The 144,179-nt window shown below is 45.3% G+C and overlaps 1 protein-coding gene across 1 annotated transcript; it reads left to right on the forward strand.

Moving 5' to 3' along the window:
* The first annotated feature begins 3,136 nt into the window (after positions 1–3,136).
* On the forward strand, positions 3,137–76,395 carry LOC137526103 (amelogenin-like). Its single transcript, XM_068247319.1, has 3 exons — positions 3,137–3,336; positions 3,936–4,049; positions 76,056–76,395. Exons 1-3 carry the CDS (start codon positions 3,137–3,139, stop codon positions 76,393–76,395), a joined length of 654 nt encoding a protein of 217 aa, XP_068103420.1.
* The last annotated feature ends 67,784 nt before the right edge of the window (positions 76,396–144,179 follow it).

The raw sequence follows: 144,179 nt of genomic DNA on the forward strand, positions 1-144,179 counted from the left end.
ATGTGGGCGGTTGATTGGGTGCCCGCAAGGGGCAGATTAGGGTCTAATCTGATGGGTAACAGTGACAGGTGGTGATAGGGGGTGATTGATGGGTGATTGATGGGTAATTAGTGGGTGTTTAGAGGAGAGAACAGATGTAAACAATGCACTTGGGAGGTGATCTGACAGCGGGTTTGCGGGCGATCTGATGGTGTGGGCGGGTTATCAGATTGCCCGCAAGGGGCAGGTTAGGGGCTGATTGATGGGTAGCAGTGACAGGGGGTGATTGATGGGTGATTGACAGGTGATTGACAGGTGATCAGGGGGATAGATGCATACAGTACACAGGGGGGGGGGGTCTGGGGAGAATCTGAGGGGTGGGGGGGGGTGAACAGGAGTCCCCAGGGGGCAGTTTAGGGAATTAAAAAAAAAATAGCGTTGACAGATAGTGACAGGGAGTGATTGATGGGTGATTAGGGGAGTGATTGGGTTCAAACAGTGGTCTGTGGGGTGGGCGGGGGGGGGGGGGGGGTTGGGGGTCTGAGGGGTGCTGTGGGCGATCAGAGGGAAGGGGGCAGGATCAATGTGTTTGGTGCAGACTAGGGTGGCTGCAGCCTGCCCTGGTGGTCCCTCGGACACTGGGACCACCAGGGCAGGAGGCAGCCTGTATAATACACTTTGTATACATTACATCCGGTGCTTCTGAACGGCCAGCAGGTTGTCGTCGCGGGTGGGCGGAGCCAGTTGCCGGGGGAAGCGTGCGTCACCAGTGGCGCAATCGCTCCCCCGGCATGATGAAAGGACGCAACGCCCTTGGGCGTATTGCGGTCCTTTCGGCGTCCACTTTGCCGCCGCCCATCGGCTGTGGGCGGTCGGCAAGTGGTTAAAGGGAATCTGTAACTGAAAAAAAACCCTCTGGGGGACACTTACGGCTGTGGGCGGTCGGCAAGTAGTTAAATTATTAACTAGATGGTATAGAACACTGGATAGGCTGGCTACAATGTTCCAAGGGCTGAGTGATAGATGCTGGAGGGGGTGTGGAGGAAAGGGGTCTTTAATGCATTTAGTGTGGGATTGTCCAGTAATATCGGGTTTTTGGAAGGTTGTGTTGGATTCTATTAAGAAATTATGGGGAGATTGAGGAGATTGGGATCCTTTAAATGTATTACTGCACGGAATATCCATGTCTATTGGTAAATATAAGAGATCTTGTGTTCCTCAGCTCCGGATTGCGGCTAAAAGTTTAATTCCAGTGAAGTAGAGATAATGCAATACAATACAATACAATAACATTTCTATAGCGCTTTTCTCCCATAGGACTCAAAGCGCTTGAGATGCCAGGGTTCTCCCATCCTTAAAGAGTGGGAAGAGAGGGTTAATATGATCAAGAGTATGGAGAATCAGATTGCTTTGCAGCACTATAGACTGGAGGCATTTAATGTTAAATGGGGAAAAGGGAATGAGTTTCAGGATAGTAAGGAGTATGGAGATATGGTGGAGATGTAGGGGAAGGAGCTCCCTGAAATTAGAAATAATAAAAAAATGTTTTCAAGAGATGTAGTACTTTGGATGGTAATTGGTGGAGGGAAGCTCAAAGGAAGGAATCCTAATAATGATGATTTTTTTTCTGAGTAATAGTGAAGATTGGGGGGAGTATTGGGTGGAAGTTCTTTAGGGGTTTTATTTGTTTTATACTTTGTAATTTTGAAAATTGAGGAAGAGAAAATGATGACATGTTTTAAAGTAATTCAATTTTAATTTCAAAGTGGCACAGTGACACTGATGCAAAAAAAAACAAAACAAAAAACAAGAAACTTATGATAAAATGAATTGCATGTGTAGTATGGATAAGGAATAGAACATTAGTAGCAAAGAATAGAGTCTCATTTTTATTTTCAGTTATACAGCCTTTTTTTAATAACATTGCATCATTCTCTAATATTTGCAATTTATAAACTACACTCTATTTTTTAAACTATGAAACAGAGCAGAGCTAATGACCCTTTGAACTTCCCTGTAGTAAACTGACGCTGTGTCTCAGTGTTTCTTTGATGTATAAGTGCTTCAGCACAGTAGCTACCCAAGTTGGGTTGGAAAGCTCAGAGAAGCTCTTTTGCATAGATAACAACTGACATTTCTTAACTCTTCCTGTACTGGAAATAATACGAGACTCATATCTGTGCTACTAATGTTCTATTTCTTAGCTGTACTACACATACACTTATCTCATACGTTTATTTTCCCTTCAGATTTCCTTTAATGCAAACCTTTAGTGAGAAAACACACTTCAAATTTGATACTTGCTTGAGGGGGAAGGCTCTGGATAGTATAGAGCCTCTCTCTGTCTGTTACTCCACCTGTAAAATTGTTCAACCAAATAGCTCTTCAGAACTACTTGTGTCCTTGAATAGTTCTAAGGATGGGTGCACTGCTACTGCACATGTGCAAGTTTGGACCAAGCATGTCTAGCTTTACTGGTGTACAGCTATGGAGCCATGGACCAGGTGGAGGACCTGGAAAGCTATGCTATCCAGAGGCTTCTCTCTACACTAGGCAGAGGAAGTTAAAGGGTTAGCTACTTACCTATAAAGAGTAGGGATGCTCATTCGGATTTTGCGGAATTTAAATTTCCGAATTTCCGATTGGAAATCGGAAAAACAGATCTCGGAAATCGGATTTCTGCAGCAATACTGCATTACTGCAAATCGGTAATTTTCGGCCAATCACAGAACTTGGAAACAATGGACCAATCAGAGATTGCAGAAACAACTCAAAAGTATCTGGCCAGAGAATGCAAAATACGACAAAAAAAAATACTCGGAAACTAGGGAAAATCGGAAACCGATCGGAAATCAGATTTATGTACAAATACTGCATTACCACAACGCGGTAATTTTAGCCAAATCACAGAACTCAGAAGTATTTGGCCAAAAAGATAATGCAAAAAATTACAAAAAAAAAAAACACTACTCGGAAATTAGAACTCGGAAATCGGAAACCAATCGGAAATCGGTAATCGGCATTGGCAGAAATCGGAATTTCTGCAGAATCGGAAATCGACATTTCCGACCATACCTAATAAAGAGGAAAGCTTCTGGATCCTACATCCACCTGGAGACCACCACCACTGCCCAGGACTGTCTTTTAGTTTACAGTCATGCTCATCTTTGTGCACGAGCACGGCCATACTGTGCCTGTGCAAGTACAACCGAACCTGCACAGTAGCATGGAGCTGCTTGTGGACAAGCATGGGAAGAGCAGCCATGAAAACGTTTCCTACAAGCTCTGGTCGGATATGTTCAGAGAGTCCATGCAAGGCAACGGTGGGGCCAAGGAGGATGTGGGAAGCCTTCAAAGGTAAGTACTGTTAAAAAGGTTTGGGGAGGCGCCCAGATTCTCTACTAATGGGTCTGAGTAAATTACTGTACGGTATTATAAAAAAAAGGTGTCTTACCTCCAAAAAAGACTCACTCGAATACAATGTTAATTGTAGAAAACGCGTTTCACGGGTCTCAGCCCGCTTCCTCAGGTGAGTATAAACAAGTAACCTTAAATCGAAGTCGTGTGGGGCAAGGGCGCCTTTTAGATCTAGATTTAGATCTAAAAGGATCTAAAAGGCGCCCTTGCCCCACACAACTTCTATTTAAGGTTAAGACACCTCTTTTTATAATACCGTACAGTAATATACTCAGACCCATTAGTAGAGAATCTGGGCACCTCCCCAAACCTTTTTAACAGTTGTTACCCACACCCCCAAAAGGGGTGCTAGCACTTCCCACTTGTATATCCGTCATACCAGTGGAAAAGCTGACAGGAGGAGAGCAACCTCCCTGTTCCAGAAGGTTCCGGGATACCGAGCGGGAACGTTTTTTTTCCCCGCAATGCCTATATGGTGGTTGCAGGACTACAATCCATCCTTGTGAGTATAAATTACCCACAATCCCCCACCGTTTAAGACCAGACGTTACTACACTATTGGGCTCCCGGTCTCCAGCCCTTTCTACAGGCCGAATGATCTCCACTCCCATTGTGAATGGACCTCCAGAGACCTGCACCAATCCTATTCAAAGGTAAGTAGCTAACTGTTTTATTGTTTTATCTGCCTCGGGTACACTTTAAGTTTATTGGGTAAACATTCTGACTGGCTCTAAGTAAATAAATAAATGAATAAATAAGGTAAATAACCCCATTAGGCATCCGTTAGTATAATTGTAATTATATAGTTATAATAAGTTATGATATCATTATTTCAAGAACATGCCCATATAATTGTGAAATAATCAGCTTCCTGCAAGTCTATTTAAAGCTCAACAATTCCCAAAGTAATCAGTAAGGCCTGTAAATCATTCTAGCATTTTATAACCCTGATTAGACAATATATTTTTTTAGCACTCTCTTGGAGTCATTTAAAGTAAAGAGTAAAGGCATTTACTGGCAGATTTAAAGCTATATGTTCCATAGCTTAGGGGGCTCACTAGTGACCTTCCTGCAGTTTCTGCATTACTCCTTTATTGGTGCCATTGTGGTAATGATCACCTATGTACGCTCTGAATATTGGTAATCATTAACAAACTGTTCCTCAGCCTCTTGCACACTACATGCGATTCCGATTTTTGATTCCGATTAAAAAACGTAGCAGCATGTGGTACTTTTTTTTAAAATCAGAATCAGAAATCGGATTGTATAAAAATTCGGAATCGCATGTAGTGTGCAAGTGCCTTCCTCAGTGCTTTAGAGTACATAATAGTCTTGTCACTAACTGTCCCTCAGAGGAGCTCACAATCTAATCGCTACCACACTAAGGGCCCATATGCAATTCACTTTTTCACCTGAGATTTCTCCTAGGAGATAATTTTTCATCTTCAATTTAAAATAACTTTTCAGCAATTTTCAACTAAAAAAGTACCAAAAAGTTGGTGAAAAAGTACTATCAAAATTATTTTGAGCATGTTCTTGCTTTCTGGGGGCTTAAAAAGCATTTTATTGACAAGTTTAAAATTTTCACCTTGGAGAAAACTCAGGTAAAAAAGTGAATTGCATATGGACCTAAGTCTAGGCCCAATTTTAGGGGGAAGCCGATCCACTTATCTGTATGTTTTTGGGATTTGACAGGAAACTAGAGCATCTGGAGGAAACCCACATAGACATGGGGAGAACATACAAACTCCTGGCACATAGTGCCCTGACTGGGATGGGAAACGGGGATCCCGGGCAAGAGTGCTATTCACTACGCCACCATGCTGCCCTAAAGGGTTAATCCACATATCATGCAGTACATTGGTGATACTTAGTTTAGACTCTTTAGACTTTACTTAGGGCAGATATAATAAAACAGTTAACATGTTTCAGACCCAGAAATACAAAGACAGCTTTGACTTCCTTTTTAAAGAATACTGATCCTTGGCCTATACATACTGTATCACTCTCTTGGATATGAGTTCTGATGCTCCTGACCTGTGTACAACCAGAGGATCAACATACTGTCAAAGCCAGCCAAATGGAGGCATCAGCTATGGCAGCTTCCATATTTTCCTCATGACAGGCCTACTTTAAGTATGCAGGCATTTCGATTGGTTTGCTCTTCAATCCAAGGTGCCAGAATAGCTGTGAGGCAAGGAAATAATAGACACATTGCTTAAATAATTTGAATTCTTATTCCAGATAAGGTTTTTCTTTTCTGTTTGATAAGTCTTTACATAGCACAAAAACTAATGCTGCAACCTGTGTCAAAGGAAAGGCATGACCGGCCAACTGGTTTACCCAGGGCGGTACACGGTTTCATTTGAATATGATCTGTTTACTAAGCTGGTAATCTGTTACAGTACAGAATTCAATATGAAGAACAGCAACGGTGCATAACTTGACTTTCAAAAGAGAATAGAGATTTGAAAGCTTACTTCTTGTATGAAGACGTCACCTGAAAAAGTTATTTGAGAGGTTTTTCCCACCTTCTATGTAGAGTACAATCCAGCCTTAAAGAGGCAGTGTAGTGGCTTATAGTAATTATTCAGGATACCCACTTTTATGGTATTTTTCCTGGTTTCAGAATCAGAAACACTTTGTATAGCTATATAAAGCTGCATATTAAAGGCAGCCCTGCCCTCCCAATGCTTTTTAGCCAGATTTTACATCACACTGACATGGCTTCTATTCATAATTCACCATTCTGTGATCTGTGTCACTGAAGTGGCTGATTTGAAGGGCTTTATTGTCACAGGCTGGTTGCTACATCTTCCACATCTAGCTGTGTGCATGTGGCACTGTGTGGACCAATGAGTGGCTTGTAAATTCTGTCATGGAGAAGTGTGAAAGATGTCACAGGCTGCGGGTCTCCCTGGTTACATGCAGGCACATGGGCATGCAGTTAGAGGGGAAAGATGCTGGTAGTGTGTTATGGGCCAAACTGAGTGAGCAGGAGAATCAGCAGCTCCCACACAAAGACTACCATTTACATTTGACTCAGCAGTGCAGGGAGGAAGGACAGATTAACTTTATGTTATGTACCCGTATATCCTCGAATATAAGTCGACTCCAATATTTGACCCTCTTAAGCTGGAATTTTTATTGACTCAATTATAAGTCTACCCAGCAAAGTTTATGGCTGCACTTGGGGACCAGAAGGGATTAATGACTGCTCTGCATACAGTATTGCAGCCATTAACCTCTCCTATCCCTAAAGTGCAGCCAGTAACTTTTCCAGACCCCCAAGTGCAGCAATTATTCACTCCCACTTCTGCAGCCCAATGAATGCTTGATGCCCCTTTACTTGTTAATTGTTGTGGCCAGAACTTACAGACCTGTGTTTTCTTGGCATGTCCTTTATCATGAAAGTGTCACTTACCCCTGGGTACATTGCTGCAAATGGGAAAGTCACAAATAGTAAACCCATTACCAGTGATGATCATGGCTCCTGTATAAGTCGACGCCTATACTTCTATTTAGTGAGTCAGACCTAAATTTCTATCCTTATAGTCGAGTATATAAGGCAAGTCCAGCCATTCTTTAAAAGCCAAGATTTCACTGAATCTTCTGGATGCTCTGGAATCTTGGGCTGCTTCCTGTGTTTCCTGTATGTTTGCTGTTACATACCTTCCAACTTTTTGAGATAAGAAAGAGGGACATTAAGCCACACTCCTGTCACACCCCCTAACCACGCCATCAGTATGCCCTTAGTTACACACACCATAAAGATTTCATAAGAAAAATATGTTGGTTTATAATTCAAACCACACTTGTCCTTTCTATCCTGGTTCATTTTCCTTCATATTAACATATGAAAATTATAAATACATCAATGTAAAGGATGGGAACAAGGTTTGGAGTCAATTAAACACATTTTTCAGTCAGGACTCTCCCAAACAAGAGGACCTGTCACAAAGAACAGAAGCTTACAATCTGAGCAAGGATTTTAGTAGTATTAATATATAGATCATAAAACACTTTTTTAAATGTATGTTATTTTTTAATATTCATCCATTAAAAACATGATATTTCACATTAAAATGCAATTATCGGAATACAAAGAATATCTACAATGCAGATTGCAACATTCTCAAAGCCTGGTGCACGATTTGTGGTGATGATGCTGCTTCCTCAGAGGCCCCACAGTGAATTCACAATGTTCGACATAGCCAGATAACATCAAAACTGGGGACAAACCCATTTAAAAGGCTGGGGCTGCTGGATGCCCCTTTCCTTGGTTTGAGCACAATAATAGACAAGGACTAGCAGCACGGTGGCGTAGTGGTTAGCTCTCTCGCCTTGCAGCACTAGGTCCCTGGTTCGAATCCCAGCCAGGGCACTATCTGCAAAGAGTTTGTATGTTCTCTCCGTGTCTGCGTGGGTTTCCTCCGGGCACTCCGGTTTCCTCCCACATTCCAAAAACATACGGATAAGTTAATTGGCTCCCCCTAAAAAAAAATTGGCCCTAGACTACAGTACTTACACTACATAATATAGACATATGGCAATGGTAGGGATTAGATTGTGAGCTCCTTTGAGGGACAGTTAGTGACAAGATAAATATATACACTGTACAGCGCTGCGTAATATGTCGGCGCTATATAAATACTAAATAATAATAATAATAATAATAATTAGAGCAACAACCCCCCACCCCTCTCCTGATCTAACTGCCATTTGGAAGCTGTTTAAAAGTGCCTCCAAACGTCTTTTATCACAGTTAATACCAAGCCTTTTACCCATAATTCCCTGCAATGTCCTTCTGGCAGCAACTGCTGGGCTCTTTTGCCTGAATGGCTTCCAAATGGCATTCGGATCATTAAAAAGTTGGAGGGGGAGATAATGCATGAAGCAGCCAGCAGATACAATGCTGATCCAACATTTAGCACAAATGTGGGTACAGTCATAAAAATGAATCTTATTTTTATCCCCTATTATCAATCTGTCAGATGGGAGAATACATGCTGCTGCAACTGCAAGTCATTTGCTCAATGCAGAGTGGAAAATGTAGATGTGGAAAATAACAAACAATACATCCTTCTTTGTGCAATTCATTAGTTATGCAGGAAGGTGAAAACGGAAGTAAAGGCTGTTTGTAGACCACGGATTCCCGGTGTTAAAGTGAACCTAAAGCGAGGCTTCCATATTTATTTCCTTTTAAGCAATACCAGTTGCCTGGCTATCCTGCTGATCTCTTTGGCTACAATAGTGTCTAAATCAAGCAGCTGAAACAAGCATGCAGCTAATCCAGTCAGACCAGGAGAAGGGCCGCAATTTTACACCCTGACCCTTGTCCTAAGAATGATTTAGCCTAGAAACTGTCCTGACCGAACCTAAATGTGAATAATAGTACATGCAGCAAGATTTAGGCTTTCTTAAAGTCGAAACGCTGCTGTGAGAATACCCGATTATAAACATTTTGGAATACAGTGAATTAAGCTGTTTGTCTATATACACAGTTTCCTTGCTATACAATAAGGGCAATGACAATTACATTCAGAAGAACATCCTGATAAATGCAAAGTTATAAGTAGTTTGCATCATCATACTCATTCGTTGTTAGATGTTGTCTCCAACTTCTCAATTGTACCTCAACTGGTTTGCGGCCTTCTTTGTTATTTTAATTCTGTAGCTGGAAAAGTTAGTTCATATACTTCTCAAAAAAACATAGGGAGCAGTCTTTACAAATCAGACGGATTAACATCTGCAACCTCAATGTGCAGGACTGGAAATTAACTATTGAGATGATCAATTGTCCCTTTAGGAATTTAGTGCAGGTGCTCTTTAAGCAGACGTCTCTTTCAAGTAGTTTTTTTTACACATCTGTTATTAATTCTTGTGAGCAAAGGTGAATCCCGAGGCATTGATATTTCGTGGATAAAAGACTCAAAGAGGCCATAAAATATGGGTCAAAGGTACGATATATGACGTATGTTGGTGAGACAGGCAAAGATCTTTGAAGTGTGAGTTTTTGACTGAAGAAAGAAGACCTGTTTATTTCAGAAGGTGTAAGAGTTCAACCTGGCAGTGCAAGATAAATCAACACCAATTATTATTTATTGTATTTATAAAGCGCCAACATATTACGCAGCGCTGCACAATAGATAAATGGGTTAACATACAAGGTAGAACACATACAGGAAACTCACAACAAAACAAGATCATGCAAATGATTTGATAACAATACGGTGTCTTAGGTCAAAATAGAGACTGTTCTAGTCCATGAGAGGGGTGATTGTCAGTAAGATTGCATAATCAAGCTGGAAACACTAGGGAGGAGGGCCCTGCCAGAGGCTTACAATCTAAAGGGTGGGGGTGGAGACAATAGGTGCATCTTTTGAGAGGGTGTCTAACAGAACTTATTATGGTGCTGGTGTAGGTGGGTATGCAAGCATGAAAAGGTTAGTCTTGAGAGCTTGTTTGAAGGTATTAAAGGTTGGGGTGAGTCTGATGGCTGGTGGGAGCGAGTTCCAGAGAGTAGGGGCAGCTCTGGTGAAGTCCTGCAATCGTACATGGGAGTGAGATATGCGGGGTGCAACTAGGCGCAGGTCATTGGAGGATTGAAGGGGGTGGGCTGGTATGTGCCTGTGGACCAGATCAGAGATGTAGGTCGGGCAGGTCTTGTGCACTGATTTGTAGGGCAAGCACAGGATTTTGAAATTGATCCTAAAGCTGATGGGGAGCCAGTGTAGGGCTTTACAGAGCGGAGTTGTAGAGACGCTGCGCTGAGAAGAATGTATCAGTCTGGCTGCCGCATGCATTACCAATTGAAGTGGGGCAGTACACCAATGGGCTATACTGAGCTACCACATTAAAGTAGACCCAGAGTGGGAGGAATGAAGAGCCTGGCTTCTTCATTCCCTAATAAACAATGCCAGTTGACTTCTGCACTGAGCTTTTGGCTTTAGTTTTCTTTGGAGTAACACATCTGCAACAAGCATGCAGCCAGTGGAGTTGGACCAGAGTCAAAGCATCTGATCTGTATCCTCATTCCGGGCCAGTGACTGTTAGAGGCAGAGCATCAGCACAGAAGTCAGGCAACTGGCATTGCTTATTACAGAATGAAGATGGCAGTCTCCACATTCCTCTCACTTCAGGCCCAACTGTTACTCATTCCATCTATTAACGTAACCAGAAGTGGAATCTAAACTCTTAACCCTTAAACAGGCCCTTCACTCATCAATTTCTCCCATCGATATACAGTCGATTTGTTTGCTCGAATCGGTGAGAAATCAGTGCAGCATTTTTCCTGATCAATTGAGCTATTTCCAGTCGATTGGTCCAAGTGGAAAATTTTGGTACATCAGCAGCAGATCTTGAGCCTGCTGCTAGCGGCGTTCGATTCTGCAGTCAACTAAGGTACTTCCACCTATACGCCACATGGCTCGGTCAATGCTTCTCTTTGGCGTTTTTTTTTAACTGCCATGTCCCTGGGTGCCTGTGTTACGTAATGCAGGGGTTAGACACTAGCGACTGCTAGTTGTCACAGTGCCCCTAGGGGCTGTCCCCTGCAATACATCCCACATGTGCCCAGGGACACGGAAGTGGAGAAGACAGAGAAGCAGAGACCTGGACCATGTGGTGGACAGGTGAGAACTGCACAGCGGGTGGGGGTTGGGAGGGGGGGGGGCTGGGAAACATCAGGCACACCGATTTTCAAATATTTCATGCTGAAATTGATTGAAAATTTGTATTCAGTGTGTGAAGGCAATCGAGCAGATAGATCCTCTCTTTTATCACATAATTATTGCAGAGGGATCTATCAGCTAGCTATATCAACCCGTGTATGACCACCATTAGACTGCGACTACTTAGAAAGCTACATGCCTTTGCCAGCTTTTTTTGGCATATTGGTATTTAGACATTTCCAAATGTTTGCCTCTATACACTGTAGACGTCCAAAGGCCCATCTTCGCTGAATCTACTTCCGAAGACACGCCTTTAGATGTCTGCATCGCATGGATTCAACAATTCATAAACGCCTGAAGATGTATGCGACAGGCAAATTAATTGTTGCTGAAAACGTCTTTAGATGTTCGCAGGGTATGGAGGTGGAAATTGTCTAAAGATCTCGGTGTGAGTTTAAGGGTTAAACCAAGCATGGCTACTGCCAGCTGCTATAAATCTGTGCAAAAACACTTTCATTGTAAACTCAAAGTTCTCAACAATCAAAATATAAAAATCGTCATGCAGGACATTCATTCATAATTATCCAGCTTGGAAAAGGGGGAATATGGACAGGGACAAATTTGGGTGTATGCTGTTGAGGCATTCAGGGTGTAGTACCTCCTTGAAAATAATTTAACCTCTTGAGCCCCAGAGGTTTATACCACCTTAGTGGCTAGGCCATTTTTTACAATTTTACAACTTTCACGGTTTATGGCTCGATCATACAACTTAGCACCCAAATACATTTTACCTCCTTTTCTTCTCACAAATCGAGCTTTCTTTTGGTGGTATTTGATTGCTGCTGCTATTTTTTGTTTTTATTTTATTGATCAAAAATCTCTAAATTTTGTAAAAAAAAAAAAAAATACAGGTAAGTTAATTGGCTTCCCCCTAAATTGGCCTTAGACTACCATACAAGCACTACTCGATACATACAGTACATAGACATACAGTATGACTATGGTAGGGATTAGATTGTGAGCCTTTCCGATTGACAGTTAAGTGACAAGACTATACACTGGAGACAGAAAGGAGAAAAAGTGCACCATGTGATACTAGTAGGTGAGGGCTCTAGGCCCTATAGGAAAGGTCTCACCTGGTAGTTGAGGCTGGAGAAACCTATATAGGTTTGCCAGCTGTCCTTCTTATGTCGGGGACCTGCCTTGCACAGATATTCCCACGGTCTTGGATGGTGATCCGGTTGGGATTCCACAGTGGTTATTTGGAACACGCTGCAGTGGACGGGTGAACGTTTTTCTGCGCTCGACCGGTACGAGCCTGATTCACCGGCTATGAGTATAGTAGGAGATAAAAACAGCTAGCAAAGCAAGGCCTTGTTAGCTGCAATGATATGCAATGGCTGTGCTTGAAATCTTTATTGCAATGCATTTCTCAGGGGAGCACCCCTGCTTTATCAAGCATAAAATTTGTATGCTTGATAAAGCAGGGGTGCTCCCTCGGGAAATGCGTGTGCTCCCTACGCAGCGTGTCCCTAATAACCACCGTGGAATCCCGACCGGATCACCATCCAAGACCGTGAGGATATCCATGCAAGCCAGGTCCCCGGCATAAGAGGGACACAAGCGTGACAGCTGGCAAACCTATATAGGTTTCTCCAGCCTCGACAAACAGGTGAGACCTTTCCTATAGGGCCTAGAGCCCTCACCTACTAGTATCACAGGGTGCGCTTCTTCTCCTTTCTGTCTCCATATCCAGCACTGTTCTAAACAGTTAGCAGCACCTGTGATACAAGGGGACCCGCAGATTGCTCTTTGATAGTAAACTTTACTACCAGAACCCACGGATCTACAAGACAGCACTGTACAGCACTGCGTAAGATGTCAGCGCTATATAATCACTTAAATAAACAATTACAAAAAAACAACAGCCTGCCAGTGCCAATCATTGGCTGGCAGGCTGATCACTGGGGCCCGCTGTTCACACTGAAGGGAGCACGTTCCTCACTAGATGACATATATATATATATATATATATATATATATATATATGTGTCGCAGCGGAACGAGAGAGCCGCTGTCCAGCCGCCATTCCGTGTTAGGCAGTCGGGAAGCAGTTAACGTTTGCCTCCTTTATTTGGCATGTCTTAAAGGGAACCAGAGACGTTGGGGGAAAGATTTTATACATACCTGGGGCTTCCTCCCATACGCACCGATCGCTCCCACGCCACCGTCCTCTGCTGCCTGGATCCGCCGGTACCGGGTCCCGTCATTGCCGCCAGTCGGCCGGCAGACGCGGCCAATTGTCCGCATCACATGGAACTCCCTCCAAATATGTACGCGTGAGGCTGCCCACTGCGCAGCCGCATGCGTATGGGTATGGAGGGAGCCCCTGTGATGCGGACAATTGGCCGCGTCCGCCGGAAGAGACGGGACCCGGTACCGCCGATACAGGAAGCGGAGGATGGCGGCATGGGAGCGATCCAGGCTTATGGGGCTGGAAGAAGCCCCAGGATGTATAAAAGCTTTTTCTATTTTTTTTTTTTTAACGTTCCTCTCTGGTTCCCTTTAAAGAAGCACCATACTGACATATAGTAGAATATAATACACAATTCAGGATACCCAATTTCATGTTAATGATTCTGGCTTTAGCATCAGAGAGACTTCTTATAGCTACTGTTTATATTGCTCTTTATTGGTATGTAACTCCGCACTCCCAGTGATGTTTACCCTAGGCTATGATGTCACACAACCTTCTGCCCCAGAGCATTCTGGGAGATCAGATGTTGTTTCTGCTGATTTTGGAACACACAACAAACAAACATTCTGCGGTGATGCACCTGCCAGCAGTAAATATGTTACCCACCTGAGCAATATTTAAGAATGTAAATAAGGTTGAGGACAATTTTTACAATGGGCAAAGACTAACCAAATAATTCATTAATGAATATTGTAAAAAATCAGCAATTTTATTCATTACATTATTTTCACTACAGTTCCTCTTTAATTCTTGGTTTATTTATGAAGGATGTTTGGATATCTTTTCCCCAGTACTCTGACTCTCCCAGTTAGCGAGGAGCATAGGGTCAGAATACTATTGGTAATTTTCTCGCCTAGTCCCACATGTCTCAAGATCATCCTCATCCATTGCCATTGTACTCTGTGAAACTCTTTTGCAGCATCGGTGGAGAGAAAGAGAGTGGCGAGGGAGTAGGATTGGTCATTTGAATTACATCAACCATCCTAATGGTGTCGTCTTTGGCTTTTTTATTAGAAATAAAACCCACCTGGTCTGGATGGATTAGATTAGAAGTGTAGAGATAAGCCAATAGCAACCTACAAGTCCTACAGTGTCTGCTGCTAAGATCCTGGTGCCAGATACTTAACTTCAGGACTCCTTTATAAGTCCTGTCCTGTGGAGTCCATGTATTTTTTTGGCAGAACAAGGACCTACACAACGTTTAGGCTGATGTTTCAAGTTTCATTACATTAGGTTGAGACAAGAAACTACAGATTTACAACTCTGAGGTATCATTCACAGCAAGCCCTTGAGATGCATGTTGTTGAAATCAATGCAATTAAGCAGTGATGATGTCTCTTTATACTCAGAGTAGAAGTCTACAGCTACTATTGTTTTTGACATCACAGGCATTCATCTGAATCATTGCTGAATCACAGAGATACATATTAGGAACTTATTAGTATTCTATAGAAACTACTGTCGAGGTACACAGCTCGGACAGCAGTATGTCACAGAAGGTGCAGAAGACAAGGCTGGCTTGTTCTATAAGGAGAATGACGTCAGTATCGAGGTGGGGAAGCAGGCAGGGACAGCCTCTGGTTACCTACACTGTCTAGTTTACACAGCAAATCTACCACGTCATCACACACCTCTGTTAGATCAGCGATCAGAGCATTACACAGGCACACTGACTCACTGTGAAATGTACTGCTAGAAAAACCGAAATTCCAAAGAGGAAAATAATAACAGGCAAAGTATTATTAAAATACTGAATTATTTAACTTGTTCTTTGTACTATTAATGTCCCTGGTATTGTGAACAAGCTGTGCTAGCGTAAGTTAGGATCGGAATGGCAATAAACAAAGCGTACATGTGACACTTATCTGCAAATACTGACTAAAATACTATCGCTGGAAACTGAGGGTGCGGTATTTATTTCCTTGTAAACAATACCAGTTGCCTGGCTGTCCTACTGATCCTCTGCCTCTAATATTAGCCGTAGACCCTGAACAAGCATATGCTTGATCAGGTGTTTCTTCTGACATCATTGTCAGATCTGACAAGATTTGCGGCATGCTTGTTCCTGGTGTTATTCAGACACAACTGCAGCCAAATAGATTAGCAGGGCTGCTAGGCAACTGGTATTGTTTAAAAGGAAATAAATATGGCAGCCTCCATATCCCTCTCACTTCAGCTGTACTTTAACGAGAACCCAAGCTGAAAATTTAGCTAAAAAGCAAATACTTACCAATATTTATTGGCCACAAACCCCCAAATTTCCCCACATTGCCGGTATTTCAATAGACATCTGTGGTGGTGCCCAAACTTCAGCCGATACCGGGCACCCAAGTTTCCTTTTTCCATTGTAATGCCTTGTACCCACTAAGCAATGCAGGAGGCTTTGCACCATGTGACAAAGAACTTTAATTTAATCTAAGACTAGCACCATCTAAAAGTCCAAGATGTATTTGATCTCTTAAAATCCATTGAAAGACATCAATATAAAAAGTTAAAATACAACATGTATGCAGTCTTTTCAAGGATAACATGTTAGAGCTTAACTTTATGAGGAAATGCTAAGGCCCTGTTTACACTTAATCAGTTGGTACACGTTTTTTTTCCCTTCTCCATAGCCGTGCATTGTGAAAAAGATTTCAGTTAAAACACGTTAAGTGTGAACTGTGCCATAGGAAAACATGGGCATTACTTTGAAAATCAGTTGTCCTTTCAGTTATAACTGAAAACTGTAAACGGGGCCTAAGTTGAGTGATGCCTGGCACTTCAGAGCAAAAGCTTCTTTGCCAGGCTCCCTGGCATACTATTCAAAGTTATTAAAAAGATGTATTTTATAACTACAATTTTATGTAAGATATTTTAGAAGCAAACAATCAGAAGGTCATTGGGACCTAAATATTTATCTCAGTAGTGGGAAGTCTATGGGTGGTTCGGACAAAGCAATCGTTTTAGGTCTCTTATGACCAGAGAATTCTCAGGTCTTCATACAGCCCAATAACCCATTGCATGGTCCCTCTTGCTTCAAAGCCACAGCCACATTCATGGCCACGAGAGCATGCAGACTGGGTGTAGGGGAGTAAGGTCAGCCGATGCCAAGTAGAACAGGGGGAAAAAAAAGCTGTGCACAAGGTGCTTCATTCTACTGCACGGACTTTACTTGCGCATACCCAATTAAGTTGTGCTTGTCCATGGCTAGAAGCTTGACCAAAAGATGAAGAAAGATCATGCACAGGAACAATGGGGTCAATGAGAACTGGGGAAGCCTCTGGGATCATCTAGATGCCTCTAGCTACTGAAGTATCTACTTTTTTACTTTCTAATCTTTTCCAATGTACTTTAAAGCAGTGTTCCCCAACCCTGTCCTCAAGGTCCATCAACACTGCATGTTTTGTATAAACTCATAGTGGTAGTTAACTATTTCTGCCGCCCGGACTCCCTGTGGTCTCCCCCGGTAGCCCTGGAATCAGTGAAAGGGAACATGGTTCCCGATCACCGATCCCTATCCCCCGCAGAAAAACCGAAGCGCTCACCTGTGAGGCTCCGGCTCTTCTGCCCGGACAGATTTCCGCATCCCCCTTGTACTTCCGCTTAGCGAGAAGTACAAGGAGGGAAACCAAAAATGAAGGTGGCCATCTTGTGGCCAAATAGTAAAACTACATCTACACATTATTTTCAATGCAATTAACACATATAAAAACATAAAAAATTGATTGTTTATGTCCCACACAAAAATATTCCCCAAATAAAATTTTTAATGGAAAAAAAAATACAATTAAAAAAAAAAAAAAAGACATAAATAGTTACCTAAGGGTCCGAACTTTTATAAATATGCTTTTGATAGGGGTATACTACAAACATTTTTTAAATTATAAGCTTGTAAATAGTGATGGGCGCAAAACGGAAACAATGCACCTTTATTTCCAAATAAAATATTGGCGCCATACATTGTGATAGGGACAAAATTTAAATGGTATAATAACCGAGACATACGGGCAAATAAAATACATAGGTTTTAATTATGGTAGCATGGATTATTTTAAAGCTATAATGGCTGAAAACTGAGAAATAATGAATTTTTTCCATTTTTTCTTATTAATCCTGTTAAAATGCATTTACGGTAAAGTGGCTCTTATCAAAATGTACCACCCACAGAAAGCCTAATTAGTGGCAGAAAAAACACGATATAGATCAATAAATTGTGATAAGTAGTGATAAAGTTATTAGCCAATGAATGGGAGGTGAAAATTGCTCCGATGCATAAGGGGAAAAATGCCAGCGGGCTGAAATGGTTAATCAGCTCTGCTGCAACACTAATTACCCCACCTGTGATTATGTGTGGTTTTCTGCAAAACGTACTGATGGTGGGCCTTGAGGACAGGGTTGGGAAACTCTGTTTTAAAGGATACATTAGGCTAAAATAAAGCAGTGCATCTTTACATACCTGGGGCTTCTTCCAGCCCCTAGAAGTCTCTTTGTCCTTCGCTGCAGCTCCACTGTTAGACAGTCTTCTGATGTCCCCTCCTTAATAATAATAATAACAGGCTATTTGGTCTAGGTCTGCCCACATTTGCAGTCAGGCCCGTTTCTAGGTACGTGCGGGGCGTGCCGCCACCCGGGGCGCTGTTGGTAGGGGGGCGCTATAATGGAGGGGGTCTCCTCTCTCTGCATAGATGCTGATACACATGCTGCTTCCTGTTTAGCCGGAAGCAGCGTGTGTATCAGCATGTATACAGAGAGGAAAAGACCGGCGGCGAGAGAGCGGCGCATGGAGCCAGGCAGGTGAGTTGTATACAGCGCTTCCTGCCTGCTCATTGACTATGCATCTGAGGGGGGAGCACGGAGGGCGCCCGGGAGAAGGAGGGAGAGGTCAGGCTGCCCTCCCCGCGGCTCCAGCTCCACCCTCCATTATAGGGGACAGCTACCTATCTAACCTATCCTGGGGGGCAGCTACCTATCTAACCTATGCTGGGGGGCACCTACCTAATCTAACCTACACTGGGGGGCAGCTACCTATCTAACCTACACTGGGGGGCAGCTACCTATCTAACCTATACTGGAGGGCAGCTACCTAATCTAACCTACGCTGGGCGGCAGCTACCTATCTAACCTATACTGGGGGGCACCTACCTAATCTAACCTACACTGGGGGGCAGCTACCTATCTAACCTACACTGGGGGGCAGCTACCTATCTAACTTACACTGGGGGGCAGCTACCTAATCTAACCTATACTGGGGGGCACCTACCTAACCTATACTGGGGGGGAGCTACCTAATCTAACCTATACTGGGGGGCACCTACCTATCTAACCTATACTGGGGGGGGGGGGGCAGCTACCTAATCTAACCTATACTGGGGGGCACCTCCCTATCTAACCTATACTGAGGGGCACCTACCTATCTAACCTATACTGGGGGGGCAGCTACCTATCTAACCTATACTGGGGGGCAGCTACCTATCTAACCTATACTCGGGGCACTTATCTAACCTGTATTGGGGGCACCTACCTAGCTAGCCTATACAGGTGGCAACTATACTGGCTACCTATATTGCAGGCACCTACCTAAATAACCTATACTGGGGGCACCTACCTATCTAACCTATGCTGGGGGCAACTATTTTGGCTACCTATATTAGAGGTACCCACCTAGCTAACCTGTTCTGGGGCACCTACCTATCTAACTTATACCGGGGGCGCCTGCCTATCTAACCTATACTGGTGGCAACTATACTGGCTACCTATACTGGAGGCACCTACCTGGCTAACCTATAGCGGGGACAACTATACTGGCTCACCTATGCCTGGCTACCTATACTGGGGTACCTATTCTTGGCTACCTATACTGGGGGTACCTATACTAAGTGCAACTAGACCTGGCTAACCTATACTGCGGGCACCCATACCATACAATTTTTACACCCTCGCCATGGGTGCATTTTAGCCTAGAAACTGCACTGTTTGCAGTACAGTCTCATTCCTGTGCCTGGTATTATCTTTTTAACATTTTACCACTTTCATAAATGAAGCATTTAGGAAATATATATAAATATATTACAGAATAAAGCTATCCACACTAACAATGTAGAATTGTGGAGCACAGTGGCGTAGCGGTTAGCTCTCTCGCCTTGCAGTGCTGGGTCCCCAGTTCAAATCCTAGCCAGAGCACTATCTGCAAGGAATTTGTATGTTCTCCCCGTGTCTGTGTGGGTTTCCTCCAGGCACTTTGGTTTCCTCCCACATCCTAAAAATATACAGATAAGTTAATTGACTTCACCCTAAATTGACCCTAGACTACAATACATGACACATACATAGAGATATGACTATGATAGGAATTAGATTGTGAGCCCCTCTGAGGGACAGTTAAGAGACAAGACAATATACTCTGTACAGCGCTGCGGAAGATGTTGGGGCTATATAAATACTAACTAATAATAATACTACTCAGTTGATGATTTAAGCCGCATCTACACGAGAAGATGCGGCCGCGATGCTCCTTATCAATCGAGCCGCTGATGCGGCTCGATTGATAAGATCCGACAGGACGAATCTCCGCACCGCCGATTCCCTGCTCACTCCCCACGAGGGGACAATGGCAGCGAATCGAGCGGAAGATAAGCGGCGCCGGTGGGGACGAGCAGGCACGAGCGGGGAATCGTATGCGGCGCACGCGCAGCGAGCAGGGACGCGGCGGGCACGCGGAAGAGGCGATCCGGCGGCTAATCGTGTAGATGAGGCTTAAGTTTAGCATAGTTGCCCTTGGTATATGAATAAGTCGAGTCTGCTTATCTATTCTTTTGGTATACTGGAGATGGCTGCTGACAGCCTGACTCACATGTCCAAGGGCCATTGTAATGAATCTACACTGAGTGACAGACACATAATTTTTTAAATACTCTAGTCTTGCAGCACGATGTGACCCCAGCCTTTCTCAGACAATGTAGTTTGTTGTGCGAACAACACTTTTTTCAGAGGTGTCATTCTTGGTAAGGAGTGTCCATGACTCCATGTAGGTGATAAGGCTCAGCATTCTTCTGTACAGATCCATAGATTTTTCGTAACACCTTGTATTCTTAGCAGGAAAGGGCCTCTTCATCCTCCTCTGTGAGAAACCACATTTCGCTGTCGTAGGTGACAACTGGATGAATAATGGTTTTATGAGCTACTTCCTTCGTTCTTATTGACAGGAGATCTAATTATAGGAGGTGCTGTAAGCTAAAATAGTTTATATTACCAGAGCTTATACATACTTGTATTTCTCTGTTAACCTAATGTAATCAACGTTAATACCCTCTTTCCTCGAAATTAAGACAGCCCCCAAAAGTAAGCCCTAGCAAGAATTTCGAGCATGCTCAAAATATAAGCCCTACCCCGAAAGTAAGCTATAGTGGCAGTAAGGGGAAAAAGTATGGCAACTTGTGGTATTACTGGAGCCCAGAAACACAAGTTACCATACTTCTTCCTCATAGGCTGAAGCTTGGGGACATAGCGGCATGGAGCTGGGGGAAGGAAGAGTATACAAAGGGATATCAGAGGACATGGAGGACACCAGGAGGACATGGGGATAGCGGAAGACACAGTGGAGAACACATAGAAGGACACAGGAGGATGGGATAGAGGAGGGCATGGGTACAGAGGGGAACACCAGGAGGACACTAAAGGTACAAGGGGACACAGGGGCACACGAGAGGTGGATCCAGCAGAGAAAGAGGCAGTACAGTGGGGAAGGCAAGAGGACACACAGCACAGGAACTTGTGTTTTCATAGAATTATAAGACACCCCCTTAAAATAAGCCCTAGCACATCTTTTGGTGCAAAATTTAATATAACACACTGTCTTATTTTTGGGGAAACACGGGTAGAGCCTGAGTATTTGAAGCTTGCCCCTATTTCATACTCTTCATGATTAACATTGGTTCTCATTGTGTGTCACTGTAACCTATCTTTACCATGTGCTTAGTCTTTCCAATGCGAAAGTGTAAACCCACCAGTTGGGAAGCTTACTTGTTACTTCATTTAATTATGGCTTTTAAGCAGTGCTTCAGTGTTCCAGTGTTCCCATTATAGCCAAAGTGAAGAGTGGATGATTTTTCTGTATTGGCCAATTGATGCACATGACTTTGCAACTGCAAAAACCTTCCACGAAAAACTAGAAGTAAGGTGGATCCCTTGCAGACTGTACAAGAGCTGGATTGATGATGCAAAGGAGAGCTTCCAAGGCTGGATGCAGCAATCTGAGAATTGGATGTTTTTTAAATTTAGTTGGGGCCAATCAAGACTCTTCTAGGACTGCAGAGCCCTATAATATTAGTAATAGTCTTGACTGGTACAAAGACTGCGCTTCCACAGTTCATAGAGCAGGCAAGTTTAGAAACTGGAATTATTGCCTCCTACTAGCACCAAGATCATTTCAAAATGATGTCCCAATCCAATTAGACTATAATCCCATCTTCTTGTGAACCGTGAAAAAAAGCTTAACTATCATAGGCATTGAATCCACTTATTACAAAAATGCTCAAATAAATGATAAAACATTGTATCAGGTTAGAATCATGGAGGGTGTGATACAAGAGACAGCGCAGTTACCAGCAATGCTTAAAATTGCAGTCAGACAGGCTATGTTGCAAGCAGTACCAAAATAGCAAGGACATCAGAAGACAGGGCCTGGCAACAAACATTAACTAGAAACAGTTATTGAGAAAATCTAAGTGAAATACTGGAGATGAAAGAGTAAAAGTGTAGAAGAACATAACTGATAACTGATGTTCTGAGAAATACAATTCAGTGCAATACTATGAAAATGTGGTGCTACATGGCACTTTTTATAATCCACAAACTCAGAAGCGTTAATATCTGATCACATGGCACATGCTCATTGTGGAGTCCATTTCTAGTCCAGGTTGCTTTGTCACTTATGTTCTCTATTCTTAGTAATTCAGTTAATGTACAGTATTTCAACTATGTATATAGTTGCTTGCTTAGAGTTCAGATGTAGGTTATTTAGTTTACTCTAGTTATTTCTTTTTAACTGCATTGAGTTTGTCTTTTGTGGCTAGATGAGAAGCAAATAGTGCTTCGTGAATTCATGCTGTGTGTATTATCAATATATTCAACCTTATTTATAGGCTGAGAAAGGTAACACCCAGTTACAGAGGCCCGGCCAGTTACGTGAACAAACACAAATGGTATGAATGACATAGTGTGTGAATAGCGTCTTGTCTTATACAGCCAGTGACTCCACCACTGTTATGATCTTAAAATAGACTTCCTGAGCTGCAACTCTCGAAATACTACAGACAAAAAATTGAAATATTTCCACATAATTACAATAAGCTAGACATAGAAAGAAAACTTTAGAAAATAAGCATTTGAATGGAATTTTCTGCATTGTAGAAATTTGTATTTTTATACGTGATTAAAACAGAAAACATATTTTACTGTATTTTTTACTGCCTTTTATCATATGAACTTGACATGAGATTCCCTATTATTCCTAACCATAATACTTTCTGATAAGTAGGAGTCTGGTTTTATTGAGTATAGAGAAGATAGGCTTACGACATGCTCCACTCATCCACAACATTAAAACCATTGATAGGTGATGTGAATATTACTGACTGATCTTTACAATGGCACCTGCTGTCAGTTGTAGGGTATATTAGGATGGAAGCAAGTAAACGGTCAGTTATTGGGCTAGGTTCAAACTCACACTGCAAAACACAGTTGCAATCACCTAGCGGAGCAATTGCACTTTTGCGATTCTCATTTGGAGACATGTGCAGGGGTCAATGCTGCATTTCATATGTGGGGGTCATTGCTACAGCTAATATGCTGGCAAGTGGAGACATTACGGGAGCCCCGTGTTCACTAATGCTGATTGCTGAAGCACAAATTGTAACACAAAACATTTTTTCATTCCTTTGTATTCAAACTGTTAAATTCACCGTTCAATAAACCCACTGTGTGTGTGCGGGGGCCGGGCGGGGGAGGGGGGGGGGGGTGTAAAAATAGTGAATCATCTGTCTATATCAGGTAACTGTCAAGAGCCAAATTTTAGACTGTACCCTCCACATTGTATCATATTTGTGGCACTCTTAAAGGATACCCAAGGTGACATGTGACATGGTGAGATAGACATGTGTATGTACAGTGCATAGCATGCAAATAACTGTGCTATGTTGCTTTTTTTTTCTTTCTCTGCCTAAAAGAGTTAATCATCAGGTATGTAAGTGGCAGTTCCTGTCTGAGTCAGGACTTGGTCAGACTATTCACTATAGTGTGGCCCTCACTGGCTCTACCCGTGTCTGCATGGGTTTCCTCTCAGCACTTCTTCCCACATCCCAAAAACATAGAGATAAGTTAATTGACTTTCCCATAAAAAATTGGCCCTAGACTGCAATGGACACACGACTATGGTAGGGATTGGATTGTGAACCCTTCTCATGGACAGTTATGGGACAAACCTACTGTATATACTATACAGCGCTGCAGAAGTTGTTGGGGCTATATAAATACTAAGAATTTCAAAGTCATCAGCATCCATGATGGAAATACCATTCTTGTGAGGTCATTTAGGCAAACTCTGAGCAGGAAATTTCAATCCTTTCAGAACCAGCAGAGTAAAGTCCTCTGACTGCACAGTCCTGACCAGAAGAAATTTACAAGACTAATTTACTAGACATGGACTTATTTTCACACACAAATGAGTTCCTGCTAAATTAATTATTCAAGTAATATGAGGAAGTTTAGCTGAGGTGAAAGTGTAATTACAGCAGGGTTCTTGCATGAAAATAGATAATTAGACCTCTGTAGAAGACATATGTGAGGGGAGGGTGTGCCTGCTGCAATAGCTGTTCTCTGGGCAGGGAGAGAAGTCATGCAGCTGGTAATTAACTGAAGAAACTGAGGATGACAATAAGGGTGGATGGCTGAGAGAAAGTGTAGAACAGGTTGGACCAGAGGAATCCAAATGAGCAGGAATGGTATTAAAGTACATTTGTCCTGATATAAATAATCACAGTTATCTCTGACTTTAAGTTACCGTGTAAGACTTCCATGCAGGACTGTTTCTGGGTATTTTGGTGCACACACGCACGCATGAACACACACGCACGCGTGCACACACACACACACACACACACACACACAAACAAAAAAAAAGCACCATTATATTGTAGTTTATGGAAAGCATGTGTCTTTACAAGGTCAAATATTATCCTAGGAATGCAGTAGAGCTGCATCAACCAATATAGCATAAGGATGCTTTGCCAGGGGCTTACGATACATTAATATAGCAAGTGCCAGGGATCTTATTGGTGTTGGGTCATTTCTGTGGATATTGGCGAGGGATGATAAATGTGGTATTTATGGTTAATTTAGAACAACAAAGGGCATTTTTTGCTGCTATGTTCTTGTTTAACTTTAACCCTCTGTGGAAATGGGTAAGAAGCACATAAGTACCCCATACGCATTTCACTTGGTGGGGGGATATCTGGGGGATCATGTATAATGCGGGCCGGTAAAGCTCAAGGTGCAGAGCATGAGCGTAACAATAGGGGATGCAACCCATGCGCCCGCGGGGGGGCCCGGGCCCCCCTAGGGCCCGCTCGTGGCCGATTTGAGGGGCTGGAGGGGTCGCACCATGAGGGGAAAGCTATGGCCACATTCGGCGGGGAGGGGGGAAGGTCCCCCCCCTCCCTCACCTCGGGCTTTCCCCTCTGAGCTCCCCTCCAGCTTCAATAGCTATACAAGACAAGTGCAGCGGAGCGGCGGGCAGCGGCAGGCAAACATACCTTCCGTGCGTTCCAGCGCAGACACTTCTCGCTCTAGTGACTGACGCGACTTTCTGTATAAAACAGGAAGTCGCGTCAGTCACTAGAGCGAGAAGCGTCCGGACGCACGGAAGGTATGTTTGCCTGCCGCTGCCCGCTGCTCCGCTGCACTTGTCTTCTATAGCTATTGAAGCTGGAGGGGAGCACAGAGGGGCTCTGGATTCAGGATGTACCAACCTGCATGGGTTACAAGGGATTAAAAAGACTTGGGGAGGGGTCTCCACGCTGTCCATTTACTTAAAATGTATAAAATGAGCATTTGGAACTCTGTATATATCAACCTGTTAACACAAACTGGATGTATATACATGTCTAGTTTGTGTATTGATCTACAAAACTGGACATACAGGCACCTTCTGTCAATCAGCGCCGGGTGCACACGCTCGAGTGTGCTTCCGCAGCTCATTCATGGTTGGACATACTTGACAGGGAGTGGTGAACGGGAACATGTTCCCAAAGCCAATCAAAGTGCCTGTGAATGAATAAGCATGGCTCCTATCAGGAGCTGTGTTCATTCATTTAAACAAAAGTAAAAAGTAGAGTACTAACAAACAAACAAACAAACCAACCACAACACTTCCTGTGCATATGATAAAGTATATAGTGCCATCTTGTGGACAAAAATACATAATAAAATAAATCCCATATAGTTTTTAAAGCAAGTCTGAAGTGAATTTTAAAATAAAAAACAGATACTCAAGGAGAGGGAAGGCTCTGGGTCCTATAGTACCTTTCCATTCTATAGGACTCTCCTCATTCCCCCACAGGCTGCTCTGTTTGAATTTTCCACTGTGGGAGACCTCTGCAATCTTGATAAACACTTGGGCTCCTGAAGACCGGCGGCTCTGTGCTGCTCATGTGCGAGTGTGCCAGAGAGGGCGCTGGTGCATGCGCAGTACAGAGTAGCCAGTCTTCGGGAAGCCTGAGTGCCTCCAAAGGCTGCTAAAGTCTCCCCAACCCAGTAGAGAGCAGTCCACGACCAATAGACCATGGCCTGCTAATGGTGGAGCCTGCGGGGAAACGTGGAGACCGGCAGGAGGATGGGAAGGCTTTATAGGACCCAGAGCCCTCCCTCTCCTGGTGAGTAGCTGTGTTTTTATTTTAAAATTTGCTTCAGACTCCCTTTAACCTCATCTACCCCTCTCCCCTATAGTTACCAAAATAAAACACTTAGGATAAAAAGCCTAAGAGCAAACTATCCTACTGTATATCATACATGTGTCAAGTCATGGATTCGCCCAATGTATGTGTAGGATGCGGAAGCATCCACCGTTAACGCAGGAACCACTCTAGGATATTTGCCTTAATGCCGGCAGACTTGTGATCTCTCCTCATCTGATGGTTATCAACCTGATTGAGCGGCTACCAATTTTTTGCGGTATACATTACTTGGCTTATATACTTGTCTGTAGTAAAAATTATTGTAGATAATGATGAGTGTCAGCCTGTCTCCTCTTTGTGAAGCAGTGCTGCATAGATACAGGATTGACATCAGAAAGGACAACAGAGTGTAAAGGGCGGAGGTAATGAAGCAATAGAATGGAAACCAGTGAGATACCAGAGCATTGAATACAGAATCAGGGTGTGACAGGAAGAGTCATACATTCCTACAATGGCTAAAACTGTCTATAAGAGACTTCAACTACACTGAAACTACAACTGTGCACAGATCTAAAAATACCGCTTGACAGCCTCATTATCAGTCTGCTCTGCCCAAATGTCGAATGAGACTTCTGCAGCTAAAAAGTTTATTTTTAAGTCAGTCTGAAAAAGTGCTAAAGTCCTAAAAGTGCTAACAGGAGGATCTGTGAAAAAGGCTTTTGCTGCGTAGCTTGGCATCATTAATGTGGTATTTAAAGTACACCTGAATCAATTAAAAAAACAAACATTAGAAACCAACGTCAGTGGGTGGAAACCTCTGGGTGGTCCAGAGGCTCCCCGGATCCTGGTAGAGCCCAATATTCCAGCACAGGGTTTTTTCCTGATCTCTTGGCCACGTTCCCAGCCGTGGATGAGCACATCCGTACTGGGCATGCACACGTAAGGAACACTTCATATTTCTGGGCACGTGCAGATCTTACATGTGCCTTCCCAGTACAGATGCACTCGTCCACATAACAGAACATTACAGTATATAGAAGTTCAGGCTAAGAACATTTATTTGACTGTTTTGAATACTTTTTTTTTACTTTATATTGTCTTATAATTTTATATTTCGTTTAACCTCTTCAGAACCATAGGTTTACACCCCTTAGGCCACTGCAGCTTCAAGGGCTCACTGCAGGGCCGTACAACTCAGCACACAAGTGATCCCCCCCTTTTTCTGCCTGCCAACAGAGCTTTCTGTTGGGGGGCTCTGATTGCTGCCACCCTGTTATATTTATTTTTTATTTATTTATGTTTTTTTTTTCAATAAATGAAACTTTTTTTTATTTTTTTTCTATCCCTGCCCTCCCTCCCCCTGCTAGCCAATGACAGCGATCGGCTGTCATAGGCATGAGCCTATGAGAGCTGATCACTTTTGTGCCTCTACAGGGGACAGCCGAGAGACACGGCTGTCCCCAGTATAGTGCTGCCCAAGATCGCAGCGCTGTACAATGTAAATAAACAATACACTTTTAGGCCGGATCCACACTATACGTGCTTTTTTGAGCGCTTGCGTTTGATTAGCGCTAGCTGAGCGCTTTTTAACTTCTTGCTGACCGCTCCACACCAATAAGCGTAAACGCGGCGGCAGCCCCAAAATCGGCGTGAAGCTCCGGCATCAGCTAGGAGACTGTTAGACGGTGAAACGGTCGTCTATTTACAAGGTACAGCCCTGTGATCTACGGCAGCGCTGTACAGGGGACAGCCGTGTCACTCGGCTGTCCCCTCCAAAGGCACAAAGGTGATCTGCTGTTATAGGCTGATGCAAGCGCTCACAAAAGCGTTTTTAGTGTGGACCTGGCCTTACACTTGAGTTATCTCCTAGGAGATAATTTTCATCTTTTCTTTTAAGCATTTTACAATTAAAAAAAATACCCAAAAGTCGGTGAAAATGTACTTTCAACAGTATTCTGAGTATTTTCTTGCTTGCTTTTTTAAAGGGCATTTCATGACAAGGTGTGAAAAGAAAACTTAGGAGGAAAAGTGAATTGCATATGGCCCATAGTCAGCTTCATACCATGTACAATTATAAAAAGCTCCACCAGATGGCAGACTATGAACAATAAGTATGCAACTTCAACTGGGTTTGTACTTTGTACCAAGTTTCTACTGAGCATCAAGTTCACAGAACTGTTCATTGTATGTGAAATATACAGGACACCACCAGATGGCAGTGTGGGGACATCTGTAAAATACGCAAGTAGGTTCACAATTTCATGAATAGAACTATTAGAAATGCATATGATGTCATGATGACCGTGGCCCACGGGCCCCATCTAACGCTGTTCTCCAATGTCATAAATTTTACTCATGCTGATATGTTCCAGGACTTATGTATGCAAACATTCCTAGATTCCCACTGCTGCAAAATATATTATAACGGTTGCTAATATATTGTAATAGTGTGCAGGGACTAGCGAGTCTGTTTTGGAACACATTCTTTATTTTTGCACTAAAATATTCAGCTCTTGCTAGATATTCTCTTATGGCCCAGGCTTCCCTGTATAGCAAATCATCTGAAATCTGTTACATTTTTATAGCTTACATTTGGATTATTTAGAGCTCACATTTGCGGAAAAATCTGATCTGTGCGTAACATGTAAATAAAAACAGAATGGGATGGTTATTTGCAAATCAAATTTAACAGAAAATGTTATAAAGACAACATAACAAATAATGAAAAGATAAAAATTATTGATGTTTGAAAAACTTTATGCGCATTTGGGATTTGTTGGCAACAAGACCTTTCCATAAAGATGAGAAAGGGTTATATTTCCACTGTGTTTTATCCCCTCTTCAATAAACAGCACTCTGTACACCTTTAGGAACTGAGGAGACCGATTGCTGCAGCTTTAGGCCTCATTCAGACGGGAGGCCGAACTCGCTTGCCTAGCAGTTCAGTCTCCCATCTTCTCTCCACCAGTAAAATTTGCGTGCAATTAAAATGCATCCAAATTGCAGCGGAAGTAACATCACGCATGTCAATCAGTGACACGTGGTGGTGTTACAGGGCAGCAGAGGAGCGTGGCATGTCAAGTCTGAGTGCGGGTGCAGCCGTGCTAAGATCTGACTGCATGGGGGGCACCTGATTAGCTCTGGTACAGAGTGCTAACAAGCGCCAGACCAGTGCAGGAGAGCAGCTAACTGGCGATGAATTCATAATTTGCCCATGTTAAAGGACTACGTAGCGTGGATCGGAGAGGGAGGCCCTAGAGCTGCGCAGCCGCGGCCTCCTCCGGCGGCCATATTTGAGGAGGCAGGAGAGCCCGACCCGGGCTGGGGGTCGGGGTCCGGCCGGGGGGAGGACAAGCAGCGGGGGCCCAGTGGAGCTGCACGGAGGGCACGGATGGCGTCCTCCGTGCCTTCAAACGTGATACAGGTACAGACCTTTTTTTATGGATTTGGGCTCGTAAGTCCTTTAAAGGGGCCTTAAAGTGAAGTGTTGTCACATTCTTTTCTGATATAGGATCTCAGCACTCAACAGTTCCTTCATTATGTGTCATAATACACTAAGGCAAGGCAGGGGTCACACTTGAGGAAAACTGCAGTGTTTTGCCACATATCAAAAACGCATGCAGAAACCCATGAAATAATGTTTTCAGGAGGCATATGTGAATCCACATGGCATTAAAAAATACAACCTGCACTACTTCCCCGCACAAGGCATGCATTTTCTCATTGAAATCAATGGCTACTGTAAAATATGTTAAGATGCACCCCAAAACAATTGTGTTCGGGAGAACAAAATCATTTGCGTTTCCCCCAGATGGAAGTGCAATCCCTCCCCAAATGTTTCCAGTGGGGGATAAGTCTAGACTGTAGGCAGGCCAACTTTGCATTGGGACACTTTTGATACTGAGACATGCTGTTGTAATACATGCAGTACACAAACTGACTGAAATAAGCAAGATCCACCCTGAAAAGATGCTGTTTGCATGGCAGCTTACTTTGCTCCAAACCATGTACCATGTTTTCTGGCATATAAGACACATCGGAATAGAGACACACCTAGGTTAAGAGGGCAAAAACCAGTAAAAAATATACTAAACCTGGTACGTTCATGGTCCAGGAGGGTCTTGTACATGTTCTCTCCAAATTTTTGTGTCCCCCATGTGTCCCCCTGGGTCCCCCATGTGTCCCTTTCTGTCTACCATACCACCTTCTATCCCCCATGTGTCCCCTTCTGTCCCCCATGTGTTCCCTCCGCTCTTTCATGTACTCCCTCCGCTTCCCCATTTGTCCCCTCCTCTCCCCGTGTATAGTTTACAAGCAGCATCCATCAGCTCCCACGGTGACCAGAGACCACTCCTCCCTCACTGCTCCCCTAGTGCTGGCTTCTGCTGATGACGCGATCAGAAAAGCCTCCCAGAGATGCTATTTGGATGTAATCTGTCTCCCACCCTCATAGATCTGCCTTAGCTTGCACAGATTTTGTTTTTACTCAGTCATGCTGCTGATTTATTGTTAGTTAAGGAGGAACTCTGGTGAGATAGAGAAGAGAGAGTATGTAAATTATTCAGGATTCTCAATTTACGTGAATTAACATTAAAAAACACTTTCCATTTCTATATATTGCTGTATATTGGTATGTAAACCTGCCCTCCCAGTGATGTCACAGCCTAGGCTGTTTATTATGCAAAATATTCTCTTAGTGCACTCTGGGAGACTAGGTGTTTTTTTCTGCTGATTTCAGAACACACAGTAAACAAACATTCTGCAGTGATGCACCTACCAGCACTAACGATGTTGCAATACGTGAAACATTTCAAAATGTAAATAAGGATGAGGAAAGATTTTAACAATGGGCAAACACTGACTAAATACATTATAAAGTAATATTGCAAAAAAAAAAAAAAAAAAAAAAAGCAATTTTATTAATGATATTAACCACTTGAGGACCACAGTCTTTTCGCCCCTTAAGGACCAGAGCCTTTTTCTCCATTCAGACCACTGCAGCTTTCACGGTTTATTGCTCGCTTATACAACCTACCACCTAAATGAATTTTACCTCCTTTTCTTGTCACTAATACAGCTTTCTTTTGGTGCTATTTGATTGCTCCTGCGATTTTTACTTTTTATTATATTCAGCAAAAAAGACATGAATTTTGGCAAAAAAATGATTTTTTTTAACTTTCTGTGCTGACATTTTTCAAATAAAGTAAAATTTCCTATACATTTGAGCGCGAAAGTTATTCTGCTACATGTCTTTGATAAAAAAAAAACCATTCAGTGTATATTTATTGGATTGGGTAAAAGTTATAGCGTTTACAAACTATGGTGCCAAAAGTGAATTTTCCCATTTTCAAGCATCTCTGACTTTTCTGCGCACCTGTCAGGTTTCATGAGGGGCTAAAATTCCAGGATAGTACAAATACCCCCCAAATGACCCCATTTTGGAAAGAAGACATCCCAAAGTATTCAGTGAGAGGCCTGGTGCGTTCATAGAAGATTTTATTTTTTGTCACAAGTTAGCGGAAAATTACACTTTCTGACAAAAAAGAAAAAAAAAAAAGTTTCCATTTCTTCTAACTTGCGACAAAAAAAAATGAAATCTGCCACGGACTCACTATGCTCCTCTCTGAATACCTTGAAGTGTCTACTTTCCAAAATGGGGTCATTTGTGGGGTGTGTTCACTGTCCTGGCATTTTGGGGGGTGCCTAATTGTAAGCACCCCTGTAAAGCCTAAAGATGCTCATTGGACTTTGGGCCCCTTAGCGCAGTTAGGCTTCAAAAAAGTGCCACACATGTGGTATTGCCGTACTCAGGAGAAGTAGTATAATGTGTTTTGGGGTGTATTTTTACACATACCCATGCTGGGTGGGAGAAATATCTCCGTAAATGACAATTTTTTATTTTTTTTTACACACAATTGTCTATTTATAGAGATATTTCTCCCACTCAGCATGGGTATGTGGAAAAATACCCCCCAAAACACATTATACTACTTCTCCTGAGTACGGCGATACCACATGTGTGGCACTTTTTTGCACCCTAACTGCGCTAAGGGGCCCAAAGTCCAATGAGTACCTTTAGGATTTCACAGGTCATTTTGAGAAATTTGGTTTTAAGACTACTCCTCACGGTTTAGGGCCCCTAAAATGCCAGGACAGTATAGGAACCCCACAAATTACCCCATTTTAGAAAGAAGACACCCCAAGGTATTCCGTTAGGAGTATGGTGAGTTCATAGAAGATTTTTTTTTTTGTCACAAGTTAGCAGAAATTGATTTTAATTTTTTTTTTCACAAAGTGTCATTTTCCGCTAACTTGTGACAAAAAATAAAATCTTCTATGAACTCACCGTACTCCTAACGGAATACCTTGGGGTGTCTTCTTTCTAAAATGGGGTCATTTGTGGGATTCCTATACTGCCCTGGCATTTTAGGGGCCCTAAACCGTGAGGAGTAGTCTTGAAACCAAATGTCGCAAAATGACCTGTGAAATCCTAAAGGTACTCATTGGACTTTGGGCCCCTTAGCGCAGTTAGGGTGCAAAAAAGTGCCACACATGTGGTATCGCCGTACTCGGGAGAAGTATTATAATGTGTTTTGGGGTGTATTTTTACACATACCCATGCTGGGTGGGAGAAATATCTCTGTAAATGACAATTATTTGATTTTTTTTTACACACAATTGTCCATTTACAGAGAGATTTCTCCCACCCAGCATGGGTATGTATAAAAATACACCCCAAAACACATTATACTACTTCTTCTGAGTACGGCGATACCACATGTGTGACACTTTTTTGCAGCCTAGGTGCGCTAAGGGGCCCAACGTCCTATTCACAGGTCATTTTGAGGCATTTGTTTTCTAGACTACTTCTCACGGTTTAGGGCCCCTAAAATGCCAGGGCAGTATAGGAACCCCACAAGTGACCCCATTTTAGAAAGAAGACACCCCAAGGTATTCCGTTAGGGGTATGGTGAGTTCGTAGAAGATTTTATTTTTTGTCACAAGTTAGTGAAAAATGACACTTTGTGAAAAAAAAATAAAAATCCAATTTCCGCTAACTTTTGACAAAAAATAAAATCTTCTATGAACTCATCATACACCTAACAGAATACCTTGGGGTGTCTTCTTTCTAAAATGGGGTCACTTGTGTGGTTCCTATACTGCCCTGGCATTTTAGGGGCCCTAAACCGCGAGGAGTAGTCTAGAAAACAAATGCCTCAAAATGACTGTTCAGGGGTATAAGCATCTGCAAATTTTGATGACAGGTGGTCTATGAGGGGGCAAATTTTGTGGAACCGGTCATAAGCAGGGTGGCCTCTTAGATGACAGGATGTATTGGGCCTGTTCTGATGGATAGGAGTGCTAGGGGGGTGACAGGAGGTGAATAATGGGTGTCTCAGGGGGCGGTTAGAGGGGAAAATAGATGCAATCAATGCACTGGGGAGGTGATCGGAAAGGGGTCTGAGGGGGGTCTGATGGGTTTGGCCGAGTGATCAGGAGCCCACACGGGGCAAATTAGGGCCTGATCTGATGGGTAGGTGTGCTAGGGAGTGACAGGAGGTGATTGATGGGTGTCTCAAGGTGTGATTAGAGGGGGGAAATAGATGCAAGCAATGCACTGGCGAGGAGATCAGGGCTGGGGTCTGAGGGCGTTCTGAGGTGTGGGCGGGTGATTGGGTGCCCTAGGGGCAGATTCGGGTCTAATCTGATGGGTAACAGTGACAGGTGGTGATAGGGGGTGATTGATGGGTGATTAGTGGGTGTTTAGAGGAGAGAAGAGATGTAAACACTGCACTTGGGAGGTGATCTGATGTCGGACCTGCGGGCGATCTATTGGTGTGGGTGGGTGATCAGATTGCCCGCAAGTGGCAGGTTAGGGGCTGATTGATGGGTGGCAGTGCCAGGGGGTGATTGATGGGTGGCAGTGACAGGGGGTGATTGATGGGTGATTGACAGGTGATCAGTGGGTTATTACAGGGAATAACAGATGTAAATATTGCACTGGCGAATTGATAAGGGGGGGTCTGAGGGCAATCTGAGCATGTGGGCGGGTGATTGGGTGCCCGCAAGGGGCAGATTAGGGTCTAATCTGATGGGTAACAGTGACAGGTGGTGATAGGGGGTGATTGATGGGTGATTGATGGGTAATTAGTGGGTGTTTAGAGGAGAGAATAGATGTAAACACTGCGCTTGGGTGGTGATCTGATGTCGGACCTGCGGGCGATCTATTGGTGTGGGTGGGTGATCAGATTGCCCGCAAGGGGCAGGTTAGGGGCTGATTGATGGGTGGCAGTGCCAGGGGGTGATTGATGGGTGGCAGTGACAGGGGGTGATTGATGGGTGATTGACAGGTGATCAGTGGGTTATTACAGGGAATAACAGATGTAAATATTGCACTGGCGAATTGATAAGGGGGGGTCTGAGGGCAATCTGAGCGTGTGGGCGGGTGATTGGGTGCCCGCAAGGGGCAGATTAGGGTCTAATCTGATGGGTAACAGTGACAGGTGGTGATAGGGGGTGATTGATGGGTGATTGATGGGTAATTAGTGGGTGTTTAGAGGAGAGAAGAGATGTAAACACTGCATTTGGGAGGTGATCTGATGTCGGATCTGCGGGCGATCTATTGGTGTGGGTGGGTGATCAGATTGCCCGCAAGGGGCAGGTTAGGGGCTGATTGATGGGTGGCAGTGACAGGGGGTGATTGATGGGTGGCAGTGACAGGGGGTGATTGATGGGTGATTGACAGGTGATCAGTGGGTTATTACAGGGAATAACAGATGTAAATATTGCACTGGCGAATTGATAAGGGGGGGTCTGAGGGCAATCTGAGCGTGTGGGCGGGTGATTGGGTGCCCGCAAGGGGCAGATTAGGGTCTAATCTGATGGGTAACAGTGACAGGTGGTGATAGGGGGTGATTGATGGGTGATTGATGGGTAATTAGTGGGTGTTTAGAGGAGAGAAGAGATGTAAACACTGCATTTGGGAGGTGATCTGATGTCGGATCTGCGGGCGATCTATTGGTGTGGGTGGGTGATCAGATTGCCCGCAAGGGGCAGGTTAGGGGCTGATTGATGGGTGGCAGTGACAGGGGGTGATTGACAGGTGATTGACGGGTGATTGACAGGTGATTGACAGGTGATCAGGGGGGATAGATGCATACAGTACACGGGGGGGGGGGGCATCTGGGGGGGGGGTCTAGGGAGAATCTGAGGGGTGGGGGGGGGTGATCAGGAGGGAGTAGGGGGCAGATTAGGGACTAAAAAAAAATAGCGTTGACAGATAGTGACAGGGAGTGATTGATGGGTGATTAGGGGGGTGATTGGGTGCAAACAGTGGTCTGGGGGGTGGGCAGGGGGGGGGTCTGAGGGGTGCTGTGGGCGATCAGGGGGGAGGGGGGGGGGAATCAGTGTGCTTGGGTGCAGACTAGGGTGGCTGCAGCCTGCCCTGGTGGTCCCTCGGACACTGGGACCACCAGGGCAGGAGGCAGCCAGTATAATAGGCTTTGTATACATTACAAAGCCTATTATACACTTTCCGTGCGGCGATCGGGCAGCTAGTAACCCGCCGGCGCTTCCGAACGGCCGGCGGGTTACAGCGAGCGGTGGGCGGAGCCAGTCCCCGGCGGCTGATCGCGTCACAAATGACGCGATCGCCGCATAGCCACTCCCGCAGCCGCCCCCGCCGATGGGCGTATTGCGGTCGTTTGGGCCCGGACTTTGCCGCCGCCCATCGGCTGGGGGCGGTCCTTAAGTGGTTAAAGAGAGTCTGAAGCAAGAGTAAATCTCGCTTCAGACCTCATAGATAGCAGGGGCATGTGTGCCCCTGCTAAACCGCCGCTATCCCGCGGCTTAACGGGGGTCTCTGACCCCCCAAATCCGCTCTGTACAGCGGGGGAGCGCTTCCTGGTTGGGGCAGGGCTAACCGCCGCAGCCCTGCCCCACGCGCGTCTGTCAGCGCGTATCTCCGCCTCTCCCCCGCCCCTCTCAGTCTTCCTTCACTGAGAGGGGTGGGGGAGAGGCGGCGATGCGCCGCTGACAGACGCGACTGGAGGCAGGGCTGCAGCCGTTGGCCCTGCCTCCAGGAAGCCATAAATCACGACCAAATCTGCGACCAAGTGTTGCAGTGGTCGCTTTGGGGGTGAAGGGACCCCGTTAAGCCGCGCTATAGCGGCAGTTTAGCAGGGGCACACATGCCCCTGCTAACTATGAACTCTGAAGCGAGATTTATTCTCGCTTCAGAGTCTCTTTAACCTCCTTGCCGGTTATCCCGAGCTCAGCTCGGGGTAACCTGCGCAGGAGGATATCTCAGGCCCCGCTGGGCCGATTTGCATAATTTTTTTCCCTACACGCAGCTAGCACTTTGCTAGCTGCGTGTAGGTCGCGATCGCCACCGCTCGCCGCCGATTCGCCGCTACCCGCCGAGCCGCCCCCCGCCGCCCCAGACCCCTGCGCAGCCTGGCCAATCAGTGCCAGGCAGCGCTAAGGGGCGGATCGGAGTTCCCTCTGACGTCACGACGTCTATGATGTCGGTGACGTCATCCCGCCCGGTCGCCATGGCGACCGGGGAAGCCCTGCAGGAAATCCCGTTCTCAACGGGATTCCCTGCATACTCTGATCGCCGAAGGCGATCGGAGTGGGTGGGGGGATGCCGCCGCTTAGCGGCTATCATGTAGCGAGCCCTGGGCTCGCTACATGATTTAAAAAAAAAAAAAAAGTGCGGCGCTGCCTCCTTGCCGGATTTTTTAGACCGGCAAGGAGGTTAAATGCAGAAAAGTTACTCTTTACTCTACAGGATCTTTTCAAAAAATTAGCATATTGTGATAAAGTTCATTATTTTCTGTAATGTACTGATAAACATTAGACTTTCATATATTTTAGATTCAAATACACACAACTGAAGTAGTTCAAGCCTTTTATTGTTTTAATATTGATGATTTTGGCATACAGCTCAAGAAATCCACAAATTCCTATCTCAAAATATTAGCATATTTCATCCGACCAATAAAAGAAAAGTGTTTTTAAAACAAAAAAAGTCAACCTTCAAATAATTATGTGCAGTTATGCACTTAATACTTGGTCGGGAATCCTTTTGCAGAAATGACTGCTTCAATGCAGCGTGACATGGAGGCAATCAGCCTGTGGCACTGCTCAGGTGTTACGGAGGCCCAGGATGCTTCGATAGCGGCCTTAAAGATTTCATTTTTCAGCACGACCTGGCACCTGCTCACAGTGCCAAAACCACTGGTAAATGGTTTACTGACCATGGTATTACTGTGCTCAATTGGCCTGCCAACTCTCCTGACCTGAACCCCATAGAGAGTCTGTGGGATATTGTGAAGAGAAAGTTGAGAGACGCAAGACCCAACACTCTGGATGAGCTTAAGGCCGCTATCGAAGCATCCTGGGCCTCCGTAACACCTGAGCAGTGCCACAGGCTGATTGCCTCCATGCCACGCCGCATTGAAGCAGTCATTTCTGCAAAAGGATTCCCGACCAAGTATTGAGTGCATAACTGAACATAATTATTTGAAGGTTGACTTTTTTTGTTTTAAAAACACTTTTCTTTTATTGGTCGGATGAAATATGCTAATATTTTGAGATGAGCTGTATGCCAAAATCATCAATATTAAAACAATAAAAAGCTTGAACTACTTCAGTTGTGTGTATTTGAATCTAAAATATATGAAAGTTTAATGTTTATCAGTACATTACAAAAAATAATGAACTTTATCACAATATGCAAATTTTTTTAGAAGATCCTGTATATACTGTAGCTGTGAAATGGTCCACCGGGTGTACTATTACACAACTCATCCAGTGTGAGCATTTAAAGTGAGCATATATGTTTAGTAAAAATAAAAAAATGTTTCAGTTTAAGCATTTGATATGTTCTTGTTTTTTTCAAAAAGATACTTTTTTAAAGTCTGGCACTGGAAGCAATACCGGTAATAACATATACTGATGAATGACAGCGCTTCTCTTGTGTGTTTCTTGATATCTGCAAAATGTAAACACACTACACACTACAAACAAAATTGAAGAACTTACCCAGTGAAAAAGTGATGCACACGTGATTCAAACAGTGTCAACAAAGCAGCCAGCTCTCCCACAATAATAGCCGCTCACCAGATAATCTCCACCTCATATCCAGGTGGGTCTAGCATGTGTATATCAATCAATGATCAGGCTCCAACCACTTGGTTCACGAACAGTAAAAATTTAATCCAGAATCCTTTTAAAACAAACAATAAAAATCGCTCATAGCGCAACAACATGTAAGTAAATGTAGTCAGCCTGCGCCGTCCAGCGCACTTACAAGATTTCAGTTGATATGTAGAGATGGCGAACATCTCCAAATCCCTGGGGCTCTTACTACTTCCGGGTCGCACTGACCCGGAGTAGTACGCCTGCGCTGCCCGGCGGAGCGCGTTCTAGATCGCGCTCCTGTTGCCAGGCACTTTCTGCACGTGTGCGTGACGTCATGAACGACGTCACGCTCATGCGCAGAGAGTGCCCGGCAACAGGAGCGCAATCTAGGACGCTCTCCGCCGGGCAGCGCCGGCGTACTACTCCAGGTCAGTGCGACCCGGAAGTAGTAAGATCCCCAGAGATGTTCGCCGGGCGAACAGTTCGCCACATCTCTATTGATATGGCGCCTATCGGGCTAACCAGCCCAGCGGTATCACCCCCTCCGGTGGCGTCAGCGTCCCGTTCCTCCACCGCGGTGTGTCCGCTATTCCACTCACTGTCCCGGCCGGCCGGCGAGCACTTCCGCAATCCAGTGACGTCAGACGCACCTGGCTCCGCCCTATACGTTTCGTCCGTGCGGACTCATCAGGGACTCATCAGCTGCTGTGTAGACATTATTGCACTATGATATTATCTTATTGCTTTGTTTGAGATCTGATGTACTACTAACCGCCGGTTTACCCTTTCAAGTGTAGTTGCTGTCTGTGGGGCTGGGCAGCGCTGCAGCAAGGTGAGCGTGCCATATGTTGCTTAATATTTCGTTACAGTATCTAGACACAGCACCCATTTATGATAGAGATATTACTGCTATTTGTGGGTGTGCGTCCTTAAACTTGTCTTCTTCGTGCCATATGTTGACTAATGGTCACGGATATAGAGGTGATCCCATAATAGAAGTTAAACAATTGGACCCTATAGGGTGATGGTGCCTACATTGTTCTGACACAAACGGATCGCACTATGATTTTCTGTCTTTTTCCCTTTTTACATATGTGAACTGTGCCACTAACGGGTGAATCCCTTGGAGTATCTGGACACTGGATGTTGAACAGTAGAGGACGCGCCTAAAAAGAATTTTTCTGTAGTAATTGAACATTGGGAAGGGGTAGCGCACTCGATTAGTATTGTTTAAATTGTGATAAGTAGTGATAAAGTTATTAGCGAATAAATGGGAGGTGAAAATTGCTCTGATGCCTAAGGTGAAAAATTCCCGCGGGCTGAAATGGTTAAGCAGCGCAGCTTTAGTGTGGCAGTGCAAGTAAAATTTTCAAAATAGTGCACGCTACTGCTGTAGCATGCACTACTAACTTACTCGCGCTAGCCCAAAATGAACAGCTGCTCCAATTGTCCCACTCTGGACCCTGTCAGGCCCAGTGACTTTGTAGAACGAGATCCCTGCACTTTGATTGGCCCAATAGGCTGCTTGTCACTTGACAGGCAGCCTATTGGGCCAAAGTGCGGCAAACTCGTCCTACAAAGTGAATCAACCCCCCAAGTCAGTTAGCTAATTGTACAAGCTGTTAGTCGGTATTTCTCCTGTCTGGTTCTCGGGGAAATTGCTGATGTTGCTGAAACCCAAGAGAAGCTGAAGACATGTCTAACACTTCCGCTGCACGGCGGACAAACTGTATACCCATCACCATGGCAACAGGGACGTAAGCCCTACTGTCCCAGTTTGAAACATATTGTATGGCTCTCACGGAATTACATTTTAAAATATGTGGCGTTCATGGCTCTCTTAGCCAAAAAGGTTCCTGACCCCTGCTCTAGCAGCTACATTCATTGCTTTGTAAAGATGGTAACGTCACATGACTACTTTTTTGACTAGATTAAAAAAGAAAATCAGTTTGAACTACGTGCGTGGTATGAATGATGTATTATGTGTGGTGGGATGGTAACAAATGCCCAAACAATTTTAGAAACTGTCACTTCACTAAAGATGAATCAGTGCATTGACTGTGGCTCCTCTGCATATAGCATCACACATCTGTCATTAAAAACCATAAGAGCAAACTGACGTTCTATATTACATTCTGTTTTCAGTGTTACTTTTGTGCTTTTGCATCGGATGGCGTGAGTTCTGATCCTCTATGGGCTTGAAGAGCACCTGAGACTGCAGGTTTCTATAGGAAGGCAGAAGGCGTCAATAAGATCACACTAGGCTTTGATGTAACATGCAGTTTTTCAGCACCTTGGATACCAGAAGCTTACACACAGCTGAGGCACAAGAGAGGACTCACCCCTGGCAACCTGCCACTGGTTATCTAACATGATGGTGAAATCTCACTCTCACCTCATGCACAATGGATATTTCAGTAATAGGTGGGCGCTGATAGGCACACTTCCATCAGTGAATATAAAGGCATGATCACTTTGCCAGACTTACCGCTTTTGTCGACCCTCGCTTGCTTGGCAGCAGGCCTTACATGAAAAAAAAAATCAACCGCGGATTATAGGACCCCCTTGTAATACAAGTTTGAAAAGGGCGGAGCTTGGAACACATATCTGGGAGCCTGAAGTGAGAAGAATATGAATGCTGCCATATGTATTTCCTTTTAAACAATACCAGTTGCCTGGCAGCCGTGCTGGTCTATTTGGCTGCAGTAGTGTCTGAATCACACCAGAGAAAAGCATGCAGCTAAGCTTGTCAGATCTGACAATAATGTCAGAAACATCTGATGTACTGCATGCTTGTTCAGAGTCTACGGTTAAAGGTATTAGAGGCAGAGGGACAGCAGGACAGCCAGGCAACTGGCATTGCTTAAAAGGAAATAAATATGGCAGCCTCCATCTTCCTCTCACTTCAGGTTCCCTTTAAAGTGTATATGCATGCTAATTTCTAGAGTGACTGGATTAGAGTAATGTCTTCATTATAAAATTCACACTTTGCTGCTGTAAAACATCTTGTCACGGCGACAGAGAGACTGATGTTCTGGTGTCTCTTGAGTCCACTCGCTCCTTCCCATGTGACATGCTTCCAGCCCTCACTCTTCCCCTTGTGACCTGGTGCCAGCTGGAAGAATTGTTAATGGCCTACCACTTCCAGGCCGTCCCCCTGGGTGCCGTTGTCACATAGGGAATAGGCCAGATTTAGAAAGTGCCACAGAATGGTCTTGTTAGAGGTGAGTGATGAGAAGCAGTTGGAACAATTCATGCTGCAATGCAGTCATGTTTTTCCTGAGTGGGTTGAATCCCAAAGTCTCAGAGCTATAAAAAGTCTGCTCAGGCTATGAAACTAAATTTAAAGGACACTTGAACTGAGAGGGATATGGAGGCTGCCATATTTATTTCTTTTTGAACAACACCAGTTGCCTGGCTGTCCTGCTGATCTCTTTGGCTGCAGTAGTATCTGGATCACACACCTTAAAGGATACCAGAGCCCAAACACAGATGAGAAACAGGGGAGCAGACATGTATGGTGAGCTGTTCTGATGCTCACCGCTCTCCCGTTCTCCTATCTGCCTATCCTGTAGCTGCAATTGCCCCGTCTTCTGGTCGGCCAGGTGGGGAGCATTGCGGCTTACTGGCCAGGCTGCACGCGTGCTACAGCATGCAACCTCTGCCGTCACGCGTACATCAGTACGGAACCCCCGGGCAGGAGTGCTCTGCGCTTGCGTGTGATGTCAACTGAAGTGAGAAGAATATGGAAGTTGCCATATTTATTTCCTTTTCAACAATAACAGTTGCCTGACAGCCCTGTGGGTCTATTAGGCTGCAGTAGTGTCTGATTCACACCAAGAAACTAGCATGCAGCTAATCTTGTCAGATCTGACAATAATGTCAGAAACGCCTCATGTGCTGCATGTTTGTTTAATGTCTATGGCTAAAAGTATTAGAGGCAAAGGATCAGCAGGGCTGCCAGGCAACTGGTATTGCTTAAAAGGAAATAAATATGGCAGCCTCTAGATCTCTCTCACTTCAGTTGTCCTTTAAACAAGCATGCAGCTACTAATCTAGTCAGACTTCCGTCAGAAACATCTGATCGGCATGCTTGTTCAGGGTCTATGGCTAAAAGTATTATATACTACCAGTTGCTTGGCTGTCCTGCTGATCCTCTGACAGCCAAGCAACTGGTAGTGTTTAAAAGGAAATTCAGGTGTCCTTTTAAAGCCGACCTGAACTCAGAACGTGCTCTCTGCTCTAAAAGATAAGCAACAGCATAATAACCTTTAAACATAAACATTTCTTTGTTACAGCTGATACAAATCCTAAAATAAATCTGCAGTGTGTCTACTTCCTGCATTCATGGAAACAGACATATTGTTAACAGCCTGTGCTTTCAAATTAGCTTATCTGCCGTGGCAGTCATGTGACACAGGGGAGGGATCAAATTACAACTTGTGATTAGACACAAATGAGGAGGATTAGACAGACTAAACTCTCTAAATGCATACAGGGTGCATTTCTCTATGTTTTCCTTGTGTCCTGTGCAAGAGTACAGGTCCACTTTATTGTTCATTTTCATTTAGTATATCAGTGCAGTGTTTTGCCACTAGATGGCGTTTCCCTTTTCCAGGATTATTGGTGGTTCTGTAACTAAGAAACCCCTGGAAAATTTAGTAGTGAAGGTGGCCACTAACGATCCAATTTCTAGCGAAATATCATTCGACCGATCAGATAATTCTGATCGGAAGAAAAAACGTTCACTACACCATCAACGAACCAATCATTGCTTCCTATCTATCACACCCAACAAGAAAATCCAAATTTTGGTTTGATGAAAATCCAATCGGACGACTATTTTTATAATCGCTCTTAATCGATTTTGCCCATCAACTGAGATCATTTACAACCAATCCGATCAGAATTTCTGATTGCTCAAATCATTTTTCGCTAGAAATTGGAGCATTAGTGGCCACCTTGAGGGAGTCACCTGCCAAAGGGGGAAGCCCCCGAAATATTTGGGAGGTTAACGCTTCCGCTGGAGAGTGACATAGCCTACTGCTGGCGACTCTGAACCGTCTAGAGATGAGTGGACTGTCTAGCAGCACTGCTGGTGCTGGTCACTGCTTTTTTTCTCTGGCATTAGAACTTCAGCTCACATTTGCAGCCTTCTCTTCTATATGCTGTGATCGTATATGCTCTCCCCCGTCGCAGCTCGAGGGCAATTTAAGTCTATGGAGAATTACACTCTGTTGCAATGCGATGCGGTGCGACAGAAGTAGCAAAATTGCCGCAAGCACACCGCAAACTCTGCTGTGCATTGCCGCATGACGGATTATGCAATAATGCAAGTTTATGGCGATGTGGTAAGTGTAAACGATCAATTACGGTAGCCGCATGGCACACTTATGCAGAGCATTGGTAATTAACCACTTGAAGACCCCAGTGTTAAACCTCCCTAAAGACCAAGCCATTTTTCACTTAATAGGCCATTGCTGCAGGGCCGTACATATCAGCACACAAGTGCTTTCTGTTGCTGGGGTCTGATCGCTCTCCCAATGTTTTTTTTTTTTTTGAACAAATATTTATCTTATTATTTTTGCAATAAATTTTTCCATTTTATGCTTATTTTTTTCTAGGCCTGCCCTCCCTCTCCCCACCAGCCAATGCCTGTGATCAGCTGTCATAGGCTTCAACCTATGATAGCTGATCACTTCCCTGCCTCTGGAGAGGACAGCCGTGTCACACGGCTGTCCCCAGTACAGCATTGCCTTACACCGCAACGCTGTACAGGGTAATTAGACAGCAGTTTCGCCGTCTAACAGTCTCCTAGCGGCGATCGCCGCTGGGAGGCTAAAGGCAGAGCGGAGCTCTGTCATTCAAGCAGGGATGCGCGCAAGCCAATCGCTGTTAGGTGGTCTTGGGACGTCCATCGGTGTGATGCGGTCGGCTAGTGGTTAAGTAATGTACTTTCTGTCCAGCAGGGGGGGTGGAGGGGGCTGGTTCGGGGTGATATATAGGGGGTGCAATGCATATTACCCTGTCAACGCACTCAGCCGCAGAGTTATTGGCAACAGGATATGGTGCTGTGCAATCATCCTGCTCCATGCTCTTCTGCCGCAGGACGATCGCAACGCATATTATGTGAAACTAGCCAGAGAGTAACACTAAGAATTTCCTATGAGGAGCTGGCCTAGTCTAAAACCTGTCAGATTTCTCAGCTTACTATCTACTGTGAGTGATAGCAGCATAAGAAAAAGGTAATTAATAGTGCATTTTACTCAGGAAGAAATGTACTTTTAATATGTATGTATATTATGTATGTATGTTAAGATGTTCATGAGGGTCCTTTAGGGTTCATTTCTATTTGATTGCTATGAATGACCTTTCATCGTTGTACTTTCATTACATAAACCAGGGCAAGGTTGATAATCTAATCCACTCAGTTGCACAGCATGCAGCCAATTTAAAACTGACAGCAGTTGATCTGTATTGGCCTGTTATTTGTAGCAGCCACCACTGTCATCCACCATAACCTTTTCTGCCAGATGTTCAGTTCACCAAATAGTCTGGGAATAGGAATGCATTCGTCATTCCACAGTCCACACATTGCACAATCCAAGATCCTCATCACGTAAATGATTACTGCTATTTTCAAGGATCACACCTCCTAAACTAAGATAACTTTTCATAACACACAGATGCACCTCACCCTTTCCAGGAATAACTGCTAGTGATGACTTACTAAACTGTCTGAGCAGCTGAAAATACTTTCTCCTACATGCTTAGGGTTGCCAGGTCGGCTGATGGAGAAAACCGGACAGGGGGTGGAGTTAGGGGTGGAGTTAGGGGCGGAGTCAGAAGCGCACTTTTATGTAGAGTGGGGCTAAGCAATGGGCTTTTTTAAAAAAAAAATTATAGTATTTATATCGCACTGACATCTTCTGCAGCACATTACAGAGTACATAACTGTCCTCACCAGTAGTACTGGTCCAGTGCACATAAGAGACAGTTTTTCACCAGTAACTGCACATAAGAGACAGCTTTTCACCAGTAAATGCACATTATAAGAGACACCTTTTCGCCAGTAAATGCACATAATAAGAGACAGCTTTTCCCCAGTAAATGCACAAGAGACAGCTTTTCACCAGTAAATGCACATAATAAGACACAGCTTTTCACCAGTAAATGCACATAATAAGAGACAGCTTTTCACCAGTAAATGCACAAAAGAGACAGCTTTTCACCACTAAATGCACATAATGACAAACAGCCAGTGTTCCCAGTATATGTAGCCAGGGATATATGTGCCCAGTATATGTAGCCAGGGGGTATATATGTCCCAGTATATGTAGGCAGGGGTGTAAATGTCCCAGTATACGTAGGCAGGGGTATATATGTCCCAGTATATGTAGCCAGGGGGTATATGTGCCCAGAATAGGTAGCCAGGGGGTATATGTGCCCAGAATAGGTAGCCAGGAGCTATATGTGCCCAGAATAGGTAGCCAGGGGCTATATGTGCCCAGAATAGGTAGCCAGGGGCTATATGTGCCCAGAATAGGTAGCCAGGGGCTATATGTGCCCAGAATAGGTAGCCAGGGGCTATATGTGCCCGGAATAGGTAGCCAGGGGCTATATGTGCCCAGAAAAGGTAGCCAGGGGGTATATGTGCCCAGAATAGGTAGCCAGGGGCTATATGTGCCCAGAAAAGGTAGCCAGGGGGTATATGTGCCCAGAATAGGTAGCCAGGGGCTATATGTGCCCAGAAAAGGTAGCCAGGGGGTATATGTGCCCGGAATAGGTAGCCAGGGGCTATATGTGCCCAGAATAGGTAGCCAGGTGCCCCCCGCCCCCCCCCCGCAGGAGGAGAACAGTGCAGCAGAGAGAGAGCTGGGAGCAGCGGTGGAGAAGGGGGGCAATCTCCCCCCCCTTCCCTCACCTTAGGGTGCTCTCTCTCCCCCGCTGTCTCCTCCAATATGATGTGCAGGCTGGCGGGTGGCTGCGGGCGGAACTTACCTCTGTGTCGCAGGCGCCGGAAGTTCGGGTCCCGCAGCCGCTGAGATTCGACTCAAAAAAGATCCGGATCAAAGATCCGAATCATTCATGAGCCGGACAACACTATTCAGACTGATTAGTGTTGTCCGGCTCGTGAATGATTCGGATCTTTGATCCGGATCTTTTTTGAGTCGAATCTCAGCGGCTGCGGGACCCGAACTTCCGGCGCTGGAGCGACACAGAGGTAAGTTCCGCCTGCAGCCACTCGCCAGCCTGCACATCATCCTGGAGGAGACAGCGGGGGAGAGAGAGCACCCTAAGGTGAGGGAAGGGGGGGGGGAGATTGCCCCCCTTCTCCACCGCTGCTCCCAGCTCTCTCTCTGCTGCGCTGTTCTCCTCCTGCGCTGCGGGGGGGCTCTAAACCGGACAACTTAATTGTCCGGTTTAGCATGCCTTTTTGCACCGGACACAGCGCACAAAAACCGGACTGTCCGGTGTAAAACCGGACACCTGGCAACCCTATACATGCTGGGAAATGGAAATACATTCAGTTCAGTTCAAATTATTATAATGGCATTAAAGGAGAACTGTAGTGAGAGGTATATGGACGAACACGGTAAATCCAGCGCTGGAGACTTGGGCGCAGCAACGCAGGAGACTTGGGCGCAGCCGGCGCCACCATAGGCCGTAATAGGAACTACGGCTATCGCAGGCACAGGGAGTAACTTCAGCGCCGTCAGAAGACGGACCTGAAGTTGCTTTTAAAACAATAATTCGGCTTCCAGCAATTGCTGGAAGCCGAATTATTTCATTCCCCCACTATCCATGTCGGCCTGGAGGGGGAATAGTAATTAACACGGCCCGGACTTGTGCGGCAGCAGGATCAGCCATATACTGGCTGTGTCCTGCGCCCAAGTCTCCGGCGCCGTTCTCTCTCGTACCCTATATGGAGGCTGCCATTTTTATTTCCTTTTAACCTCCTGGGCGGCAAGCCTGTGCTGAGCACGGGCTATGCCGCCGCAGGGCACTGCTCAGGCCCTGGTGGGCCGATTTGCAAAATATTTTTATTGTTACACGCAGCTAGCACTTTGCTAGCTGCGTGTACTATGCGATCGCCATCGCTCCACGCTAATTGGCCGCTACCCGCCGTGCTGCGCCGCCCACCCCCCAGACCCCGTGCGCAGCCTGGCCAATCAGTGCCAGGCAGCGCTTGAGGGGTGGATCGGGACTCCTGATGACATCACAACGTCGATGACGTCATCATGATCGTCGCCATGGCGACGGGGGAAGCCAAGCAGGAAATCCCGTTCTGAACGGGATCCTGCTTGCTCTGATCGCTGGAGGTGATCGGAGGGGGTGGGGGGATGCCGCTGCTCAGCGGCTATCATGTAGCTAGCGCTAGGATAGCTACATGATTTAGAAAAAAAAATAGTGCTGCGCTGCCCCCTGGCGGTTTTAATTGACCGCCAGGGAGGTTAAGCAATACCAGTTGCCTGGTAGCCCTGCTGATCTATTTGGCTGAAGTAGTGGCTGAATCACACCAGAAACAAGCATGCAGCTAATCTTGACATATCTGTCAAAATTGTCAGAAAAACCTGATCTGCATATTCTTGTTCAGGGTCTATGGCTGAAAGTGTAAAGGTGCGTACACACGTCAGATAAAAGTCTTTGGAAAATGAAAGATCACAGACCAATTTTACCCCCTTCCATGTAGTATAAGAGCCATACTCTACACAGTCTATTCTATGGAGCTGAACTCCCCATCAGATAAAAATCTTTGCAAGATGCTGCACACACAGATGCTGTACACATGCAAAAGATCTGTTCCTGCAAAAGATCCATTCCTGCAAAATGCATTCATAGTCTATGATATCTGCAGATCCTCATACACACCTTGTTCAATGGACATTCATCTGCAGATCAGCCAATTATCTGCCGATCTGAAGATCCAACCTGGTGGATCTGATCTACAGATAATTGTCCGTTAAACAAGGTGTGTATGAGGTCTGCAGATATCATAGACTATGAATGCAGTTTGCAGGAACGGATCTTTTGCAGATACTGATCTGTTGAATGTGTACAGCATCTGTGTGTGCAGCATCTTGCAAAGATTTTTATCTGATGGGGAGTTCAGCTCCATAGAAAAGACTGTGTAGAGTATGGCTCTCATACTACATGAAAGGGGGTAAAATTGGTCTGTGATCTTTCATTTTCCAAAGACTTTTATCTGACGTGTGTACCCACCTTTAGAGGCAGAGGATCAGCAGGGTAGCCAGGCAACTGGTATTGCTTAAATGGAAATAAGTATGGCAGCCTCCATACACCTCTCTCTACAGTTCTCCTTTAAAGTGGACCTGAACTCTTGCACAGGACAGAAGGAAAACAGAGAAAACTGAACCCTGTATGTATTTAGAGAGTTTAGGCTGTCTAATTCCCCCTCATTTGTGACTAAGCACAAGTTGTAATTTGATCTCTCACCAGTGTCAGCTCTTGCCACAGCAGAGAAGCTAATTGGTAAACACAGGATGTTAACAATCTTCTTCCATGAAAGCAGGAAGTAGATACACTGCAGATTTATATCAGCTGCAACAACAAAAAATTTCTGTAAAGGTTATTATGCTGTTGCTTATGTTTAAGAGCAGAGAGGAAGTTATGGGTTCAGGTCCACTTTCACATACTGCTTGTTTTCTGGTGAAATAGGCATTTATATAGCTGCCTGTGACAGTTTTATGCAACATTTTGCAAAGTAGATTAGTATCTTGAGCATGGGCGTCCGCAGAAAATTTTCCAGGGGGGGGCAAAAAGTGGGGAGTTAAAAATTTGGGCTGGTGTACGCGCGCCAAAAAATGGAGCTACGTCATGCGGCGCGCGTAGCGCGCCGCGCCGAAAAATGGGTGTGGTCATGAACCAGAATGTGGGTGTGGTCGTGGGTGGAGACAAGTTTACATGAACTAAGCAATGGTGGGACATTAGATTAGGACAGTGGTGGCGAACCTTTTGGAGGTCGAGTGTCCAAACTGCAAAGTCACTTTACTATCACAAAGTGCCAACAGCAATTTAAACTAAATACAAACGTTTTAACTCATACATGAACATTATGGAAAATTAAGTTGAAAATAAACTGTGAAGATAAACAATTTCATCCATCGTACTCCTGAAAAAAATTATTCATTTTTTTTAGAACCTCCCAGTTTCATTTTCTGTTTTAAAAAGCAGAAAAAGTAGGTTTAATGCTATTGTCTCATATGATGATGATTCAGCTTTTTCCATAGTCTCGCAGTTAGCAATCATGTGACCCCCAACAAGACAAATTCAGCAATCATGAGGCCCCCCCCATCAAGACAAATTCAGCAATCATGAGGCCCCCAACATGACCAACTCAGCAATCATGAGGCCCCCAACAAGACAAATTCAGCAATCATGAGGCCCCCAACAAGACAAATTCAGCAATCATGAGGCCCCCAACAAGACAAATTCAGCAATCTTGAGGCCCCCAATAAATCATGAGGCCCCCAACAAGACAAAGTCAGTAACCATGAGGCCCGCAACAAGACAAATTCAGCAGTCATGAGGCACATAAATAGACAGCTTTTCACATAAATAGGCAGAATGCCCCCTTAATATGTAGACACCTCTCACCTGGCAGCAGTTCCCCAAAATACACTCAATCTGACAGCAGTGGTTCCCCAAAAATAGGTAGCCCCAGGTCTATAGGTGTCCCCAGAATAGGTGGCCAGCGGTATAGATGTCCCCAGAACTGGTAGCCAGGGGTAGAGATGTCCCCAGAACAGGTAGCCAGGGGTATATGTGCCCAGTATATGTAGGCAAGGGTATATGTCCCAGTATATGTAGGCAGGGGGTATATGTCCCAGTATATGTAGCCAGGGGGATATGTCCCAGTATATGTAGGCAGGGGTATATGTCCCAGTATATGTAGCCAGGGGTATATGTCCCAGTATATGTAGGCGGGGGTATATGTCCCAGTATATGTAGACAGGGGTATATGTCCCAGTATATGTAGGCAAGGGGTATATGTCCCAGTATATGTAGGCAGGTGTATATGTCCCAGTATATGTAGGCAGGGGTATATGTCCCAGTATATGTAGGCAGGGGTATATGTCCCAGTATATGTAGGCAGGGGTATATGTCCCAGACAGTATATGTAGGCAGGGGTATATGTAGGCAGGGGTATATGTCCCAGACAGTATATGTAGGCAGGGGTATATGTCCCAGACAGTATATGTAGGCAGGGGTATATGTCCCAGACAGTATATGTAGGCAGGGGTATATGTCCCAGACAGTATATGTAGGCAGGGGTATATGTCCCAGTATATGTAGGCAGGGGTATATGTCCCAGTATATGTAGGCAGGGGTATATGTCCCAGACAGTATATGTAGGCAGGGGTATATGTCCCAGACAGTATATGTAGGCAGGGGTATATGTAGGCAGGGGTATATGTCCCAGTATATGTAGGCAGGGGTATATGTCCCAGACAGTATATGTAGGCAGGGGTATATGTCCCAGACAGTATATGTAGGCAGGGGTATATGTCCCAGACAGTATATGTAGGCAGGGGTATATGTCCCAGTATATGTAGGCAGGGGTATATGTCCCAGTATATGTAGGCAGGGGTATATGTCCCGGTATATGTAGCCAGGGGGATATGTCCCCAGAAAAAGTGGCCATGTCCCATGTGTGCAGGAGGAGGGGAGCAGCGGAGAGAAGAGGGAGAGCTATGGGCACTCACCTTAGGGGGCTCTCCCTCCCTCTCTCGCTCTCTCCTCCGGAGTCCGGAATGAAGTGTGCAGCGGCTGGCAGCGGTGGGCGGAACTTACCTCCTCTCGTCGCACGCGCCGGATGGATTAGCCGCTACTCTGGCCTGATCCAGACCAGAGTGCGGCACCAGAACTTCCGGCGCAGGAGCGAGAGGAGGTAAGTTCCGCCCACCGCTGCCAGCCGCTGCACACTTCATTCCGGAGGGGACAGCGAGGGAGAGAGAGACCCCTAAGGTGAGGGAAGGGGGGGGAGACGTCCGCCCTTCCCCACTGTGCCCATAGCGCTCTCTCTCTTCTCTGCGTGTTCCCCTCCTGCTGGCTGCACGGGCACGCGGCCAGGGGGGGGCAGCGGGCGGCCAGGCTCGGGCAGATGCCCGGTTTTGCCATATGTGCGGACGCCCATGATCTTGAGTAGCAGGAATCGTACCGGATTTGCTAAACCTGGCCTGGATTGATTAAAAATAGTTTTCTGTTAACTAGCTGGTTAGAGCTTTGAAGAATCACTTTGGTGATATTGCACCATAGAAAGTGTTACTGTTCTGAATGTATTAAAGAAGAAGGTTTTTGCTATGCATGAGTCAGTGCCATCTGGCTTGGTGAAGCTCTCGATAAGCAGAGTATTAGCAAAGTCATTACTGTTACTCCTTTATATTGAGTCTGCAGCAGAGCAGAATCATCCACCAGTCAAGCTATGCAGGTGTTTGATGACTAGTGGGTCCAAAAAGACTACAAGGGGGGCTCCAAATCTACTACATCGCCTAGGACCTCATTACATGTTAATCCATCTCTGGTCTGCAGTGCATCTTCCCAGCCATTTGCCTAACCCTAACTTATGGCCTTAAAGTGTACCTAAGATGGGGCCACATGAATAAAATATACACACCTGAGGCTTCCTCCAGCCCCCTCCAGCCTGATCTCTCCCACGATATCCTCTTCTGACTCCCTGTTCGCCCGCAACTGGCCCCGGAAAATCCGTCAGTTGGGGCCAGTCAGAGCATGCGCAGTCTGGCCAGGCACACTGCCCTGTCTTGTTCCCATTGCCAGGAGCGCTCTGCACCTACTGCACAGGCGCAGATTGCTACCGGCGATGTGAACGTGCCAGGAGCGCACAGCCGGGCCGCACATGCGCAGTTGGTCCTGGACCAGAGGACTTCCTGGGGCCGATTGCGGAAGAACGGGAAGGCAGAAGAGGATGGCGTGGGAGCGATCAGGCCGGAGGGGGCTGGAGGAAGCCCCAGGTGTGTATATTTTATTCATGTGGCACCATCTCAGGGTCACTTTAAAGTTAACCTGAGACGAAGGGAAAGAAAAGTGTTATACATACCTTACCTGGGGCTTCCTCCTGCCGCCTCCGGGCACATCGCTCCCTCGCCACCATCCAAAACCTCCTAGATCTCCTGGTAGCAGCTCCGTTCTCTGTGGCCATTCGGGCCTGCTGCGCAGGTGAAGAACGCTCCCGGCCGCAGGAGCGAAACTGAGGAGCGCTTTTGGCCACACTGCACCTGCAACTATTGACCCCGACTGGATGCATGGCCACAGAGAACAGGCTGCTACCGGGAGATCTAGGAGGCTTTGGACCGAGGCGAGAGAGTGATCTGCGCGGAGGGTGCTGGAGGAAGCATGCATTGCGGCGGCCGCTCTTCTTCGCTGTGAACTTCAAAATTGTTTATCTCTTTATTTTGTTTTCACATAAGTACCACTTTAAGCCTTCACCCTCCCCTTACCACACATTAACCCCTTCCTGCTAAGTCATATGCACTGGGGGATGTGATAGAAGGAAAGAACAAACATGCATCATAAGCCTACTGAAATCAGCCATATTTTGTTGCCATTTCTGCATAGCCCTCACTGTATTTATTTTTCTAAATTATGTTTAACTGATAAAACACATGTGACATAACATATTGGTTTCAGGTCACTCTACCACAGACATTCTAAATAAGATGAAGAAAAAAACCTGTGACCTGACAATTCAGCACTTCATTTGCTTTCTCTATTCATTTTTCAATACATTTAGGAATGAAGCCAAAATACACTTTGTGAAACGTATGCAGGTACTCGTCAATGCCACCATTTTTGTAAATGCTAAAGCAATTACTCATTCATAGCACATGCTAATACTGAATAGAGATATACCTAAAAATAGCATTGCAATGGATTCTTTAAACAATCTGTAAGCTTTCGTTTGTATTTTATACTAACCAAAATGTAAAGTTCAAGATTGAAAGGGATCCTGAAGTAAAAGGGACATGGAGGCTGTCATATATATTTCCTTTTAGACCATGTTTATGTTGCTGCATTATAGAGCATAACGGCCACTCTGTAATGCGGCTAGCCACACTGCGATGCACCAGCTATGTCACAGGGAGACATGGTAACTAGAGATGAGGCGAACATCTATGAATCCCTGGGGGGTTTACTACTACTGGGTCGCTCTGACCCGGAGTAGTATGCCTGCGCTGCCCGGCGGAGCGCGTCCTAGATCGCGCTCCTGTTGCCGGTCACTTTCTGAGCATGTGCGTGACGTCATGAATGACGTCACGCTCATGCACAGAGAGTGCCCGGCAACAGGAGCACGATCTAGGACGCTCTCCGCCGGGCAGCGCAGGCATACTACTCCGGGTCAGAGCGACCCAGAAGTAGTAAACCCCCCAGAGATGTTCGCCCGGCGAACCGTTCGCCACATCTCTCATGGTAACACACTGCAAAATGCATGCATTAACTGTTACAGAGAAGCATACTTTTCATTGATTGTATGCTTCACTGTATGCGATGCAACTTGCGGATAACACGCGGTGCTGCTTTCAGGATCTGTTGCATTCCTGCTGTCACAGGGAATGCAATGCTAAGGTCTTGCTGGATTTTTGTTAGAAACATCTGATCTGCATGCTTGTTCAGGGTCTATGGTTAAAAGTCTTAGATGTACAGGAAAGTATTAGATGTACAGACTGCCAAGTAACTGGTATTATTTAAAATTAAACATATATGTAAACCGCCATATCCCACTCACTTCAGGCCTCTTTAAATAGGAGCTCTGGGAAACGCACCAGAGCCTATAATGTCATTAAAACTTACATCTTTAAAAAACAAACAAGAAAAAATTCTGCTGTCATCATGAGATGACCTACTGACCGATGTTTATAATCAATGAGAGGCAGTTAATTCTCTTTTGCATGTAGCTAAGGCCCCTTTTTACACTATCAAGTGGCATAGTGTAAAACTGGCCTTAAGTTTGACCAATCAAAATCAATAGGAAGTGCAACTTATTGTCCCAAGTACAAGCTATGCACAGTTTACATTTTATACGCGTGCAAGACAGAATTATTTGTATTGACTTGTGCAGATGCAAAGTACAGCCCACACCTGAGCAGTAGCATGGAGCCACTAGTGCATGGTTTTCTCCTCCGCGCATGAGACCAGTATACAGAGCAGTCTACTACTGTATCCAGAAAACTAACTTTCTCACAGTTAGCATGTATGGTCAGGATATTGTTAGGACATTTTTCATGCAAGTCAAACACAAGGGCTTCTAAGCTCCAACGTGACCCCGCCCACAAACAAAAAAAGTCATCAATATACAGTATCTCCGCCACAAAATCACGTGGCAACAAAAAATCGGGCTGGAGAAGACAAACGCCTCCACATACAAACCCATAAATAAATTTGCATAGGATGGGGCCACGTTCAAGCCCATCGTTGTGCCCCTGCGTTGCATGTAGTATGTATCCTTAAACAACAAATAATTGTTTTTAAGAACTATTTCCAATAAGGTCATCAAAAAGCGTCTCTGTCTGAAGTCAAAGTCTGTACGTGTCATAAGATAGAAATCAACTGCCTCCAAGCCACCTTCATGAGATATTGACGTGGACAAGCTGCCCACATCCATAGTGACCAACAGTACTTCCACTTCCAACCTGTCAAGTCCAGCAATTGTTTCCAAAAATTGTTGTGTATCACGTAACTATGAATCTAACCCACAAACAATGGGTTTTAAAATCTTATCTAGGGAACAAGCTAGAGGTGACAAAATGGAATAAATCCCTGGTACAATGGGGTATCCCGGGGGGCTTTCCAATGTCTTATGGATCTTATACAGCATGTACAAGATCGGTGTCCTAGGAAAAGATTTAGTGAAATATTTCTTCAGGTCATTATCAATTAAGCCATTTATTTCAGCCTGCGTCAGAGCTATCTCAATGCGTCTCTGAATTTCAACAATTTAATTGTTTGTCAATGTCTCATATACCTGACTGTCACTCAGTTGTGATAAAATCTCATCTCTATAAAAGGAGGTGTCCACTTTTACTACAGCCCCCCCCCATCCCCTTGCCAGTGGACCAAATGGTCATTAACCTTAATTAACACACGTATCTATTACATGATGTGAGGGTGGAGTAAAACTGCTACTATTCATCAAACCCCAATCTCTCAGTCTGATGCACTCTGCATTATTACATCTTTCACCCGCCAAAAAGTGAATCACTGAAAAAACAAAAAAATTAGCTTGAAAAAAAAACGGGAAAAGAGTTGGGCAAATAGACAAACCAAATTTTAAAATATGGTGTTTCTTCTGTGTCAAGGTATATTGGGATATATTAACCACTAGGTCTACAGGTTCTAGTTCTTCAATCTCAAAGTCTAAACCTGTGTAGACATCAGGTTTCACAGATCGTTCATTGGAAAGATCCTACACTATTCATCAGTCAGGAAACAGTTAATTTGGTAGTTCTCTTTATTCATTCCTCACATTGAGTATCCTAGTTTGGACTCTGGCAAGGGACTGAAGACTGTTTAGGAGAGACTACTCAGTGAGGAATGTCAGTGGATTTTTTTCATGTATTTTAGAGATTATAATAGTGCATTTACTGACATAATTATATGTTTCTGCGATGATAACTAATGTTTTGCTTTATAGCCTGAGAAGTTTTATGTTGAAGAAATATGTGAATGAAACTGGTATTAAACAGTGGTACCATTATTTGTTGAATAGTAGTAATTGAATACTGATATTCTCCACTTGTATGGTTATATACATTTAGTGTATTTCCATATGCAGAATTAAGATATATGAAACTTAAGGTAGCCATACACTGGTTGATTGCCACCAGATTGACCAACAGATAGATCCCTCTCTGATCGAATGTGATCACAGAGGGATCTATTGGCTGCCCATACACTGCACACAGATTTTGAATCGATTTCAGTATGAAATTGATTCTAAACCTGTGGAGTCACCGCTTGCCTTGCCACCCCCAGGCCTCCTCTCCATTAGGCCAGCAGCAATAATACTACCTGTCCGCCAATGCGAATTCCCGTGTCTGTGCTGTCACTTCTTACGGCCTCCTCCGTGTCCTCTTAACTTCCTGTTTGAACTGCGGCCTGTCACAGGATGGGACAGGAAGTAAAGAGGACATGGAGAAGAAGGCCAGCATGTGACATTACCGGCTGCAGACTCACGCTGGCAGATACGTGATAGTATTACTGCTGCTATGCTGTGTCGGTTGTCGCCAAATCGAGCGGTGCTAGCATCGCACACCCGAATCACCGGCAATGAAGCAAAATTTTTCGTCTGGACCAATTGACCGAATCGACCAATGTCAGATAGAAATCGGTCAATGTTTGCATTAACGATTTCACAGCATTACAGTGATCGAATCTGCTGTATATCGATGGGAAGTGTATGGGTACCTTTAGTTTAACAGTTCAAGAGGTCGCTATTTCTCAAAAGTGTGAAGATAAAGTCTAATTTCATTAGTATTTCAGTCCGGTCAGAAACATTATTTCTTTCTGTATTATTAATTGTAAGTTAATTCTGTCAATACAGTTTGATATTTCTACTCAAGTTGGTGTCTTGTGGATTCTTCTCAGTCAGAGTCTGGAGGTGTTTCAGAACTATTAATTATTTCATTCTTAAAGTGGACCTGATCTCTTGCACAGGACAGAAGGTAAACATAGAGAAATTCACCTTGTATGTATTTAACCTTCCTGGCGGTGAGCCCGAGCTGAGCTCGGGCTATGCCTCGCAGGAGGATATCTCAGCCCCTGGTGGAGCGATTCTCCCCATTTAAAGTGCTGTACGCGCAGTTAGCACTTTGCTAGCCGCGCGTACAGCTTGATCGCCGCCGCTCTGTGGCGATCGCCCGCACGCAGCGGCGGAAGAGGGCCCCCCTGCCAGAGCCCTGCGCTGCCCGGACCAATGACTTCAAGGCAGCGCTAAGGGCTGGATCGCAGGCATCTGACGTCAGGACGTCGGCTGACGTCCATGACGTCATTCCGATCGTCGCCATGGCGACAGAAAAAGCCAAACAGGGGAACGCGTTATATACGCGTTCCCCTGTTTGCTATTGATGCTGGCGACGGTCACACTAGAGGGACACATGCGCCCTCTAGTGTTGTTTCATGTAGCTACCACTCTGGTAGCTTTACATGAAACAAAAAAAAAGTATTTCTGCCTATTTGGCAGAATTAATGAACCGTCAGGAGGGTTAATGTATTTAGAGAGTTTAGCGTGTTTAATTCTCCCTCATTTTTGTCTAATCACAAGTTGTCATTTGATCTCTCCCCTATGTCACATGACTGCCAAGGCAGAGATGGCACATAAGCTCATTTGAAAGCACAGGCTGTTAACAATATGTCTGCTTCCTTGAAAGCAAGAAGTAGAAACAGTACATATTTATTGCAGGATTTGTATCAGCTGTAGCAAAGAAATGTTTTTGTTTATAAGGTTATTCTGCTGTTGTGTATCTTTCAGAACAGAGAGGAAGTTCTGATTTCTGGTCCGCTTAAAATAGACATTTCCCTGGCGTTGTTCCTTTAAGTTATACTACAGAGTGAAAAACATTAAGGACTGCTCCAGCACAGAGGAATAACTGGAATATAATAGGTTTAAATTGCTTCGTCCCAACGGGATTAGCGTCTCACGCGTCAGAAGTGACTGCATCACACTGCGGTCAATAATACCTCCGGCTCCAGCACACAAATATTTGTGACATTATTCTGGAATATATTTCATTTCTTTTTCAATTGAATTCCTGCAGCTAATGTTCTCTAGCGCCGGGATCTGTGTCTTTCTCGGTGGCAGTGCCTCATATTTACACAAATTCTACTCTGTTCATCCAGCTCTATGCGGAAATGGATTTGTAGTAAAATCTGTGCACTCTATGCAAATCCTGGATGCTTATTAAGTATAGACCCTGCCAGCAAAGAAACCAGGGCAGGATCAGAATGAAAACATATTTCACATGCAAATCGCTGGATTGGTTCAGAGATCTTTATTGCATTGAGGTTGATATAAACCAGATGGAAACCAGATTTACTGTAGTTGATGTTAGCCACTGTTTACTCCAAGTTCACTTTTCATTGAATATTCTAATTATAATACTTAATGGGAACCCAAATCAAGTAAAATTATTTAAAATAAACACAATGTACCTGCAAATTAATATTACATACTTACCTCACTGTCAGTTCCTTAGAAGCTCAACATTTTCTTCTTACAATGATTCCTTCCACTTCTGGCAAGATTTTGTCATAACTGAAATATATTAGTTGCTGTCATTTATATATCAGTTACTGTCATTTATAACTAAAAGGACAACTGATGTGCAAGGTAATGACAACATTTCTATATGGCTCAAGTGGGCGATATTACAGTTTAACAGTGTGCTGACCAGGAAGTTCTTACGGGGTAACGGCTACTTTCAAAATGGATGAAGGAGAATGCCGTTGATCGCAGTGGACAAACAGGAGACAGGAGAGGAGAAAGAGATTGACGAGCAGACTACACGGGAGGTAAGTATGACGTGTGTTTATTTTGACTTTTAATTTTCAGTTCAGGTTTGTGTTAAAGGAAACCAAAGCGAGAGGCATATAAGTACAATGGTTGACTTCTTTCTTAACCACTTAACGACCAGCCAACGACGATAGGCGGCGGCTGGTCGCGTGGTGTTTCCATGGAAACGGCCCCATGTCAGTTCACGGAGGGAGTCTCCTTGAACAGCCTGCGAGGCTCCGATTGCGGCTCGTAGGCGAAATGTAAACACCCAGGGAAGAAATCCACAGAAAGTCACAGCAGCGCCATAAAGCAGATCGGCGATCCCCGGCCTCTGATTGGCCGGGGATCGCCGCCGTCTGATAGGCTGAAGCCTATCAGAGGAGGTACAGGATGGATCGCTGTCCTGTACTGCCCATAGAGGAGAGGGAGGGAAGGAGAGGGAGGGGGGAATAGCGCTGCAGAGGGGGGCTTTGAGGAGCTAAACACAGATAGCCGGCGGCAATCAGACCCCCCCCAGCAGGATATCCCCCTAGTGAGGAAAAAAGGGGGGAAGTCTGATCGCCCTGGCTAAAACCTGATCTGTGCTGTGGGCTGAAGCGCCCACCTAGCACAGATCCTATAAAAATCCTGTGGTTCTTATGTGGTCAATCAAATGTTGCCTGACTAACTGCCTGGCTGAATTGCTCTCTCTAGAATGCGAATGATCAGTGAGGATCATGAAAAGATGCAAATTCTGGCTGGGCCAGGAACAGAATTTGCAAAAAAGGAAAACAGACTTTGCAAATAACTGCTAGACTAGTTAATTAAGTATTTGAATATGATCCCCATCCACTGTAGAGTTCTATTTCTGATTGAAATGTTATTTGAATATTTACTGCACTTTTTGATCATCAATTGTTATGATTAATATACTGAAAAATATGGGGTCATTTGTTATTATTTGGTAGTTATATAGCATCAACATCTTCCACAGTGCTGCACAGAGTATATAGTCACGTCACCTGACTGTCCCTCAGTGGGGCTCATAATCTCATCTATATCATATGTCCATTATGGTCTAGGACCAATTTAAGGGGAAGGCAATTAACTTATCTGTATGTTTTTGGGATGTGAGAGGAAACTGGAGTGCCCAGAGGAAACGCACGCAGACACAGGGAGAACATACAAACTCCTTGCAGTTAGTGCCCTGGCTGGGTTTTGAACCGGGAACCCAGCGCTGCAAAGTGAGAGTGCTATTCACTTTGCCACCATGCTACCCAAGGTGTTCTGACTCCATTTATTGATGTATGAAATTACTGAGGTCAGGGATGACAGGGAATAAAGATGGCGCCCTCTATATTGCTCTCACTACTGGTATTAGACATGACGGATGAAGAAATCCCGAAGCCAGTGTCTCCACGTAGGTACATTTTCAATTAATGGTATCTCTTGTGACAAAAATAAAGCCCCTGCTGCCCTTGAACACAGTAGAGAGTACATATCTGACAAGCTCTTGTCCGATCTTTTAAGAGGGTCCATGCATGGCAATGGTCAGTCTAGGACAGGGGTCAGGACCCTTTTTGGCTGAGAGAGCCATAAATGCTGCATATTTTAAAATGTATTTCCGTGAGAGCCATACATTATGTTTCACACTAGCACAGTGCGCATGCGCAGCAGAGGGCTCATGCCCATATTGCCATGGTGATGTGTATACAGTTGATCCACCAGGCAGCAGAAGTGTCAGACAGGTCTTCAGTAGTGTTGGGCGAACAGTGTTCGCCACTGTTCGGGTTCTGCAGAACATCACCCTGTTCGGGTGATGTTCGAGTTCGGCCGAACACCTGATGGTGTTCGGCCTTTTAAGTTCGGGTTCGCCCCGAACTACTGAATGGCCGCCGAACAGGGCCGAACAGGGCCCCTGTTCGGCCGAACAGGGCCCTGTTCGCCCGAACATGCCGCAATACGGCCCCCCTATGGGGTCGCAGGCATAAGGGGGGAGCATGCCCCGATCGCGCGGGGGTCGGAAATTCCCCCCACCCCCTCCGCTAGCGCTCCCTCTCTCTGCCCGCTTCCCCATACAAAAGTTTAAGGCAAGTTAAATAGTACTTGGTGGCTGGCACTGGCAGTGGAGTGAGGAGGAGTCCGAGTAGCAGAGTGACTCGTTGAGGCCGGGCAGCGGGCGGTTCAGCGGTAGTACTCTTGTGGTACTTCCGCCCTTTCTCTGACCTCACGTCCTCTGCATACGAGGGTACGCGTCACGCGTACCCTCGTATGCGTCATCACGTAGAGGACGTGAGGTCAGAGAAAGGGCGAAAGTACCACAAGGGTAGTACCGCTGAACCGCCCGCTGCCCGGCCTCAACGCGTCACTCTGCTACTCGGACTCCTCCTCCTCCTCACTCCACTGCCAGTGCCAGCCACCAAGTACTATTTAACTTGCCTTAAACTTTTTTTTATGGGGAAGCGGGCAGAGGGGGGAGCGCTAGCGGAGGGGGTGGGGGGAATTTCCGACCCCCCCCCCGCGATCGGGGCATGCTCCCCCCTTATGCCTGCGACCCCATAGGGCCCCCAAAATGGGCATGTTCGGGGGTCCCATTGACTTCCATTGAGTTCGGCGTTCGGGCCCGAACATGCCGAACATCTGGCCCATGTTCGGCCTGTTCGGCCCGAACCCGAACATCCAGGTGTTCGCCCAACACTAGTCTTCAGCTTCTCTTGGGTTTCAGCAACCTCAGCAATTTCCCTGAGAGCCAGACAGGAGAAATACTGACTAACAGCTTGTACAATTAGCTAGGTGACTTGGGGGTTGATTCACTTTGTAGGACTAAATCCCGGCACTTTGGCGCAAAAGGCTGCCTGTCAAGTGACAAGCAGCCTATTGGGCCAATCAAAGTGTGGGGATCTCGTTCTACAAAGTCACTGGACCTTACTGGATCCAGGGTGGGACAATTGGAGCGGCCATTAGTTTTGGGGGTAGCGCGAGTAAGTTAGTAGTGCACGCTACAGCAGTAGTGTGCCTACTTTGAAAATGTTACTTGCGCTGTCGCACTAAGCTGTGCTGCTTGAGCAGTGTAGCTTTCTGAATTAACCCCTACTGATTTGTATGTGAGCCAGATGTAGCCAATAGCCATCAAAAGAGCCACATCTGGCTCCCGAACCATAGGTTCCCTACCCCTGGTCTAGGAGGTCACAGGGAAACTCTACCTAGGTATCTGTTTTTGTTTTTTATTTCACTGCAGGCTTGTTTTCACTAGATTTCCTTCATCTACTTTTAGGCCATGTCTGAAAATCAGATAATATGTAAGGGCAGCTTACAAGAAGGGCTGGATGCTCAGCCCTGTTAAGTATTGTTTCACTGTTTATTACAAAATTGGCAGCATTATGTTTAGCAATGGACATGTGCTTATAACTGGATTTAAAGAGGAACTGTAACCAAGGACTGAACTTCATCCCAATCAAGAAGTTTTAAATCAGGATGATACCATTTATTGGCTAACTAAAAAGAATAAGAATAAGCGAGCTTTCGGCTTTGCAGCCTTTGTTGGGCTTAAATCCTGTTTGCTTGCAGGCTGATGTTACAGACAGCTTTCTACATGCAACATCAAAAGGGGGTACATAGATTTTTTTTCAAGCATAAATACACGTCATTAACCGGTTCAGCGCCGCAGTCCGAAAATCTCATGCATCCGAGCAACGTTCACCTCCCATTCATTCGCCTATAACTTTATTGCTACTTATCACAATGAATCGATCTAGATCTTGTTTTTTCCGCCACTAATTAGGCTTTCTTTGGGTGCTACATTTTGCTAAGAATTATTTTTTTCTAAATCCATTTTAACAGGAAGATTAACCTCCTTGGCGGTATGAAAAATACCGCCAGGAGGGAGCGCAGCAGTTTTTTTTAAAATTTTTTTTTTTTTTATCATGTAGCGAGCCGAGGGCTCGCTACATGATAGCCGCTGCTGAGCGGCATCCCCCCGCCCGCTTCGATCGCCTTCGGCGATCTCCTATCAGGAAATCCCGTTCATAGAACGGGATTTCCTGGAGGGCTTCCCCCGTCGCCATGGCGACGGGGCGGGATGACGTCACCGACGTCACTGACGTCGGGACGTCATTGGGAGTCCCGGGCCACCCCTCGGCGCTGCCTGGCACTGATTGGCCAGGCAGCGCTGGGGTCTGGAGGGGGGGGGGGGCCCGCGCCGCAGCAGATAGCGGCGATCGGGCAGGGGCCGGCGGCGATCAGAGTGCTGGCGCAGCTAGCAAAGTGCTAGCTGCGTCCAGCAAAGCAAAAATTATGAAAATCGGCCCAGCAGGGCCTGAGCGGCACCCTCCGGCGGCTTACCCCGTGTCACACACGGGGTTACCGCCAAGGAGGTTAAGAAAGAAATGAAAAAAATTCATTATTTCTCAGTTTTAGGTCATTATAGTTTTAAATTAATATACGCTACCGTAATTAAAACTCATGTATTTTATATGCCCATCTGTCCCGGTTATTACACCGTTTAAACGATGTCCCTATCACAATTTATGGTGCCGATATTTCATTTAGAAATAAAGGTGCATTTTTTCAATTTGCGTCCATCACTATTTATAAGCTTATAATTTTAAATAATATAATAACATACTCTCTTGACGTGCATATTTAAAAAGTTTAGACCCTTGGGTAACTATTTATGTTGTTTTTGTTTTTTTTTATTGTATTTTTTTTTATTTTTTTTTAAATAAAAAATGTATGTGGGTAATTTTTGGTGTGGGAGGGAAACTGTTTGTTTTACATGTAAAAATAATAGTTTTCTTTAATTAAAAATGTATGTGGGTGCAGTTTACTATTTGGCCACAAGATGGCCACAGTGAAAAAATTCCTAGATGCGAACAATTTCGCATCTAGGAACTAAAGATCAGAGGAGTTGTTTCCTGGGGGCAGAAATACCGCGCTCTCTGGAGAGAAAGCGTCGGTATTTCTGCGGGGAGGTTAGATCGGTGAATGGGAATTATATTCCCATTCACTGATCGGGGGGCTAGCGGGGGGCGGCGGGTACGCGCGCGGGCGCGCGCCCGATCGCGCGCACCACGCAGGGGAAGATGCAGTGCCTATCTGGACGAGAAAGCTCGTCCAGATAGGCTGAACTGGTTAAGATACCTTAAGTGAAACAGTACATCTAAATGGGGTGGGAGGTTGTTAGCTGAGATAAGGATCCTTGTTTACACCATCCTCGCAGACCTGGGAGTTGGATTGTCACAAAGGCATTGTAAATTTTGAGTTCACAAGTTTAGCTATATAGGCTGAGAAAGAGTTTTTGGCATTAAATATCCTCAGCCTCATACCAATATAAAAAGTTGTTGTCCTTATTCAAGCCTTTGTCCACCGCTTTGAACTGATCCCAATCAGTAGCTGATACCCCTTTTCCTATGAGAAATCTTTACCTTTTCTCAAATAGATCATCAGGGGGGTCTGTATGGTTGATATTGTGGTGAAACCCCTCCCACAGTGTTATGTCAGGACCTAGGTCCTGACAGTTTCCCCTCTGTAAGCCTTGTTGCATGGTGGGAAATAAGAGGGGTTTCCAATGGCCAAACAACTAGTATCTCCCTCTGTGCATATAAACAACCTTTTAGCCTATCGCATTGTTAGGGGGTGTGGTTATAGATGGCAGTTGGTGCTTTATGTTTTTTTCATGTCTGCCAGTCGTAAAAATGATTATGTGCAGGCTGATTGTGGCTCAAACAACATTAACAAATTACATGGCAAATATCAATCATTGCTTGATCTCTCTTCTATTTTTAACTTCTTACTTTGCAATGTATTGATCTATTTTTTCCCTTTTTTGCTAAAGTTTTTCTTTACAGCGGACCTGAACTCAGAACTTCCCCTCTGCTGTAAAAGATAAGCAACAGTATAATAAAATATCCCTACAATAAATCTGCACTGTTTCTACTTCCTGTTTTCATGGAAGCAGATATATTGTTAACATCCTGTGCTTTCAAATGAGCTTATTTGCCATGATAGTCAGGTGACACAGGGGAGAGACCAGATTACAACTTGTGATTAGACACAGATGAGGGGGAATTAGACAGGCTAAACTCTCTAAATACATACAGGGTGCATTTCTCTATGTTTTCCTTCTGTCTTGTGCAACACTTCAGGTCCACTTTAATAGTGAGATTCAGGCCATCTAAAATCACGTGTGCCCATCTACGATACTGCAGTTACAATATACCAGCATTCTGCTCATTTAAACCTAACCCCATTCTCAGCCATTGCCATATCCCTAAAAGAGGTATTGAAGGGATGTTTTTGTATTTTGCTATAAGGGGAAAATAAGACGCTACAACTAATGCTGTCCATAAACAAGGGAAAATCAGTAATTGGTATCAAATTCTCAGAAAAACTAGCTGCTCATTGCACAACCCTGTCATACACTTATTACAGTCAGAGTTCTTTTACCATCCTGTGTATGAAGAGGTGATTGAAAGAAGCACATTATCTCGTTTCAGCGCTTTCTTATTTCAGAGGTGAGCAAAATGTCAGATGAAAGAATCTCACCTTTCCCATTGCTAAAGGTATAGTTGCTTTGGTCAGGACTGGTGAGAGGCAGAGTTCACAGCAGAATAAAGCACTATGGATTGGAGAGGAGCCTTAGCTACACATCAAAACCCACAGCCATTTGCTCGAGGAACGCTGCCTTAAGCTTAGAGCATAGCAAGGAACGCTTTACAATGTCTTGCACAGGTTTTATTTATAAGCCTTGTCAAATGTTCCCATTGCTTTTGTGTCAAGGATGTTTACCTGATAGTCTTCCATTTACTGATTTATCCTTACAGTGCTTGTCCCTCCACAATAATTTTACCGTTCCAAAAAAATAAAATAAATAAAAAAGAAATGAAAATCTACTGGTTTGATTATCAAACTACAGAGGTATCACTCCTTCAGCAGAGTTCATCTTGCGGCCGCCATCATAAATTTGCATAACAAATCGGCTACATGAGGTCCAGACCCCCCCTAAAGCCCTTTACACAAACTAGATGGTTCTAGGCCAAGCTGGCCAATTGCTGAGAGTCTAGTGTGCAGTGGCGTAGCTAAGGAGCTTTGGCCCAGATGCAAGGTTTACAATGGCCCCCCAAGCACTCTATACATAACAATTGATACGGCGCACCAAAACCTGCCAATGGCAACTACAGTGTCAGAGGTGCAAGAAGGGGATGGGGAACACTTTGTTAATGATTACCACTATCCAAAGTATCTAAATAATTATTATGAGCACAGGACCTAAAGAGAGCTTAAACTGTAGTTGAGGGAGGGCCCATCAGGGCCCCTCTGGCCCAAGGGCCCCGATGCGGTCGCAACCTCTGCAACCCTTATTGCTATGCCCCTGCTAGTGTGTGTGTGGCAGTCTCTTGAAGGGGAATGGCCTACATTAGAGTGTATGCTTATCGGAAAAAGTGACTTCACAGGCTAGAGAGTTATGTGTATTGGGAGGAGATTCCAGAGTAGGGGTGAGGCATAAGAGTAATCTTGTGTACATGAATGCAAGGAGGTGATTCTAGAGAAAGAGAGAAGTTTGTGTACAGATCAGAGATTGCGGTTGGGTTGGTGTTTGAAAACTAGTAAGGAGATGTACAGATTTGAGGTGTTGCGCTCATATTAATGTACCCCATCCACCACCAAGAACCTGTAAAAAAATTTACGGTAGCTGCATTTTTTTCTAATTCTCCTTGTGTGTAGTCCCAGAATTGCTGATTTTCTACCCTTTGAGCAAACCCACTACGATCTGATACTACCCAGATTTGCATGATCGCTTATGTTCTTCAGTGTCCTTCTCATTTTTCCAGCCTTAGTAAATAAGCCAGGCTGCATTTAGATTGGCGCACATTACTCACATATAAAAGAGGAGAAGGCATTGTGGTGTTTTCCTCAGTGAGGGGTGATGTCATCTATGCTGAAGTTTTCCTCACTGCCACAATTGGATGTCTCTTTGAAGGGGCTCGTTAGGTGACATGGGGGTTAATCATCAGCCTCCAGCAGAGATGGGCTCAGAAGACTATGCCCTGTGCTTTGCTAATGGGCTGCATTGCATACATGGGATTGGTAATTGCTTTCCTTTGCTTATAGAGAAAGTCAGATGTTTTCCAGGTAGAATTCCACCAATCAGTTACATCAAAGATCAGCATGTGAAAGCAACACTGTTCTGTGTCTACTAGGCTAAGAAATATAATAAGGATCAGCTTATGTACAGCTGATACTGGTATTGTTTTTCCAAATATCTTTTTTTTATTGAAACAAAACAGATACTGTATGTCATTGGGCCTGATTCACAAAGGGGTGCCAACACTTTGCACGCCAGTGAAAAGCCCTTTATCACGCCTAAACTCAGTTTAGGCGTGATAAGAAGAAACTTGCGCGAAATTCCCGCGCGCAACATTTTGCACGCGCAACCGCGCAGCGCGCAGCGCGATGCGTGCGGTGCGCACGAAGGCGCCCATTAAACCCTATGGGCGCTGTGCACGGAATAGCGCGATTGCACGCACAAAACTTTGCGCGCGGGACTTTGCGCGCGATAACCAGCACAAAGCGGTGCTAACTCAGCGGTGCAAAGGTTATCACGCCTAAAGTCTTTTAGGCGTGATAACTGAGTTATCACTGCTTTGTGAATCAGGCCCATTGCATTTAGTGCTAAATGCCACATAAATGCAAATCTGTGAGAAACATTAATACAATTAACCCCCCCCCCTTCCCCCTGCCTTCATCAACTTTATTGGCAATAATTGTATTCAAATAGTGTTATCAGCTCATACTGTAATCAGCTATCAGCTAATACAGTATATGTATAAAGTAACAACTTAAAGAGGAACGGTCACGAAAATCCTAAAATTTAAAACACATACAAATAAGAAGTACATTTCTTCCAGAATAAAATGAGCCATAAATTACCTTTCTCCTATGTTGCTGTCACATTACTGACAGATTTTGGACTAGCCCATCTTCTCATAGCGGGGTTCTCAGGGTTTTCTTTACTTTTAAAAGCACTTAGTGAATGGCAGTTGCTCCGTCCAACTGCCAAAATAGTGTGCAGCGAGCAGGGAGGCTGGCCAGCATCTTTGTATTGATCATTTTTAGAGAATGTCTTTATAAAGAATAAAGGCCATGCTGAGAGAATCCCCCATGAAGAGATGGACTAGCCCAAAACCTGTCGGTAATGTCAGATTTCTAATACCAACTGTAAGTGACAGCAACATGGGAGAAAAGTAATTTATGGCTCATTTTACTCTGGGTGAAATGTACTTCTTATTAGTATGTGTTTTCAATTTTAAAATTTTCACGACCGTTTCCTCTTTAAATTACAAATTAACATAAACTATTCATGCATACAAACTGTTTATTAACATAATGTCTACATATAATGGCCCTTTTTCTCCAGCCATGCCTACTTCAGAAGCACTTTATTAGCTCAAATAGGGATGGGATCAGGGGTGTAACAGTATCTCCGATGACCCCGGGTGTGAGGGGAAGAGGGATGTCCAATCCAACTCCCTCCCTCTCCTCCATCTCCCCACCCTGTAAAACCTGTTCCAGCACTGCGGGTCTCTTTCATGCATCGCAGCTGCACACTCTCTGCTGCCATCCACCAGGTTCCAATCACATGACCGATGCAAATCACATTATCGGGAGCTGGCGAATGACAGCAGAGAGTGTGCAGCTGTGATAAATGGTGAATACTACTCTGCTCCCTGCACTACTCTGCAATGGTGTCGGGGCAAAGTGTGCACATGGGGGGGGGGGGGGCAATTAGATATGGCACAGAGGGGTTTGGACCACCCCTGGGGGGCTCCATGACAATATTGCAGGGGGGCCCATGGGATTCAGGGTAGAAGCGGTAAAATCCAATCTGCAGATGCTCCAATTAGTGTTGAAAACTTAGCTGGCATCCAGAGGTAGATAGAGATTATGGGGCCCCATAGCAGAATTTAGATGGTGCCATCAGATCTAGACAGTCTTGATCAATGCCACTTGCCCCTACTTTATGGCATATGAGCTGGCTAGGCAATGTACATTCTTATGCAATGTACACTGTAAACAGCCCATGAGCTGATAAAGTAAGAGGGTGGAGAAACACAGGAAAATAAATAGTTAAAACATCAATTATCACTTGGTGCGTGCCTGCTATGCTCCAGGGCCCCATAGCAGCTGCTATGGCTGCAATGGCTATTGCTACGCCCCTGCTGGCATAAGGAGAAAAGAAGTACTCAACCAACAACAGCTAATACACAAACATTCAAATGTCCTGGTCTCTGTTGTTGTACTTAGCAATGATTCAGTTTCAGGCCCACCTTCATCTCAGGTGCTCTGCTCCATACTCCCCCCCCCAAAAAAACACTTCTTGACTTCCCTCAGTTCCCACGGTTAGTGTAGGTAGGGCATCACCATGCTTCTATCCAGCTCACATTTGTATAAGCTCTCTCTGCACCCTGAATTCCCCTCATTCAGGACAGCTTCACCCAATTCCTGGTCTGGAAGAAGGATGGAGTACTTGGCCCACCCATTTCTCCCAAAGCACCCTAAACCAAAAATACATTCTCAATGAATCTGCAGTTGTTCAGCTGGTCAGAACTATACTCTGTGCTTTAATCCTTTCTTCAAGTCGGAATGGTAAAAAAAACAAAACATTTTAGCCACAACTTGGTCCCCCTTTCCTGGCTACCATACAGTACATAAACCAGGGCTGGGCCGAGGCAGAGGCGAGAGAGGCTCCAGCCTCAGGGCGCAGTGTAGGAGGGGCGCACAACTCACTCAGCTATCATTCCCCTATTGTGTTTGAAGCAGAGAGAAATAAGAAAAGGGTATACATGGCAGTGACTGCAAGCCAGATAAATAGAGATTAAAGGGACACTTAAGTCAAACAAAAAAAATGAGTTTTACCTACCTAGGGCTTCCAATAGCCGCCTGCAGCTGTCCGGTACCCTCGCCGTCTCCCTCCGATCCTTCTGGCCCTGCCAGCAGCCACTTCCTGTTTCGGTGACAGGAGCTGACAGGCTGAGGACGCGAGTGATTCTTCGCGTTCCCAGACACATTAGCACCCTCTATGCTGCTATATGGTATATGATATATGCTATGGCAGCATAGATGGCGCTATTGTGGCCAGGAACGCGAAGAATCACTCGCGTCCCCAGCCTGTCAGCTCCTGTCACCGAAACAGGAAGTGGCTGCTGGCGGGGCCAGGAGGATCGGAGGGAGATGGCGAGGGCACCGGACAGCTGCAGGGGGCTATTGGAAGCCCCAGGTGAGTAAAACTCATTTTTTTTTGTTTGACTTAAGTGTCCCTTTAAGGTGTTGGGGGCACTGGGGCACCTCTTAGTCTAATAGCAATTAGTGTGTGATGGCTGGGGTGGGAGGGATGGAGGAGCGCACTTTTGTGTCTCAGCCTTGGGTGCTAGAGGACCTTATCCCAGCTCTGACATAAACAGCCTCAGAGGATTTAAGCCCTCGGATGATTGCGGGGACTTGAGCTAAAGAAAATGTTCATGCTTACAGCTTATGAGTTCTTTTTTTGTCAAGAGCTCCAGTTTCCAATTTTTGATCTGATTTCTATCCTAATCATCAACATCAAAGTATCCGAGATTCCCTTTAAGTTTAAAAACTGAGATGTGAGTTAAATAAGTTCAATTATTTCTTTGAACTCACACTTTTCAACACAAATTGCTCAGATGTCCTGCCAACGTCCTAAATATTTTGGTTTTTTTTTTATATTTCTTTTTTTCTTGTCAGTTGTTTACACTCATATTTGTAATAAATGTATTTAAAATGTTAGTGGTAGAAAGATTTTCATACAACCAATTCATTGCAATCCTTTTTTTAGCTGCTACGTGTAAAACTTGAAGTTCCCAATCAGCTGCCGACTCACCCCAAAGTCAACAGTGCGTTACCGTCTGACTTTCGCTGCGATGCAGCGGCGGAAGTCATGTAAGTCAATGGGTGATAAAGGAATTTTAAATTTGTTGGCGGCGGTGCAGAGCGCATGCCCAGCACGACGTGAATATGATGGGGAAACCTGGGAATCCCAGTGACTTGCTTTCAGTCCAGCAGGGAATACGTCACAGGGCGTGGGCCGGGGACAGGGAGTCAAAGGGCATACGAGTGGCAGCGCTATGCATATGACTCTGTCGACACACTCTGCCGCAGGGTCATATGAATGTCGTACTCTGAGTTGTGATGTGATGGGGGCAGAGAGTGTCAGGTCCCTCAGTGTGCTCTGGGATCCCTTCTATGTACCGCTGTCTGGAAGCTGATTGCTGGGCTAGTTCTGCATATGCACAGTACACTTCTTTTGAGAAGTGTAGAACACTCCCAGTGACAGGAGCGTGATCAAGGAGGCATGCAGATGGGACTGCACATGCACAGACTAGAGTTCCAGTTGCAGATCTTTTTGAGGTGGCAATGGCACATAGGAGAGGGCCCAAAGGACAACAAGGGGGCTAACAGACTACTGGGGGCTGGTAGAAGCCCCATGTAAGTAACAATTCACTTTTTTTGTTCCAATTCAGATGTGCTTTCAGTGTGAACTAGCCCATTGAGAGAATATTCTCTATTAGCTGCAGGCATTTTTGTGTAAAAATTGAGAAACCTTTTCCTAGGGATCATAAATCTCTATGTTTTCAGCATTCTTTTAAGTTGTCCGCCCCCCCCCCCCCATCCCCAGTTTAGGTTTTATATTAAAGTATATATATATAAAAATGCGCTATAGATTACCGTGTTCTTCAGCATAAAAGACACACTTTTTCTCCCCCAAAAATGGGGAGAAAAAGTCCATGTGAATGCCTGCCGCTACGAACCGCTGATCGTTACGATGTCAAGGACTCCCTGTATTGTCCCCTGTTTGCCGTCTCCTCTGCTCTCTTCCCCCCCCAGCAGTGCTCACCTAATCCATGGTTCCAGCGGCTTACAGACCTCTCCTCTCTCGCACTGCTCCCGCAAGCTGGTGCTAGGGAAGCCATGAAAGAGAAGAGAAGGCCTGTGATCGCTGCTGGAGCCGTGGATTAGGTGAGCTGTGCTGACTTTTCTGAGAGTTATACAGGGGGGCAGAGGAGCACACACCGGGGTGGGGAGGGGGTGGAGGGCAAAAGGGGGTCAGGGGAGGACAATGGGGGACAAAGGAGGACAAACGGGGCAGAGGAGGACAAACGGGTTGCATAAAGGAACACACTGGGGCAGAAGGGGACACACTGGAGACAGAAGTGGACACACTGATGACAGATGTGGAAACACTGGGGACAGAAGGGAAAACACTGGGGGCAGAGGGGGACACATGGCAACAGAAAGAGACACATGGGGGACACAGTTAGACCCCTAAGGTTACAGAAGGACACATGGGGACAGAAGGACTCAATAATTGGGGGAGAACATCTACAAGACGCTCCTGGACCATGGATGCCCCAGGTTTAGTATATATATTTTACCCCTAGTTTTTGCCCTATAAACCTATGTGCGTCTTATAGTCTAGAGCATCTTATATGGTGAAAATATGTTACTTTTTGATGTCACTGTTGCTTACGGCAGGTTATAAAATCTGATACAGTACTAGTAGGTAATGGACCAATCCATCTCCTTATGGGAAAAAAAGTAATTTATTGTTTATGTTACTCTGGGGGAAATATTACTTTTCTCCTATGTTGCTGTCACTTACAGTAGGTAGTAGAAATCTGACAGAAACGACAGGTTTTGGACTAGTCCATCTCTTCATGGGGGATTCTCAGGGATTCATTTATTTTCAAAAGCACTTAGTGAATGGCAGTTGCTCTGTCCAACTGCCAAAAAACTGTGTAGCGAGCAGGGAGGCTGGCCAGCATCATTGTTTCAATCCTTTTTAGGTATCTTTATAAAGAATAAAAGCCTTGCTGAGAATCCCCCCATGAAGAGGTGGACTAGTCCAAAGTCTGTCACTTCTGTCAGATTTCTACTACCTACTGTAAGTGACAGCAACATAGGTGAAAAGTAATTTATGGCTCATTTTACTCTGGAAAAAAACGTACTTTTTTGTCTGTTTGCACACGTTTTACAATTTTTCGCCATAGTGCTCCTTTAACATAACTGTAAAATGCCATGGAAATGTAAGATTATTGGGGTACTTGTCTTGCTGATATCTTGACATTCCTGTTTCTGTTCTGAACCTGATTGTCCGCCTTCCTGATCTTGACCTTTGCTATTGTCCGGACTTCACCACCTTATGCCTTCTGATTTATGTCTCTGTATACTGTATACTGTGCATGTCTGAATATATATACAGTATAGCATACGCATGCGGCCTGCGTCCAAGTGCGTGCGCGCCCTCGTCTGCAAACCAACGTTGGAAAGCAGCCCATGGATGCAGATCCCAGGGCTTTTATTAAGTGGGATATATTCGTTTCCTTGGTGTTGAGCATTCTATAATCAGTGTTTGCTGTGATCTCACTTGTACATGGTTGTGTATAGCATGGCTTTAAATAAACTTTATTTTCTTCACCTCCAAACAGTTGTGGGTGTTCAACATATTACTGCAAAACGTGATTATTCGCTTTTCTGTGCAGACATTCAGCAATCTGTCTGCTCACCCCTGACGAGATTTAAGGTTAGTGTTAATCATAGGTAAGAAAGAATGGGATCAGGCATCTTTTCAGTAAGATATTAGGGTTATGGTATGGGGATGGCTGAAAATATTAGCTTTTGCTGGCAATCATCAAAACAGCTCTGTACAGAAATGAACAGGCACCTAGCTGTCAAAACTGAAGAGTATGCCACTATCTTTTAAAGAGGTGGTTTAAGACCCATCCTGGCTCATCCTCTCTACTATGCCATGATTGTAGTGGACAGTCAACACCAATTTTTAGAGATGGCAGACATCCACAACCTCTTTCCAACTGTACAGCTTTATTACGGCTTGGTTACAGTGGAGCTGAATGAGGAGTCAGTTTCCAAAATCCAATGCCACATCCACACTTACCATCACTGCACCTTGCTTTTGGCCTGGCCCTATTGTTACTTGTCTAATAATTTAGGATGTCTGTAACAGTTGTGTCTTTAAATATTCTCAGTAATTTGGAAGTGAGAAACTTTTACCAGCTAAACATATTCCCTTGTATCACAGTATAGCATAAGCTGTGACTTCAATTACAGTAACAATAACTAGACAACGTTTTGTGCAGCCACTATGAGTTTCAGAGGCTCAGAAATGGGATGCTTATAAGCAAATCATACACCTCCTAGTATAACACTGTGAGATAATATTTGACTCAAATACAGCAACAGTAGACTATTAAAAATAAAGGAACAGTTGCTGCAGTCAAATTAATCTTTTTTTAAAATGGTAATACAAAGTTGTGAGGAAATGAACTGCTGACACCTGATAGCAGAGATCAATGCTTAAAGGGTAACTGCGCATGCTCCTGGCACGATCGCGCGCTCGTTGCTGTAAGCCTCCTGCGCAAGCATAGTTCTGGAAAGACTGAATTTGGCATGCACAGGAGGCTTACAGCGACACACGAGTGCACAGGAGTGCAGCCAGGCCGCCCATGCGCAGTTGCGGATGACTTTGGCAGAGTCGCGACAATAAAGGGGTCACCAGCGGGACCACGAAGGGGACCTGGAGGACCTTGTGGGCTACAGGGAGCTGGTGGAAGCCCCAAGTGAGTGCCAATTTTCATTTTTCTACTCTACTCAAGGTCCCTTTAAGAGGATGGTGATTGCACTAATCTACAATAGACAAGCGCTAAGTAGTATCCTGAGAAATGCTTTGTTAATTCCCCCTACAGCAGTACAATTGAAAAACATCACCCTGTGAAACATCTTCTCTGCAGCTGAGATTTAATTATGTAATCATGGAGCACTACAATGTCTACTCTGGCTTTGGTCTCTTTTATTTGCTTATTTATACTCTGGAAGGGGCCAAATACCAGGTGATGCAGGTATCCAATAGGATGCCTGCCACCTCCAAAATTGTTGTGCAAACACAATACAGGCGCTCCTAGTCTTCATTTGTAAAACCATGCTATGCTGCAGCCAGAGATCCTACTCTACACATAGGCAAATCAGGTAGTTGTCACAATCTCCCCGCCCACTCTCCAAAACTGACCGATTTTCAGTCTTCCGCCGTCATCAGGGGTCAGCCATCGTCGCCAAAGCACCCCTGATGAGGACAGCCCAATGTAATCGGTTGGGATTGGAGAGTGGGTGCTACCTCGATTGCACTCTCTGTGCCATTCTATGTGCTTTTGATATATGTGGGTCGCTGTCATTCAGGACCCACAATGCTGGTATTGACATCTTTGTCTTTTAACTAATGCTAGGAATAAACATTGGGTTAATATTTCAATCCTAACTGATCTGCATATCTCTTCATTGTAGGGTCTGGTCACCACAGTACGTGTGTGTTTGAGCAGCGGGGGACTGCAGGTCTGTAGCTGCTGTGAGCGCCGAGATTGTGACAACTACCTCCAAAATGGTGCAAACTATTTTCTGCTCATTCCTGTCTTCTAGTACCAGGACATTGTGGTGCCCACCCAAAATCTGGCCCAAATATTGGTCAATATGCTGGTCAGGCCAAACTAAACAGAATATAACAATTTTTGCTTTCAACCACAAGCAAGTTGATTTTCTGATCTCTAGAATTCTCCTTTAGAGACAAAATGCTACATTCCTTACTACAGTACATTCTCCCTGTATTGCTGAACAGCAATTTTTAAGACAAAAAATAACCAAACCAAAACAAAACATTTTTCTCTTTCATTTGGCTGGAAGTCCACATAACTTCTATATATGACCCTCGTCCATCATTACGAGTCGGCTTCTTTTCAATTACCGAAGAGAGGTGAGGCAGCTGCATCCTGGAAAATGATAATGTGCAGAACTGCCAAATGATACATTGTAAAATTTAGCAATTAGAAGCAATTAATACTTCGGGAGCAGAAATGTGACAGCTGTTCTTCATTTGCTTTATAATTTAAGAGCCCTTTTGGAGCTTGTGAAGCAGAATCATTAATATACCGGATGCATCATACAATATAAGGCACAGACTGTACCTCACGTATACTGTACTCAATCAACAAACTGTTATGGAGGATATTATAGCTGTTGCTTTGTGTAGAGCCCTGGAGACACACAGCATAATACTAATTGTTCAGGCAAGTGGACCCATTGGACCCAGTTCAAGAAGTGGACCCATTGGACCCAGTTCAGGAAGTGGATCCATTGCACCCAGTTCAGGAAGTGGACCCATTGCACCCAGTTCAGGAAGTGGACCCATTGGACCCAGTTCAAGAAGTGGATCCATTGGACCCAGTTCAGGAAGTGGACCCATTGGACCCAGTTCAGGAAGTGGACCCATTGGACCCAATTCAGAAAGTGGACCCATTGGACCCAGTTCAGGAAGTGGACCCATTGGACCAAGTTCAGGAAATTGACCCAGTTCAGGAAGTGGACCCATTGTGTCACCCGTTTGCTTGCCACGGCCTGGATGAGTAATGATGGCAGGAAAAGTGAGACAAGGTGGTTGTCAGGCTGGTTTATGGTCAATGATAGTAGCGGCCATGTCTAGGAGAACTCATGGAGAAGCATGAGGTCAGTTTGGTCAGGTGATAGATATGTAGGTCTCTGATTTGCTAGTCATGATCATGTGCAGGATGTTATTACAGAAAACAGAGCTTTGCAAATCTATCAGCTGATCAAACAAAATCGCATGAGTTCTCCTAGACATGACCATCACTAGTCAGTGGCACGCTGTTCTTAGGACAGGCAGAAGTCTGAACATAGTGCATATCTACCTCCTCCTCACATTCTTCTTGGTCCCATTCACTACTACATATACACAAAGTAACACGTCCCTCTTTTTACCCAGTACTAGTGCAAGTCTTCAATACCTGTAAATGAACAATTGCCAAGGCATTTGTATACATATTTTCAATATATAAACTGACTGTGTATTTTCCCAGTGTCATGTACCGAGAGAATTAATATGTAATATAGTTGATGCATTTGTCTATTAAATTTTAATCTAAATGTATGTACCGGTATGTATTTATGGAGTGGTATATCCTTTTGAATTAATGTATGTATTTATTTATTAGCGTATGACTTTATATGCATATTCATTATTATTAACATTATTATTATCATCTATCATACAAGCTCTTAGCTAAATTATTTATGACTCCTAGTTGCTCGCTTACTGTCTGAAAAGGAGGGTTCTTTCCACAAAATGCATAGAAAAGCAGATTGTTTGTCAATAAAGTTTGCATTGTTTTTCTTGAATCGGACTAATCATGTCTTCTGTGGGGAGGTAAGTCCACCACCACGTCTTCTGATTTTAAACTGTTTTAGTAACAGTCACAGAGATGGAGAAGCACCCATGCAAGAAGACTTCGGCGTGCCTCACCTCACGGTCACAGTATCACGTGGCCAAACAACAAACTGTTTTTAGTGTATTTTATCCTTTTCGGCGCCTATGTTTATAATTGAATTTCTACATAATCGATAGATTCATTAGGTAAAGTATCTAACTGGCCCTAATCAGGTAACATATGGAAGTCCGGCCAAAGAGCAGACTAGACATAATCTAAGAACGAGTTGAGTCGTAACAAGAAGGCAAATAAAACGTTTTAAACAGCAATAGGACCCTGTAGAGAGATGCATGATAGAGAGTGCTGTAATGTGATGACTGTGCTGTGGGTTTGGGGCTTTGAATGAGGGGTGGCTGCTAGTCCAGGATTAAGAAAAAACAGTATCTCTAAAAGAAGGGTGAAGGTCTAAAGGAGTGGCATGTTTGTGAGAACGGGAGAGGTGAATATCATTGAGGACCTGTTCCACGGGTAAGACCACAGCAGGGATCACAGCAGCAATAGTTGGTGTACAGTCCAGTCTAGAGACGGCTCGAACCTCCGATTTTTGGTTCGCGAACCTTGAACGCGAACCTTCGCCAAAAGTTTGGTTCGCATGAACTTTCGTGAACTGCAATAGACTTCAATAGGGAGGCAAACTTTGAAAACTAGAAACATTTCAGCTGGCCACAAAAGTGATGGAAAATATGTTTCAAGGGGTCTAAAATCTGAGTTTTTGCATGGATGAGTGGGATACACGCCAAAAGTCCCGGGGAAAAATCTGGATTTGACGCTAAGCAGCGTTTGAAGGGCAGAAATCACATTGCTTGCTAAATTGGAGGCCTAAAGTGCTTTAAAACATCTTGCATGTGTACACATCAATCAGGGAGTGTAATTAGAGTACTGCTTTACACTGACAGACCAAACTCACTGTGTAACTCACCGCAAACAGCTGTTTGTGTAATGACGGCCGTGCTGGACTGGTGCGTACCATGGCGAGAATGCAGGCTATGGCGATTTTCAAGCCCATATGGTCGCCGGGCTGAGGTAGCTCAATGACAGAACAACAGTGACTGTCCAGCTGATCGAATTTGATCTGTCCACAATGAAGCAACGACCTTATTATCTTGGGTGTGCCAGACGCGTATCTAAAGGGGTGCAGGCATGGCTAGTGCCATGGGCGACAGTGCACCATGGGCGCCATGCCTGCCCCCATGCCACCGCTGTATTCTCCCTCCCTCCTCTCCGGTGTAGCCCTCGCTGATGCTGCCGCTTCTCAGATCAGTGTGCCGCCGGCCCGCCGCTACTTAGGAATCCAGACCCATGTGACGCCTCCCCCGCCGCTGCCTGGGCATCCTCCTCCTTTTGGTACCACATCGGAGGGATCAGCGCGACACCAGAGACAGAGAAATGGCGCACATGTTGCTTGCGCCCGGTATACTACGAATGCGGAAGTGACATCATCGGTAACTTCCGCATTCATAGTACACCGGGTGCGAGCAACATGTGCGCCCTTCTCTGTCTCTGGTGTCGCGCTGATCCCTCCGATGTGGTACTAAAAGGAGGAGGATGCCCAAGCAGTGGCGGGGGAGGCGTCACATGGGTCTGGATTCCTAAGTAGCGGCGGGCCGGCGGGACACACTGATCTGAGCACTGGTATGGCACCCAGCGAGCACGCAAGCCAGCACCCTGCCCCCTGCAAGCCATCACCCTGCCCCAGCCAGCACCCTGGTCCCTGCCCCAGCCAGCCACCCTGGTCCCTGCAAGCCAGCACCCTGCCCCAGCCATCACCCTGCAAGCCAGCACCCTGCCCCAGCCAGCACCCTGGTCCCTGTCCCAGCCAGCACCCTGGTCCCTGCCCCAGCCAGCACCCTGGTCCCTGCAAGCCAGCACCCTGCCCCCTGCAAGCCAGCACCCTGCCCCAGCCATCACCCTGCCCCCTGCAAGCCAGCACCCTGCTTCAGCCAGCACCCTGCCCCCTGCAAGCCAGCACCCTCGTCCCTGCCCCAGCCAGCACCCTGCCCCCTGCAAGCCAGCACCCTGGTCCCTGCCCCAGCCAGCACCCTTGTCCCTGCAAGCCAGCACCCTACCCCAGCCATCACCCTGCCCCCTGCAAGCCAGCACCCTGCCCCTGCCATCACCCTGCCCCCTGCAAGCCAGCACCCTGCCCCCTGCAAGCCAGCACCCTGCCCCAGCCAGCACCCTGCCCCAGCCAGCACCCTGGTCCCTGCCCCAGCCAGCACCCTGGTCCCTGCCCCAGCCAGCACCCTGGTCCCTGCCCCAGCCAGCACCCTGCCCCCTGCAAGCCAGCACCCTGCCCCCTGCAAGCCAGCACCCTGCCCCCTGCAAGCCAGCACCCTGCCCCCTGCAAGCCAGCACCCTGCCCCAGCCAGCGCCCTGCCCCCTGCAAGCCAGCACCCTCGTCCCTGCCCCAGCCAGCACCCTGCCCCCTGCAAGCCAGCACCCTGCCCCAGCCAGCACCCTGCCCCCTGCAAGCCAGCACCCTGCCCCAGCCAGCAGCCTGCAAGCCAGCACCCTGGTCCCTGCCCCAGCCAGCACCCTGCCCCCTGCAAGCCTGCCCCCTGCAAGCCATCACCCTGGTCCCTGCAAGCCAGCACCCTGCCCCAGCCATCACCCTGCCCCCTGCAAGCCATCACCCTGCCCCCTGCAAGCCAGCACCCTGGTCCCTGCCCCAGCCAGCACCCTGCCCCCTGCAAGCCAGCTCCCTGCCCCCTGCAAGCCAGCACCCTGCCCCAGCCAGGACCCTGCCCCCTGCAAGCCAGCACCCTGCCCCAGCCAGCATCGTGCACCAGCCAGCTTCCTGCACACAGCCCCCAGCAAGCACCCTGCACCCAGCCAGCAATTGGATGACAGCTATGGCTACCTAATATCTAGGGACACATCATGCTACCTAATACTGATATCAGGGGCGTAGCAATAGGGGGTGCAGAGGTAGCGACCGCATCGGGGCCCTTGGGCCAGAGGGGCCCCGAAGGGCCCTCCCTCAAATACAGTATTAGCTCTGTATTGGCCCTGTGCTCATAATAATCACTTCTATAGATACTTTGAATAGTAGTAATCATTAACACACTGTTCCCCATCCCCCTCTTGCACCCCTGACACTGTAGTTGCCATTGGCAGGTTTTGGTGCGCCGTATCAATTGTTATGTATAGAGTGCTTGGGGGGGCCCCATAGTAAAACTTGCAATGGGGTCCTCAGCTCCTTAGCTACGCCACTGACTGATATACAGTATATATGTGTACATGGCTACTTGATTCTTTTATCTGAGGAACATAGCTACTTGATTTATGTATGCAGGATGGATTTGGCTTGATGCACCTGCCTGTTTAATGTGAGGCACCTGGCTACTTAATTTTATATGGAGATGTGTGACTATTTTATCTGGATTATTGTGACAACTTTGTTTTTATTGGGCGGGACATAACTACGGTACTTTATGATAGTTTAATCTGGAGGCATGTGACTACTTTATTTTATCTGGAGGCATGTGACTACTTTATTTTATCTGGAGGCATGTGACTACTTTATTTTATCTGGAGGCATGTGACTACTTTATTTTATCTGGAGGCATGTGACTACTTTATTTTATCTGGAGGCATGTGACTACTTTATTTTATCTGGAGGCATGTGACTACTTTATTTTATCTGGAGGCATGTGACTACTTTATTTTATCTGGAGGCATGTTACTACTTTATTTTATCTGGAGGCATGTGACTACTTGATTCTTTTATCTGAAGGCATGTGACTACTTGATTCTTTTATCTGGAGGCATGTGACTACTTTAATATTTTATCTGGAAGCTGTTTAATTTTGAGGCACATGACTAGTTAATTCTAATATCTAGGGGACCATGGCTGCTGAATGTATGTATCTGGGGGCATTTTAAACTGGTATTTGGGTAACCCAGTAACTTAATTCTAGTATCTAGGGACACATCTGTCTTATGACAGTAGTGCAGGTTGCAGATAAAAGCTAAACTGCCTCTCTGGCAGTTTTCAATTGTAATCTCCCACTTCTTGTTGGACTGAACCCTCCAAACTTGAACAGGGGAGGGGAGGGGGGGGCGCAATTTCATTCTTTGCCATAGGCGCCGTATTACCCAGATACGCCTCTGGGGTGTGCCCCCCTCGAGACACTGATATAGCCGGCGGTCATTGCTTCATGCAAGCCCCTTTCGCCGTGGCAAGGTAACGATCTCAAAGGGGAATTGACACATGTGCATGCCTTTTGTTTTGTTGTTGCAGCTGCAGTGCAGCCAGAAAAATTAGGCAGGCATGTACACGCACCAGGAAAATTATTATAGCGGCCGCTGCTAGCAGCAGCCTTAAAAATTCAAGAATCCGCCTGGAGTCCTGGACCCTGTTGGTGGTGGTGGAGAAGGCAGTCAAGCAGCCTGCAGGCAGAGATGCTGTGTGGGCAGCGACTTAGTCTTGGGGCAGGCAGTCACACGGCGTGCAGGCAGAGATGCTGTGTGTGGGGACGGACTTAGTCTTTGGGCAGGCCTGAGCGTGCTTTGCAGACGAGGCATCCATGGTCAGATGGACCCTTGACCCAATGCTGTGTGCCAGAGATGTCACCACTTACCTTTCAACATCACGATACAGTTTAGGTATCGCCTTTTTTGAGAAATAATTGCGGCATGGTATCTTCCACTGCGGTGTGTGGCTTTGCTTTTGTGTGCTGCTTTTCCTCAGGTGGTCATCCCATTGCAGTTTGTGCTTTGGAATCATGTGCCTTCGTAAGGTAGTTGTCCCTATGCAGGTCTTGGTCTTCCCACGGCTCAAGTTTCGGTACAGATGGCATTGCTCTCATCTGTGGCAGACACACAAAAAAATTTCTACAACGCTGAGCCCTGTGATGATGGCACTTTGGTGATGGCTGCCGATGGAGTGTTGAGTGGGGTGCCAGAATCAGAGCAGGAGGAGGAAGATATGTCACACTTCCGTGCGGAAACTGAGGAAGATGAGGTGTTCTGTGTTAAATAGTCAACTACATCCTGACAATATTGGGGGTTGATGGCATGTGCCTTTATCTGAACACTGTACTTTGGTCGAGGGCCACACGAAATCATAACAGCGTGACCTCGAACAGACCTGCCAGGTGGCCTGCCTCTGGCTCTGCCTCTTGTTTTGTCCATATTGGGGGTGATGAAGTGAAAGGTATGCACTGACTTGACTAATACAATGTACGGTTACACAGGTGCAGTGAACAGGTTGTAGTGACTGCTGGTACGACAATGTGCGGTTACACAGGTGCAGTGAACAGGTATCCAGTGACTGGTATTACAAATGTGCAGCTGTCACACACACACACAGGTACCATGAACAGGTGCAGTGACAAATGTGCGGTTACACAGGTGCAGTGAACAGGTATCCAGTGACTGGTATTACAAATGTGCAGCTGTCACACACACACACAGGTACCATGAACAGGTGCAGTGACACTGCGTGCGGTCACGTAGGTAGGTAGGTGCACTGAACAACAGGTGGGTATGCAGTGATTGGTATTACAAATGTGCACCTGTCACACACAGGTACCGTGAACGGGTGCAGTGACACTGCATGTGGTCACGTAGGTAGGTGCACTGAACAACAGGTGAGTATGCAGTGACTGGTATTACAAATGTGCAGCTGTCACACACACACAGGTATCATGAAAAGGTGCAGTGACACTGCTGCGGTCACGTAGGTAGGTAGGTGCACTGAACAACAGGTGGGTATGCAGTGATTGGTATTACAAATGTGCAGCTGCCTGTCACACACACAGGTAGTCACTGAATGTGCTAGGCCTGGCAGTGGCACAGTAGGAATTACCAAGGCTGTATATGCAACACAAGTGTCTGTGGGACACACACACACACAAAAATAGATCACAAAAACAACATTAGCTCTCAAAAGAGCTGTTGAGGATTAGAGACGGCCCGAACGGTTCGCCGGCAAACGGTTCCTGACGAACTTACGGTGGTTCATGATCGCGGAGAACTGCAAACTTTTCCCGAAGTTCGGTTCGCCCCCATAATTCGTCATTAGGGTCAACTTTGACCCTCTACATCACAGTCAGCAGGCAAATTGTAGCCAATCAGGCTACACTCCCTCCTGGAGCCACTCCCCCCTTATAAAAGGCAGGCACCGCCGGCCATTATACTCACTTGTGTGCCTGCAGTAAATAGAGAAGGGACAGCTGCTGCAGACTCTCTCATAGGGAAAGATTAGTTAGGCTCTTGTAAGCTTCTTAGCTTGCTCCTTGCTAATTCTTATTGCTAAAATAGCACCCCACAACAGCTCTTTTGAGAGCTAATCTTGTTCTTGTGATCTATTTTTTTTCTGTGTGTCCCACTGACACTTGTTGTGCATAGACACCCTTGATAATTCGTAGCTGCCAGACCCAGCACATTCAGTGACTACCTGTGTGTGTGACAGGTGCACATTGTAATACCCATTACTGCATATACCTACCTACCTGTTGTTCACAGTACACCCACTTACCTACGTGAGCTGAGCGCACGCAGTGTCACTGTGCCTGTCCGCTACCTGTCTGTGTGTGACAGGTGCACATTGTAATACCCAGTACTGCATATACCTACCTACCTGTTGTTCACAGTGCACCCACCTACCTATGTGAGTTGAGCGCAAGCAGTGCCACTGTGCCTGTCCGCTACCTGTCTGTGTGTGACAGGTGCACATTGCAATATTCAGTACTGCATATACCTACCTACCTACCTGTTGTTCACAGTGCACCCACCTACCTACGTGAACGCACACAGTGTCACTGTGCCTGTCCGCTACCTGTCTGTGTGTGACAGGTGCACATTGTAATACCCATCACTGCATATACCTACCTGTTGTGTTCAGTGAACCCATCTACCTACGTGAGTGCACGCAGTGTGATATACCACTTCGTGCATACCTGTTAACTGCACCTATGTGACTGCACATTGTATTAGTCAGTGCATACCTTTCACTTCATCTCCCCCGATATGGACACAACGGACAAAACAGGCAAAGGTAGAGGAAGGCCACCCGGCAGGTCTGTGCAAGGTCGTGTTGATGTGATTTCGTGCGGCCCTGCCCCAAAGTACAGTGCTCAGAAGAAGGCACGTCACATCAACTCCCAAGATTGCCAGGACGTGGTTGACTATTTAACACAGAAATTCAAATGAGTAGTGCTCCAAACCACAACAAAGATTCAGCAGATGAAATTTTCAGCAGTACATTCCATATGTTATCACACTCACCCCGTCCAATTGACCACTACTAGACTGGTCATAAATCGCTCGTGTGAATTCCTGCACCAACTGTGCTCCAGTTGCTCGTCTTTTTCCTCCAATCGGATTCTTGCTTTCCACTCAGCGTAGTATATACCTCATAAGATAATAAATCTCACATAGTACAGCTCCGTAAAATATAGATTACCTTTTATTATAAAATGCACTCACAAGTGTTTTTGGGTAAACAGCGCTAAGAGTTTGTGAACGGGCTCTCCCCCGTGCCTCCCGGTCAGGCCAACAGGATACGCCACGCCACCGCCGCTAGTTTCCCTCTCCATCCTAGGATCGGCGTTACCGGCTCCAGCACTTCCTGACAGTCTGATAGGCTCCACCCGACGCGTTTCGTCACTCCACGTGACTCATTAGGGGTGCTTTCTTTAGAAATTGTATTTAACACAGAACACCTCATCTTCCGCAGCCAAGCACCACATCCATTGCATTTGACACTTCGGAGAAGTTAATTGGTGGGGAATTAACTGATTCACAGCCATTATTGTTACAACCAGATGAAGGCGCTAAGCAAGTTACACCACCTCATATGTCTGAGTTAGGCGGCGACACTATGGACGTAATGTGTGAAGATGATGAAGTACCTGCTGTTGGTGCAGTTTTGGAGGTGTCTGAGGCAAGCGAAGCTGGGCAGGATGATTATGATGACGATGATACGGATCCCACGTATGTTCCCAATAGAGGAGATGAACAGGGGGACAGTTCAGAGGGGGAGTCAGAGTAGTAGTAGGAGGAGACGAGTTGCTGAAAGAAGCAGGGGGAGCTCATCGTTAGAAACAGCTGGTGGCAGTGTCCGGCGCCATGTATCGCCACCTATGTACAGCCAGCCAACATGCCCTTCAACGTCAGCTGCTGATGCCACCATAGTGCCATTACCCCAGGGTGGCTCAGCGGTTTGGACATTTTTTAATGTTTCTGCCTCAGATCGGAGCAATGCCATCTGTTGTCTCTGCCTCCAAAAATTCAGCCATGGAAAGGCCAGCACTCACGTCGGGACAAGTGGCTTACGAAAGCACATGGAGAAAACGCACAAACTGCAATGGGAAGAGCACCTGAGCAAAAGCAGCACACAAAAGTAAAGCCACCCTCCTTCTCCTCTTCCTCCTTCAGGTGCAGCATCTTCAGCCGCTTTCTCCCTTGCACCTTCACAGCCACCCTCCTCCACTCCGCCTCTGCCCTTGAGCGGTTCCTGCTCTTCTGCTCACAGCAGCCATGTGTCCATGAAGGAAATCTTTGAGCGGAAGAAGCCGATTTCTGCCAGTCACCCCCTTGCCCAGCGTCTGACAGCTGGCGTGGCGGAACTGTTAGCTCCCCAGCTGTTACCATACAAGCTGGTGGACTCTGAGGGCTTCCGTAAATTTGTGGCCATTGGGACACCGCAGTGGAAGATACCAGGCTGCATTTATTCTTCTAAAAAGGCGATACCCAAACTGTACCATGAAGTTAAGAGGCAAGTGGTGTCATCTCTGGCACACAGCGTTGGGTCAAGGGTCCACCTGACCACGGATGCCTGGTCTGCCAAGCACGGTCAGGGCCGCTACATTACTTAACAGCCCATTGGGTCAACCTGGTGACCGATGGCAAGCAGAGAGTACTTGGCTGTGCAGCGGACCAACTTGTGACACCTCCACGGCTTGCAGGCAGGCCTCCTGCCACTTCCTCTCCTCCTGCTACAGCCTCTTCGCTGTTGTCCTCCTCCTCCTCCTTGGCTGAGTGGCAGTTCAACTCTACTGGTGCTGCGATCTCCTCTCCAGCCACACAGACCCAGCTCCCCAGGGCCTATGCTGCATGCCAGGTATGACGATGTCACGCCATCTTAGACATGTCTTGTCTCAAAGCAGAGAGTCACACTGGACCAGCTCTCCTGGCTGCTCTTAACAAACAGGTAGATCAGTGGCTGACCCTGCACCAGCTGGAGATCGGCAACGTGGTGTGTGACAACGGCAGTAATCTCCTTTCCGCTTTGAATTTGGAAAAACTGACACATGTACCCTGCATGGCACATGTGCTGAATCTAGTAATTCAAAGATTTGTGTCAAAGTACCCAGGCTTAGAGGACGTCCTGAATCAGGCCAGGAAATTGTGTGGGCATTTCAGGCGGTCTTACACGGCCATGGCACGCTTTGCGGACATTCAGCGGAGAAACTACTTGCCGGTGAGACGCTTGATATGCGATAGCCCGACTCGCTGGAATTCGACCCTGCTCATGTTCTCTCGCCTGCTAGAACAGCAGAAAGCCGTCACCCAGTACTTCTACAATTTCAGTAGAAGGACACAATCTGGGGAGATAGGAATGTTCTGGCCCCCGAACTGGACACTGATGCGAAATGCATGCAGGCTCATGCGTCCATTTGAGGAGGTGACCAACCTGGTGAGTCGCAGTGAAGGCACCATCAGCGACTTGATCCCGTTCGCTTACTTCCTGGAGCGTGCCGTGCGTACAGTGGTGGATCAAGCTGTGGAGGAGCGTGAAGAGGAACAGTTATGGCAGGAACAATGGGAGCAATTTACATCAGAATCAGATGTTTGCTCAACACCTGTGGCAGCTCAGAGGGGGGAGGAGGAGGAGGAAGAGTCATGTGGGGAAGAGGAGTTATTCTCGAATGATGAGGAAGGTGTTTCTTTGGAGGAGGAGGCTGCAGAAGAACAACCGCAGCAGGCGTCGCAGAGGGCTGCTCGACGTTCCCGTGGTATTGTTCGTGGCTGGGGGAGGAGGAGGGCTTACCTGATGTCACTGAGGAAGAGCAAGAGGAGATGGATAGTATGTCTGCATCCAACTTTGTGCAGATGTCATCTTTCATGCTGTCCAGCCTGTTGAGGGACCCTTGTATAAAAAAACTCAAGGGGAATGAGCTGTACTGGGTGGCCACGCTACTAGACCCTCGGTAAAGGCACAAAGTGGTGGACATGTTACCAACTCACCAGAAGGCAGAAAGGATGTAGCACATGCAGAACAAGCTGGCAACTATGTTTTACAATGCATTTAAGGGTGATTTCACAGCACAACGCAATAAAGGTACCACTGCCAGTAATCCTCCTCCCATGTCCACGCAGGCAAGGACAGGACGCTCCAGCGATTTCATGGTGATGTCGGACATGCGGACATTCTTTAGTCCAACGCCTCAACTTAGCGCTTCTGGATCCACTCTCCACCAAACCCTGGACTGGCAGGTAGACGACTAATTGGCCTTAAGTGTGGATGTAGACACTGTGAGCAGCGATGAACCCTTGGACTACTGGGTGTGCAGGCTTGACCTGTGGCCAGAGCTGTCCCAATTTGCCATCCAACTTCTGTTTTGCCCTGCCTCAAGCGTCCTGTCACAAAGGACCTTCAGTGCAGCTGGAGGCATTGTCACTGAGAAGAGAAGTAGCCTAGGTCACAAAAGTGTTCAGTACCTCACCTTTATCAAAATGAATGAGGCATGGATCCCGGAGGGCTACTGCCGGCCCGAAGACTAAGTCAGTCCCCGCACACAGCATCTCTGCCTGCACGCCATGTGACTGGCTGCCCGCCCCAAGACTAAGTTGCTCCCCACACAGCACCTATGCCCGCAGGCTGCTTGACTGCCTTCTCCGCCACCACCAACAGGGTCAAGGACTCCAGGCGGATTGCTGAATTTTTTAGGCTGCTGCTAGCAGCGGCGGCTATAATTTTTCTGGTGCGTGTACATGCCTGTCTAATTTTTCTGGCTGCACTGCGGCTGCAACAACAAAACAAAAAGCATGCACATGTGTCCATTCCCCTTCGTGATCATTACCTTGCCGCGGTGAAGGGACTTGCGTATCACAATGAAGCAATGACTGCCGGCTGTATGAGTGTCTCGGGGGGTGGCACACCAAAGATAATAAGGTCGTTGCTTCATTGTGGGCAGACCAAATTTGATCAGCTGGACAGTCACTGTTGTTCTGTCATTGAGCTACCTCAGCCCGGCGTCCATATGGGCTTGAAAACCGCCACAGCCTGCACTCTGGCCATGGTGCGCACCAGTCCAGCACGGCCATCACTATGCAAACAGCTGTTTGGGGTGCGTTACACAGTGAGTTTGGTCTGTCAGTGTGAAGCAGTACTCTAATTACACTCCCTGATTGATGTATACACATGCAAGATGTTTTAAAGCACTTTAGGCCTGCAATTTAGCATTCAATGTGATTTCTGCCCTCAAAACACTGCTTTGCGTCCAATCAAGATTTTTCACGGGAGGTTCACGAACCGAAAATCGGAGGTTTGGGCCATCTCTATTGAGGATGAGGAGTGCTTTTTAGCAATAAGATCAGCAAGAAGGAGCAGCCTAACAAGCCTAACACAAGAACCTAACTAAGCTTTCCCTATGTCAGCAGCAAGGTTCTCTCCCTTCTCTAATTACTGCAGCCACACGAGTGAGTGAAATGGCTGACACTGCTTGCGTTTTATAAAGGGAAGGGGGGGGGCTCCAGGAGGGAGTGTGGCCTGATTGGCTACCCTGTGCCTGCTGACTGTGATGTAGAGGGTCAAAGTTGACCCTAATGATGTAGTATAGGGGGCAGGTCGAACTCGCATAAAGTTCGCATTCAATCGCGATTGCGAACCACCGAAGTTTGCGTGTGAACCGTTCGGGGCTTCGGGCCATCTCTAGTCCAGTCCTAGTACCAATCTGTGACTATACTAACAGAACAGCTTTTGACTGATTCATGTCTGCCTATAGGTGCGCACATTCAATTCTGTTGATCTCTCTAGAGACAGTTCAGTGCCCAATGCTGTGCAGATGTGGTGCTAGCCTCCAGCCTAACAACATGTTTTGTTGCTACAGAGGCTGGGAGAGGGTTGATGACTTGATAAGTGACGGAGTGGCTTGGAGCAGGCTGAGAGAGTAATAGAATCATGCCCTGAGTCTGCGCACTGCTGAGACCATCCGCCAGGCCAATCACTTGCTAACACACTGGCCACCTGGGCTGAGAACCATCTAATGTGTGTGCAAGGCGTATGTTTCAGTGTGAGGGCTGTTAGGTTACCTTTGGAGCTTTGCACAATCCTAGCGCATTCCTAGAAGTACTGATTTACATGACTTAAATGAGTACACTGTCATACTTCTAAGTTTAAAGCATACCTGGAGTCACATAAACATATACATAAATAAAACTAACCCTACTAATAAATTATCTGCAGTCTCTTTCTGTTTTCCAGTACAGCAAGAGTTAAAAAAAAGTTGTTATCTATGCAAAATAGCTTGTTGAACACCTTGTAGAATTCAGTCAGCTTCCTGAAAAGTAAGTACAAGCTGAAAGTCTGTTATCTGTCAGGGAGAAGAAGGATAATAAGGTTTTACTATAGAAAAGTTTAATGAGTCATTAGTCTTGATTCTAAACTGCAACTGTGACTGTCCAATCTTTACAGAAAAAAAAGAAATAAAACTCATAATAAAAACATGAGACTCTTTTCCATTATATTCATTTTCTACAGTATTTATCATTCACAATATACATACAATCCATTATCACATAAGTTTATTTTCATTTCAGATTCACTTTAAGAAAAATGTACAGACTTGCCAAAATTACAAACCCTTTGTCCTCTAGGACCTTTTACTATAGATTGTATAACTGCTTGCATAATAGCTATATATTTAATAGTTTGCCTATTTAATGCATTTGCAGACAGATAGATAGGTTTGATTTTTCACTCCTCTATACTGCAGGCAAAGGGAAGACAGGATGTGTTTCTGCTATTGGCAATACAACATCAGGCACTTTGATATATGAGTTTTGTGATAGCTTTCCTCCGAGCAGATTTGCTGAGCAGTAAGACTACTCCCGGCTGTGGAAATTCATACAGGGTCTCAGAATTATTGCTTGGCTTTTCAATCAAGATGCTGGAAGATAAAACATCAGTGACAAGTGTGGGGCAGTGTTTGACTCATCGTCATAAAATGTGAGCTCCACTTACACGGAAATCTGCCGCTGCGCATTTTCAACATTCAACATGGATAACAAAAACACTTTAAATGCATGTTATTTATACCCTGATGCAGAACTACCATTATAAAGCAAATGGATTTACACTGAAGATTTGTTCTCAGAAATGTTTTAGTACTAAACTGAATGGTCAGGAAGACAAAGAAAGTAGGCAGTTGTGCTCCTTTCAAATAAAACTTAAAATAGAACTCCAGAATATATAAAAATGACTTATAGTGGAATAAAACTCTAACATAACTTTCAATAAAAATTTGTTTTTATACTTTTTATTAACCATACAGTTACCATATTTGCTTTTGTGGTCAAATAATAATGTAAGTTTACAAATTTTTTGGACTATAAGTCGCACCTAGGTTTAGAGGGCAAATATCTGGGGGACAAAAATAAAATAAACCTGGTGCGTCTATAGTGCAGGAGCATCTTATGGACCTTTTCTGCCAAACTATCTAATCTACACTGCCCAGCTACACTAACCCCTGCTGCCCTACCAATCACATCACAGCTACACTACACTCTCTACAATCACAGCTACACTACACTCACAGCTACACTACACTCTATAGAATCACAGCTACACTACACTCCCTACAATCACACAACTACACTACAATCACAGCTACACTACATTCTCTACACTCACAGCTATACTGCACTCTCTACAATCACAGCTACACTACACTCTCTACAATCACAGCTACACTACACTCACAGCTACAATACACTCTCTAGACACACAACTGCACTACAATCACAGCTATACTACACTCATAGCTACAATGCACTCTCTAGACACACAGCTACACTACACTCACAGCTACAATACACTCTCTAGACACACAGCTACACTACACTCACAGCTACAATACACTCTCTAGACACACAGCTACACTACAATCACAGCTACACTACACTCACAGCTACAATACACTCTCTAGACACACAGCTACACTACACTCACAGGTAGACTGGAGCCCCTCTCACCTATCCAGTTGCATGCTTCATCCATCCAGCGCTTTAATGTAGAGAGGGATAAGGCGGCTATCATGGCTCCAGCGCTGGATACGCCTGTGACGAGAATGCTGAGCGGAGAATCGGATTATGGCTTAGAAGAAGGGCATTCCCAGAGAGGCAAGATGTCTTGCTCTCCCTCCCAGGGGCATTCACCTAGAACAGATAGAGTGTGTTTGGAAACGAGCATGGAAGGGTGAAACATAACAAAAACAGGCTCATGGGTACTGTCTGAAACAGTAGAAGGGATCTGCAGATCAAGCCTTTTCGGGGGGATTGTTAGAATTTAAGTATTATATGATTGAATTTGTAGGCCTCAGTTACTTTAACTGAGGTTAGTTAAAAGACTTGATTTGCAGAGTATGCCTTTAAAGAGGATTTCTAGAAGCACTGAAGAACAGTGTGATACAGGAACACCCAAGGCTGTATCAGAGATATCCAGTGCAGAGGCTAGACCAGCTGGCGACGAACAACATAAACATGAGCCATTGTTATGAAAATATTCTCACAAGAACAGTAAACATTGGTTTCTTCAGAACGCAATGACCGGTGCCTGGAAATGGACTTTTCCAGGGCATGTGCAGTAAATACCGTGCCTGTCATTATATCACGAGGTTTTATCAGCCAATAGCAGGCGATGAGTTATTGATACGTCTCTGCTCAGAGGATGTCACATTTAACTCTTTAGTGATAGGTATTAAAGCAGTCGATGGGCTCCAGAGAGTCACTTCTGACTACTGCTGCTTCTTCTGATGTCTGGCTGATGACTTCCACCCTTTACTTCTTTTCATAATGTATTGTCATATTATCTAACTGTATGCTGTATATAGGCCTCAGTGACACGTAGTATAGATGTAACCTAAGAGAGGCCCGATCTAGCTATTAGAGATAGATCAAGTATGCAAGTAACGTAAAGAGGACTTACTACAGACCAATTGCTTCGCTGAGATCTAGCTGTTAGAGATAAGCCTCTGTATATCTTTTTACTGAATAAACTTCTTGAAACCGTGATGACGCTTAAGAAGTTCTATCTCCTATGCTGCTTGCTGTGATGAGAGTCACGTGACCTGCTTACCGGTACTTGAAGAGCTGGGGAGTCGGACATCGCTGGCAGCGTCAAGTGGCCCCCGAACACCAGACACAGCATATTTTCAAGTGAGCGCCGAGCACCTGGGTCTCCCGCTTGCAGGATGAAGGAGGAGCGGCGGCAGCTGAATGACAGCTGGTCATTGAAAACTCCGGGGATCTCGCACATGCTGCCAGGAGTGAGTCCTCCAGTGCTGGTCACATGACCTGCTTGGTCGGTGCACCAGCACCGTCATGTGACCCCCGAACACAAGGCACAGCATCTAAGCAAGCCCTCAGATCTTCCGCCTGCAGGATGGAGGAGGAGCTGCGGCAGCTGAATGACAGCCGGTCATTCAAAATGCGGGGAGCCAGCACATGCCTCCAGGGGAAAGTCTTCAGATGGCGCTGGAGAGGAGAGCGGCACATGTAGCCAGAGGGCACCTGCGCTTGCCTTAAGAGGGGACCCGCACATGTCGCCGGAGGGGACCTGCGCCTGTCACCAGAGGGGACCCGCACTTGCCATTGGAGGGGACCCACACATGTTGTTGGAGGGAACCTGCACCTGCCACCAGAGGGGACCTGCACAAGCCACCAGAGGGGACCCGCGCTTGCTGCCAGAGGGGACCCGCATATGTCGCCATAGGGGACCGGCATATGTCGCCAGAGGGGACCCGCACATGCCACCAGAGGGGAGAGCTGTAGGGGAGCCGCATATTCAGACTATAAGAGGCAGTGACTTCCCCCCCCCCCCATTTTGGAGGAAGAAAAAGTGCGTCTTATAGTCCGAAAAAATCGGTACAAGGTCCCAAAGTACAGTTTATCTGCTCTGAAAGCTGGCATTACATTTTATTGTGTATGTATGAGAAAAACAAAAAAGAAGCACTCCAATAGTGCATTAACGTTTTTTAATGAGGATGTTTCTTTAAAATCAGCGTGTAGTGGCCTGCTCACGATCGTAACCCTCTGCCGTGGTCTGGCCAAGACCTGCAGATGCCTGACGAAGGCGCAGGAAGCGCTGAAACTAGTAGTGACACGGAGACACTTACGTGAGCGGTCACGCCCCCTCCTTTACCTCCTGGCAACACCGCAGTATGCGGAACGTGGAACAACAACGTCGCATCTCCAGGTCATGGCCAGACCGCGGCAGAGAGTTACAGGCAGGCCACTACACGCTGATTTTAAAGAAACCTAAATGTAAGTGCAATTTTATATTGCGTATCCTCATTAAAAAACATTAATGCACTATTGGAGCGCTTCTTTTTTGTTTTTCTCATACACTTCAGTACCTGGAATCCACCCAGTGAGAAGCAGCTCCAAAGTGCACCAACAAAAAGGATAACACCTGTCATTTTGCATTTGTGACATTAGGCTAGCTAGTTAGCGCAGGGCATATTTTTCTTTGGCATTTTATTGCATATCTGCTGAAATTGAATATTAAAATCTATCTATTCCTCAACTACCCACCTGCTGGAAGCAGAGAGATCTCAGTATCAGCACTTTGCTAATGTTTACTAAATGTATCTGACTAAGGAATGTAAACAAAAAATAATGTTATCACCTCTTCAGGTGCGAACAGAAGCTGCCCTCTGAAGAAAGGAGCTTTCCACTGAAGAACAAGGTGCTGTGTTTAACTGTTTGAATACTGTTCTGCTAAAGTTTTCGGTGTGTGTGTGTGGTAGTAGGTTTAAGGCTGTAAAAAAATCTTTTAGAGCAAAGAAGAAATGCTGTGTTTCATACCACTTTAGCTCGCCCATTGCGGACTTGAGCCTCATACAGGAATTAGAGATCTGTTGACTGAATTTGAGATTTTGAGGGTTCCAAGCAACAGTCTAATATCTGCATAGCTGGCTCCTGCCCAGAGGTGGAAGGCACCCCAAAAATAATAAAATAATTAAAAAGGATATAAAAAGGGACGGCAACACTTATTATATTACTTCTGACGGAAGGGTTCCCATGTTGTAAGGGGTCACCAAGGAAAAAGGGGGAAAGAGTAACGAGCGTGTGGGGGGTGGGAGAGGTGCATCAACATTTTGCTGTGGTGCCTCATGATTATTATACTCCTGGTTTCAGTAATGTTCTACACAAACTCCCCAGCTCTGAAGCCCCAATACTACAACGTAACAGAGCAGACTTTCCTGATATTTAAAATAGTGCTGTACCCTCAAAATCCTTCAGATATTTTCTGAAAGAAGGTTAGTCTTTTATTGATCCTTACTTTAAAAGGTGAGTTTTTTTTATTGATCCTTAGTTTAAAAGTATTTGTTTAAACTTAAATAAAATCCAATGGTGAAAGAACTGAGACAAATTTAATTCCAGTACAGATTCATGAAGCAGGATCTGACAACTCTTTGGTAAAAGCAGCTGTGACTACAATCAACTGGGCTAGGAGTTAGAACTGTCCCAAATCCCTATGTGTAGCAACTGGATGAGCTAAAGGTCCAAGCAATGAGGATTCGATTCCCTGGTCAATTGGCTGAAATACCAACCCCAAAGCATTAGGTTCCTACCACCATGTTTTTTTTTTACACCAAATGAAGGAAACATCATTGTGACCAAGCAATTCAATTTTTGTTTCACAGAAGACCAGAAGTCTTCTTATTTGTCCAGATGAGCATTTGCAAAGGCCAAGCGAGATTTTGTGTACCTTACCTGGAGTAGTGGTGTCCTCCTTGTTCTGCATCAGTAAAACCCAGCAGTGTGCAGTGTCCATTTCATTGTCTGCCTTGAGACATTGCCACCAGTAGAGCCCAGATTCACCAAGATGGCCTTGGTGGTGATCCTTGGATTCTTTTTCACCTCGCTCACTATCCACCTGGTGTAATGCCTGGCAGATCTCCTGCTTTCTTTTCAGCTGCTATGCCCCAATATACCACCACTTTCTTCACCCTATGTGGCGCCTCCCCGCTTGAACAGGAAGTTAGGAGCAACACCTGCCCAACTTCGGTTACACCCAGGCCTTTAAGGTGCAAGGTATAACAGCTGAGGGCAAGAAAGCCAGAGTACCACCAGACAATAAGGCTATGCAGCTGGATGATGGAAGAGGCTACACAGGTTGTCACAGGAGTAATGAACAAAGGAGCGAAATTGCCCAGAGCAACCGCTGCTCTGGGCTTCCGATACCACCACAAATAACGAGACACAATGGCTGCTTAGTGCGACGCCGCACTAAGCCTCAGGCTGAGTAACAAGACAAACAACAGACAGACAGACTAACTGTTAGCGAACAAGATACTTTGGTTGCTCAGGGCGACTGCCGCCTGAGCCTGTGACTCAGTAACAGGACAGACAACAGAGAGACAGACGGAATGCTTTGCCAATCTAGTCACTGCCCCAGCGGCGGCAAACATTCACACTGACATAGACAAGACAAACATGTAGGAGCGTAACTAATGGCGACCGCTGCCGTGAACGCGAACCCCGGAAGTTCGCCGGTTGCCGCTCGCCGGCGAACCATTTGGGCCATCTCTAAAAACCAACTGTAGAGAGCTGCTTTTTTTCACCTGTTGAATTGATTAAAACAGCTGTTTCCAATTAATCAGGGTAATTAGGATGCTTTAGAACAGTTTGGACTATTTGGAATGGTATAGAAATAGGGTATGAATAATTTTGGACTGGACACTTTTTGCTCAAATTGAAATAAAAACTGAGAAATGTTTTTTCTCCCACAATAATGCCTTTTGTACATCGTTTTATTATCTTTTGGGAGACACCTATGTCATTTCCCATCAAAAAACGACTTGCTGGTTGAATAGAAATAGCTTTAGGTCAAAATTTGCCAGGGGTATGAATAATTATGCGCAGCACTATATATATATATATATATATATATATATATATATATATATATATATATATACATACATACATACCTTCTTTGACCCTCTCTTCACTTCAGCTTACCAAAAAGACCACCAGGAGGCCCGAAATCTACTACATTGGCTAGGGCCCCATTACATCTTAACCACTTCCCTACTCTGGTCGTTTTCACAGTGCAGCTCAGCTCTGATTACTTTGGCAATAACTTTTTCAATAATTATCACAACTAAATGATCTATATATCCTTTTTTTTTTTTTAGGACACATTTTTGTGGCTGATATTTGTTTTTAGTAATTACCTCATTTTCTATTCATTTTAAAAGGAAAAAGAGGACATATGTGGAAAAATACACAATGTATACATATTTATACATTTCAGCTTTAATATAAACAGTTCCCCCACATTTTAATTTTCTATTTCACCTAGGTCCTGATTCACAAAGCGGTGGAAAGTGTTTGCACGCCTGTGAAAAGCCCTTTATCACGCCTAAACTTAGTTTAGGCGTGATCTGAAGGAATTCGCGCGAACTCCCGCGCACAAAGTTTTGCGCGCGCAACGCCCATTAAACCCTATGGAACTTTGCGCGCGGGAGCTTCGCGCAAATTATAGCACAAACTGGTGATAACTTTGCTAGTGCAAAGGTTATCATGCCTAAAGTCTATTAGGCGTGATAACAGATATCACCGTGTGAATCAGGCCCCTAGTGTAGCAGATTGTTTACATTACTCAATCGTTACATCTGTCTTCTCCTGGAATGTAGAGTTTACACTTGTTTACTCTTTAGCCCTGCCATTGCATTGCCTGGGGGAGGAGAGGGGTTTGCTGACATTCCTTTTTCAACTCTATAGCATTTTTACCAGCTCAGAGATAAACAGTGTTATCTAGTTTTTTGTGAGTGCAATGACTTATTTTTACATCATGGGGCAGGAACTGGTTAATCCATCTCTGCTAATCAGCAAGGGGTAGTTCAGCTGATATAAAGAACCTAGTTATAGATTGTTAGGAAGCTTAATACTAAAATAGTTCTAATATTTATTTCTGTATTTAAAGCATAATTCCTCTGCTACTGAAGCTCTTTGATACATTACAAAACATGCATTTATTTATTTATTGAGGTTTAATCTTAAAACAGATATGTGGGAGTATTGTTCAATTAATTTCAATAGGTATGGTACTGGTGTGTGTGGGTTTCTAAGGGCACATAATATGTTATACACAAAGAGACTTGTTTTATATTCAGAATTTCCAAATGTAACTCTCAGAATATAAGGAGAGGCCCTGATTTGATTTGCTAATAGCTCAGTTGGTACGGCAAAGAGTCCTGTCTAGTTCCTCATTATATTTTTGATAGAAGAACCTTTGCAATTGAAATTATACGTAATCTCTTGCTCTTCATATTGATCGGTGTTTGTAAAACCAAGCTTCATTTATCCCCTGTGCGTGAGAACATGCATGTGGAGTCGCGCCTGCTAACCCACATGCAACCGTGACCCCCCTGTGTGCAGGTACATCCGTGATCCTGCCCACTGCACTGACATGGACACAGAACTCAGGCCTTTTATTTTGTCGGCTATTGTGAGGTGTACAGCTAGACTGTAACAATTGTTTATTCAGTGTGTGGCCAGCCTTCAATTGTATACTCACATTTTGAGGTGTGTAGCCAGTATGTAACAATTGCATGATAACGGCGAGAAGTGCACGGAGGAGTTTTTACTGGCTAAGGCAAACTAAGACTCCTGTTATAGCCTGAGGAAGCGGGCATGGACTCGTGAAATGCGTTGCAATGTTTGGAGTTACTAATAAAATGAATTTTGCTTATAATAGACTTCTGGGTAAGGTAAGTCCATCACTACCTCCCTTTTTAAGCATTTTTTACATATGTTATTCTAACCTGGCGCCTCTATTAAAACATCTACTTACACTATGAAGAGTTTTTATATTGGGGTTAATGATAATTCATAACTGTGGAAATCTAGTCTGGCTGCGACTACAGCTTGAGAGCTGTGAAGGAGGGTCTATTCATTCTCAGCGCGGGCCATCTTGGTGCAGAGTTAAGCGAAAAAACAGCTGTCACTGCTCCAGCACAAACTCAGGGCCCGTGGTGATCACTATTTCCCCTCCAAATTGTAGGAACTTGTCGGTGGCCAATTTACTTTTTTTTCCTAATTTGTGTGGCGCCTGGCTCAAACTCTGGGCATGCAGCGCTGGTGCCAAAACGATCGTCTGGTCTGATTTGGTGTAGGAGGTTTGTTGTGATTTATGATCTATGATCTGTGGAGGCAAATAAAATTTGAGACCAAAAGGTGGGAGAGATCAATTAAACGTCCCCAAAAGCAGTAATTGACCTATTACTGAGGATCTAAGAGGATGGTGCGTGTCATGTGACAGGGTGTGGTGGCAGCATTCCTGTCCTCCTGTTTGGCCTAAAGCATAGTGAATGTCAAATGAAGAGTGAATTTCTTGGTATTCTATGTGGACGTTTTATCTATGGCCAATTATGGATTTTTATTTAGGCACTCTGGGTTGCACTGCCTAACATCTTACAAAGACGCATCACTAAGCCAGCCTCTAGGCTAGCAATGTGTCCGTACAGCATATGGACCTAAACTGTCTTCCAAGGGATGGAGTCCCCTGCTACCTACATTACTCATAAGAGTGTATGAGGCCTAACAGGAATGTTTACCAGGACAGATAAAAGAACAATTTCTACGTGTCAAGGTAACTTTAGAGTATAGCGATTTAAACTGTGTTACTTTAGTGGCTTTGCTATATGCTGAGCTGCATTCTTTAGCTCTGCTCTACATTGTATTAGGTCACAACAGATCTAAAAATCCTGCTTTTCACATTACACTCTTCCTTTGACATGTTACCCATAGCTTTTATCACACAGTTTAAAAATAACTGTTTCTGTATACATCAGGCCCACCACTGTGAAAAAATCTGTATACCATAAACCAAAAAGTGTAATTAAATCAAGATAAAAATAATTAATCTTGTCATGGACAGTTGATGATATGTACAGCCGCTGGCCCTCGCCTTATAGGTAAAGTGCTGTCTAAGCAAATTTGTAGTTCTATTTTAATACCGGTAATCAAATTTATATCCATTACCGAGCCATTATTTCATACTTCCTTTTGTCATATGGCCATAGATACAGGAAATGACAACAGATATCTACGGCTGACTGGAACCTCTCCTGTATAATGAGAATCAGCTTCATAGGATCCATAAAAAACGCCTTGTTTGTTTTAGGTTTATTTTAGAGAGCTTGCTAAATATGTGTTATAAATAAAGAAAAGTGTTTAGCCGGCATAATGAAAAGTTACCATAAATATTGACTATATAATCATGAAGACATAACATGAAAATCGTGTTTGTGTTTATTGCTTAAATTCCCATTCTAGACACAAATTTTTTCCTCAGTCACTGAGTTTGTTTTTGTCTGCCTGTAAGCTCCTTGATAAGCCACTTCCTCAACACTTTCTACAACACTTGTACCGTAATTAAAAAGCGGTTATGCAAAGTGCTGGATAGTTTGTACTTATAGCAAATTTAACAATCTATTGATGAACCTGGGAGGATGAAAAACAGTTAGTTAAGCTCCAATGTTTGGGAATTTAATGGGTTCAACTAAAATACTAGACAAGACAAGACACAGAATATTTACCGTATATCATGCTTTTCTCCTGGCGGGCTCAAAGCGCTTCAGAGCTGCAGCAACTTAGGGTGCACTCCACAAGCGACCTGGATCATCAGGAGAGCCATTAGGGGGCCTTGCCCAAATACTCCTTACTCTGCATTGGCTTGAGCTGGGATTTGTACCCTGGACAAAGGCTTAAATACCACATCAAAGGCAATAACCATTTTTGGTGGAACAAAAGTAAGGTGTAACATTCCCTCAAGATCAAACAGGAACGTTTTGTAAATTCATTTTATATTTTTAATGCATACAACATTTTAATAAAAAAAAATGTTTTTGTAACCAAAACATGTATTATGCATACATTAAAAAAAGGCGCCTGATGAAAAGGGTGCAGGGAATTGTCATGAATAGAATATTGCTTTAATTAGCGACATTCTACTGCTGGATTCAGATAGTAAAATACTGGTAATGTTTACCAATATTTGTGGCAAAGTCAATTTGAGAGCCCAGAGGTGCCGCCACGGTTAGTGGCAAAGAAGCTATATTTCGGCATCCAGAAATTCCTGGTAGAATTGTGGACGCCGGGTGCTTGCAGATATACAAATTGCTGCATTGCATAGTGGGCGCTCCACCATTATAAAACCTGCATTTTGAGGCAAAGAAGGTACATTTTGCTGCCGAGCGCCCAAATTTCTGTTCTTTGCTGAATTTGCAGCTTTTAAAATAGGCGGCTATGGCGGCGCCATTTTTTCCATAAGGGCTCTTGCACCCTTTTTTCCTGATTCGTGTATGCTATCTGGAGACTGTTGTTAATTTCAACGCTGCAGATTTCCAGGCTACTTATGATTTTTGAGTGTTTTAAAATTTCCACAGCAGGTCTGCTTTTTTTTTCTTTCATCAATACAGTGTATTGTTTGTTTATGTTGCCGGTTTTTCATGTTGCACTGTTGTAACTGATCTCTGCGTGTACAAATGTGATTGCATAGACCAATGAAAGATATGGCCACACCCTTCTTGTTTCATCTTTTCATTCCTGCGGCTTTACCAACACTCCTGTCCTATTCCAATCACAATGGCCTAGTGGGTGCATGACGGGCCGCTCTTGACTTCTGCCAACTTGTGAAGGACTGCAACATGACCATGCTTCCTAAAGAGACACAAAATGGTCAGTCACTGAGTTTGTTTTTGTCTGCCTGTAAGCTCCTTGATAAGCCAATATCAAATAAATCACTTGTAAAATACCTGCTCAATCCTGGCAATGACCTCTTCCTGTACCTCTGACTGTCACTCACTGTTATAGACAGTCTGCAGTCTTCTTAAACCTATTCAGCCTGCGCCTGCCACCTTGAAGTGTTAACAGTGGGGGTGATGCAATCAAAGCAGCTGCAGCAACTACACCGACAAAGCCTTAAAGCGGTTTAACACCCAGCATTACAACTTTGCTTTAAAAGATTGCTTACAGCTTACAAACTATTATGTCAGATTTTTTTTTAAGCAGAAATTCACTGAATGGGTTAAACATGACATTTTAGTGTTGGATTTAACTAGGAATCCGCATCCGTTCTTATCTGTAGTTACAAATCTATCTTTATTTGGAATACAAATAGACCTTTGAAAAGCCTGCCGGGGAAGCCCTCTTTGTTCTCTCAGAGCAGTGTTTGTTTGTTACATTGTAGATAGATACATTTGTAACTAAACAAACAAGCACGAGGAGCATTTCTAGCTAAATGCAGCACTAAAATGTCATGTTTAATCCATTCAGTGAATTTCTGCTAAAAAAAAAATCTGGCATAATAGTTTATAAGCTGTAAGCAATCTTTTAAAGCAAAGTTGAAATGCTGGGTGTTAGACCACTTTAAACAAAGACCCAGTGTTCTGCTTCTAGTCTGGAGTTTTCCGTTCTCCACACCTAGTTTCCACCTTTGCTCAGTGACCTTGCAACTATGACTAAGGGCAGATTGGAAGTTCAATATGCGGCAGTTGTATCTGTGGATGTTTGCCTATTTCTCAATAAAGATGCTGGGTTTTATCCTCACGAGGCTGCGGATCTCTGCTTTTACATCTGGCTATTTATATTGGGGAGGGGGTTGCCTCATACTTCTGGTTAATTATACTGTATGAGAGGCTATACTGGGGAGGGGGCTTATATGCAATTTGATCACTTTTTCCTGGTTTCTGAGGGAAAAGTGGTTACCTCGGCTTATACACGGGTTGGTTTTATACACAAGTATATATGGTATACAGTGTAAGAATGATCATGTGAAAATCTCATTACTTCGATGCAGGTTATAAGCCTACTGTGTTTTACCCCCTGTGGGATAGGTAAGCCTGCAAGGTGGGGGTACAATGGAGGCATGTGTGTGGAGTGAGGAAGTATGCAGCCACTTTCCAACTGACTGTAAGTAGCTCCTCCCACTGGGAGACACTAATGGGCATTTCTTCAGTAGTCTGAATATACTCGGCTACAGCTCCACAGGCCTGCGTTATTATGAACGAGATAACTTGAGTGTTGCCACCAAAAGATTATAAGTAAGTAAAAATGGCAGTGTCCTCTTAGTTAAGGTATCTTTTAATTAGAACTTGCTTGAAAATGTGCTTTTTCATGCCCATTGACTTCAATGCATTTGTTGAAAATGTGTTTTCACATGCATACTGATTTGTGTGAAAGTGCATGTTCTCATGTTTACAGACTTCATTGTATTTGGTAAAAAGGATTTTTCTCATGCCCATGTATTTTTGTGAATATGCTCATTTGTGCGAAAATGTTGCATTTTCACAAAAAGTGTAATGGTAGTAGCTGTAGTAGTAAGGATCACCTCTATATGTGCTTTGACTAGTGCTAATCATTAGCAATTCATTTATTTTGCTTTGCTTACACCCCTCACACATTAGCCATTGCTTCTTTACTAAACATTAGACTCTAATTTAGCCTGTACATGTCAACAAATCAGGGCTTGATTGGGAAATACAAATTAAAACATAAATATGGACTTGGTGTTGGCTATAATTGCCCCTTGCTTCTTGTGGGGGGGTTTACATACTACATTAGCCCATCTGCCGGTGCATCTTAAAGTGTATTTATACATGACAACATAGTTGCTTGGGAAGAGATATGCAAAATATTCCATCTACTGGGACAACATTTCCCATTAATGCTGCTCAAAAATAACCCAGATTTCCCCCAGAGCTAATGAGATGAAATATATAACATATGGGAAGAAAGGGGTGTTGAATGTTTCAGCCATCTGTTGGGATCTGATGGGAAACTACTCTCAAGTGAAGTGTTAGTCCAGAAAATAAAACCACTTCCTCAACACTTTCTACAACACTTGTAACGTAATTAAAAAGCTGTTATGCAAAGTCCTGGATAGTTTATACTTATAGCATATTTAACAATATATTGATGAACCTGGGAGGATGAAAAACAGTTAGTTATGCTCCAATGTTTGGGAATTTAATGGGTCCAACTAAAATACTAGACAAGACAAGACACAGAATATTGATATCATGCTTTTCTCCTGGCAGACTCAAAGCGCTTCAGAGCAGCAGCAACTTAGGGTGCACTCCACAAGCGACCTGGATAATCAGGGAGCCATTAGGGAGCCTTGCCCAAATACTCCTTACTCCACATTGGCATGAACTGGGATTTGAATCCAGGACAAAGGCTTAAATACCACATCAAAAGCAACAGCCATTTTTGGTGGAACAAAAGCAAGGTGTAACATTCCCTCAAGATCAAACATAGGAACTGTAATGATCCGCTCAGCTGGCTGCACAGGCAGACAGCTGTTTGACCATTCCTCAAGTCTGTGGGCTGCAGGTCTCTGGAAGAGAGACCTGTCTTCACTTTGCAAGTTTCAGACCTGCTCTGCTGCTGAGGAATTTGCATACACTTGTCATGCAAATTATCTAGCCGCCTCCTTTGAAGGCTTGCAGCATAAATACCATCTGATCCCACAATCCTTTGCTGGTCATGATGGTTTGTTAATACACTCCTGGAGTGTCAGCCTTGCTACTGTTTGCTAAGATTATCAGAGTATTCCTGGGGACTGCACTAGGAATCCCATTAGTGCAGTCAGGTTGTATTATCTGTATTGCCTGTTTTGTCTTGTCCTTGCGATTGCACTGTCGCCAGCGGTTGGCGATGGTGAATCGTTTGGTCCAGTACCTGGATCGCACTTGCCCTAGCGGTAGTGGCAGTGGATCTCTCTAGTCTATGTCTTGGAGTTTTACCGTAGTTGCGGGTGCTACTGGTTACTCCTTCTGTCTGTCTTGCCGTGTGGATCGCACTCGCTCTGGCGGAAAGAGCAGTGGATCCTGCTAGGCCTATTCCTGTACTCGGATCACACTTGCTCTGGTGGAAAAGAGCAGTGGATCCTGCTACTTCTGTTTCTGTACTTGGATCACACTTGCTCTGGTGGAAAAGAGCAGTGGATCCTGCTAGTTCTGTTTCTGTACATGGATCACACTTGCTCTGGTGGAAAAGAGCAGTGGATCCTGCTAGTTCTGTTTCTGTACTCGGATCACACTTGCTCTGGTGGAAAAGAGCAGTGGATCCTGCTACTTCTGTTTCTGTACTTGGATCACACTTGCTCTGGTGGAAAAGAGCAGTGGATCCTGCTAGTTCTGTTTCTATACTTGGATCACACTTGCTCTGGTGGAAAGAGCAGTGGATCCTTTCTGTCCTATCCCTGAACCCGGATCGCACTCGCTCTGGCGGAAGAGCGGTGGATCTTATCTGACCTATTCCTGTTGATCGTTCGTCTGTCTGTCTGGAGCAAACGCTTGCGGTTGCCTGTGGTAAGGCAACCGTTTAGCAAGCGTTTCTGTTATTTGTTCATTTGACTGTCATTGGTTAGTCAGGGTGGCGTGCTTGTCTCTGTTGCACTTATCGTGCCGAGACCGCGCCGTAAACGCGTTCGCTGTTGCGAATGAGTGTGGTGTTCGCGTTTAGTTAGTGTTTGTTATTTTCTTCGCCTTCTGATTGTTGTTTGCTGTGCCTTTGATACTCTCGTGCTCTGTTCTGTTCTGCCTTGTGTCACTTCTGGCAATCGCCTCTCTCCTGCGATTGCGTTCCCGCTTTGTTTCTATGGATGTGTGTTCACCGTCGCCGGGTGGCGACTAGATTGGGGAACACACATTTTGTCTGTCTCTGTGCTCTCTCTCTTTCAGGGCTATCTTGCCCGGCTTTGCTGCCCCATTACGTACTATCATTATCTGGCATGCACTCCACAGCTCCATCTGCCAACAGGAATTCCCCTCTACTGGTGCATAGCACCATTGCTGGGTTCTCTCCGATTATATGCTTGTGGAGGATTTCCGCAGTGTCGGCGCGCATCCTGTGCGCTGACCACGGAAATAGTTACACAATCGTTACAGGAACGTTTTGTAAATTCTTTTTATATTTTTAATGCATATAACATTTTAATAAAAAAAAAAAAAAGTTCTTGTAACCAAAACATGTATTATGCATACATAAAAAAGGTGCCTGATGAAAAGGGCGCAGGGGATTGTCACTAGTAGAATATTGCTTTAATTAGCAACATTTTGGGTGCCCGGAGGTGCCTCTACGGTTAGTGGCAAAGAAGCTAAATTTCGGAATCCGGGAGTTCCCTGTAGAATTGTAAACGCCGGGTGCTTGCAGATATACAAATTGCTGCATTGCATAGTGGGCGCTCCGCCATTATAAAACCTGCGTTTTGTGGCAAAGAAGGTACATTGTGCTGCCGTGCGCCCAAATTTCTGTTCTTTGCTGCAATTCGTAGCTTTTAAAATAGGCACCTTGCACCCTTTTTTCCTGATTCATGTATGCTATCTGGAGGCGTTTGTTAATTTCCATGCTGCAGATTTCCAGGTTACTTATGATTTTTTAGTGTTTTTAAAATTTCCACAGCAGGTCTGCTTTTTTTTTCTTTCATGAATACAGTGTATTGTTTGTTTATGTTGCCGGTTTTTCATGTTGCACTGTTGTAACTAATCTCTGTGTACAAATGTGATTGCATAGACCAATGAAAGATATGGCCACACCCTTCTTGTTTTATCTTTTCATTCCTGCGGCCTTACCAACACTCCCGTCCTATTCCAACCACTTGCATGATTTTGGTTGAAGTCGTGCGCAACTGCACATGCGTGGCCCGTCCATGCACCCAGCTTGATCATGCGCCTGCTAGAGTAAGCATCCTGTGCATGTGCGGTTCTCGGAAGACTGATGGCCCGGACATGTGCAGTTGCACACGACTTCGGCTAAAGTCGTGCACATAACAGAGCCGTCAGTGAGACCACAGAGGAGACCCAGAGGACGAAGAGGGTCCTCGCGGGCTATGGGGGGCTGGAGGAAGCCCCAGATAAGTTCAGATTTTAATTGTATTCCTCTGCTCGGGGTTCCTTTAATGTCAAAATGATAAATTCTTCCATTGAATTCAAATTGCTGCTATCACACTTTTTTGCATGCTATTTCCCACATGCGTCAATTTGAATTTGAGATTTTTCCTAGAATTTTTTAATGACCTTTCATGTGCATTTTTTTCAGGCATTTGTATGAGGGTTTTTTTTTCTTGCATACCAATAAAGTTAAAGGGAAACTATAGTCAAAAACTGTTAATTTATTTGCCATGTTCAACGGGGGATTGTACCTGCAAGTGGTTTTGGAACCTAAATACAGTACATACATATAAATGTACATTTCTCCCAGAATAAAATACACTATTTGTCGCTGTTGCTTACGGTAGGTAGTGAAAATCTGACAGATTTTGGATAAATCCATCTCCTCATGGGGGAGTCTCTGTTATTTCTTTATTTACAAAAGCACTTACTGGCCTGCAGTTGCACAGTTCATCTGCCAAAATAGTGCGCAATCGAGTTGGGAAGCTGGTTGCCATCTTTGTACAGACCCTTTATAGGGAGTGTTTTTGTACAGAATAAAGGTAATACTAAGAATTTCCCAAGAGGAGATGGACTAATCCAAAATTTTACTGATATGTTAGCTTTTAACTACTTACTGTAAGTTACAGCAACATAGAAAAAAGTAATTTATAGTACATTTCATTCTAGGAGAAATGTACATTTTATATGTATGTATTCTAAATTTTAAAAAAGTGGTCCTTTAATTTACATGTAAATATAACTAATTCATTTCAAAATCATGCAAGATTTTACACAAAAAAACTTTTTCTGTGTTGCCATTGACACACATGAAAAAAGCAGCAACAGAAAAAAAAGGATGTAAACCATTCATTGCAGAATAGGGCCTTATATTGTGCCAAACAACCAGGTTACATGTCTCTGTACAGACATTTGTATGACAAACCAGTACATGCTTTTGTCGGCTTTGCCTGGAGTAGCGGACGTGGGAGAGGAGGTGGGAGTGAGGGCACACAGGTACTTAAGGGTGACCATTTTGTGTCTCTTTAGGAAGTGTGGTCATGTTGCAGTCCTTCACAAGTTGGCAGAAGTCAAGAGCGGCCCGTCATGCACTCACTAGGCCATTGTAAATCAGCTAACAAAGCCACCAGCGAGACCACGGAGGGAACCCAGATGATGCAGAGGGACCTCACAGGCTAGGGGGGTTGGAGAAAGCCCTCAGATTTTCATCTTATTCCTTTGCTCGGGGTCCCTTTAAATACACGTGATGTAACTACTGATTATGCATTTCCATATCAAGCTGTACTTTCTAGCTTGGCTTTGCAGCAAGTTTGCTTTAGCAAAAGTCAATAATACAAAATTAAATGTCAAAAAATACAAATTTATTATTCACTGACCTCTAGTAAAGTACTTGCCATGAATACATTCATTTTAAAAGATTTTATTGCTCAGTCAGCCATTCTTATGAACTCAAAGTAAGGAAAAAAAGTGGTTGGCGAAACAGCAGGTCTTGGTCTCTATGTACCAATCTCCTTTTATCGTCTTGTCTCTGACGTCATTGTTTGATGATGTACTCTGATGTACTCCATAAACTCTTGCTCAGCAGAGGGGTCCTTCATTAAATACAAGAAGGATGCATAAGAACCCGCATTCCATTCAACAATGCAGAGCCAATATTCCTACTGCAAACAAAAGACGTTTCTCTGAGTCTTTCATTGAGGGATTTGCCAATTTGATCACTGCTGTTTTACATAATGCTAGGTTAGAGAGATTAACCTAATGTCCGCTGAGCCTTTAGCAGAACAGTGGGTAACTATAGGATTCTGAAAACCTGCCAAATGCCAAAGCAAACTAGGATTATAGATTTCCCTGTGCAGCAGTAGCAAGAAATCTAGTAATCTGTGTTTTTACACTTAAAGGACAACTGAAACGAGTGGGATATGGAGACTGCCATATTTATTTTCTTTTAAACATCACCAGTTGCTTGGCAACCCTGCTGGTCTATTTGGCTGCAGTAGTGTCTGAATCACACCAGAAACAATAACAATGCAAGCTTATATTTCATAGGAACTTTAACGCTCATCATTTGGGGATCTACCTACTAAGCAATACCAAACTACTGAGCAACTGCAAACTACCTGTCAAAGCAAGTGACAAAGCATCCATCTCTTTTCACAACACCCTTGCCCACTGCTATGATCAAAAGAACAAATATAAAAATAAATAAATAAATTGATTTTTCATAGATAGTACATTGGCACATTGGTCATGTGAGGTGACATGGGGTGAGGGGATAAATAGGGGTAGGTGGTCAGGAAAGGCGGCATGATACTGTAAGGACAGGTAAGAAGTGGGTAGCTAAGGATTAGGAGAGGTGACTGGTGGGTGAAAGTAGATGGATGAGGGGTGGGTGAGTAAGTAAAGATAAGGAAAGGGAACAGGTGTTTAAAGCGGTATTGTCACCATAAAAATCTAATTTCAACAGCAACTGGTCTGAGGAGGCGTGTCCGCACGCGAAACAGCTGTTGACAGGGGGCATATGTTTGTACCGAGTGTCGTGGCTTAATAAAGAAGAAATTCAAGGAGTGTGCCGGAGTCCGTCTTCTTTTTTGCATATGGCAACTGGTCTGAGTGTATTAAGTGATAAAGATGCTAATCCTGCATTCAAACTTGCAAAAATGTTTCTGCTGTTATGGTTTGTAGTTGTCACATACTTTAGGACCACTGGCCCTAGTGCCAAACAGTGCCAAAGAGTTGAATGCTGGGAGTTCTTTTTATCTATAATATATTCCTCCTCTTCCATTTATTTCCCTGCCTAGCTGCTTATCAGAAACACCCTCTGATTACTTGTGTTTACAAGCAAGGCTGAGGTGACTCAGTGATTGGATGTGTACAAAAAAAACAACAACAAAAAAACAGTGCAGTTGTTAGTATACACCTCAGTGGGAGTGTCTGAAGACTCTGGGAGGAGGGCAGCTAATGAATAAATAATGAGCAAGAGAAGGGAGGGGGGAAAACAAGAGTCAGGGAGGATATGATGTCAGCATTAGCTTGGCAAGATGGCCACTGCCTAGAATAGGATTTTCTGCTTTTCCTTTATACAATTCACAGGAATCATTACATGGATAGCACAATACATCTGTTATGTAAGTAGACGTTGTATTTATCTACTTATATATGTGTTTTTTATTTCTAGGTTAGCATGGGTGTCGCGTGTTCTTTAAACAAAGGGTACGTTTAAAGTTCCATATACACATTAACAATAGCCCCAACAACTGCGGGGGAGAGAGGCAGGGGTTAAGGAGGCCTGTCACTCTTCCTCCCCCTTTTAAGCAGAGCAGCAGCACAGTGTGCATATACTTACATGGCTGAAGCTCTGCTCTCCCCTCTACACTTTGCAGGAGGGCCACATGCATCATAATTCCTCTGTAAGGCTTTGATGCATGTCACGTGACATTGGCGCCTTACAAAGGCACACTGGTGCATGCTGTCGTACTGCAGAGTGAAGACGAGAGAGTGGTGCCACTGCAACGTACGTATATTCATGCTCCACTGCTGCTCTTAATAAGTCAGGCTCGGGGGTCACAGGCAGGCCACACTCGGTCAAGGGCATGGGGCATGGGGCTCCACACGGCTCTAGCGGGGAGGGGGGGGGGGGGTTGGCGGTCGGGTGCAGCCCAGTTGAGCCCCTGCCCTGTACCATGCAATAGTTGTGGCGACGGAGACTTTGGGGGTAAGAAGGGTTGGGGGATCAGTGTAAATTTTTGGGGGGCCCATGGCTCTGCAGCTATGCCACTGTAAAGAGAGAAAAGTAAGGTCTCTCTTCTGCTTATGGATAAGTCAATCAGACACTACTGACTAAACACATTTACAAATTGTAACAGTGGCCTCAATTCACAGAGCATTATCAAACGTTTATCAAACACTTTATCAAATGTTTGATAATTTACCTCATGGTAAAATCTCATTTTGAATTCACTAAGGTGTTATATATTTGTTGAACGTTTTATCGGTAAAACATTCGATAAATATATAACACCTTAGTGAATTTAAAATGAGATTTTACCCATGAGGTAAATTATCAAACGTTTGATAAAGTGTTTGATAAACGTTTGATAATGCTCCGTGAATTGAGGCCAGTGTGTATCGACTAGGATCTGAGTACTGATGATCTGCAGTATCACCAATAATGCAGATACTATATCTGATTATTAGGTGATCTGCAGAATCACCAATAATACAGATATAGTGAGAAGAGCGGAAAAGATACCAACTTTATTGTATGTGTGTGGAGTGATTGGTGCACACAGTAGTACTCTCAAGATTCCCACACTAACCTTCCAGGCGGGAGAGATCAGCTGTTATGATCATGTCTGCAGCATTTACTGCTGACTGCAGTGGTATTGTAACCCAAGCAGTTCTGATGTCATTACATACATTTTCTTGCATAGTTTGGTTTGCACTTAAACTAGTTGCTGATTCCATCTGCAGTCGCTCTGAAGTTAATGACAGTTTAATATGCTTTTGTGTAAACAAACATTGTCTGCTGCAATGGAGGGGCAATCCCTTTCCTGCAGGCTGCATATCATTGTCTGCCTTTTCCTGCTGTCAGCCTGTGATTAATTACCATTCACTTGTGTGGGAATCTGCAGGTCTGCTCCCATTGGATGACCTCAGTATAAAGAACTGCTTCCTGCAATGCTTGATGGGCTACCATAGTCTCAGATTCAGTCTGTTACTCTGCTCGTGCCCCACCTCGTTCCTAGTCCGTGTGGACTGCGCTGACTCCTGCGAAGGGGTCAGCGAGTCCTCCTAGTTCTGCTCTTGTTCTAGAAGTTGTTACTCTGCTTGTCTTGTGTCATATATTGGTTCATCGCCAATATATACACATACTTGCGCATTTTGTTATTTTCTTTGTATTCGTGTTACGTTGATACATCAGTGTCGCAGATATATACGTACACGAACTGTTTATTTCCTGTGTTCAGTTAGTCAGCCTTCCAGCACGTTTTGGTAGTTTGCGCGTATCGTGAGCACCCGTGCTGAGCTAGTATCCTGTTCCTGGTCCTGTTTGTGGATTGCGTTCATCTCTGCGAAGAGATAGCGAATCCTTCTGAGTCCTGTTCCCTATATTACTCCAGTCTTAGTCAGAGTTCCTGCTTATGTCATATATCGGTTCATTGCCGATATATACATATGTTGGTCAGACGTTACAAATAGTTTCATTGATAGCTGTAATTGTAATACGCTAGGAAATCATACTTATTGTATATTTATCTGTGTTACGTTCATCTATCTTGATCCTGCTGTTTCCTGACTGTCCTGTCCTGTCTTTGTGAGGCACGCCATTGCTGCAAACGCATTGGCTACCTCATTCCAGTCTGTTTTATTGTGGACGCTTGCTGTCACTAAGTAGTGGCTAGTTAAGCAAGCGTTCATTCTGTCTACCTGTCCTGATCTCCTCAGTCCTGGTTTATGCGCCCAGCGCTACTTTGCGCTGAGATGTTATTACGAAAGTGTTGTTTGTGGCTGTTCGGATCTGCACCGGCTCTGTGCGCCACAATCTCCTATTGGAGTCAGTCCTCTCCTCCACTAAACTGGGGATATCCTGATCCCTTGTGCTGGTGTGTGTACCTCCTTCACGTCAGCTTATGTGTTGTATGCTGACTGTGGAGATTACACCTCCAAGCTTAACATTATGGTAGCCCCATTACCAATCCCTATTGTGGGGGGAATTTCCAGAAATTATGACACTGTTTGTCAGGGGTCCTGCTCCTTTAAAAAATTTGAAAAGCTTGGTCCTGAAGTTACAGACAAATTTATATCAGAATTGGTTAAAGTTCTGGCCAATCCCGACTTTCGGGCTTCTGCAATTTCTACCTGGTCTGATTGGATCGTTTGTGCTCTTTTTAAGGGCAAACTTTTTGATTGGGCAATCGATGTCTTAGATCACACTCAGTTTAGACAAAGTCCTTTGCAATTTATAGCTTTTGTAATTCACAATTGGTTGCGCATAGATCCATTGCCTTTTCCTCTTAATGAACTCCTGGCAGCAGGCCAATCAGCTGCTCCTTCAATTGCTTGCAAGAATGAGCAGCAAGCAGAAAGTGTTACTGATAATTTTCCTGCAGCTTTGAATAAATCACCAAAAACAGCAAGGTCAAAGGCAAAACGCAAACGTTCTAAGAAACGTGTCCAATCTGCAGAATCGTTATCTTTAGCGACTGCGCATCAGACCTGCAATGAGATTCTGCCATTAACAGATAATGAAATGCAATTGTCTTTCAGGGGAGTTAAATGGACTTATGAAACTACTAATGAACTTTCATCACTGGCTAGGGAAAATAAAGATTTTTGTTTAAAAGAATTATCTGAGTATGATTATGAGGATATATTACAGAGTATTGAACAAATCAATCTATTCGTGCAGCAAGAAAAATTTGCATACACTACAGTTCAACACTTGCTACAGGTATTGGAGATCCTTAGGAATAAGAAATCTGCCAATCGCCTGCTAAATAATCCAATGTATGTTTCTGCCAAAACCACATTTGCAAACTGTGATCTGCCTGTTAAGTATGCTTGGAATCCTCCATTTGAGAAAGGAGAGATGGAAGCTCTGGTCAATGAATGGAAGAATGATTCAAGTTCATTTTGTCAATTTTACAGTGCAAAAAGTGAATTAGTATTGAATGCATGCATTAAGTCTGCCTATAACCTAATAAAAACTGGTGTGTGTGGGTATGACCTTGTGGCTCCATTGATCGATGTGTGGAAAATGATTTTGGACGATTTTTATGCGATTCAATCAGTTGATACCAGGGAAGACACACTGTCAATTGGAGACTGTCCCACTTCTCCAGTTACTGAGTCCCTGCCATGTCTTGTGAATGTTCCTGTAACTCCACCCTGTACCATGGATAACTCAGTGTTACTTCCCAGTAAAACAGAAGCCACTGATACTTTCTTAACTTTGCCCTGCACAAATTTCTCAGCAGAGAATCCAGAGGTCCTGCTGACTTCTGAGTCCAGCCTAGCCAGTACTCATGAGTCTTTGTTCAGTGAAACAGACACCAGAAAAATCTTGCCTGTCTCTGCAAACACTTCTGCAGAAATTACCTGTGTTAATAAAGTTCAACTCCTGTCTGATCCAGCAGATGCCAATAGATGCACTACATCAGTTTCCGAGTCCCAGCAATCCTGTCCAGAAACCTCAGAACCCCAGCATCTGAATTTTCCAATTTCACAATTGAATGGTGATTTAGATGCGCAAACATTGTGTTTTGATCTTCCTGTTTCTACACCTCACTCTAGCTTCGTGAATAACTCAGAGCGTCTGCTATGTGAATCCGAAATCGCAGAATTATTACCGTGTTCAGAAAATGTTCCAGTAAATTTGCCCTGTACCATGAATTGTGCAGTAGATCTCTCCAATGAAACTCAGGTCACAGAATCATTATGCTGTCCAGCAGGTGCTTCCATGGTTTTGCCCTGCAATGTGGACTGTTCAGTGATCCTGTCCAGTGAAGCTGTGGTCACAGAGTCTTATGCTTCACCCAGTACTTCGGATACTTCAAACCCTCTAGCAGAGGAGTCTGAGGCACTGCTTACCTCAGTTGGTGTTGCAGTAATATTCACTTGTCTAGCAGCTGTTTTGGAATTACAGTCTGCTCTAATAAAACTTGATGAATTTCTGCCCAGCAAAGCAGAAGCCATTGAAATATTGTCCTCGTCAGCAAGTGTGTTAGATACCTTGCCCTGTACACAGTCTGATTTAACCAATGTTGTTGAGTCCCTCTCCAGTGTTGTAACAGCCGAGGAACTCCAGCCCTGTCCTCTGAATGTTTCAAAAGTCTTGCCCTGTAACATGGATAATTCTGACTCGCTGGAAAAAATAATAGAAATCTCAGAATTTCAGTCCGGGTTAATGAGTGTTTCTGAAACCCAGCCCTGTATCCTGGAAAATTCTGGTTCTCTGGCCGGTGTGGCAGAAGTTCCAGAGTCCCCTTTCTGTCCAGTGAGTTACTCAGTTTTGCCTAGTTCAGTGGGGATTGCTGCAATACTGACTTGTTTTGCAGCCCTTCATGAGCTCCAATCCAGTGTATTTGATGAGTCTCTGTCTAGTCCAGAACAAGTTATGGGAACCCTGTCTAGTTCGGTGCATACATCAGAAGATTTGTCCTGTCTTGTAAATGCCCCTGAACATGATTTGTTAATAACCTTGCTGGAATCAGAGACATCTAAGTCTGATCCTGCATTTTTTAGTGAGAATCCAGTAACTGTGAAGTCTAGTCATGATGATTTTTTTTTGCCCAGTCCTGGTTTCCTTGACTGACTTTGAGGTTCGCAGTTCCTTGACATGCCCAGAAGTCTCTCTTGTGCCGGTGTGCCCAGATGTGCTTCGTATGCCAGAGTGCCCAAGTGTGTCTGTGTTGGCGTGCTCACACGCTTCCCTAGTGGAGACATGTTCTGATGTTGCCGGTTGGCCTGCATGCCCGTAGATGGTTCTGGTCCCTAAAAGCCCTGATCTTGATGTTTGTCCTTGTGACCCTGACTCTAGAGTTGCCCTGGGTTCCATAGGGGTTCTTGATGGTTCTCCATGTGAACCTAAGGGGCGTTCTGACCTGTGGGGATCTCTTTGGAGCTTCCAAGTGTTCTGGGAGATCTCTGAGGAAACTTGTCCTGGTACCTTGGACTGGTTCAACGGTGGGTTTTGTGTTGGTAGGGACAGTTCCGGTGGGCATTGCAAAGGCTTTGGCGTTTTTGGACAGTCCCGGGAAGGCGGTGGGTATCGCTCAGAGAGTTTCTGGGGGCTTTTTTCTGGAAGTCGTGGTTCTGATGGGTATCACACTGAGGCTTGTAGTGCTGACGGGCATGGTTTTGTAGGTTCTGGTTCTGATGGGTCCAGTCTTGTGGGGACTGATTCTGGAATTTGGTCTTGCCGGGCTGTCCCGGTCATCATGAATTATCAGTCAGATTGTTTTGTTGGGAATTTCAGTTTTGAAAAGCGTCTGGTATCCGCTTTTAAGGGGGGGGGGGGGTAATGTTATGATCATGTCTGCAGCATTTACTGCTGGCTGCAGTGGTATTGTAACCCAAGCAGTTCTGATGTCATTACATACATTTTCTTGCATAGTTTGGTTTGCACTTAAACTAGTTGCTGATTCCATCTGCAGTCGCTCTGAAGTTAATGACAGTTTAATATGCTTTTGTGTAAACAAACATTGTCTGCTGCAATGGAGGGGCAATCCCTTTCCTGCAGGCTGCATATCATTGTCTGCCTTTTCCTGCTGTCAGCCTGTGATTAATTACCATTCACTTGTGTGGGAATCTGCAGGTCTGCTCCCATTGGATGACCTCAGTATAAAGAACTGCTTCCTGCAATGCTTGATGGGCTACCATAGTCTCAGATTCAGTCTGTTACTCTGCTCGTGCCCCACCTCGTTCCTAGTCCGTGTGGACTGCGCTGACTCCTGCGAAGGGGTCAGCGAGTCCTCCTAGTTCTGCTCTTGTTCTAGAAGTTGTTACTCTGCTTGTCTTGTGTCATATATTGGTTCATCGCCAATATATACACATACTTGCGCATTTTGTTATTTTCTTTGTATTCGTGTTACGTTGATACATCAGTGTCGCTGATATATACGTACACGAACTGTTTATTTCCTGTGTTCAGTTAGTCAGCCTTCCAGCACGTTTTGGTAGTTTGCGCGTATCGTGAGCACCCGTGCTGAGCTAGTATCCTGTTCCTGGTCCTGTTTGTGGATTGCGTTCATCTCTGCGAAGAGATAGCGAATCCTTCTGAGTCCTGTTCCCTATATTACTCCAGTCTTAGTCAGAGTTCCTGCTTATGTCATATATCGGTTCATTGCCGATATATACATATGTTGGTCAGACGTTACAAATAGTTTCATTGATAGCTGTAATTGTAATACGCTAGGAAATTATACTTATTGTATATTTATCTGTGTTACGTTCATCTATCTTGATCCTGCTGTTTCCTGACTGTCCTGTCCTGTCTTTGTGAGGCACGCCATTGCTGCAAACGCATTGGCTACCTCATTCCAGTCTGTTTTATTGTGGACGCTTGCTGTCACTAAGTAGTGGCTAGTTAAGCAAGCGTTCATTCTGTCTACCTGTCCTGATCTCCTCAGTCCTGGTTTATGCGCTCAGCGCTACTTTGCGCTGAGACGTTATTACGAAAGTGTTGTTTGTGGCTGTTCGGATCTGCACCGGCTCTGTGCGCCACAATCTCCTATTGGAGTCAGTCCTCTCCTCCACTAAACTGGGGATATCCTGATCCCTTGTGCTGGTGTGTGTACCTCCTTCACGTCAGCTTATGTGTTGTATGCTGACTGTGGAGATTACACCTCCAAGCTTAACATCAGCTGAGGACCTCAGGAGTAACCTCACCAGTGGCAATCGGCCCACTGGTGAGTAGGAGAGTCAGGCAGGAAAAGGTCGGCAACACACAGGCAGACAAGATACAAAATCAGTAAGCAGAAATCGGAGTGAGGGACAGGCGAAGAGTCGGCAACAGTATCAGATGGCTGAAGTACAGAATCAGAAAGCAGCCTCAGAGTCAAAAGTCAGGCAAGGTTCGGCAACAGTATCAGATTGGCGGAAGTACAGAATCAGAGAGCGAGAGAATAGTCAGGAACGAGCAAAGGTCAAACAGATAATCAATACAATACAATCAATATCCTAGTCTAGGTGTGAAGTCCTTGGCATCAACACCTGGGATCTAGTCTATGGTCTGAGCGCTAACACACTAGTATTTACAAAATATAGGTAAAAGGCTGCGCATCCCTGACCCAATACTGTACAATTGAATGGTTAATCGCTGTGGCGCACACCGCCCCCCCTGGACTAAAATGTACGCCCGCATCCAAACAATGCAATACTGGTCTATGGAGAAATTTTAGCTTCCATCATAGTTTTGCATGCAAAAATATAGATATACTGGACATCTGCACCAACGTTGATGTAAATCTCCAGAGCAGATGTCCTAACACTAAACTGACCTAAGTTAAAAGCAAATTTAGCATAGCAGCTGCCAGGGTAAAGACATTTGCTTTTAACTTAGGTCAGTTTAGTGTTAGGACATCTGCTCTGGAGATTTACCTCAACGTTGGTGCAGATGTCCAGTATATCTATATTTTTGCATGCAAAACTATGATGGAAGCTAAAATTTCTCCATAGACCAGTATTGCATTGTTTGGATGCGGGCGTACATTTTAGTCCAGGGGGGGCGGTGTGCGCCACAGCGATTAACCATTCAATTGTACAGTATTGGGTCAGGGATGCGCAGCCTTTTACCTATATTTTGTATCCACAGTTCTGTAACTACCAGGCTAGCAGCACCCATTGTGCTATCCTGTTTTGCATGGTAAGTATTTAGTTTAGTTTTGCATATGTTTTGCATCTGTCTGATTGCTGAGTGTGTATTTGAGCTATTTAAGCGGTGCATATGAGGTGGTGAGTCATTCAGATGCGGCCCATATTGGTGAGCGCTTGCTTTGTTTCCTGCTGTCTGTATTGAATGTAAGTTACACTAGTATTTACGACAACAGACAGCGAGCTACTGACAGCTCGCTGTCTTTATGCCGGCAGGGGAGCCCTCAGTCATGCCCCCGCCAGCCGGCCAATCAGGGGCGAGGAGCGCTCCCTGTGATGTCAGCTGACCTGCCGGTCAGCTGACTCGCCTCCTAGAGGCGTAAATACCGTGACGCTGGGCGCGCACACGCACTAGTCTAGTAGTGTGCGCGGGCGAGAGGCCAGCGCGCGGAGGAGCCGAGAGAGCGGCAGGGACGGAAGAAACGGCGTCCCCGCCGCTCGTTACACAAATATTTTAGCAAGTAAACAGCTCATATTTATCCTAGTCAAATGATATTTGTAGAAATTTACATTGAATCATGCTTGAAAAGATGAATAAGCAAGTGCCTTCAATCTCTGGAGAGCAGCGTTCTATATCCCACCATGTAATTGCATGGATTTTTGGAGAAGTCGTCTCTCAGTGAAACCCGTACCTTTAATTTCATGTCTTTGAGCACAGAAAAGAAGAAAATGTCTCATCTCTCTATTGTCAGGAACACAATACTGGCTGCCCGCTGAGAGCTAAAATTACAGTGAAATTATATGTTTACTTGGGATGAATAAGTATTAGCTTGCAGTTTAAACTTCAGGGCAAGCATTGACGGTGTTTAAGTAGCAGTGGTCTAACTCAGGTGAATACAAAAACCTTGATAAAATCTTTTATCAAAAATACGACGCTAAAAACATCCTCAGAGTCAACCAACTTATGTTGGGCTTACAATCTGCCCTCTGCTGGATAGTGACTGTCATTTGTATTCCTGCTTTTCAGATACGTTGTTCTGCGCCAAGTCAAGTAGTGTGTACTGATCTATGGAGAGGGAAAGAGGGGAATATGGTGGCACTGTTCTGTGGTGTTGTAACGAGCGGCGGGGATACGGCGGTCACAGAGAGCAGTGTGGCCGCCGCCGGCATCCCCGCCGCTCAGCTGTGCACACCGCGCACGGAACTCTCGCCCGCGCACAGCCTCAGAGCTACGCGTGCACGCGGCCAGCGGCGAGACCTCGCCGCTGATTGGCTGGACAGGCGCTGGGAATCCCTTCCTGCATAAAAGACACAGGCTGTCAGTTGCCCACTGTCTGTTGTTGCGAATACTTCGTGTTAGCGCTCAGACCTAGTCAGGTTCCTGCTGGGATAGATGTATATGCAGTGTTTGCGATATACATCTATCTATAGTTAGTTCATTGATTGTATTATTTGTTCTTCTCCTGTGTATGACTCTGGCTCGTTTCGTTCCGACCTCTGCCTGTTTAACGTTCTTGCCTTTGCCTGTCGATTTTGTACTTTATCTGCCCGTCTGTTACCGACGCGATTGTCTGACCACTCTACTCTCACCAGGAGCCCTTGTCTTTGGTGAGGGGCTCTGTACTGTTAGTACCCACCAGCTCCTCTGGTGAGGTATTGTTAAACCTATCAGTACTTACTGTTGCACTAAGCACTACACTCAGGGCAATAAAGTGGTGACTAAGGTCACGTTTTTACCTTAGTGTTTGCTATATTTGTATTATTGGTGATTCTGCAGATCACCATATAATCAGATATAGTATCTGCATTATTGGTGATACTGCAGATCACCTAATAATCAGAACTCTGTTATTCGCTAACACCTATCGTTACAGGTGTGTGTGAAGTTCCCACAGATCAAAAAGGTATTAAGCAAGTCGATCCATCCTGGTGGACTGTGGCAGAGGACAGTGACCTACAACAGAACAAGCACAGAGGGTCTGCTTTGTGAAGGCAAGACAAGGCCGGCTGATTCTAATCAACTTTGCAGGTGTGATTAAGAAATAGGTCAAAACTACTTTGGTTAACATTGCAATGGCAATATGGTGAACAGAAAGCCTCACCTACTTCTCCTTTCCCGGCCTCCCATATATTTAAACCTTGTACACACACTAGATGGTTAATGGCTGAGGTTGTTGGTCGGGGGGGGAGGGGGGGGGGTGGTGTCGCCCCTGCCGAGAATCCAGCGTCTGTATTGTGGCCCCCAATCTGCCTCAAAGCGTTATTGAGCAATCAACCTCGTGGATCGACTAGGCAAAACACAGGCCGAGGTGTAATGGATTGCGGAGATGCCGCCGCGCGGTCTGGCAGCGGGGCGGCTGTCTCCGCGTTCAGACCGGCGGTTTCCACACAGCAGCATGCGTCTGGTTTACCTGGGCCTTCTAGTGCACACAGATGGAGAGCTACGCGCGCGTGCGCGCTGGGAGGCAGGACCTTTATGCCAGTAGGAGAGGGATCAGGTCGATCAGCTGATCCCAGCACAGTTATTGATTGGCTGAGTGGCGCTGGGCGGCGCTGAGGAGTGCTGCAGTATATATAGATCTTGCTGGTCAGTCTCAGGTTGTCTGCCGTTGCGAATACTTACATGTGGGCACTCAGACCACAGTCAGATCCTACAGTGTGTTAGAACCAGGTGGACCTGGGAATTCACACTTAGCCAGATTACGCTATTGTTATATGCTGTGTTATATCTTAGACCAGTTTCAGGGTGTTGAGACCAAGGACCTCACACCCATGCTTAGGATTACTGTGTCATTACTGTGTTATACCTTAGACCAGTTCCAGGGTGTTGAGACCAAGGACCTCAAACCCAAGCTTAGGATTACTGTGTCATTGCTGTGTTATATCTTAGACCAGTTCCAGGGTGTTGAGACCAATGACCTCACACCCAAGCTTAGGATACTGTTATTCTTTAGACTAGTTCCTGGGTGTCGAGACCAAGGACCTCACACCTCAGACTAGGATTGTGCTTTATATCTGTTATGACCATTTGCTCTGTCGACCTTTCTCTTGCTATCTGATTCGGTACCTCTGCCTATCTGCCTACCAGTTGCCAACCTTTCCTGTACCCGGTTACCGAATCAGCCTTCTGTCTTTGTACCTTATCTGCTCGTGTGTTGCCGACCTGGCCTGCCTGACCCTTCTGGCTGTCACTCATCCCTTGAGTGTTCAGTCTGTCTGTACTACCCGTGACACTATTCCACCAAGTGTCAGTTTGCTGCAAGGACCTCCTGCTCCTCAAAGAGTCCTTCCTGCAGTACAGCCAGGGGCCTCTATCCCATAGGAGTCCTCTGGCTGCAGTACAGTCTGATTCTCAGTTTACCGGGGAATCACTGGCTGCCAGATTATCTCTATCTCCTCTCTTAGGAGAAAGTTCCTGCACAGCCAAGGGCCACCTGCTCCTCAGGTGGTCTCTGGTCGAAGTTATATGTGTCTCCCGCCCCACGGAAGATAGCCTACAGTTGCACCAAACACTTACTCTATTAGGTGTCCAGAGGTTAGTCATACTTGTATTATTGGTGATTCTGCAGATCATCCATAATCAAGTATACATCTGTATTGTTGGTGATACTGCAGATCAACAATAATCAGATTCTCTCTGTGTGCTGACACCAATCGTTACACAAGGGCATTGTTTACCTACTTACCTTTCCTATTCCATGCCGCGCCATCATGGACCGCCCTCCTTCATAACGACAAAATGTACAGCATTGGATCCCGAACTGTTACCCAAGGGAACGAGTCCTGAACCCAGCTGGCAGAATTTGAAGGTATGTTCCACCCTTTAGAAAAGAAAAACATTGACATAGGCTTGGAACTACAGATGCCACCTAGGCCTATCAGGGCACAGCATGCTATCATATGCATATCAAGGCAATATACAGCAACCCTTTGCCTGCACATTCCTTGGTAGCAGCAATGGGTTTCTCTCATTTTCCAGCTTAATTTCACTTCAAATGTGCTCTGTCAATGCTTGAAGTGGTACCCACATTAGTGGGGGTAGCTTCTATTCAACATGAACTTAAGAAAGGTATCCAGGTTAGGTAAATCTCTTTGGAAGTAAACATGATACAGCTGGAATGAGACGTAAAGCATTACTCACCCTCTGTGCATATGTATGCTAAAACGGATTTGCTAAAGGCAATATGTGTAAATTGATGTTGTTGACCCATCTGTTCCCATGTTATAGAGTCACATATGGCTTGTGGTAATTATATATCTGATGCTTAGAGTATCCTAGTATATGATTTTGAAAAGCCTGCCTTGTCATCATGTTGAGTTGCTTGCGTACAAGTAAACAGGAAGGACGTATTGTGAGCAAACAGAATTATGCTGCTATTTTTATCCCAGGGGAATGGACTGGGGCTCAGGCATTGCTTTTTTTTTTTTACTCAGTTTCCATTAAAAAGCCTATCAATGTAAATAGAAGTGACCTATATCAATTCACTTCATAGCAGCATCTCATGGACCATCCCTAAAGTCACAGTGATGGGCTAAACTGGATACTTTGTAGAAGGTACCAAAACACTTCCCAAGGAAGACTGCTTTTTGCATATTATATTGCACCATTCATTTGGACTTATTTTCATTATTACTGCCTCTTGCTAATAGTTCACTGCTAATCTAAAGGTCTGACAGTGCAGCACAGGGACTTTTCAGGACAATGCAAGCCTCAGTGTGAAGGCCTGGACAGCACTGATCCCTGACCTGTTCTGTATCTCAAAAAAATAACTGGGAAAGTGGAGGAATGAATCTAGGTGTGGGTGGGAGGAGGGTACAGATTGGTGGTGGTAAGGGGAGTTTGTAGCAGGTGTATAATAATTTGGGAAGGCAAAAAAATAATATTACAGGGATAAAACTGGGATGGAAGAGGCGCCTCCCATTCATTTTGACAAGGAAGAAACAAATTGTCAAAAAAGGGTTTACTTAAAGTAGTAAGCCAGTGATATAATTTGTTTTTTAATGAACACTAAAACAACGCATTTTGCGGGTCACAGCCCGCTTCCTCAGGTGAATACAATGTCTCAATAGAAGAAAAAGTCCATCACTAGGAGCGCCTATAATTACAGGGGTGAAAGGGGATACATAACCATAACTACACAGAGGGAGTTGAAAAGTAAAAATTACAGTGTACTAATAATGTGAAAGGGAGATGGTGCTGCACTAATTATGGTGGAAATGGTGGGAATTAGAGAATCAACAATAATAAGTGGTAACGGGTGCACTAATAATGGGTGGGTTTAAATCTTATTATTTACAGCGGCTGGGAGGATGGAGGCTGGGGTAGAGGCAGGATAGAGGGAGGATAAATCATTACAAGGTTAGTGGGTGATCACGGATGATGATGAAGTTACCCTTCTGATGAGGGGCATTGGTATGGAGAATCAGACCCACAGCAATGGAATGGGACAGCGCTAATGATGGTAGAGTATTCATTGCAAGGGAGCATGAAGGGCATGTCCTGCTAGGAAAAGGGGGGGGGGTGACTACAGATAAATACAAGGGGAAATAGAGGAGAAATACTAACTACAGGGGGAGTCAGATGATAACTAAGCTCAAGTTAAGGCTAGAGATGAGTAATTTCACTGTGTGTCATCTTACATTCCAGTTAAAACAATAAAGCAGCAGAATTCTAAAATGACAAATCTCTATAAAATCTGCAATTTAACAACATTAATATATCTTTCCCCTCCACCTTAATTAGGTCATCTTGTTTCCAAAAATATCCATTCACTAGACTGGTGTGAACTGAAAAGTGAACTATGATGGAGTTGAAATTTCCTCATTGCCAATCGTCTCAATGATCACAGTCCTGAAATCCTGATCAAGACAAGACATTTCCACGTCATGCTTTGTTGCTCCATGTTTCACTTGAGAGACAAAATCCCAGAGCAGAAATGCCCATCTATGCTGGTTTCAGGTAGGCGAGTGGTGCAGGTTTCACAGGATTGTGTAGCATGGGCTGAGACTCTGAGAGTGTACACAGTACACACAAGGGGAGAGCCCTGGCTACAGGAGTACTCTGTACGTGAGGCACAGGAGAACTGGCTACAGGAGTCACACCTGAAGCCGCTTTATCCTGGGAATTAAGTCATATCAGAAGGTGAACTTGGGTTGGTCAAGCATGTTCTGAAGCTTCTTCTCCAACTGTGACCATGCTTCCCTAGATGGACATCCACTCAGATTGTATTGTACATGTGAGCATAGAATACATAGCAAAGTGCAGAGTAAGGCAAGCATGGTGGAACTACCAGTAGGGTGTAGAGCTCCAGCATGTGAATTCCAAGTGAGTGCTTCATCTCACTATTGCTGTGCCAAAGACACTGTATCCCATTGAACTACCAATAATTTTCTTTTCATCTCAGCTGTATGTATGGTGCTAAATTGGTCCAGTGAATAAATTGTTTTAAAAAAGATAAATTGCTCAATAATGAAATAAGGCCTAATCTACTGTATAATAAGACCAGATAGTTTAAAAAAGAGAACATCTTTGATCCGGTTCATACTGTCATGTCTAGTAGCAGCCATAGCGTGATATTCTAACATACAAAAAATGAATACAAAATTCATGTCTAAATGTTTCATGTTCTCTCTAATGGGGAAAGCCTCTACCAGCTCTCACTAGGTTTCTGTATGTATGAATCTTACTTAGATATGAATTGTGTTAAGTCAACTTAAATGATTCAGCACCATATAAATTGTTTATGGCATATCTTATGTCTTTTATATTTTCCATTGACATAGAAGACAGACTCTACACACTTATAGCAAGACTCTTGTATACCTTATGCAAGTATTTTTTAAGTTCTGTAAAACAGACCAAAAAAAAAGAATCAATCTAGCAATGAGCCCAGTTAAAGCGAATTAAAGCAAAGCTGTTTAAAGGACCATTATCAGGGCAGCACGGTGGCATAGTGGCTAGCGCTCTTGCCTTGCATCGCTGGGTCCCCGCTTTGAATCCCAGGCAGGTCAACATCTACAAGGAGTTTGTATGTTCTCCCTGTGTCTGTGTGGGTTTCCTTGGGGCACTCCGGTTTCCTGCCACATCCCAAAAACATACAGATAAGTTAATTGGCTTCCCCCCTAAATTGTCCCTAGACTACAATATATATACTAGACATATGACATATGACTATGGTAGGGAGTAGATTGTGAGCTCCTCCGAGGCACAGTTAGTGACAAGACTATATATACTCTGTACAGCGCTGCGGAAGATGTCGGCGCAATATAAATAATAAAAATAATTATTGCGAAAAATTTTAAAAATTTAAAATACACGTAAACACATACAAATAAGAAGTAGGTTTATTCCAGAGTAAAATGAGGCATAAATTACTTTTTTCCTATGTTCCTGTTGCTTACAGTAGGTAGTAGAAATCTGACAGAACCGAAAGGTTTTGACTAGTCCATATCTTCATGGGGGAGTCTCATCAAACGACATTCCCCGAAAAGCATTTATACAAAGATGCTGGCTAGCCTCCCTGCCCGCTGCACGCGTTTTTGGCAGCTGGATGGTGCAAATGCCATTCACGTGCTTTTGAAAATAAATCAAACTCTGAGAATCACCCATGAGGAGATGGGCTAATCCAAAGCCTGTCAGTTCTGTCAGACTTTTACTACCTACTACAAGTGACGGCAACATAAGAGAAAAGTAATTTATGGCTTATTTTACTCTGGAATAAACGTACTTCGTATTTGTCGTATTTGTCGTTTTTACATGTATTTAAAATGTTGCCATTTTCCTGATAGTGGTCCTTTAAAGGGATACTGTAGGGGGGTCGGGGGAAAATGAGTTGAAGTTACCCGGGGCTTCTAATGGTCCCCCACAGACATCCTGTGCTCGTGCAGCCACTTACCGATGCTCCGGCCCCGCCTCCGGTTCACTTCTGGAATTTCAGACTTTAAAGTCTGAAAACCACTGCTCCTGCGTTGCCGTGTCCTCGATCCCGCTGATGTCACTAGGAGTGTACTGCACAGGCCCAGTATGGTCTGTGTCTGTGCAGTACGCTCCTGGTGACATCAGCGGGATCGAGGACATGGCAACGCAGGCGCAGTGGTTTTCAGACTTTAAAGTCTGAAATTCCAGAAGTGAACCGGAGGCGGGGCCAGAGCATCGGTGAGTGGCTGCTCGGGCACAGGATGTCTGCGGGGGACCATTAGAACCCCCGGGTAAGTTCAACTCATTTTCCCCCAACCCCCCTACAGTATCCCTTTAAGTGCTTCAGAAAAAAAGGACTATTCAACCTAAGTTGGATCCATTAGCTCAGAGAATCTCTTTTGCATATATAACAAGTGAAGTTTTTTAACTCTTCCTATACATACTATTCATTATCTATTTAGTTTATTTTCGCTTCAGGTCTGCTTTAAATGTATACACTTTTATTTCCAGCCAGTAGAAGTACCAAAATACAGTACAATACAATACAGTTCCTTCAAACCTAGTTGGTCTCAAATAACACCCTTGAAGCTGGTTCCACTTCGCTGCTGGGCATACAGACGTCAAAAGGAGAGAAAACGGAAAATGAAACAAAAGACACATATCATAGTATAGTCTGTAGCAGATGTTACATGAGGGGCGACCACCCTGGGATAGGTTCCTCTGTGGGGGAGAGCACACTCCCTAGGGTCACCTCCGTCACCAGGTGCTAAATACGCTGAGGAGGCACACCTCCGCACACACTCCACTGTACACAACATCAATCCTCAAAGGAGAGAGATGGGGAGACTATCATAGTGCAGACATTCCATATACATTATCTAAATTTACAAACTTTACAAACAGAAATGCACCACTGCTCACCCTTTTCCACTGCTGCCCACTCTCACAGACAACTCTATGGACTAAGAGCCAGTCCACACTAGGTCCGGAAACGTATCCGTGGCTGCGTTTTTCAAACCTGATGAAAAACGGAGTCCCGGATACTAATGTTGAAAATAGCAGCCAGCCTCACCCAAGTAAAAAATGAATCCGTCTGCGTTTGCGGGGATCCGTTTTCAAAACCTGAACGGAAGGTCCGGATCTGCTGCATTTTCACGCAACGGATCAGGACCACGGATACACGCAGGGGTAGTGAAAGTAATGAGAAAACGCATCTCCAGCTCCACAGGCAAAAAACGGATGTTAAAATGGATAGCCTGAGCTTTATGATTGGCCCAAAAAAATCCTCCCACTCCTTCCTAATGATGGAGACGTTTTCTGTCAGGGAAAAACCTGAACGGAAACTGATGCAAAACTGATGCACTTTCATCAGTTTGCAGTATGGTGGGTACTTCCCCTGATCCGGACTGCAGTGTCCGTCCTGCAACCGGGTCTAGTGTGGACCCACTCTCAGAAGCCTTTAATAGTGTAAAATCTTCCACATTCATTATAAAAATATGAGTGCATACTCACAAACATAGGTTTAAAAGCGCTTTGTATAAAAACACAGAGGGCGTCTCCTCTCACACCCAGCTGGTCGCTTTCCTGCCTTAAGCTCCGCCCTACGGGTTTTGTCATCAGACTCATCAGTCTTATGGTATTTCCATGGTATTTGTGTGCAAATTTGTGTGTGCAATATTCCTATGCATTTTTCATGTAAATAAGCTTCCTGGGTATTCATGCAAAATTTACACTGCAAATTTTCACATACAAGCACATTTAAAATTTGCATAATTGCACACTTAGGCTAGATTCAGAGTGGTCAACTGCATAACGCATGTATTATAATGACTGTGAACCAGGGGTGTCGGTAGGGCCATTTATCCGGGGCACTGGCCGGGAACCTGTTGCCATGGTGCCCCGGATCTATTGACTGTCAGGAGGGGGCACTGGGTGGAGCAGCGGGGGGGGAGCGGGCAGTAAAACTCATGGCCACCATGGTCACCACCCATCTCGAAAAGTTTCCCCCCTCACATATACTAATGTGCCACAAACAGGAAGTTAATATCACCAACCATTCCCATTTTATTAAGGTGTATCCATATAAATGGCCCACCCTGTATATATATGGTAAGGACATAATTTAAATGGTGTAATAACTGGGACAAATGGGCAAATAAAATACATAGGTTTTAATTATGGTAGCATGTATTATTTTAAAGCTATAATGGCCGGAAACTGAGACATTAATGAGTTTTTCCATTTTATTCTTAATATTCCGGTGAAAATGCATTTAGAAAAAAATAATTCTTAGCAAAATGTACCACCCAAAGAAAGCCTAATTGGTGGCGGACTGTAACGATTGTGGAACTTTCTCCGTGATCAGCGCACAACGCGTGCGCTGATACGGCGGAAATCCTCCACAAGCGTATAATTGCAGGAACCCAGCAAAAGGTGCTATGCACCCGTAGAGGGAAATTCCTGTCGGCAGAGGGCGCTGAGGAGTGCAGAGGAACCAATCCTCTGTACCTCCACAAATGCCAGACAGGAATTGTACGAAGCGCAGAACGCAATCGCAAGAGAAGTGATTGCGAATGAGAACGAGCAAAGGGACAGGTTGTATGTGTGTGTGCCAATCTAGTCGCCACCCCGCGACAGCGCAGACACAACAGCAGATACGAAACAGAAACGCAACCGCAAGAAAGGCGATTGCCAAAAGTGACACAAGGCAGATCAGAACAGAATACGAGGATAGCAAAGGCACAGCAAATCATACAATGAGGAGATACGGAAAATAACAAACGCTAACTGAACGCGAACACCGCACTCATTCGCAACAGTGCACGCGTTCATGCGCGGTCTCCACATGATAAGCACAATAGAGACAAGCACGCCTAACTAACCATCGACAGACAAACATGTAACAGAGGACGCGAGCCCTTGCTTAACGGTTACCTCACCAAGCCTCCAGCAAGCGTTCGTAGCAGACAAGACAGACACATGAAAACAGGGAGAAGTGAGAGATAGGATCCACAGCACTAGCGAAAGTGGCTAGCGCGATCCAGGAAGACAGAACAGAAGGATCCACAGTACTAGCGCAGGATGCTAGTGCGATCCAGGTACAGAGTAGCAGAACAGAAGGATCCACAGCACTAGCGCTAGGCGAGCGCGATCCAGGCAGACAGAGTAGCAGAACAGAAGGATCCACGGCACTAGTGAAAGTGGCTAGCGCGATCCAGGTACAGAGTAGCAGAACAGAAGGATCCACAGCACTAGCGGAAAGTGGCTAGCGCGATCCAAGGAGACAAAACAGAAGGATCCACAGCGCTAGCGCAAGATGCTAGTGCGATCCAAGTGAGACAGATCAGAAGAGATAGCTGGTAGCAACCGCTGCACCAGCTATACTCCAAGAACAGAGATCAGAACGATTTCCTGTCGACCACCGCTGGGACAGGACAATCGCAACAGAACAAACAAAAACAGATAAGCAATACTAACTGCACTAGGGGAACCTGCCTAGCGCAGTTTCAGAAATTACTCTAAGCTGAACTTCAAACAAAGAGTAAGGCTGACACTCCTCCTGGAGTGTTTCACAGGAAGGAATCCTTATGACCAGCCAAGCATTGTGGGAAACACATAGTACTTATAGTACACGCCTCCAATAAATGTGGCCAGGCAATTTGCATGACAACGTATGCAAATTCCTCAGCAAGCACAAGCTGCAAAACTGACAGAAGCTCTCCTCTCCAGAGTCCTGCAGCATGCAACCCTAAACAATGGTCAAAAAGCTGCCTCCCTGCACAGGCAGCTGAGCAGATCATTACAGTACCCCCCCCCCCCCCCCCTCCAGGGTCGAATTCCAGACGACCCTCAAAACTGCTATTAGCAAAAGACTCCAACCGAAGACTCATGAAGGTCGGGACAGCCCGACAAGGTCCAATTCCAGAGTCAGTCCACCTGAAACCGACCTCATCGGAAACAGAAGCCACCGAACCATGCCCATCAGCACTACAAGTCTCAGCGTAACACCCATCAGGACTGTGGATACCAGAGAAGAAGCCACCGACACCCTCCAGACCAAATACCAAATCTGCCACAAAACCTGTTCGAAGTGTCTCTTTCAAAACAAAAGCCGCTGTTGATCGTATTCAGGGTACCAAGCAAAACTTCTCTCGGAATCTCCCAGAACGCCTTGAAGCTCCGCAGAGATTCCAAGAAGCCAGAACGCTCACCAGGCTCACATGGAGAGCTACCAAGCACCCCCATGGAACCTATGACAGTTCCAGATTCAGAATTAGCAGGACACCCATCAAGATCAGGACTTTCAGGGACCACTTCTGGGCATGCAAGCAGGCAGGCTAAATCAGAACATGTCTCCACCGAGGAAGCATCTGAGTACGCTGGTAACCGAGGCACACTTGGGCTTTCTGGGTCACAGAGCACACTGGGGTACACCAGCACAGGAGAAACCTCAGGACACGTCGGGGAACTGCCAACCTCAGAGTCCGGCACGACCAGACCAAAACCAGGACCGGGCAGAAAATCATCACGAGTAGAGGTCACAGGTACTGGTATTTCAAAAGAAGACTCGGTCTCAGGCTTAGAGATCTCAATGACTGTAATGGTATCTGACAGAAATTCATCAATGACTACCCATGACTGAAGCTCCAGCAGAGCTGAAAAGGTAGCCAGCAAGGCAGCAATGCCTACAGAAGAGGGCAACACCTCAGAAGGACTTGGGGGGCAGGAGACATCTCCTACAAGTTCTGCACCCTTTGGGAGGAACTCGGAGACCTCCAGAACATCAAACAAGACCTCAGGAACATCATTTTCCAGGTTTTCTAAGAAGGATTCTGAACTATCCATGTTACAGGGCTGAACATTAAATACCTCCTGCAGGCAGGGCAGATGTCCCAGGAATGGTTCCACCATAACCTGAGACTGAACTTCATCATAATTAGCGGGATGTACAGGAATATTTACTGGAACACACACTGACTCCCTAACTTCATTCTCACTGTACCCAGAATTCTGTGTGGCAGTCAAACTAGCTTGTAACTCCAAAACTGCAGAAAAACAGGTGAGTATAGTGGCAATACCTAGACGAGCCTCTAGGGACACTGCAGGGGATTCTAAGCAAGGCCACATTGACTCATCCAGAGTGCAGGGTGCAGAATCAGCACTTCCCTCAAAGCAAGAAAGGGGCTCACGAACGTCAGTGTGAAAGGAAAACATGTTTTTATTCATGGTACAGGGCAGGTTCAGAGAAAGCGTCTCTGAACAAGGCAAAGAAGGTTCAGCATCAGATTTGCAAAACCAAAGCGCTGTCTCACTCTTAGATTCGGCTAACAATGTCGAATCCAAGGAGTCAGAGCGCAAAACCTGCGAATCAAAAATCACCTTAGGTTGTGAAACTGATGCTTCCATAGCGCAAACCTCCGCGATCTGCGGGGCAGACTGTAAGGTGTTCAGGACAGAAACACTGGGGCAACTGTCACCAGGCAACGGGCCCTTACAGGTGTGAACAGGGTGAGACAGAGACTCATCTGCAGAAGAAATTGCGACATCAACAGGATAAACTTTATTAGGCATATTAATTTTACTTTTGACGCTGCATAGTCGAGAAATTTTCCCCATAGCAGGGTCACAGACGGAAGATCTCAAAGATCTGTTTCCAAATGAAAAAGGATCCCACACATCCTTGAGGAAACCGGCAGACTCATGCCGATCACAATCTGCAGGAACATCCGAGAAACAAGCATCAGATCGCACAGATTCAAACTGCACACTGTCAGGAGAGAATCCTTCAGGATTCGCACAGGAATCAACCACAGCGGCACACTCATTCATTTCAGATTGCACAAAGTCAAGACTCACACGCTTTACCCCAGAAAGGCAGGAGCAATCATCCGAGAACGATGTCTTTTTATTGGAATCAATCGGTTGGTGTGTGTGCAACTCATCCAAAATGGTTTGCCATACATAGATCACCAGATCCACATCATCCTTGTCACATTCATCGGAATCAGAAGGTACATAGAATCGAGACAAGCATTCAAGACATCTTCGCTTTTTGCGATGTAAAAATCGCAAAAGGCTTTCCAATCAAAATCAAATTCCTCCAGCAAGGTCCCAACATCCCAGGAAGCAAATGGGGGTTCAAACAGGCCAGTATCCAGAAAATCTCCATATGGGTGGAGATCAGGAACATGAACAGATTTTTTAACTGCTGTAATAGTGTGCGATCCTACCTATAATAGGATCCACATAAGCTTTGGATTGGGGCAAAGAAACCTGAGACTGAGAAGTCTCTCTGAAATCATCACATTCAAGTGCTTTCCCTACTTCAGAGTTTACAGAACTAATTTCTTTATTTGTAGTTGCTATGGGCAACGGATTTTTCCGCTGGGAAGTCTTCCTAGATCTTTTACGTTTAGAGTTAGCAGCTCTGGATGGCTGCTTTTTGGATGAAAGAGTAGATGGAACAGCTGATTGAGCTGCTGACAACAACTCCTTAAGGGGGTATGGTAATTGAGGTAATCTCAGCCAATTGTGAATTAAAAAGGCCAAGAATTCCAGGGGTCTTTGACTCAGGGTGGTATGATCTAACACATCATAAGCCCACATTGACATTTCGCCCCCCAACAGAATGTAGACCATTTGGGAGGCCCAGGTAGACACTGGGGTGCATTGGAATTCAGGGTTACCCAAAAGTTTAGTGCACAAAAACTCGTCTGCTGACTCAGGTTCAAGATTTTTAAATCTCTTAAAGGTACTAGAGCCATACTCGACAAAATCGTACAAATCGGAAATTCCCTCTACACTGGGAATTTTGGTTGGGCTAGTCATACTGTAACGATTGTGGAACTTTCTCTGTGATCAGTGCACAACGCGTGCGCTGATACGGCGGAAATCCTCCACAAGCGTATAATTGCAGGAACCCAGCAAAAGGTGCTACGCACCCGTAGAGGGAAATTCCTGTTGGCAGGTGGCGCTGAGGAGTGCAGAGGAACCAATCCTCTGTACCTCCACAAATGCCAGACAGGAATTGTATGAAGCGCAGAACGCAATCGCAAGAGAAACGATTGCGAATGAGAACGAGCAAAGGGACAGGTTGTATGTGTTTGCGCCAATCTAGTCGCCACCCCACGACAGCACAAACACAACAGCAGATACGAAACAGAAACACAACCGCAAGAAAGGCGATTGCCAAAAGTGACACAAGGCAGATCAGAACAGAATACGAGGATAGCAAAGGCACAGCAAATCATACAATGAGGAGATACGGAAAATAACAAACGCTAACTGAACGCGAACACCGCACTCATTCGCAACAGTGCACGCGTTCATGCGCGGTCTCCACGTAATAAGCACAATAGAGACAAGCACGCCTAACTAACCATCAACAGACAAACATGTAACAGAGGACGCGAGCGCTTGCTTAATGGTTACCTCACCGAGCCTCCAGCAAGCGTTCGTAGCAGACAAGACAGACACACGAAAACAGGGAGAAGCGAGAGATAGGATCCACAGCACTAGCGAAAGTGGCTAGCGCGATCCAGGAAGACAGAACAGAAGGATCCACAGTACTAGTGCAGGATGCTAGTGCGATCCAGGTACAGAGTAGCAGAACAGAAGGCTCCACAGAACTAGCGCTAGGCGAGTGCGATCCAGGCAGACAGAGTAGCAGAACAGAAGGATCCACGGCACTAGTGAAAGTGGCTAGCGCGATCCAGATACAGAGTAGCAGAACAGAAGGATCCACAGCACTAGCGGAAAGTGGCTAGCGCGATCCAAGGAGACAGAACAAAAGGATCCAGAGCGCTAGCGCAAGATGCTAGTGCGATCCAAGTGAGACAGATCAGAAGAGATAGCTGGTAGCAACCGCTGCACCAGCTATACTCCAAGAACAGAGATCAGAACGATTTCCTGTCGACCTCCGCTGGGCCAGGACAATCGCAACAGAACAAACAAAAACAGATAAGCAATGCTAACTGCACTAGGGGAACCTGCCTAGCGCAGTTTCAGAAATTACTCTAAGCTGAACTTCAAACAAAGAGTAAGGCTGACACTCCTCCAGGAGTGTTTCACAGGAAGGAATCCTTATGACCAGCCAAGCATTGTGGGAAACACATAGTACTTATAGTACACGCCTCCAATGAATGTGGCCAGGCAATTTGCTTGACAACGTATGCAAATTCCTCAGCAAGCACAAGCTGCAAAACTGACAGAAGCTCTCCTCTCCAGAGTCCTGCAAAATGCAACCCTAAACAATGGTCAAAAAGCTGCCTGCCTGCACAGGCAGCTGAGCAGATCATTACACGGACAAAACAAGATATAGATCAATTCATTGTGATAATTAGTGATAAAGTTATTGGCAAATGAATGGGAGGTGAAAATTGCTCTGATGCATAAGGTGAAAAATACCCACGGGCGGAAATGTTTAATGAGGGAAAGGGTGCATAATGGACAAAAAAAGAACCTCACAGTCTAGGTATCTTAATGCATGTGCTGACACCTATACTAGAAGTATCAGAACATGTATATGTGAGGCAGAACAGGTAATCACATACAACACAACAACAGTTTAACCAAAACATGTCAAGCTAGTGAGGATATAAAATATTTAAACTTACTTCGTACAGCACCATGGAATATGTGGGAGCTTTCTAAATTATTATTAATAACATGAATCCAATTTGCTTTTACCCTTTTAGGAGCATTCATCCTGGTTATGGACCATTCCTCTTTGCTCATGAATTTGATGAGCAGGTGCCGCTGATGTCTCCAGGAGCGTACTGCGCAGGCCCAGTATGGTCTGCGCCTGCGCAGTACGCTCCTGGTGACATCAGCGGGAGCGAGGCAGGCGCAGGCGCAGTGGGTTTCAGCCTTCTAAGTCTGAAATTCCAGAAGTGAACCGGAGGCGGGGCCGGAGCATCGGTGAATGGCTGCGCGGGCACAGGATGTCTGCGGGGGACCATTAGAAGCCCCGGGTAAGTTCAACTCATTTTCCCCCGACCCCCCTACAGTATTCCTTTAACAAAAAAATGGAAGATATACAGCAATCGCTTAAAGAGGAACTGTAACCAAGGATTGAACTTCATCCCTATCAGTAGCTGATACCCCTTTTTACATGAGAAATTGTTACCTTTTCTTGAATAGATAATCGGGGAGGGAGTCTGCGTGGCTAATATTGTGATGAAACGCCTCCCACAGTGTGATGTCAGAACCCAGATCCTGACATCACACTGTGGGAGCCTTTTTGCATTATGGGAAATAACGGCTGTGCCCAACTGCCTAGCAACCAGTATTTCCCTATGTCCATATGTATATCTATAAAAAAAACAACCTTTTAGCCTATGGCATTGTTAGGGGGTGTGGTTATAGATAATGGCAGTTGGTGCTGTCTGTTTTCGTCATGTCTGCCAGTAGTAAAGATGATTACGTGCAGGCTGATTGTGAATCAAATAATATGAACAAATGATGTGGTGAATATCAATCATTTCTTGATCTCCTATTTTTTAAATTCTCACTTTGCAATGTATTGATTTACCGGTATTTTTCCCCCTTTTTGCTACAGTTCCTAAATCCTAAAAACCTGACAACTGAGTGAATATTACATATAAGAATCTGCAATGGTAAAAGAATCGACAGTAAATTGAATATGCTAATATGATTAGTCATAAAAGGATGATGGAGTTCAGCAGCCCAGGCTAGGTTATCACCAGCTTGAGTAACTCTATAGTAGTGTTGGGCGAACATCTAGATGTTCGGGTTCGGGCCGAACAGGCCGAACATGGCCGCGATGTTCGGGTGTTCGACCCGAACTCCGAACATAATGGAAGTCAATGGGGACCCGAACTTTTGTGGTTTGTAAAGCCTCCTTGCATGCTACATACCCCAAATTTACAGGGTATGTGCACCTTGGGAGTGGGTACAAGAGGAAAAAAAAATTAGCAAAAAGAGCTTATAGTTTTTGAGAAAATCGATTTTAAAGTTTCAAAGGGAAAACTGTCTTTTAAATGCGGGAAATGTCTGTTTTCTTTGCACAGGTAACATGTTTTTTGTCGGCATGCAGTCATAAATGTAATACATATAAGAGGTTCCAGGAAAAGGGACCGGTAACGCTAACCCAGCAGCAGCACACGTGATGGAACAGGAGGAGGGTGGCGCAGGAGGAGAAGAAGGCCACGCTTTGTGAGACACAACAACCCCGGCCTTGCATGAGGGCAAGAAGCGTGCGGATAGCAGGCTTTGTACCGCCATGCAGTCATAAATGTAATAAAGATAAGTGGTTCAATAAACAGGGACCACGCGGCAACGCTAACCCAGCAGCAGCAGACGTGATGGAACAGGAGCAGGCGCAGGAGGAGAAGGCCACGCTTTGTGAGACACAACAACCCAGGCCTTGCATGAGGGCAAGAAGCGTGCGGATAGCATGCTTTGTACCGCCATGCAGTCATAAATGTAATAAAGATAAGTGGTTCAATAAACAGGGACCACGCGGCAACGCTAACCCAGCAGCAGCAGACGTGATGGAACAGGAGGAGGCGCAGGAGGAGAAGGCCACGCTTTGTGAGACACAACAACCCCGGCCTTGCATGAGGGCAAGAAGCGTGCGGATAGCATGCTTTGTACCGCCATGCAGTCATAAATGTAATAAAGATAAGTGGTTCAATAAACAGGGACCACGCGGCAACGCTAACCCAGCAGCAGCAGACGTGATGGAACAGGAGCAGGCGCAGGAGGAGAAGGCCACGCTTTGTGAGACACAACAACCCAGGCCTTGCATGAGGGCAAGAAGCGTGCGGATAGCATGCTTTGTACCGCCATGCAGTCATAAATGTAATAAAGATAAGTGGTTCAATAAACAGGGACCACGCGGCAACGCTAACCCAGCAGCAGCAGACGTGATGGAACAGGAGGAGGCGCAGGAGGAGAAGGCCACGCTTTGTGAGACACAACAACCCAGGCCTTGCATGAGGGCAAGAAGCGTGCGGATAGCATGCTTTGTACCGCCATGCAGTCATAAATGTAATAAAGATAAGTGGTTCAATAAACAGGGACCACGCGGCAACGCTAACCCAGCAGCAGCAGACGTGATGGAACAGGAGCAGGCGCAGGAGGAGAAGGCCACGCTTTGTGAGACACAACAACCCAGGCCTTGCATGAGGGCAAGAAGCGTGCGGATAGCATGCTTTGTACCGCCATGCAGTCATAAATGTAATAAAGATAAGTGGTTCAATAAACAGGGACCACGCGGCAACGCTAACCCAGCAGCAGCAGACGTGATGGAACAGGAGCAGGCGCAGGAGGAGAAGGCCACGCTTTGTGAGACACAACAACCCAGGCCTTGCATGTGGACAAAAAGCGTGCGGATATAGCAGCAATGCTTTTTGCCGCCATGCAGTCATAAATGTAATACAGATGAGAGGTTCAATAAACAGGGCCCGGAAACGCAACACCATCCCAGATGTTCATTGGTCATGTTACTTGGTTGGGGTCCTGGAGTGTTGCGTAGTCATTTCCAATCCAGGATTGATTCATTTTAATTTGAGTCAGACGGTCTGCATTTTCTGTAGAGAGGCGGATACGCCGATCTGTGACGATGCCTCCGGCAGCACTGAAACAGCGTTCCGACATAACGCTGGCTGCCGGGCAAGCCAGCACCTCTATTGCGTACATTGCCAGTTCGTGCCAGGTGTCTAGCTTCGATACCCAATAGTTGAAGGGTGCAGATGGATGGTTCGACACAGCTACGCCATCTGACATGTAGTCCTTGACCATCTTCTCCAGGCGATCGGTGTTGGAGGTGGATCTGCACGCTTGCTGTTCAGTGGGCTGCGGCTGCATGGGTGTCAGAAAATTTTCCCACTCCAAGGACACTGCCGATACCATTCCCTTTTGGGTACTAGCTGCGGCTTGCGTTGTTTGCTGCCCTCCTGGTCGTCCTGGGTTTGCGGAAGTCAGTCTGTCTGCGTACAACTGGCTAGAGGAGGGGGAGGATGTCAATCTCCTCTCTAAAGTCTCCACAAGGGCCTGCTGGTATTCTTCCATTTTGACCTGTCTGACTCTTTCTTCAAGCAGTTTTGGAACATTGTGTTTGTACCGTGGATCCAGAAGGGTATAAACCCAGTAATTGGTGTTGTCCAGAATGCGCACAATGCGTGGGTCACGTTCAATGCAGTCTAGCATGAATTGAGCCATGTGTGCCAGAGTCCTACCAGAATCCTCATCATCCTCTTGTGAGCGTTGTGATAGTTGTTGTGATGCATCATAGTCGTCACCTTCCTCCTGGTCTGCTTCTGCTGACCATTCGCGTTGAATTGTGGAAGTCCAACGTGCACCGCTCTGGCCCTCGTCAGTGGTGGCATGAAATTCCTGCTCCAACTCCAGCTGTTCCTCCTCCTCTTCTTCGTCATAGCTGCTGGGGCCAGCGTTCCCTGAGGCGGATGGCCTGATGTTGGTACCATCACGCTGATCGTTTTCTCCTTCAGATTCCCCCAGTTGCATCATGACAGCTGTTTCCTTGATTTTTAACATCGACCTCTTCAGTAAACACAGCAGTGGTATGGTAATGCTGACTGAAGAGTTGTCACTGCTCACAAGCAACGTGGATTGCTCAAAATTTTGGAGGACTTGGCAGAGGTCCAACATGTTGGCCCAATCGGATCCACAGAAGCTTGGCAGCTGGCCGGATGCGCCTCGGTACTGCGCCGTCATGTACTGGACCACTGCACTCTTCTGCTCGCAAAAGCGGGCTAGCATGTGCAGCGTAGAATTCCAGCGCGTAGGGACATCACACAGCAAGCGATGGTGGGGGAGATTGAAGCGCTCCTGCATCTTGGCGAGTGCCCCCGAAGCAGTACTGGAATTTCTACAATGTTTGGACACTCGACGCACCTTCAACAGCAGATCGGGCACGCCTGGGTATGTCCTCAGGAACCGCTGAACTACTAGGTTCATCACGTGCGCCAGGCAAGGGATGTGTGTCAGCTTAGCCAACCTTAAAGCGCGAATGAGATTACTCCCATTATCACACACAACCATGCCCGGTTTCAGGTCCAGCGGTGCCAGCCACAAATCCGTCTGTTCCTTTATTCCCCTCCAAATTTCCTCCCCTGTGTGCTGCTTATCCCCAAGGCAGATTAGCTTCAGCAACGCTTGCTGACGCATGCCAACAGCTGTGCTGCACTGCTTCCACGATCCTACTGCTGCTGGGTTAGCGTTTCCGGATGAGGTACAGCTTTGAGATGCGTTGGAGGAGAAGGAGTCAGAGAGGTAGGTGCTGCTGTTATCCAGTGGGAGGGACGGCGGTGCAGCTGTTTGTGGCGTGGGCAACACCCGTGCCGTAGCAGGTGAGGAATCGCTGCCAGGCTCCACAAGGTTCACCCAGTGCGCGGTAAGGGAGATGTATCGACCCTGGCCGAACGCACTCGTCCAGGTGTCAGTGGTGAGGTGAACCTTGCAGGCAACGGCATTCTTCAAGCTTCGGGTTATTTTGCTGACCACGTGCTCATGCAACTCAGGCACTGCAGAGCGCGCAAAGTGGTAGCGGCTGGGAACCACGTAACGTGGGATGGCCACTGACATCATGCCCTTGAAGCTGTTTGTCTCCACCAATCGATATGGCAGCATTTCGCAGGCCAGAAGCTTGGCTATGCTGGCTGTTACTGCCACGGCCCGGGGGTCATTTGCTGGCAATTTCCTCTTGCGCTCAAACATCTCCGACACAGACAACTGAACCGTAGCGCTGCACACGGAAGGGCTGTTGGTTGTTGTGTTTGATGAACACTGGGAGACCTCAAGAGCACTACTCCGGAAAGTGACAGTGTCAGCGTCGTCTGATGTTTGTGAATGTTGTGAACCACGCAATGGCTGGGCTACTGCTGCTGCTGAGGCGGGTCTGGTGGTGAGTCTGGTGAACCCAAGGGAGGCAGTGTTGTTTCTGGTACCCTGTCCTGACGCGTTTGCCCAAAGAGTGGGATGTTTGGATAGCATGTGACGGCTCATGCTGGTGGTGGAGAGGTTGTTAATATTTTTCCCCCTGCTCAGGCGGGTCTTGCACACCTTGCAAATCGCCATGGTAACATCCTCAGTGCAGTCTTCAAAGAAAGCCCAGACTTTGGAGCACCTGCCTCCTTGCTGGCGATTTCTGTTTGCTCCTCTTTTGCCTCTCACTTGAACTTCCACGCTTGTGGTGCCTGAAATTGCGCGCCGCCTACCTTGTGGCACAAGGCGAACTCGTGCAGCAGTGTGTTCTTCAACAGACTCATCTGTGCTGCTGCTACGACGGCGATGTTCTCGTTCACAAACAAAATCTGGGTCTCTGTCCACATTGTCCATACCCTCCTCTTCCATCTCCTCAAACTCGTCATATGTCATTGTGGGCCACCGCCGTGGAGTAGAGCTCCCCACAACAACCTCTGCGCAGCACACTCCAACGTCGTCTTCCAGATCTTGTCGGCCGACCTCCTGCAATTGCAACCCCTCCTGCCCAAATTGCTCTGGGATTTGGGTTTCCGAGTCCTCTTCGGACTCGCCTTGTATTTCAGTGCGCGGTGCATTTCCCACAGTTAACGGTTGTGAATCCAGGCACAACATTTCTGGCTGTTCCTCCATTGACCTTTGAAAGGTGGAAGTTTGTTGGGCTGGGAATAGCTCCTGCGAATACCCCATTGTGTCCTGAGGTAATTCATCGGACTGGTTATCTGGCAGTTGTGTGCGTGGTGTCGCTGCCGGTTGTGTCAGCTTTGTGCCCACTGGCTCCTTGTAACTGGCTGAGGACTCGGACCTCGTGCGTGATGTGCTGGTGCTGCTTAACCCACTGCTGGACGCTTGAGAGGTCATCCAAGTAATTATCTGGTCCTGTTCTTTTGGATTTGTGAGGGTTGTTGTCCTGGACAACATGGGCGGTATTGAGTGGGTTTTCTTGGGTGCTCCCCTGTGGCCTGTACGTGAACCGTCAGGGGAAACACCTCTTCCCTTGCCCCTCCCTCTTTCACCGGATTTCTTCCTCATTTCACTTATCCTTACAGTACACGCTGACTGGCAGCAGTACAGTGGCAGTACAGAAATGCTATACAGTACCACTATTCCCAGCAGCGACACAGAGCACAATGCTATACAGTGACGGGTGAGCGGTGTACCACTATTCCCAGCAGCGACACAGAGCACAATGCTATACAGTGACGGGTGAGCGGTGTACCACTATTCCCAGCAGCGACACAGAGCACAATGCTATACAGTGGCGAACGAGCGGTGTACCACTATTCCCAGCAGACACAGAACAGTACACAGAATGCTATATAGTGTGGCTGAACGAGCGGTGTACCACTATTCCCAGCAGACACAGAACAGTACACAGAATGCTATATAGTGTGGCTGAACGAGCGGTGTACTACTGTTCCCAGCAGACACAGAACAGTACACAGAATGCTATATAGTGTGGCTGAACGAGCGGTGTACTACTGTTCCCAGCAGACACAGAACAGTACACAGAATGCTATATAGTGTGGCTGAACGAGCGGTGTACTACTGTTCCCAGCAGACACAGAACAGTACACAGAATGCTATATAGTGTGGCTGAACGAGCGGTGTACCACTGTTCCCAGCAGACACAGAACAGTACACAGAATGCTATATAGTGTGGCTGAACGAGCGGTGTACCACTATTCCCAGCAGACACAGAACAGTACACAGAATGCTATATAGTGTGGCTGAACGAGCGGTGTACTACTGTTCCCAGCAGACACAGAACAGTACACAGAATGCTATATAGTGTGGCTGAACGAGCGGTGTACTACTGTTCCCAGCAGACACAGAACAGTACACAGAATGCTATATAGTGTGGCTGAACGAGCGGTGTACTACTGTTCCCAGCAGACACAGAACAGTACACAGAATGCTATATAGTGTGGCTGAACGAGCGGTGTACCACTGTTCCCAGCAGACACAGAACAGTACACAGAATGCTATATAGTGTGGCTGAACGAGCGGTGTACCACTGTTCCCAGCAGACACAGAACAGTACACAGAATGCTATATAGTGTGGCTGAACGAGCGGTGTACTACTGTTCCCAGCAGTGACACACAATGACTGGGGGGGACCCTGGCTAGCGTGGCTGGAGCGCGAACTACCCTGCCTGCCTACCCAAAGCTAAACCCACAGACAAATGGCGGAGATATGACGTGGTTCGGGTATTTATTTACCCGAACCACGTGACAGTTCGGCCAATCAGAGCGCGTTCGGGTCCGAACCACGTGACCCGTTCGGCCAATCACAGCGCTAGCCGAACGTTCGGGGAACGTTCGGCCATGCGCTCTTAGTTCGGCCATATGGCCGAACGGTTTGGCCGAGCACCGTCAGGTGTTCGGCCGAACTCGAACATCACCCGAACAGGGTGATGTTCTGCAGAACCCGAACAGTGGCGAACACTGTTCGCCCAACACTACTCTATAGGTGTAAGGCTGCATTAAATCCAGGTATGGGTATCGGCAATCCCTTAGCTATGCTTTACGGTGCAGATTCCTAGCTAAGGATTGTGGATACCCATTCCTGGATTGAGCGCATCCTTACACCTATAGATGTACCTTGCAATGCATAGCCACTTGTTTGTTGAAGTTTGGATCCCTAGAGGATTTGAATAAGCATTGAGCAAATGTCACTCCTGTGCTTTCAAAACCTGGATTTAAAACTCTCATTGTTTTCCAAGATAAAGTGGCCACTGGGGCATTGTAACATACATATGCAGAAGTCAGTATTGGAAAAATCATTTCCTCTAATATAATATCCCCTACTGCTATGCGGGTGATAATCATCCCTATGATTACTGAATAATATACATGACAGTGATTGCATTTGTAGCAACTTTGTTCAAAAACACATATGGCTTTTTGCTATATTTGGTCCATAGGTCAGCTTGTACCAGGTAGTTCCTCACATTTCTCTACTATTCCCATAAGAAAACAAGTGGGGCTGCCTAATTTTGGATGATGACTCCTGTTGGCTTAGTTAGTAGATAGACTTCCGCATGGCCTTTTCAATCACACAAAAGATAATTTTTCCATATCTGCCCTTGCTTGTCTTCTCATTTCTTTATTCGCGGAAATGTCCCATGCTTTTGGAACAGCCATATCAATCACTTTCTCTGGGTGATGGCAAATGAGGAATTGTTCCTTCATGCTGGCAGTTTCAATTGCTCTCTGCTGCGAATCAGAACAGTACAGGGAGAAATTGTGAGATTGGCAAACTCTTGAGAAAATGCTATGGATGTTAGTTTGTGAAATGTTGTAATATGTTATCAGAAGGTGTAGAGTAGAGGTTAGTACATACAAACACATGACGTACTCAAACCATAACATCCAAGAATGGAAGATTTATACCTCGGTCTTAAAGGTTTTTCCATCAAAACACATTGTTACAGGACTAGGAATTACAGCAGTGATGTAGCTAGAGAAGATGGGGCCTCATAACAAAGCTATAATGGGTCCATCAGATGTAGGCACTCTTGATGGCACCTGCCCCTACCCTATTGGACATGAGTTAATTGGGCAATTTACATTCTCATGCAATCATCACCGCATATAGTCCATGGGCACTGAGACAACGTCAGAGGGTGGAGAACCATAAGAGGGTGGAGAAACACATGAAAGTCAATAGTGAATCAATCAAATACCACCTGGGGCCCCTCTGCCCCAGGGCCCCAAAGCAATTGCTATGGCTTCTATGGCTATTGCTACGCCCCCGGGTGGGAGGTAACTTCAAATCACGGGGCCCCAAGCAAAATTTTGATGCCCCCCCCATTATTGTTCACACCCTTTCCCTTGCTAACCCCATGTGACACTGGCAACCAAGGGTCTCATCTTGGCGTACGAGAGGTATCGGCGCAGGAGACTTGGGCGCAGGATAGAGCCGGTATATGGCTGATCCTGCTGTTGCACAAGTTCCCGGCCGTGTTAAATACTATTCCCCCTCCAAGCCGCCATGGATGGTGGGGAGTGAAATGATTCGGCTTCCAGCAATTGCTGGAGGCCAAATTATTGTGCTTTATAAGCAACTTCAGCTCCGTCTTCTGACGGCGCGGAAGTTACTCCCTGTGCACTGCTAAAGCCGTAATTCCTATGGTGGCGCCGGCTGCACCCAAGTCTCCTGCGCTGGATTAACAGTGTTCGCTCATCTTGCAAGAGTCATCAAACAAGTGTGGGCATCACAATCTTCACACCCATAATAACTGTAGCTATAAAGGCACCTGATCTGGAATACAGATCCTGGAGTTACAGGAGTTCCTTGTAGTTATGCCCCTGCATTCTACTATATGTTCCCCTCACAACGTTCTGCTTCAAATATTATAAACACTAAAAATATGGCTATTTCACACATACAGTTTCTTTTCAGTGTATTATTTAGCTATTTAGCTGTTGGCCTGGGGTTTAGCTTTAGAGTTTTCTAGCCATTTGTGTAAAATAATGCCCATTTTACAGCCCATATAAACACTGTGCGTTTGCCTGCCATTTACTACGATCCTCACAGCAGCCACTACAAGTGGTGAAACGGCA

The sequence above is a fragment of the Hyperolius riggenbachi genome, chromosome 7 (genome assembly GCF_040937935.1).
Source record: "Hyperolius riggenbachi isolate aHypRig1 chromosome 7, aHypRig1.pri, whole genome shotgun sequence".
NCBI classification, from domain to species: Eukaryota; Metazoa; Chordata; class Amphibia; order Anura; family Hyperoliidae; genus Hyperolius; species Hyperolius riggenbachi.

Excerpts from the sequence above, each read along its gene's own strand:
- LOC137526103 (XM_068247319.1), top strand. The coding sequence starts at position 3,137 with ATGCTCATCTTTGTGCACGAGCACGGCCATACTGTGCCTGTGCAAGTA. Across the intron at positions 3,337-3,935 it reads GATGTGGGAAGCCTTCAAAG|ACCAGACGTTACTACACTAT; the intron begins GTAAGTACTGTT and ends CCACCGTTTAAG. Across the intron at positions 4,050-76,055 it reads TGCACCAATCCTATTCAAAG|GCAAGTGGACCCATTGGACC; the intron begins GTAAGTAGCTAA and ends CTAATTGTTCAG.